This window comes from Bidens hawaiensis, unplaced genomic scaffold (genome assembly GCF_021521415.1).
Source record: "Bidens hawaiensis isolate Kalapana, Puna unplaced genomic scaffold, B.hawaiensis_p1.1 tig00020455_1, whole genome shotgun sequence".
NCBI lineage: Eukaryota > Viridiplantae > Streptophyta > Magnoliopsida > Asterales > Asteraceae > Bidens > Bidens hawaiensis.
This window is the reverse complement of record NW_027493126.1, coordinates 169,467-279,916: the sequence shown is the minus strand read 5'-3', so window position 1 is coordinate 279,916 and position 110,450 is coordinate 169,467. Positions and strand designations below refer to the sequence as shown.

General features: G+C 37.2%; 9 protein-coding genes, 1 non-coding gene and 1 pseudogene across 10 annotated transcripts; 5 read left to right on the top strand and 6 right to left on the bottom strand.

Moving 5' to 3' along the window:
- Positions 1 to 15,426: 15,426 nt before the first annotated feature.
- On the top strand, positions 15,427 to 18,140 carry LOC143560833 (protein kinase PVPK-1-like). Its single transcript, XM_077049042.1, has 2 exons — positions 15,427 to 16,232; positions 17,246 to 18,140. Exons 1-2 carry the CDS (start codon positions 15,427 to 15,429, stop codon positions 18,051 to 18,053), a joined length of 1,614 nt encoding a protein of 537 aa, XP_076905157.1. The 3' UTR covers positions 18,054 to 18,140.
- A 967-nt stretch (positions 18,141 to 19,107) lies between these two features.
- On the bottom strand, positions 19,108 to 21,222 carry LOC143560823 (putative pentatricopeptide repeat-containing protein At3g01580). The gene has a single exon (XM_077049037.1). The coding sequence runs from the start codon at positions 21,220 to 21,222 to the stop codon at positions 19,150 to 19,152; it is 2,073 nt and encodes a 690-aa protein (XP_076905152.1). The 3' UTR covers positions 19,108 to 19,149.
- A 2,988-nt stretch (positions 21,223 to 24,210) lies between these two features.
- LOC143560822 (SUPPRESSOR OF GAMMA RESPONSE 1-like) lies at positions 24,211 to 28,214 on the top strand. Its single transcript, XM_077049036.1, has 6 exons — positions 24,211 to 24,260; positions 25,364 to 25,496; positions 25,610 to 25,796; positions 26,646 to 27,139; positions 27,500 to 27,799; positions 27,838 to 28,214. Exons 1-6 carry the CDS (start codon positions 24,253 to 24,255, stop codon positions 27,889 to 27,891), a joined length of 1,176 nt encoding a protein of 391 aa, XP_076905151.1. The 5' UTR covers positions 24,211 to 24,252; the 3' UTR covers positions 27,892 to 28,214.
- A 241-nt stretch (positions 28,215 to 28,455) lies between these two features.
- LOC143560821 (uncharacterized) lies at positions 28,456 to 29,780 on the bottom strand. The gene has a single exon (XM_077049035.1). The coding sequence runs from the start codon at positions 29,741 to 29,743 to the stop codon at positions 28,649 to 28,651; it is 1,095 nt and encodes a 364-aa protein (XP_076905150.1). The 5' UTR covers positions 29,744 to 29,780; the 3' UTR covers positions 28,456 to 28,648.
- A 2,791-nt stretch (positions 29,781 to 32,571) lies between these two features.
- LOC143560820 (uncharacterized) lies at positions 32,572 to 34,265 on the bottom strand. The gene is made up of 2 exons (XM_077049034.1): positions 33,851 to 34,265; positions 32,572 to 32,916 (listed from the first exon to the last, which is right to left on the bottom strand). The coding sequence occupies exons 1-2, from the start codon at positions 34,196 to 34,198 to the stop codon at positions 32,755 to 32,757; spliced, it is 510 nt and encodes a 169-aa protein (XP_076905149.1). The 5' UTR covers positions 34,199 to 34,265; the 3' UTR covers positions 32,572 to 32,754.
- Positions 34,266 to 38,370: 4,105 nt separating this feature from the next.
- On the top strand, positions 38,371 to 43,363 carry LOC143560847 (protein SIEVE ELEMENT OCCLUSION B-like). Its single transcript, XM_077049053.1, has 7 exons — positions 38,371 to 39,173; positions 39,702 to 39,806; positions 39,897 to 40,345; positions 40,468 to 40,583; positions 40,656 to 40,798; positions 40,956 to 41,447; positions 42,594 to 43,363. The coding sequence occupies exons 1-7, from the start codon at positions 38,577 to 38,579 to the stop codon at positions 43,239 to 43,241; spliced, it is 2,550 nt and encodes an 849-aa protein (XP_076905168.1). The 5' UTR covers positions 38,371 to 38,576; the 3' UTR covers positions 43,242 to 43,363.
- Positions 43,364 to 43,908: 545 nt separating this feature from the next.
- Positions 43,909 to 43,980, top strand: TRNAT-UGU (transfer RNA threonine (anticodon UGU)). Its single transcript has one exon. It is a non-coding gene; the product is annotated as a tRNA-Thr (tRNA).
- A 3,908-nt stretch (positions 43,981 to 47,888) lies between these two features.
- On the bottom strand, positions 47,889 to 49,747 carry LOC143560846 (pectate lyase). The gene is made up of 3 exons (XM_077049052.1): positions 48,734 to 49,747; positions 48,502 to 48,640; positions 47,889 to 48,360 (listed from the first exon to the last, which is right to left on the bottom strand). The coding sequence occupies exons 1-3, from the start codon at positions 49,588 to 49,590 to the stop codon at positions 48,139 to 48,141; spliced, it is 1,218 nt and encodes a 405-aa protein (XP_076905167.1). The 5' UTR covers positions 49,591 to 49,747; the 3' UTR covers positions 47,889 to 48,138.
- Positions 49,748 to 58,996: 9,249 nt separating this feature from the next.
- On the top strand, positions 58,997 to 61,261 carry LOC143560844 (protein LOW PHOTOSYNTHETIC EFFICIENCY 1, chloroplastic pseudogene; annotated as a pseudogene).
- Positions 61,262 to 64,375: 3,114 nt separating this feature from the next.
- LOC143560845 (serine/threonine protein phosphatase 2A 57 kDa regulatory subunit B' theta isoform-like) lies at positions 64,376 to 68,820 on the bottom strand. The gene is made up of 3 exons (XM_077049051.1): positions 68,775 to 68,820; positions 65,880 to 67,314; positions 64,376 to 65,045 (listed from the first exon to the last, which is right to left on the bottom strand). The coding sequence occupies exons 2-3, from the start codon at positions 67,104 to 67,106 to the stop codon at positions 64,689 to 64,691; spliced, it is 1,584 nt and encodes a 527-aa protein (XP_076905166.1). The 5' UTR covers positions 67,107 to 67,314; positions 68,775 to 68,820; the 3' UTR covers positions 64,376 to 64,688.
- Positions 68,821 to 71,210: 2,390 nt separating this feature from the next.
- LOC143560843 (AUGMIN subunit 6-like) lies at positions 71,211 to 77,202 on the bottom strand. Its single transcript, XM_077049050.1, has 13 exons — positions 76,923 to 77,202; positions 76,783 to 76,839; positions 76,609 to 76,703; positions 76,369 to 76,519; positions 76,014 to 76,139; positions 75,746 to 75,902; positions 74,870 to 74,930; positions 74,523 to 74,763; positions 74,295 to 74,420; positions 73,989 to 74,150; positions 73,657 to 73,906; positions 72,471 to 72,920; positions 71,211 to 71,694 (listed from the first exon to the last, which is right to left on the bottom strand). Exons 1-13 carry the CDS (start codon positions 77,124 to 77,126, stop codon positions 71,654 to 71,656), a joined length of 2,121 nt encoding a protein of 706 aa, XP_076905165.1. The 5' UTR covers positions 77,127 to 77,202; the 3' UTR covers positions 71,211 to 71,653.
- Positions 77,203 to 110,450: the final 33,248 nt, after the last annotated feature.

Genomic DNA, 110,450 nt, shown 5'->3' with positions numbered 1-110,450 from the left:
AATTATCTGGTTATTATAGTGGTTCAAAAATCCTTTCATTGTGATGTAGTCGTATTGTTTTTCATTGCTAGATTTTGCTAGTTTTGTTTTAATTAAAGTTCGGGAAAAAATTAATTATCATCTTTCTTAGACATTAAAAGGTGTCAGGTTGCCGTGTTTCAAGGTTCAGTTAAAGACGAAATAAAATAAGATAAAATTGTAATGACGTCGGATCGTTGAAAGTATAACATTATGCAATTAAGTCATGCATTTAATATTGAAATGTTGTAGTTACGGACTTTCGGTTAGCATATCAGTTCCACCTCATATTCTTTAATAAAAGTTTTTTTTTCCACAAGTCTCAACAAACGCAATTAAAAACATTAATCGTAGCTTTTTGAGAAGCATAAGAATAAATATAGACCATTTAATTTAAGATCGAGTGGTTGAGACTGACAGTTAATGTCTTATTTTAATGATGTGTTTTATTTTAAAGCATTCACACATCTCACAATGTAACTAGCGACACTTTTAAGACTTAACACAAGTTAGGCGACAATACACATGACTATAGTGGAATGTGACGAGTTTTCGTATATTAACTTTTATATAGATCATGTGACGATGTTCCAACTTGGACAACTTATCCCGCAACAATTATCAACTATTAGGTGAGTTTCTAGACCCTTTTTAACGTTACGTGTTGGGATGGTGTGCATATTCACGAAATGATAACGATATTTGCCTATTAGCCTATGTTTTAAAGAATATGTGTGCATGATTTGAATGATATGATAAACTGATGATGTTATATTTTGTCACACAATTAGTTTTCACACAAAAGATTATATCATTTCATATTCGAACATTATAATATGTAACATCCCGAAATTTTCAAGATAATATTAATTATATTACTTAATAATAGAGGAAAAGTTTACTCGGGTTATCGGGATATAAATAGAGTGGGAGTTGGTATGGGTCGGGCTAGTGTCGGGTAATGGACGTGGGTTATGGACTCGGATTAATTGAGATGGGTTAAATGAGAATGGGATTTCAGGGATATAAATACCCCCAAAATCCCAAAATATCTTCATTTTCCCCACTCTCCTAAACACACACATTCTAACCGATCAAGATTCGAAGCCGAGACCCGAGATTTTGTTGATAGATCTGAGTTGGAAAGGTAAGAACAAATCCAACAAAGCTAATATTACTGAAAAGGGTTAGGATTGGATGGGTTAACCGGACCCGAAACCCAAACTGCCCAAATCGGACCCCTAAAACGTCGATTTTAGGCCGATTTGATGGTTGGGATTTGTAGGCGCCGATCATACGATTCCGTGGGTACCAAAATCGAGTTATTTGGCTAAGAAACGAAGGTATTATGGGCAAACAGATCTGCAGCGCGATAACTTCGCCTGCAAGATTAAGTTCGCCTGATGAACTTCGCCTTCAAGCGTAACTTCGCCTTCAAGCCAAGTTCGCCTAAGGATAACTTCGCCTGAAGCCAAGTTCGCCTAAGGTTTAACTTCGCCTGAAGCCAAGTTCGCCTAAGGTTTAACTTCGCCCGAAGCCAAGTTCGCCTAAGGATAACTTCGCCTGAAGCCAAGTTCGCCTAAGGTTTAACTTCGCCTGAAGCCAAGTTCGCCTAAGGTTAACTTCGCCTAGAGCTAAGTTCGCCCGAGGGTTAACTTCGCCTAAAGCCAAGTTTGGTTAGAAAATAAATTATAAAGCGATAAGTTAAAGTAAGCTAATACTAGGCCACCTGATTAGATCAGGCGAGTATTGATACGTGTAACTTGTACAGTCAGCCGAACTCAGTTAAAGAAGGGATTTACAGCTATCAGAAGAAAGAAGCAGAGTCAGGTGAGTTTCTAGCCCCATTCCTTGTTATGTTTTCGGGGCTGTGTGCATACTCGATGTGTTGTTAATACATTTATCCTAAGTGATAAGTGTATGTCATATGTGATATAGGTGATAGGTATGAATGATTGCTTGTCGGTACGCGAACGATCTTCGGATATTGCGCGTACTGTCAGGTTATAAATGAAGGTACGAATATTATATATGGAAGATGTACGAATGTTTCAAATGAATACTTGTCGGGGCGTGAACGATCTTCGGATATTGCACGTGTCGACAAGGGGTATGGTTGTTAAATGAATGAGGTAAAGAATGCCTAGAGTGTTCTTATGTTATAATATAAGTATGTGTATATAGGTACACGAATGGCAGGTGAGTTCTATGTTCGACATGGTAAGTTAGGATGGCAAATCCCTCTAGCTTCTGTCGGACATAGACTCGGCAGGTGATGGCGTAGTTAAGGACTGCGAGCCTTATACGTGATGTAGATGATAGATGTAAATGTAGATAGGTGTCAGCATAGGAAAGGGCTGTGAACCTTATACGTGCTGGTTTTGTAGCATAGGGGAGGACTGCGAACCTCGTACGTGCTATGAGTTAGGTTGCAACATAGGGAAGGACTGCGAACCTTATACGTGTTGTGGATGTATGTCAGCATAGGAAAGGGCTGTGAACCTTATACGTGCTGGTTTTGTAGCATAGGGGAGGACTGCGAACCTCGTACATGCTATGAGTTAGGTTGCAACATAGGGAAGGACTGCGAACCTTGTACGTGTTGTGGATGTATTATGGTATAGGGAAGGACTGCGAACCTTGTACGTACCATAAACGGTGAACATAGGTAAGGACTGCGAACCTTGTACGTGTTCACGACCTTGAGTACAGGTATAGACGGTGAACTATGAACGTACTCTCGGTAGACTGAGGTTAGTGATTGTAGATATGTATGTATGTATGGTAGCAAGTATGTATGTAGAACAGAAGGGTAACTAGTGAAGTATGGATATGTATCTACGGATATGTATGTATGTGTATGTATTGTATGGCGTTCGATTAACTAGAACTCACTCAGCGTAGCTGACTTTTAGTATGCACGCAGGTGAGCTGATTATAGAGTTAGCATGAGGATGACTCACGGCATGGATTGAACGGCTGGCATCTGAAGAAAGAAGTAAAGATGTTTTAAATATAAAGTTTTGTGTTATGGTATCAAAGAAAAGATTTAATGTTTTGTAACAAATGATTGATGTTTTATAATCCGCGAAAAGTTTTAATAAACTCTGATTTGAAGAACTGTGTTTATGAGTAAATCCGACGCTAAAGTAGGGTCACCGGGTTCGGGGCCTTACATAATATTATTCAGGTATAAACATGGCTGGCCACTTGAACTTGACTGGCCACTTGAACTTGACTGCTAACAAAAAGTTGACTATCATTCACAAAATATTCATTGGGTATAACAATATCAGGTCCGGTCACACTAATATTATCACTAGCACCCTTGTTGTTTTTCATCGTCATCTTCCACAAAATTTTTACTAGCCAAGATAACAAAAGGACCACAGGGACAACAATTGGACTAAAGATAACGAAAACCGGGGTAGATATGACCAGACCGATTATTATACACACCAGGATGATTGCGGCTAGACCAAGTAATGCTCCGGCCACGGGGAGCAGCGCTACGACGGTCATTATTTGAATCAGTGACGGAAGTTGGACTAGGTTGGTGGAATGATTGTTTGTAGCCATGTTTGAAAGAGAGTATTATTGATGAATGATGAGAAATGAAGGTGTGAAGGGCTTTATACAGATGTGTGGGATAATTATTAACTGTGTTGGAGAAATATATTTAATTACGTATTTTGGGTATTTTAAGTTTTAACTTAAATAAAAATCTAACAATACTATTAAAGCAATACATATTGTTCACATGGCATTCAACTAGCCTCTCCATATCAATTGTCCACATGTCATTCAACTAGCCTCTCGACATCAATGCCACATCATTGCCAAGTCATCTATTTCCTTTCCTATCTTGTATATTATTAAATCAAAAATGATGTTAATGATGGGAATCGAACCCTGGCACAATCCCGAGATGGAAACTTAACAAATGCCACAATGACCAACCAACCAAGGACTACTGATGTTCAATTATTTGAAATAAAAATCCTATATATTGAAAGAACTATTGTAAATGGAAGGTTTTTGTAATTATGGCAATGGCTTAATTTCTCAATACATTATCAATAATCATTTGAAATTTGAAGTGTTAATCGACATTAGGTATTTTATATATATATATATATATATATATATATATTATATATATTATGACGTCATCCGGGTTAATGTCCGGTCCAACCTCTCGGGTCAGGTCCGGGTCGATGTACGGTCTGGGTCTGAAAACATTGATTTAAACCTTAAGATTTTCCACCCTAATCATTTTAATCTATCTCTCTCTCTCTCTGCTTACTAACTCCACCATCCACCATCTTCTATATTCCAGTAATGTAGATCGGGATTAATCGTTTTTCGGAAAGGTTATATATTATACTCTAATGGCTAACAATGCTATATGATTTCTGGCAAGGTTATATCTTTTTTCGGTAAGGTTTTCCGATATGGTTTTATATTTAATTTAATTGTTATATGATTTTGTAATAATATCTTTAGGTTGTATATCAAAATCCAAGATTAAATTGATATTTTGAAGTTATTACAGTTTTCTGGTAAGATTTTCCAGTAAAGTTTACGGTGAGATTTTTGTTTGTATTTATATTAATTATTATATGATTTTCTTATAATCTCGTTAGGTTCTATATCAAAATCGAAGATACAATGGAGATTTTCTCTATGTCTTTTTTACGGTAACGCGATTCAAATATTTTGGTTATCAATTAGAACATCAATTTTACATTTATTTACATAATTCAAATCTTCCATAATTGGTAATTTGTTTATTATGTGATATTAATATTAATATTTAATCTTCTCATTTCAGGTTATGTTCCCAACTTGATATAGCTAATTTCGTGGGTTGAAGATTTGTTGATAAGATTTCTTATTTTTTTGTTTAATATTGACGTATATTTTTGTTATTATTCATGGATTGTGAAAAATGACAAGGTTTTGTTGTCAAACTCATAGTATAGGTAGATTTGTATGTTAATTTAAACTTTTGTAATTGTTTATAACATATGAATTCATTTTGTTTATAATATATTAATTGTATTAGAGTTATACTTTTAATTCCAAATGATGCAGTTATCATTTAATTAATATTTGAATAATTTTTAATTACGCATAAATATCAAGATTAATGGATACAATTAAAAAAAGAATTATATAATGAAATTGATTTTAAATAAAGCAATGATGTTAACTCTTCCTTAATTCAAGCTTAAAATAAAATAACATTGATCTTAAAACTAATTAGCATTTATACCCGTTTTTATTTAAACGAAATTAAAAAAAATAACCTTATAATATTAATGACTATATAAGCAACATATCAGCCATGTATTTTTCGAATTGTTCAAATCATCTATATCTTCACAATTTCTCTACAGCTAATTTAACTTTTGTATGATATCTTTTTTTCGTTTCCCAACTTAAAAGTTTATTTCCAACTTATCAACGATGAAATTCGAAAGTTTAACCATTCTTATATATTAATATTTAAGTAATAACAATAATATTAAAACCATGAATTCTAAATGTTCCAACTTATGATAATTTAAAGAAAACAATATTTGATGGTGATACATGTACATAAAATTATTTTTCACATGACATTGTGATGAAGGTTCTGTTGTAAATTGTTATGGCTATTATATTACTGAATGTTAATATTACTTTTATTACCTAAATATTAAATATATAATTATGGTCAAACTTTGGAATTTCAAGCTAGATCAAATTAAGGTCTTGATTGTGTTTATAAATTTATTTTTGTTAAATGTTTGAATCATTTATAATTACAATAATTTGTTTCCAAAATGTCAACATTTAAGTTATTCATTCACGTTTATATTTATATCGTGTATATATTATTTTGTTGCATTTTGTTTAAGCAATTTTACTATGTTTTAATTTGTGGTCAAAATTTTGAAATTCAAATAAGAACAAATTAAATTCTTGATTGTTTTTACAAACTATTTTTGTTAAGCGGTCAATAAATTAGTTTAAAATGGATTTGACATTTCCATAATAACAAATTATATTTCAAAACTTTTTAGAGTTAAACACATATTTTTTTAATGGGTCAGCTCGGGTTTGATTTTCCTTTTAACACACACACGCGCGCGCGCACGCACACACACACACACACATATATATATATACTTATTTAGCAATCGATTTTATGATAAAAACACGAAAATACTATTATTACCCCTATATTTACTAATATGTTTTGTAATTTTTCAGGTCTCGGACTTCTTGTATGTTGAAGTATTCCTTATAGATTGCAATTTTTGGATGTTGATTTAATTAGATGCTTAATTTTTAATTAATATATGTTTTTTTTCTCATGTTATAAGTTATAAAAATATTTTAACTTTTTATTTATCTTTGTTAGTGTTTGTGTGTTTTGGTATTTGAATTTACATAACAATTTAATGTCTCATAATTTTATGTTAAATTATTCTTTTTTATATAAATATGACATTTGCATTTTACAAAATTTATAATATATACATTTACCTAAAATCTTTTTCCAGTTTAAGGTTAAACATCCATTATAATACAAATTAATGGTTACATAATGTTATTTGAAGTTAAAAATCCGTCATTAAAAATATTCCAATACCAAAATACTATCAAGATTTTTTTTAAATTCCATTAAAATACCAATTAATGGTTACACGATTCTAATTGAACTTGTATTCAATATTATATTATAATAATATGTTAATTATGTCAAAATGGATGCTTAAAATAAAACTCGCATTAAAAGTTTTTAAATCTCAAAATACTTTCTAGGTTAATGTTTTTTTAATAATTCAATATTATGTTAAAATATTTTACTTATGTAAAAAATGTTGCTTAAAATAAAAATCTCGGATCCTTAATTTATGCATAGTTATGAGCATAATAATAGTAAAATGATAATATTATGACTAACTTTATATAATTCTTATCATGAAATTCATTCTTTCATTCCAATGATGTACATAGAGATTTATGATTTGTTTATAAGTTTGTGAATTGTATTTGTACCTTTATTTCTCTTATTGACAATGCATTGAATTGATTTTGTAGTGGTTTTAGTTTTCTTCTTTGTAAGTATAAAAAATTACAACACATTTCTTTCTATTTCGATGATTGTTTAATAAACAAGACTTTATGACTTCATATATCATGATGTAGTTTTTATTGATATATCTTTTTGGCTTCATGGATTAAGTTAGAAAGATGTTTTAAGTTGGCATTTTACGTTATTTGTTGTTTATGTTATTTTATTTTAATAAAAACAACAATGCAATACCTTATAATGAATGTAAAATTATTTGTTATAAGTATTACACTATCAATTCATTATTATTATTATTATTATTATTATCATTGTCGCTATATATATATATATTTATTTATTTATATACAATTTTCACGCGTATGATACGTGTTACTAACCATTGAAAGATATTGAAATTTTACATTATTGTTTGAGTCTTCGTCTTCAATTCTTCCAACGTTATAAAAATACATTTTTTAATATGTGACAACATTTTGTTCTAAAAGTTATTTTTAGAAACATAAAATGTATAATGATATCGGTATGAAAGTTTTGTTTTAAAATAAATCAAACACCAATGTTTGGTTTGCAAATTATAGTTTATAATTATTAGTGTATAAATATATCAAAATCTTATTATAAACGTCATAAATAAAAAACATTATATAATATAAATCAATTTACGTATTACATGATATATTTTTTTACTTTTATTATAACTTCCATCCGTGTATAACACGGGTTTTCATTATTAAACATGTTATTATTTTAATGGTATATTTAATTTGGATAATATTGTTTTTTTAAATTTTCAGGTGGTGAAACAAAATGAGTTTTTTTGTTAGAATATTTGAAGAAGTTGATGGTGGTTTAATATGAAAGAACATGTGTTGATGTTTTTTTGTGGTTTGGTATACACTAACTTATTGTAACTTAAAATTTTTAATATCTAGATATTGTAAATGATTAACGTTTTGATCCGAAAGTTGAAGAAGTTTTGTGTGCTTGAATTTGTTATATAAATTTATTATGTTTAGTGCTATGTTATTCCACCCGCGTGTTACGCGGGTATATACCCTAGTATTAAATATATTAAAAGCAACATTTATTACTGAATTTTATAATTCACCACTTGTGCTATAACGATAGGAAGGCTTGGGTTCTCTAACAGAGATTCAAATTCGATCCTCGTTTGTGTCACTTTTGATTGATTATGACAATGAATAATTTGAGCTAAGCCTTAAAAGGTTGTCAATTCGAAGCCCGAGCTCACTCGGGTTTTGGTCTCACCGTGTGTTACGCTATAGAGTTATGCTCTTGTGATGGCACAACGACTATTTTCCAAGGAACACCAAAGCCAAACTCTGAAGTCAGTATGAGTCTGGTTAAGACAACATAGTCTGGTTAGAGTGTGGCAACGAGACTCTCCCAATTGGAGAGTGTGATGACCTAAACACAAAAAGGTCGTTGTTCTAAAAAAAAAATTTATAGTTTCTTTTAAATGTGTGTTATATGCAAAAGCTTAGAAAAACGGCGGCAAAGAATAATGGTCCCCCCCCCCTCCTTTTTTGCTAAGCAGTGAAATTTTACGCATTTTCGTTCGTGAAATTTTATACGTGGTGTAAATTTACCCGTTTTAATATGAAAATTCAAGTGACCCATTATGCGTTTTCTTTCAAGATTCGCCACTACCGAAAATATTATGCAAAACACTAAAACAATTACTATTACGTTATAACTTTTGACAAAAACAATTACTTTGTAGAATGTAATAATAAGGGGAGGGATATTTTGAGAACTTGATGAGTTGTTAGAACTTTAAGAACTTAATTTTGGACCATACATTTAATTAAATGGGTTTGAATATGTGGCTGAGTTTAAATTTGATTAAAAAATGAATCAGGGGAGAGAATAAATATTTTTGATAATTACACAAGTTTAAACGTTAGTTACACATGTGTAACAAGTCGATTCGGTGTGTAAAAAAATACCGTAATTTTTTGTACATCCCTTACACTTACGTATTACACATGTGTAAAAAAAATTCAAAAAAAAAGTTTGTTACGTTGAGTTCTTTCGAGTTCTTAAAGCTCAAAGCGTTCTAAAAAAAATCAATCCGTAATAATAATTACTTTGACTTTTTTTGAAAGAATAATTACTTTGGTATTAACCGGATAAAATTAAACGAACTCAAAAGTCAATCAACCATTTGAGTTAATCCGCCTTACATTTATTGCCTTTTCTTGTTCAAAATTAAAAAGTAAAATCAACCACCTCTCTTTTTAACTAATTCTTTTAAACAACTTCTATAGAACCTTAATATTTTTTAGTACAACGTTACTTTTTTTTAAATTATACTATAAATAAAAATGTGGCTGACATATCGTGTATACCATACACGATAAGACACAAACACAAAATGTGTACATGACACGAAAACTTATCGTGTACCTGTATCCCGAACACGAACACGAACCTGTTACTACCTGGTATACACGATAATACACGATAAGAGTTATTTAGAAACACATATTTGACAACATGTTTAGTGAAACAAAAGCCGAAGAGAGAATGTTCATGAGTGGTGAGTGGTGAGTAGTGACGACTGAGAAACAGAGAGTGAGAATGTTTTAGGAATTTAGAGTTTAGAAAACTTATTATAATAATATATATATTTAATTATAAAAATCTAATCAGGTACTTAACATGTACTTAATAGGTAAACACGTATTTTACCTATTTAGACACGCAAATTAACAGGAAAATTCGTGTCTACATGTTTAGTACACGAAACCTGTTAAGGCCTTACCTGTTAAAGTTGTGTAGGTACGTGTCATGTATTCGTGTCTCGTGTATAAATTGTCAGTCCTAAAATAAAGTATAGTGTATTTTAATATTTAATTAGAGTGTACACTTTCGATTTTGAATAAAAATAACCTCAATATATGAACATATATGTTATTTGTAGCATTCGGTTTCTCGTACCACTAATATTGTTTGCATATGTCACACCCTCAAAATCCACTAACGGAGTTTTACCGTCGGAGGGTGTGAACTAACAGGATCAGATTCATTAGTTATAATCAAACCATAAAACAAAGTTTCAAACCCATGAAAACGTTTATGAGTAATTAAATGCGGAAGCGTAAAAACCATAGAAACCAATGTTGCGTCACGCAGGACGACTTAAAACCCAATGATAACAGTTTAAAATAAGTTTGCATAATTAAAAGTGTTTCAAGCAATGCATGATCCTAAACCGCACGCCCGCCTCGGCTACCTGAGAATAACATACTAAAAGTGTCAACACAAGGTTGGTGAGTTCACAAGTTATATAAAAATAAAGCGTTTAGCGTTTGCGTTCAGCGTTTTGCGTTACAGCGTTTTGCGTTACAGCTTTTTGCGTTACCAGATAGTGTTATGTCAATTATATATCTATAGGTAGCTAGCCTATAAAACAAGTATCACTACGTGTTCGACACCGAAGTTGACTGTTTATCATTTGCCTTGCCACCAGGTCATCCAGACCATGGTATGTGTTTAGCCAAGATTACACCCGCTCGACATCCAGTCGAGTTTAGCGTTGGGTGGGGTTTGTCAAACCCAGTAGTACTACTCAACAGTGACTCGCTATTATCCAAATATTAACCGGTTCGATGTTATGAAGGACTTTTGTTATTGTGTTTGCCACTTAGTCTTTACAAGTGATATATAATCTATATTAACAAAATCTTAAATGCGTTTCGGAGTATGTTATCTCCCCCAAGTGAAAAGCGTTTAAAAAGTTTAAAGGGGGAAAGTGAAACTCACTGTTTGCGAAGAAATTCCCAAATTAAATCACCAAGATGCGCGTCACAGAAAAACTCTCTCTAGCGTTCTAAAACAACAAAGAGATTTTTCTAAGTGTCGGAATATTATCGAGTCTCTAGACCCGGCACATAATACCTATGCACATAACATGTTTCGTGTTTCGTTTGTGAATCGTGTGTGACTTTAACAATGTATTTGTGATACATTACATGTGTAAGCAATCATATACGTGTCATATATTCATAAAGTACATCGCTAGCTATTACTCCCCGTAAGGGCAATTTGGTCAACACATAACAATTAACTAGCAATTATTCCCCACGAGGGCAATTTGGTCAAATCATTACAACCAATTAGCTATTATTCCCCGCAAGGGTATTTTGGTCAAAACACGATAATAATTTAGCAAGTATCATGTTTCATGCATTTTCACAAAACTCAGCAGCTAGTTTCACCGAGACAGAAATTCTACTTAAAAGATTGTACTATTCCACCAATCATAGCATCTCAATTAATTTATCAAAAATCATCACAAAAGCATATATGTCTTAGGTTTCCAGAACATATTTTATTATATTTTTATTCCACATAGTTTTCTCACAATCATCAAATCATTACAGCAAACTCACAACAGTCAAATTCATGCGCAACAGAATGTTATTTGCAATTCCCGTTAAACGAAAAATCCAATAAATGCTAGACCACTTGGGTTAGGTTCCTAACTCAATAAGTCAACTTCCAGAAGTGGAACCAACCCAATTGGTCTCGTAGTTCATGAGATATAACATTTACAAAACAACCTAACAGCAGGTCTAACAGCTCAGCTTTGCACAACGTTTTTGTAAAATCATAAAAGTTAATTTCTGCACGTCCAAAAATTGCAAATTTATATTCTTTAGAAACTAGACTCAACCTAGTTTACTGTAGTATTAATAATATCAACCAATTCTCACATTTACACCTCGTTACAGTCAATTAAACATCAATAACACAATCTGTCCAGAAACTGTTTGCATCCAAACTCAACATATTAACTATCTATGGACCATCATGCATTCATATAACACTCTAGACTCCATAATCACTATCCATGCACATCAATTACACATTACATACATGATTAGGGTTTTTGTTTGAACTCAAATCAAAGACACAACAATTAACATGTAACAATATCCAATCTAGTTATCAAATCATCATCAAATCAACAACAATCATATTTGTTTCATACATACATAAAATCGGCCATCTAGGGTTTTCAATTAACCCATTAAACATCAAAATCAAGTATAAAGGATGCATAGGATAGTCGTTTATACCTTCCTAGCACCTTAATCTTCGATCAAAAGTTGAAATTGATGGTTGTATGTGTGTGTATTGGTGACGGCAGCCAAGGGAGGGGTTTGGGGTTTCCGATCGGGATTAGGGAGAAAAGAAAATAAGTTAGGGTTTGTTTATTGTTATTATTTATAGAATACTATGTTACACTATGGCCCCTCCACTTCTAAGTATTACTTTTCCTAGCTTAAACTAACTTGTTTACAAGTTTACGTTTATAACCATGTTATCACATAACACATAAGTCCAACACATAGTTATCACATAATTATTGTTTTGACGTTTTTCGTTTATTCATCAACCGTTTGCGTCAACTCGTTTGCGTTTCGGTGCAATTCCCGAAAGACTACACATGTAGTAAGTGTTAAGCGTCATTTAAACCCTAGTTTAAATGTAATGAAGTGTGCGTTATAGATTCAGTGATCTTAAGTTTGAATTGACGGAGTTGAGTTAACGGAGTTAACCTGAAATTGACGATTGTCACATCATAGCCCATCCAAGAACTCATGAAATTCCTTTTAGCTGTCACGATGGAGACTTCTCAAGGGATCACTTATCTTAGTCCCACCGAAACGCGCCTAACTGTGAAGTTTTCATATACTCCACAACCAACTAAGCCCAAAACACGTTGATAATTTAAGAGGCAGTGCATTCTTTTTGAACCAATAACCCCTCATGTCCATAATCAATGTGGAAATTACCTAGGCTGTTACATTTGGCCGTGTGAATCTTCTATGTGTCGTTACATTATTAATCACCCAAAAACCCAGATATCAACGTGTTAATCTAACTTTCGTCTTAAACACGAAAAGTTTACATTCTAAATCCCAAAATCCATAGATCGATGTGTTCATATTACATACGTGTGATATCTTATTACATATATGTAATATTATTTCATTATATTTGTCAAGTCGCACATTCTATTACATATACGTATACATTATATGCAGGATTAACATGGGGAATTGAATAACTCACTGTGAGAGAATGAAAAAGCGATGTTTGGCTGCTCAATAGAATGAAATCAACGATTACGCATGAAATCTCATTTCATCAAAAACTTTCATTCCCACTCCTTTTTTTTTTCATTTCATTCCCTTTTCATCTTACTTTATCAACACCACCACCTAACAAGTAACAACAACCACCCCCACCCCCACCCCCACCACCTGACTGCTAGAGCCACCCCACCATCATTGCCATTGCATTTTTTTATTTTGATAAAAACAAATTATTTTGACATTTAAGTATTTTTATTATTTTTATTTCATTCCAACATGTTTTGTGTATACCAAACAATATAAAGTAATAATTTCTTTCATTTCCATAGATTAACCAAACAAGACAAATGAATGTTAATGATTCATTTCATTACGTTGTCCATTTAATTCATTTCCTCATTACATTCCCCCTCCATTCCTTTACCCACAACCAAACCAGGTCAAGTTCTCGTACACATACACCCAAAAGACAGGGGCGACCATAAGGTGTGGCCGGGTGGTCGACGGTCACATGTCCGACACCCCGTAGGCCCGATATTTTTGTTGTAATTTATATGTATTATTATTAAAACAATATGTATATTTAGTGTTTAAACACAATTATATAAAATCATTAGTTTGGTCTAGTGGTAAAGGGGTATTACTCCCAACCCAAATGTTGTGGGTTCTGCTTTCATTTGATACATGTTTCATCCTATTTTAGTATTTTTATGCAAAAGTTTTTTACACTACCCAATTATAACCAAATAAACTCATATAAAACTTAAATTGTTTAAACCCAACAAAATACTCCTTTTAGTTAAGGTCTAAAAAAAATTTCGACTTCGTCCCAAATTCTTTTTTGCTTTCTCGAGCCGACCCTGCCAAAAGATAAAAGAAAAAAAACTTCTAAATCTTACTTTTCATTAATCTATCTACAACTTTAACCTAACATATTTCAAATTTCAAATGACAAACACAATTTAGTTTGGTGAGAAACATAAGAATAGATCTAGACACTTGGATCTAGAATCTAATGGTTGAGATTTATTGTTCTTAAAAACATTATAGTGTCCTTTGTACATGGTATAGTGTCTTATTTTCGTGGTGTGTTTTATTTTAAAGTCTCCTCACACTACTTACAAAACAATTATTTTTTATTTGAACTCTTTTATATAATCCTGTATATATGTGTGCGTGTGTGTCTGTGTTATTTATTCATATAAACTATGTAGAAGACGATATCTCATAACCTCGGAACGGTCACTTCGCATTCTAAACAATAGTTTAATATAAGCCGAAATATTTTATTTTTATATCCCGAAATGGTCATGTCTTATATTCACAAACTTCTTATCTTGGGTATTTACACTTTGCCGTTCAACTTTTTGAAAATTGATATTTCAGTATAAAATTTTGACGGGTGTTACATAGCCCCCCCTGACGTGTTCCGATCCAGATATGATAGTTCACTCCTGATACGATTCAAGACCAATACAAATCCAACAATGGTGCAAGCCGAAACCGGTTACGCCGATAACACGTCTGTTTCCGGTTAGCATTCAACCGTTGGTTACGCATCATACGTCAGTTGACACATCATACGTACATCGTTGATTATGCGTCGTGTCCAGCGCTGTTAACGTGTTGGATGCCGGTTAACGCGCCCGGTAGGTTGTGGTTGTAATGATAAATTCCAATTCTTTAAAAAAAAACATATATATAAAAAAAAGAATTAGAAACATCAAGGAGGCAATATGTAAAATACATGAACAAAATCTGTGTTTGCATATTGCCTTTGCTTGTAACTTGTTGTATAGTGAGAATGAACCCACATTCTTTATACCTCTAATTACAAATACCCACAAATGATTCAACAAATTCTCACTCAAATCCTTTCTGGGTCTTGATCTTTAATATTGTTTCCACAATACCCACAACTTATTACTCATCGACATCACCCAATTCACTCACTTTCTTTAACCACTCATGAATCTTTAATCAGGTACGCATTTTGAACCGTATTAACAAAATTCATCAATTTTATTCATATTCTGTTGAATTTACGTTCGTAATTCGTTCAATGCAGTTTAATTTGATAAGAATTTAAAGATTAATTGATCAATTTGACCCATGAATGTGTTGATAATCAGAATTTTGTTGCAGGGTGTATTTGTGCTTGATTCAATTGTGGTTGAAGTTGTTTAGATGGATTTAAATAATAATAATAAATCTGCAACACATTCTGTTTGCAGTTCAAGATTTTCATACAAAACCACTTATGATTACACCCCGAAAGACGGTCCGGGCCCGGGCCCGGGTGAATCGAACGAGGGCCGTGGGCCGGGTTATAATCCATACGGGTTCCATCTGAGCCCACGGAACAGTTTATATTCAAACACACATTTTACAGAAGCTAAAGAAAGTTTCACTAGTACAGAACTGACAGAAGTTGGTGACTTTTCGAGTACGTTAGAGAAGAGCGTTGAAAACGGGCTAACTAGTGTGTCGGGTGATTATAATGGGAGTAGTAATAAAACGAGTATATATCGGGAGAGTACGGGGAGTGATGTAAGCGATGACAGCAGCTCAAGTAGTTATAGTAGTGCGGTTTATAAGCCGCATAAGCAGAATGATACGCGGTGGGAGGCGATACAAGTTGTGAGGGCGAAGAGCGAAACGGGCTCGTTGGAAATGAGACATTTTAGGCAGTTGAAGCGGTTGGGGTGTGGGGATATTGGAAGTGTTTATCTTTCTGAGTTGATCGGTACAGGGAATTATTTTGCTATGAAAGTGATGGATAAAGCGGCTTTAGCGAGTAGGAATAAGCTTTTGCGGGCCCAGACTGAAAAGGAGATTTTGCAGTCGTTGGATCACCCGTTTTTGCCCACTTTGTATGCTCATTTTGACACTGAGAAGCTGTCTTGTTTGGTGATGGAGTATTGTAATGGTGGAGATTTGCATGCTCTTCGACAAAGACAGCCCAGGAGATATTTTCCCGAGCATGCAGCCAGGTTAGTGATCTTCCACTTGTGCTTTGGCTGTGGTTTTTCCTCAACGGGTCAAAACGGGCTGGGTAGGGTAGGGTAGGGTAGGGTTTGGTTATAGGTGACTGTTATGACCCATTTACATGTAAATGGGCCGATTCTAGTTACGTTTTGTATAGTCAAACGGGATATATAGAAAAACGAATAGTTAAAAAGAAATGGGTCAAAATGGGCTGGATTAGATAGAGGTGTCCATTATGACTCGTTTACATGTAAATGGGCCGGTTCTAGTTGTGTTTTAGATAGTCAAACGAGTAATATGGAAATGATATAGTCAAACAAACAATATGGAAAAAGCATAGTTAATAAGAAACGGGTCAAAACGGGCTGGGTCGGATTGTGTTAACGGCGTCCATTTTGACCTTATGTTTTGCATAGTCAAATGGGTAATATAGAAAAGTAATAGCTAAAAAGAAGTGGGTCAAAACGGGCTGGGTTGGGCTGGGTTATAGATTTTTGTAATGACCCATTTACATGTGAGTGGGCTAATTCTAGTTATGTTCTGTATGGTCAAACATGAAATGTAGAAAAGTAATGGTTAAAATGAAACGGGCCAACTCGGGCTGGGTTGGGTTCGATTAAAGGTGTCCAGTATGACCTGTTTACATGTAAATGGGCCAATTTTAGCTATGTTTTGTCTAGTCAAAACTCAAATGGGTAATACAGAAAAAATAATAGTTAAAGAAGAAACACGTCAAAATGGGTTGGGTCGGTTGGGTCGGTTGGGTTAGAGGTGTCCATGATGACCCATTTACATGTGAATGGGTCCATTCTTGTTATTTTTATATTCGAACGAGTAATATAGAAAAAGAATAGCTAAAAAGAAACGGGTCAATACGGGCTGAGTTAGAGGTGTCCGTTATGACCCATTTACATGTGAACGAGCCGATTCTAGTTATCTTTTTTATAGACTAACGGGCCAAATTCATAAAATTTTATTTTGGCTAAATTAATGGTTAAATTGTGGTTTCTATGTATAGGTTTTATGTAGCAGAAGTCCTCCTTGCTTTGGAGTATTTGCATATGCTGGGGATCATTTACCGAGACCTTAAACCCGAGAACGTGTTAGTCAGAGAAGACGGTCACATAATGCTCTCAGATTTCGATCTCTCTTTGAGATGCGTTGTGAACCCGAAACTCGTTAGATTCATGACCCCCACCGTGGAACCAAAAGCCTCCGGTTCATGCATCCAGCCCGCTTGTCTCGAGCCAGCCTGCCTGATCCAACCGTCATGTTTCGGGCCCCGGTTCACAAACAGTAAACCGAAGAAAGAAAGACTATACAAACCCAAGACCGAGGTTTACAACCAAATGATCCCACTCCCGGAACTCATAGCCGAACCAACAAGTGCACGGTCAATGTCGTTTGTCGGGACCCACGAGTATCTAGCTCCCGAGATAATAAAGGGTGAGGGGCACGGGAGTGAGGTTGATTGGTGGACATTTGGGGTGTTTCTTTACGAGCTTTTGTTCGGGAAAACACCGTTTAAAGGGGAGAGTGATCGGGCCACTTTGTTTAATGTTGTCGGGCACCCGCTGAAGTTTCCCGAAACGCCTTCGGTTAGCTTTGCGGCTCGGGATTTGATTCGGGGGTTGTTGGTTAAAGAACCGCAGCACCGGCTTGCTTACCGAAGAAGGGCGACGGAGATTAAACAGCACCCGTTTTTTCAGAGCGTGAATTGGGCATTGATCCGGTGTACGACGCCACCGGATGTGCCGGTTGGGTTGGCAGGGGATGTGGATGTGAAGTCTACTACTGGTAGTTACTTAGAAGTTGATTTCTTTTAGGGTTTAAAAAGATTGAAATTTGTAAAGAATTTGGTGGGAAATTGCATCTAATCTGTCTTTGTCTGTGTATTAATGAAGTTTTTGTACATGCACTCCTAGTATTACCCGTCATATCAGTCGTTTCAACTTTTAAACGGATGGTTCAAGTTAAATGGGTCATTTAGTTATGGCGTTTCCAGTTAATCGGCCTTCGGGTTTCACTCTTTAATTATTCAATCCGACTTACTTTCATCGAGACCGTATATACACTATATTATATAATCTTGAAAAATATGATAAATAGTATATAAAAAACCAACTTGTAAAGTTTGTGTTCTTTAAACGGGAATATCTTATAGAATGGGTTTCAACTTTCAAAAGTGTTCCAATTAGGTCCCTCGTGCATATTTTTCTCAAATTGGGTCACTAAATCTTCAAATCGAGTCTCACCAATTTTTTTGTGCGTCAAGAAAGAAATGGGGGATAAGATGTGGGGGATGGAATTTGCAATATATGTAGTTATATTTAAAAAAAACTAATAAACATTTATTATTTTAAAATTTAAAAATAAAAAATAAAAATCACGTCGCCACTTAACGTCAACATTAAAAAAAAAGATAAAAAGATTCCTATGTGAGACAAAAAAGAAAAACGCTAAAAAACATGTTAAAACTTTTAATTTAATAAATTATGAAAATTGAGTGACTTAATTGGAACACTATTTAAAGTTGAGTGACCTAATTTGAGATCTTTTGAAACTTTGTTACTTTCAAGTTTCTAACTAACTCTTGACACATTAACTTTTAGATTTTTAACTTTGGTAGCAAATTTTTACAGCAATGAACAAAGCTGATACCGACTTAGTTCCCGTTGCAACAAACAGTAAGTTTCGAACAAGTAATTTGTTTAACGCGCTCCGCCGCAACGCATTGGTTGAAATACTCGTTTAAAATTATTCACATGTCTAAATACACATAACACAATTACAATCTACCTCAACTACATTTTGGTACAGTTGACACCAGATTCTTTAATTGCTAAACAATTATACAACTTGATTAATAATGCAATATTAATAATGCTAGTTTTTAATCACTTCTATCACCTATAAAAAAAATTAAAAATCATACAAACAACCTTCTATTTTTGTCATCACTTCCAATGATCTAAGCAACCCATGAATGATATCAACTTGAGTGTGAAATCTATCATTTGCAGTAAAACTATGAACCTCATTATTAACCTCAATCACACTTTGACCATGCACTTTAGTCAAACTATTTCTTTCCATCCTATTTCTAACTTTCTCCACATTATCCCAATCTTTATTCACAGCATGCATATTTGACAACAATATTAAATAACCAACATCACTAGACTCACACAATAACATATTACTTGCTGCAATCTCCCCTACCTTTGTGTTACCATGAATCCTACACGCGCCCAATAACGCCCCCCAAACATGGGGCCCGGGTCGTACCTTCATGTTGTTAATAACACCAATCGCTGTATCCAAATCCCCTGTTCGCCCGAACAAATCCACCATTATTGCGTAGTGATTTGATTCGGGTTTTAACTGGTATTTATTTAACATTATGTTGTAAAGCTCTATACCTTCTTTTATCAAGCCTGCATGACTGCAAGCTGATAAAACCGAAAGAAACGTCACGTTATTCGGTTTTATTTTTGAAATATTCACCATGCGGTTAAATAATTTTAAAGCTTCATTCCCTTTTCCATGACTTCCATAACTTGAAATCATTGAACTCCAAATGACAACATCTTTGTTTTTAGTAAATTCGAATACTTTAACCGCGTTACATAAGCTACCGCATTTTGAGTATGATTCAATAAGTGAACACCTAATGAAACTATTATCTTCGAACGAGCGTTTTACTACGTAACCGTGAAGACATAAAACTTGTTTAAGAATACCTAAAGATGAACTAGCTGCGAATATTTTCACCATAAGATTGACACATGGCGGGATTCGATTCGACAACATTTTGACAAAAAGCTTAACTGATTCATACATCATACCATTGTGTACACATCCAGTTATCAAAGCCATCCAAGAAACTGCATCTTGTTTAGGCATTTTATCAAACAGTTTAATAGCTTCATTAGGCGAAGAACACATCATGTACATATTAATCAAAGACGTCGAAACTAACACATCTTTTTCGAACCGTAATCTTGCAGCGATATTATGTATTTTCATACCTTGTTCCAAGTTACAAGTGGATTCACACGCTTGAAGCGCACTTATAACCGACACTGAATTCGGTTCAACCGAGCTACGCATCATGCCGTTAAAAACATTAATCGCGTTATTAGCAAGATCGTTATGCGCGTAGCAAGAAACCATAGAAGCCCATGAAATCACATCTTTATGTTTCATCGTCTGAAACATCATTTCAGCAGCATTAACATAACCGGATTTCGAATAAACGTTTAGTAAAGCGTTACACACCGTTAAATCACTATCGAATCCCATTTTAATCACAAATCCATGAACACAAGTTATAACATCCGGTAACCGAATCGAAGCAGAAAGAACGCTAACGAGTGTTACTGAATCCGGACTTACACGCGCATCCGTTAACATACGTAAAAAGAACCCTAAAGCTAAATCCGAATGGCCCGTTTTTTGGTACCCGGTGATAATATGCGTCCACATAACAACATCCGGTTTCGGGTATTCTTCAAAAACTCTTAAAGCCTCATCGACTAGCCCGTTTTTTGAATACATGTCAATCAAAGCAGACCCAACAAACAAACTAATACCCATCTCATAACTCTTTTTCACAAACCCATGAATCATTCTTCCATAACTAACATCCAACAACCCCGAACACGCGTTTAACGCAATCGATATCGTAGCCTGATCAGGGTTTTGAACATGTATCATGTCATGAAAGATATGCAGAGTTTCTATATACAGTTTCTGTTTATAATATTGTTTCAGGATAGAGTTCCATACATACACTGTTCTTTGAGGCGTTTCGTCGAACACCTTGCGTGCGGTTTCGAATGCGGCGTGTTTCGCATAGCAGTTGCTTAATTTTGTGGCAATGAAGCTATATTGAATAAACCCAGTTTTGATTGTGAGTGAATGTGCTTGTGTTACTGAGATGTGATTGCTGCATAATCTGTAAAGAGCAAGAATTAGCTCCTTTGTTTTCATTAATAATTAGAAATTGTTTTGCCGCAAGTTTTAGCGACCAAAAGTATGACCAAATATATTTGTGTCAAGTGTCAACAAGCAAATAAAATCTATATTTAGTGTTGACCGTTGATATATAATAATATTTTTATTTTTTTAATGGGACGTGAACCGTTCATATTAATATTTTATATTTTTATTATGTTCTCGAGCTGACTCACCCGGTAGCACAATGCCTTGATCATCATCACCGATATACAGTTGGACCAGAATGTCAATTGTAGCAAGAAGCTAAACTAACAGGTATAAATACAACTCTTATACACCTTTACACACGCGCTTACATTTAAAACGTATTGAAAATTTAAAAATAAAAAAAAAATTAAAACAAAACATCAACCCCTCCCAATTTGGCTTAATAATTTAGATTTTCACAAACACCACCATGTCGTTTGAATCACCCCCGCTTATATTTCTTTCTTCTCAACTTCATGGCTGCCCACAGTAGAGGTGCACAAATCGGGTTTTTTAAATACCCGGGTTTGGGTATAGAACCGGGTTCGGGTATAACCGGGTCCGGGTATGATCGGGTATTGGTGGTAATCGGGTCGGTTTCGGGTAGGGTATTGTCTCTAAAAACCATACCCTATGCATCGGGTTCGGGTCGGGTATAGCACCGGGTATTCTAAAACCGGGTATTTGAATACCCTATTATCGGGTATTGAAAAAACCCTATTTACGGGTTTTTTTCCGGTATTTTTTGGTATAGATTGGATTTTTTAAAAGTTTACACTTTTTAGGGGTATTATTCGGGTATTTTTAAGGTATTTTTCGGGTATACATCGGGTATTTGAAATACCCGGTTTCGGGTATTGGAAAACCCCGGTTTCGGGTTCGGGTATTACCGGGTACAAATCGGGTTTTCGGGTATTACCGGGTACAAATCGGGTTCGGTTTGGGTTCGGGTTCGGGTTTTAGTGCCAAAATGCATACCCTATCAGTACCCTACGGGTAGGGTCGGGTATAAAAAACTCGGGTATTAGAAAAACTAGTTCCGGGTATTTATTTCGGGTCCGGTTCCGGGTTTTTTTTTCACCTCTAGCCCATAGTAAGATGTATCTTGAGGAGATCCCGGACCTCATAAGCGAATATCGAAGGGACGTTACACTAAGTACTCATAAGTTGCCATACAGTAATGTAACCGATGCTCCTTTGTAAATAATAGTTTATAATATTACATTTTCATCTAACTTTCCACTTCAAAGAGTTCTAAGTTGTGCTTAATGCTTCATATGACTATTTTTGAAATACTTACAAAAAAAACTGTCTATTTGATATAAAAGTTGCACGATAAGTCACTCGGGTATCGGAGGAAGATTTAATTGCATTGTATTTCTCTTCTTCGTATCTTATCAGTAGTTTTTCAGAGTGTGACATATGATTATTGTTATACTGATTAGAATTAGACGCGAACTATCTAATATCAACAAGTTTTCCTTTCTATTCTTACGCTTTAATTAAAATTTAAACCAATGTATTGTCTCTCTCATCTTCTTCTATATAATCTACAAACGCTTGCTTAAACATTAAAACCTATATTAAAAGTGTGTGTGTGAAAATCCAAATGATTTATCCAACTCACAATATGTCATGTTTATTCTCTTCCACTTACACATGTATTGGAATATTTCCCACATTATCTAAAGCCATTGAGCTTAAATTCTGCTTCCATGTGTTGCCTTTATACAACCAAAAGTTGGTTAATTTTTTGTCTTCTTTTAACAAGTTGTTTATACAAAAAAATGGGATCCAAGAACAATTTAAGGGCTGTTTGTGTAATATGTTAAAGTTTAGGGGGTTATGCTTTGGTTAAGTTGTGGTCTGGTTTCCATGTAATTTACTTGGAGAACAAGGTGACTTCTTGGTCCCACAATTTTCCATCCCTACCAAACAATTGTCAGGTTCGGATTTAGGCTTTGAATGAGGCATTTAGTTATTTAACCTTCTTTTATAATTTCTTTTTGTTTAGAATCTGAAAACATGAGAACAAAAAATTTGTAAGATTAGGAGCAGATGGAGGTATAATTGAATATAAATAATCATTTATGATTTATATCATGTTTGAATAACTTCATATTGATTTTTTTTTATCATTAGTTTTTCTTAAAAGTCACACATGCTAACTTGTTTTTTTCCTTTTTTTTTTACAATCAACAGACAAATAATTATCTAGATATTTCGTACGGGTTGACCCAATAGAAAAACATCATCGTCAGCTGTCCAATCTAGCCGTACATAGCCCTTAAGCGCCTCAACTTTATCTCAAATTATAAGGAAAACCCATACGCCCGAAAGCTCACTAGTGGTAAAACCCAGACACCCTCAAGATCAAACCAGATATCACATTGATACTGGGATTCCTTCATTGAGCCACGTATGTCATCCTCAAAGCGTTGTTTGTGGGGACCAAACTTGAGTCTTAACTGAAGATCCCAAATTTCCTACCACTATACCACATTCAGGACCGGTGTATGGGCCAGTGAAACCATTCAAGAGCTTTAAACCCCCACTTAAATAAGGTCTCTAAACCCAAAAAAAAACATTATATATAGATATATAATAATTGACAAAGTAAACTAACAATTATGTATTGATTTGATGACAAACTTTGCTGTGTGTCACGAGTTCAAAACCCTTATTTTTATAATGGCCATGAGTAACCACAAATCTCATTTCAATTTTAGTCTTCAAACTTGTTGAGTCGACCCAAACCAATTAGAAGAAAATCATACTAATTTCTTTGTAATTATTTTCCCAAAGAAAAGAAAGAAAACGAGTACGAGGCTGAGGTTCGGATGACATAGCTCCCACCTTCTACAATTTCCCGCTCATATCCGTCTTATTCCAGTCTCACGCGCATAAAATAAACACGCGCTTACACTTTCTCCTTCACTACATTTACATTACTTGCTTCAGTAGAGAAGGAGAAGAATAAGAAGTAATTTATTATTAAACAATCTTCCTTCAATCGATCTTACTTGCTTTCCAGTAATGGCCAAGTAAGTCATTATTATTATTACTATTATTATTATTATTAATGTTGTAAACCATTCGATTTCTTTCCATTCCGATCACCGTCAGCTGCGATGATGATGATTTTTTTAATTAGGGTTCGTCTATTGATTTTAGTATCCAGTGTATTTGATAATAATAATAATATGTGTGATTGATTGATTACAACTATCATATTCTTCTGGCCAATAACCTAAATTGACACTTTTGATCATTGATGTATAATAATAATAATAATAATAACTAAATTTTAATATGTTAGAGGTGTCTATGTGTCGGTTTGGTTTCGGTTTTGGGCTAAAACCGAACCAAAAACCGAAATGTTGTTTTTGAGTTTTTGAAAACTGTTCGGTTTCGGTTTTGACATTTGGGATTGAAAGGAAAAAAATGGTAAAATGGTGTGAATTTGGGATAAAACTGTTTGTTAGTTAATAATTAATTGATTGGTTATCATACATTTGGCCTAGAATATTTGGGTTAAAGTTAAATTATATATTTATCAAGCTCGGCTCGAGCTTGTATGGTACCTTAAAGGAGCTAAAGCTCTGTTCGAGCTCAGCTGTGGAGTGTGAAATTAATTATTGTATAGAAGTCCAAAAGAGGTGAACTTAGAATTACATAAGGCTCAATGAGCCTAAACGAGCTTCCCATACAAGGTTTGATAACTAAACGAGCTTTACTTGAGGCTCCGGCTCAGCATGTTTTGAGCCTTTTATTGTTCCGGGTGCGAGCAGCTCGGCTTGTTGCAAGTTGCAACCCTTAATTGTTATAAATGACTTAATTTAAAATAAAAAATAAATAACTATAAGTTCGGTTCTGTTTTTTCGGCTTTAGTTACATGCAAAACCGAAACCGAACCGAAAATTTGGTTTTTATTTCAGTTTGGTTTTAAGAGGCATTGACTAATCGTCAAATGGTTTATTGAACTAAACATGTAACATCAAACTTGCCTTCTGATTATTTTTACTCTTTAGTGAGTATTGAGCACCACATCATCATGCCAGTTATTATTATCATATCATACATTTAGTGTGTATATTAAGCTTTAGCTAGCATCATTCATATATAATCTATCTTTTGAATGTTGTAGAAGCTGGATTGTTAATGGTAGAACTTTAGCAAGAAAGGTCAAAACACCTGATCTTCGCTTAACGCAACAAGTCAAAGACTGCGGTGCAAATAAAGAATGCCCCAAATGCCATTACAAGATTGATAATAGTGATGTAAGAAAGCTTCCATCTTTTTCATTGATCAGTCACAGTTGCATAAGTTTGATTATATAAAATATAAGTACAAAGTTCATCTCTTGTATGCAACTATGCATTTTATATGACAGGTGGCGGTTGAGTGGCCCGGGCTTCCCATGGGTGTAAAGTTTGAACCGACTGATGTTGAGCTTCTACAACATTTGGCAGCCAAATGTGGTATCGGGAATGAAATGCCACATCAATTCATTGATGAATTTATTCCTACACTCGATAAAGATGAAGGAATATGCTACAAACACCCTGAAAATCTTCCTGGTGAGCAGAGTTATTGTGATGCAGTGTTCAGTTTTTATTAGGGGTGGAAATGTGCGTGGGTTGAACTCGAACGGGTTGGGTAACGGGTCAAAAGTCAAAGCTGGTTCGGGTCAGTGGTACTTTTTTTGCTTTGCAGGTCTGGTCGGGTTTACCTGTTTAAGATTTTTATAGATATCTTGTGTTGCAAAAAAGTTTAATTTTTATGTATATTTAGTATCAAATATGATTACAGAAAGTATATTATTTGATAATAATCTAATATTTGAATAAATTAGTTTATTGAGGTTTTATGCATTATCAACACTTTGGGTGACGTTCGGCTTTTGTGACCCATTTCATCTGTTTCTTTTTTAAGCTAGTATCTTCATAACTTGAATCAGCCCATTTATTAGGGATGTGCATGAATCCTAAAAAACTAACTAGTAACCGAAATAACCGAAGCCAAACAAAAAAATCGACGTTTGGTTTTATGCTGTCGTAAAAACTGAATCTTCAGTTCGGTTTCAACTTTGCGTGTAATTAAAACAGCAAAAACCGAATTTATTTTTATGAATTTTCTTTTTTAACTTTGAATGCTAAGTAATTTAGAAGGGTTTTATAAATAGTAAACCTGGATACCCAAATGTAAAATAATCAACTAATCATTAATTGACAAAAAGATTTAGCCCTAATTAATTATTTTGGGCCATTTTTGGCCCAACAATTTCAAATCTGAATGATAAAACCGAAACCGAATGGTTTTAAAAACTCTGGAACCAATGTTTGGTTTTTTGTTTGGTGTGTCATCACGATTAGTGAACTGAGAAACTTTTTTTTTTTTTTTAAAAACTTTTTGACTAAATGTTACAGGTACTAGAAAAGATGGAAGCAGTGTTCATTTCTTTTACAGGACCTCAAACGCATACACGACTGGTCAAAGAAAACGTCGCAAGATCTGTCAAGAATCAAGTTTGACCAAGGATGTTCGTTGGCATAAAACCGGGAAGACAAAAGCCGTTATGCAAAATGGAGTCCAAATAGGTTGGAAGAAGATAATGGTCCTTTATGGGGTTGGTACCGGGGGTTCAAAACCTTATAAGTTGAACTGGGTCATGCATCAATATCATTTAGGAACCGTTGAAGATGAACAAGATGGTCAATTTGTAGTTGCAAAGATATTCTATCAGTCACAGAAAGATATTGAGAAGGCAGATAATAATGTTGTAGTTAAAAATGTAAACGCATGGATGAGTTCAGCGAGTCCAAAAACTCCAAAAGTTGGCACGCCTGATCCACGCAGGCCTGGAAAATCTGTTTTTTGTGATGATGTCATTGCTGATAATGTTGACAAGTCACCATTGCAGGTTGGTATATTCTTCTTACTTGTATTGATTTTGACCCATTTAATCATGGATAAATTGGTATTGGTATATAAAATATTAATTGATAAATAAATTGGAAGAATGTGTAAAGAATAGAGTTAATTACTCGGATGATCGCTATGGTCCGTATTGCAAGTTGGTTCTTAAGTTTGAAAAATTAGACGTATGGACTTTATGGTCCCAACTATTTTGAAAGCGTAACATGCATGGTTCTTGGATTGGGTGTGAAATGACTAGAATACCCTTCCCGCTCGACCCACACATTTTAGCACCTCTAATTCTTGTTTCAAGTATCCAGTGTTTTCTTGTGACAATACTAACTGTTTTTATTTGTTATTTTAGGAATCTGGGTGGTGTGTTGAGCAGAAACATCTTCCTTCAGCTTCTAATGCTGTAAATAAGAATAATGTGGAGTTACCCGTATGGGAAGACGATTCACAAGCAGTTGATTTAGATGCATTCGATGACTCATTGTTCTGCAACGAGAATCTTGATACTAATGACCCTGCTGGTGACTCAAGGCCAAATAATGCACCTCTGTCTGGATCGAATGCCAATGCTGACTGTGCACCTGGTGCAAGTTCCGAATATGATGATCTTGAGAATCTGGACTTGGGTTCTTTACCAGATTTCAACCTTACTGTAAGCCCAAATGACCACTTCTTTTAACCTGCATGCAGGACTTGCAGTTTTCGTCACAAGACAGCATTTTTGGGTGGTTAAAGCGGGTGTGAATGGAAATGATTGGCCGATAAAGAGATATATAATACTGAAAAGAAATCGAAGGTATGATATGATGATCCTATGGAGTGTCACGAGGCTCCGGTTTTGTGTATTGCAGTGTTGTAGAGCAAGTGTGTAATGGTAACTAGCAACTCTTATGGTTTAATGGTTGTTTGTTTTGGCCTTCTAACTCTCTTTTTAACTTATTGTGGGCAAGTACATTTGTGAATTTTGACCCGTTTACTTGTAAATGTGTTTGTTTCGGTTGTGTTTTAACTTTTAAGTCAAGGGCTCAATGACGATTGACGTGTTGAATGTGTTAAAAGTCAAGTCTAGTCAAGTCAACCCCCGAGATATCGCTTCGGGTAAACTAATTTATCTGCATTTTAATGAGTGTTGAGTTGAATGAAACTTGAAATTTGGTAAATTAATTGAGTCCTTGCAAAGTGTTGAGTTTGACTTATTGTTGACTTTGACTATATAATAAGTTACATGTTTTATTTTGGATCCGCCACTGGTTTTTACCATCCTTGGTTTTATATTTGGCCCGAACTCAATTTGACCCGTCAATCTTATCACGCGTAGTAAAAATAATGCCGAAAAAAACTAATAAACTTCATACAAAACTAACCAAAAAACCAACATTTAAAACTAAAGATGAATCAAATGTACACAACTAAACCGTCACAGCCCGAAGGAAGGCAAGAACCACGGTGGTAGCATGGCGGGACGTGGTCGCAGGCAACTAAAACAGCCATGACAGAACACTCAACCATCTTCCCGAACGCAGTTTCCTGGCAAAAGATAACCATACTTATCAGCATTCTTCAACAAATGCGAAGGCAGATGAACCGCCGAATACGAATGAGGAATGGAGCCCATCTTCCCGATCAGTTCCCGAAACGTGTACTCCTCGGGAAGCATATCGTACAAGTCCGCCCCGTTACATATCACTTTCTGGATCCGTTTCGGGTCAAGATAATGCGAAAACCTCACTCTATCAGTATGACTATAAGCTTTCATCTTGAACACAAAATCACTAATCTTTCTAAAACAAAAACTACAATGCCAACCCGAATCCGCCAACAAATAATCGCTCTGTCGATAATGCACGTATCGAGTCGCCCCCTTTCGGTACTGATGAACCGAAGCCCTCCAACTCTTCCGATCCAAATTAAACTCGAACGAGTACAAATAATTATTCAAATTCAAATGCACAATCGGGGGCGGCCCGTCACACCACCGCAACAAATCAATCGTGTGACCACTCGGGATCTCATCGACATCCGTCATTATCAACAAATCATCGTCTTCAATACCCGCGATCGTCAAAAGATGATCCAAACCCACCCGTTGGTATGCCTCTTCGACAAACGGGTTCTCGCCTTTCTTGAACCGACCACCGATCGTCCCATAAGTCAACCTCGACTCGATAAAGTCAAACTTATCGCGATTCATCCCGAAGTTCAACCGTTTCGGGATACTCGTGAAGGTCGAATTCGATTCTAGAACCACAAACTGAGTAATGTAGGGGTATAATTCCTTCCATCGGATCGTAAGCATGTCGATTTCGTTGCTAAATAAGACCGCGTCGTACACGCGTCTCGGGTAGTCCCGGAGGGTCCAACCATGAAGGGTGCATAAAGAATGCATTGAAACATTTGCATGGTAATAATGTGGGAGGTGAATAAAGGGTTTGGGTGGTGACTGCCATAATGGCCGGAGGAAGTAGGTGACTTTTTGGCCGTGAAGGTATATTCCGGCGAATATTAATGGAATCAAAATGAATAATATTATGAATGTTTTTAGTTCTAAACCTCGTACCATACATCGGATTCTTGACATTCTGCTTGTCACCTGCATGTTACAAAAACTTCAAAATCAAATAATAATAATAATAATAATAATAATATGACTCAAACACCTATTTATATAAATATTTAAACACAAAATATATAAGCATAGTAATACTTATCTAGACGTAACAATTCCATAATAAAACAATAACAAACTTTATCTTCTACCTCTTGATTTATCTCAAACTCGATTAGGATTAAATCCTTTAGTCATTGTCACGTATACATTGGACTTTAAGTAGCCACCCTTAAAAATCAGTTATTTCCTAATCATTGTTTCCAATTTTAAATTAAATGAATTCCAAATAATGACTTTAGATAAAACAACAAAATCCACTAGCTTAGTTTAGCAGCAAAAGTCTCCAATTAAATGGAAGGGTTATTGTCTAATTTGAGACATGGGATGGATAAAATATGTGGAAAAAAAATTTAGTTCAAAAAATTTTAAAAATAAATAGAAAAAGTAATATGACTCAAACACCTATTTATATAAATATTAACCCCAAACTAAATGCACATGGCTCGTTTAAATATGATACTAATACTTATCTAGACATAACAATTCCATAATTATAAAATCAAAACAAACTTTATCTTCCACCTCTTGATTTATCTTGAACCCACTTTAAACCCAATTAGAATTTAATGGGGTGTTTGGGATACCTTATTTTAATCCGTGTTTGAGAAAGTTAGGTTTTGTGAGTGCATATGTCACAAATTACAATTTTGTAACTTATAATGTATAAGGAGGTAAAATAAGAAAATCCCAAACACCCCCTAAACCATTTAGTCACTGCTAGTGAACTTTAAGTAGCCTATCTTTAAAATTAGTTATTATTTCCTAATCATTGTTTTCAATTTTAATTTAAATAAATTCTTTAATTTAAATTATTTAAAATAATAAATTTTAATAAACCAACACAAAAATAAATAACATACCAAGATTTATTTACTTTTACTAAACGATAAATCAAACTACTAAAAAAATTACGGTTATTTTTTTTATTGTTTAAACGGTCAAATGACCGTTACACAACCGAGCGCCCCGATTTAACAGTCGAGGCTCGGTGCTTAGGCCTTTAAACGCCTACGTGTACATGGGCGCAAGCCCACAACGACTAGCCTTATTTTAAAATTTTTAACATTGAAATTGGACAAACCTTGCAACAGATTTCATCGTTCCTCTTGGAAGTCTCATAATCATCAACCTTCATGAGGGATCAAATCAAACAACACATAAAATGAAACCTTAGAGAAATTGTATGAAACCTTGACAAAACCCTGTGTTCATCCGACCAGATCTTTAGGGGATCATTGTTCCTTAATCTAATCAAACTTCCAGATTATTAGGCTTCTGGCCCTATATATTTATGCATTGTGTTTGCCTCTAAAGAATGGCCATTGAAATAAGAACAAACAATGAAACGTATTTATTTAAATATTAATAACTAGAGGTTATTGGTTGTTATTAATAATAAATATTGAATATGTGATATTTGAAATGTAACTAAGGGCGGTTGATTAAGGGAAACCGTTATCTTATTATTCCCACGTTGAACAGGATATAGGGTGGGTGGGTTGGTTTTTGGGACATTTTAAAATTTAATTTTAAAATCTTTTTAATTCATATGCAAAAGATTTTGAATCTCTCATGTATCCAACTTGACTTTCCTTTTATTTATATGAAAAAAAAGAACATTATCATTTTTAGGAATATAAAAACATCTCTAACGCACACCAAAACTCGAAGTCCAGATGAGATGACATGGAGGAGGAGACGGACTTGCTTGTGTTGTGGAGCTCAAGTCTATGAGCTTGGTTTGTGTAGAGAGAAAGGGGGGGGGGGGGGGCACTCTCACATGCATGTATATATACATTATATAAATAGTTATTCAAGAGCTTAATGATATGATGGATAGATATTACGGGTTATTGCAACTGATTTATGGATGTTCAAGTGATGTTAGTAAATTCACTCTTTTGTCGTCTCCCCAACTCTACAATAGATAGTTTGCTCAACTAATAACGTCGCTCTAATGCGACAGATCACCGGTACACCAATCATCTCACTAATTCAAAGGTAGTGACTAGTGATCACTATGATCACCTCTTCAACACGCTATATCAAAACAATGCACTATGTCAAGATAGTGTTACCTCACAACTCAACATGCACTATGTCAATCAGTTTAAGAATTCAAAATCTGGCAATCAGCCAAAACCAAAAATAATATTTAAGCAAGATATATCTCATCTAATACAACATTTTGGTCATCGCTGCACGCACAGAGGAGATAATCCAGCAATATTCCATAATTCTTAAAACAAATAATCAGAATAGCAAATATGATTGCTGGAGATATTCTGTTAACAATAATCTATGTTTTTAATAAATAAAAAACCAGAAGATTTTATGGATTGAAATATACACATTGGGAAGACTTCTTTCGCTTCGTCATTTCCTTTTTAGCTGGCATTTTTTATTTCACCTGTTTGACCCGTTTGATATCTAAACACTATAATCACACTCATTGTTTTTATAACTATCATAATCCAGTATAGTATCAAAGAAACCAAAAACCATTGCTTTACCAGCCCATTTCCCGCTTACCATTTCTTGCTAACTCGACCCGTTTTGAAACTGCAAAGTTGCTTAACAGGGAAACGAGACACTAAAGCAAAACTCATTCATCAAATTTACACCTTTAGATCCTTATCAAACTGTAAACATGACCCATGAACAAGAATCTCTAAATCAACATTTTTTTACAATATCTCAAATTACATTCATTTCAAACCACCCTTGAACAAGATCGACAAAGTTATTCTACCCTAGCTCCTTACACTGGCTCAATCACGGTTGATATTCATATAGTTGGCAATCAATGAATCTAACTATAGCCACTAAACAAAAATATATAACACAACAGATTCTTGGTTAACAGAGACTTACTCACTTTCTACATTGCGACCGGTTTCTTCTAGCTCCAAGTTAGACTACAGCCACGGTTAAAAACCTCAATCTTCTAACAGTGATGTGATTAGCTCTCGTGGCGATGATTCCCATATTGGTAGATCGATAAATGGTTGCTTCAACCGCTGTTCTTCTGCATCACAGAAGGCTTCAATAGCATCGCATAATCTTGAAATTTCAGTAATAGTGGCTTCCTGAGCTTCAACCTGCAAAGTAATCAAATTTCCCACAAATCACATACAAACCCCTAAAAAAATACTGAGTTTTCGGGGCGGGCGTGAAACCGAAAAAAGCGAACCGAAACAAAAAACGACGGTTTGGTTTTATGTTTCTGAAAAAACCGAAGTTAAAGTTCGGTTTTGGTTTTGAATGTAATAAAAAAACGAATATATAGATTTTTATATTTTATTTTTTTATTTGAAATAACTTATAAGAATTTAACAAATACGCAACTCAAATATTTTAGCCCAAATGCATAATAAAAGGATTTAGACACAAATTCATTATTTTGGGCTTACCTTTTTTTCCGGTCCAAAATATTCAAACTCAAATGGCAAAACCGAAAAAACCAAACCTAAACTGAACGGAATTTATGGATTTTCAAATTTTATTTTTTATTTTAAGTAGTTTATAAGAACTTAATATATTCATATATATATAATTCAAATATTTTAGCTCAAATGTATAATAATCAACTGGTTATTGATTAACAAAACGATTTAAACCCAAATTCATTATTTCAGGTCCTTTTTTTCGGTTCAAGATTTTTAAGCTCAAATGGCAAAAAACCGAACCTAAACCGAAAACCAAAACAACTGAAACCGAACGGCTTTCAAAATTTCGAAAACTGAAGTTTCGGTTTTTTCTTCGCTTTAGCCTAAGCCCAACACAAACCGAACCGTACACACCCCTACTAAATTTTCCAATCCACAGCCCTAAAAACCCCCCAAAAAAACCCTAAATCTAAAATTGAATTAATATCAAAACCACAACAAAAAATCAAAAACAATTACTGAAAACCAAAACATTAATTCCACAAACCCAGCTTCAAAACCCATTAACAGACTCCCAATTCCAAATCCTATCAATCAATTTCCTAGCGTTACCAAAAATTAACAAAAACACAATAAACAATTATACCTGAGCCAGCAGTGTACCAGCAAGCTCTCGATACTCATCACCCACCAAACCCCCATCCAAATCAGACACAGTATCATCCACCACCGGACGTACGGCAACCACCGGTTGATTTTGTGTCCGTTCATTTAATGCACGCAAGGTGTTCGACAAAAGTTCCCAATGAGCAATTTCTTGCTGGTACTTTGTTTTCAGCTTTAGTAACAAACCCTTCTTTATTTCTGCTCGGGTTTTCGCTTCGGGTTCTGGATCTGGTGGTGGGTCGGTGGATTCGGGTCGGATCCGCTTCGGACGACGGTAGATGAAGCCGTCGTCGTTGACGAGTTCCCAGTCTTGGTCGTTGATTTCCATTGAAATTGAATGAATATGAGATTTGAAGAGGTGTTGAATTTGAATAATTAATTCGGGTTTGATTGAAGAAGAGAAAATCTGAATTTGGTGATAAATTTGGGGGGGTTTTCAAATGTTTATAATTTTCATTTTAGCATTAGTTAAGTGGCATTATTTTATTTTAACTAGTATGATATATAAAGTTTTATAAGTGTTTTAATTGGGTAGCAGAAATGAGAATGTTATGTTGGATGTGTGGGCACACAAAGCTAGACCGAATAAGAAACGTTGTGTTTCGCGAGAGATTAGGGGTGGCGAACATAGCAGACAAGATAAGAGAGTGGAGATTGAGATGGTTTGGACATGTAAAGAGAAGATAGACGACGAATCCTGTTAGATCCGTAGAAAACATTAGTATAGAGGGGAGGAGGGGTAGAGGACGACCAAAATTGACTTGGGATGAGAGGATTAGGCATGATTTGATAGACCTAAACCTCTCCGAGGACATGGTTGAGGATAGGAATTCGTGGAGAAGTAAAATTAAAGTTAAGGATTTTTAGAGAGAATTGAATACCTTAGGGCTTAGACTTAACTTATTTAGGCCTCATACCATAATGGTATTTCCCTTACATATATTATTATTATTATTATAATTATTATTAGCTTTTATATAGTTGTTAAACTGTGATCTTATTATTAATATTATTATAATTAGTAGTAGTTTTTATATAACTGTTAAACTTTGATTTCCTTTATTTTGCTTTATTTTCCTTTATTTTGCTTCATACACATGTACTTAGAGCCGAGGGTCTCTCTGGAAGCCACCTCTTTATTCCTTTGGATAGAGGTACGGTGTGCCTACATCCCACCCTCCCCAGACCCTACTTATAGCTTTGCTGTCGGTGGGATTTTACTGGGCATGATTGATGTTGATGTGATTTTATTTATAAGTGTTTTATAAATCTTTAAATAAGATAACTAAATTCTTTTCATGGGGATACAGAAGTTTAACCAAGAGTTAATAATTTTTAATGTAATTATAGAAACAGAGATTATGGACATGTTGTGAATGCTCTTAAAACAAACAAATGGAGTTGAAGCTCCACAACGCTCATTAATGATTTATTTATTAAAAAAAAGCAGAAAGTCCATAACTATTACGTAAACTTTTTTATTAATATATCGTCGGAAAATTGTTAAAAATATTTTAGTTTATTTTTTGTTTTTATTAGGGGAAAGTGTTATTGGGTTGACCCCTTAGCAACGACATGTAGTCATGAAAAGGGACCCTAGAATGACGACAAATATTAGTGTCAAAGTGATGCGGAGTTGCACACAAGACTTGTAGTGATCATATGTCGTCAGAAAAGACTATACTGATTATATTTTGGTTAATGTTGGCGCTATAAGATTGTTGTGGTGTGTATGTGTGTGTAAAAGTAACTTCCAATGTCATGTGTCATAATTCTATGACCCCAACATGTTTTTTTTTGTTGCTCTTATTTAGCCTGTTGAACATGATTTCAGTTCCATAAAATCAAAGTTAAAAACAAAGAAGAATTAAGAATAATAATCAGAAAGAATTTGTCTACTGTAAAGTTTACATATGACTACACATGTATATACATAACATTTTACAAGTTTCACTAAAGACCACCTAAACTCCTAAAATGATACAATTCTCACACCAAGCTAACTATACATAAATTACATGATTGACTCTAAATTTTATTGCAAACATGATTAACGATTATAAGGCTAACATTGCCTTTCACCTTTCAAAATATATAATTTTACAACTTACCACGTTAGAGAAAACATATTTCTACACAACTATTTATTAATATTTTCCTCACCTTTTTATTTTACAACTCCTAAATCTTCTTTAGTATAGGAAGACCATGTTAGAGTTTCTTGTTTCAAAGATAAAAATTGTGTCAAATAATTAAAAGAAAAACGAGTCTTTTCTAGAAGATCCCGGCCAGCGTTGGTTGCCACATCATCATGACCAATTAAATCACTATATGACAGTGCTACACTATAACTGAAATCATTACTAGTGGTTTGAGACTTCCCTTGGTCGCCTACCATAGATTCCATGGTGGGTGCTTGTCCATTGCCATAAGAGGTGTCAGTGAGCTGATTAGTGACAGATAAATTTTTTTGACAGGGTCTTAGCCAATATTTTTAAGAGGTTCTATTTGTTGGACTGCCATAGCTCCAATGGAGACTGTTTGAACTTCATCATCAAAGGACTTAGTGGGTTGAACTATCGGCCAACAACAATCCCATCTTCAAACCACACTTTCATACATTCTGAATATGTATCGACATTGATGGATCGTATTGGTCTTCTTCAAACCGGCTAGGTTCAGTAAATTGAGGATCTTGATGATGAAAGTTCATCGCAATCACGGACTTATGAGTGTGAAAGAAGGTGAGAATGTAAGGAGTAGAGGCATAAACCAATTCTTCCATTTTTCAAACACCTTTTCACTCCATATTTCAACCCATATTCAAAAACAACATTTTATGTTTATGTTTAGTTACATCACGACATAAATTCGGTCGTTATTAGTTAGGTCCGTAACAGTAACGACAATAAACTGAAAAAAAAAGTGAGCTGCCATCATAATATTGAAACATGTATAGTTCATCACAAAAAAAACATATTTAAAATGACGTGAAGTTGGTTGCTAAACTCACAACATGCGCTTGTAAAAGATCTGCTATAGAATGAATGCGTTTATTTTGCAAATGATTCATATCGTCAACTGTACCCATTCCTTGATTGCAACAAGCACCAACATGCCTATAGTATCACCGCTTGAATTGTTTTTTTTAACTAATGTTCACCTATAGTCAAAATTGTATCTTTTGTGGATCTCGGATTTCACAAGCGAACACTGAAGGAATACCATATCAGGTATACATGAGTTGACATATAACCGAAGTCACATAGCATGATATTAAAATATGATCCGTCGATTCTGGTTCCTTCCTGCATAATGGATACCTGTTTGTTTGTTTGTTTTTTTTTTTGTTCAAATCTATAATAAAAGTGATAAAAAGAATAAGAGAAAAATAAAGGGTAAGATTTTAATCTTTTTTCTATTAACATAAGGGGCTCATACAAAAACAAATAATAATAAAATAAATTCATATCCCTACTTTTATGATTCCATTATATCCGAGTAAGCTTCATCCGAATCCAGAAATATCTTCCCTTACTCTTGGAATATAATATGTCAGTTTAGACTTTAGACTTAGTAATAATAAATAATAGTATATAACTATATATTAATATTGAACCAATACCCTTTCTAATTATATTCCTAACCATTAATAAACCAGAAGCATGTTTGGATCACAAAAGGCTAACCTTATTTTACTATTAGGAGTCATATTTAATTAAAACCTTAAACCTTTATCCTGCAATGCAATATTAATACAATGAAAAAGTTGTGTCTAAAATTCTAAAAAAACACACATGGAATGTAAATGAACCGAACAAACATGAACAAGGGCATGCTCATGTTCATACAATAACTTTAAATGAACACAAACACTTATTCGGACAAACAATTACGTTCATGTTCGTTTTTTTTAAATGAAAATGTTCGTACTCGCTTATGTTCACTCATTTATAATCATCACGAATAATTCACGAACATAAATGATGATAATTAAACAAAGATAAAAAACATATATGAACATACGTAAATAAACACAAATAAACATAAACGAACATAAATGAACACAAATGAACAAATATAAAACAAATTAGGGTGATATAATTTGGAAAATACAGTTATTTTCTATTAATTTGTAAACAAACATAAACGAATATAAATGAACACAAATGAACAAATATAAAACATATTAGGGTGATATAATTTGGAAAATACAATTATTTTCTATTAATATGTAAACAAACATAAATGAATATAAATGAACGAACAAATACAAACATAAATGAACGAACGAAACATGTGATCATGTCCGTTCATTTAATTAAATGAACTCAAACTTTGTGGTCATGTTTTTTTGTTTATTAAATGAACGAACATAAACGAACTTTCTGCCAAACGGTTCACGAACAGTTCACTGCTTAAGCACAAGGTACAACTGCCAAAGTGGCTGCATGAAACACACCATCCATTCTTTCCAACTTGCTTGTAGATTCTTGGACTCCAAATGTTAAAAAGTGTAAAAAAAATAGAGTAAACCACAAAAGTGACAATCTTGACATTAACAATATGTTTTTTTTGAAGCAAGGAAGTAGATTCAATTATCCAAACCACTTTATTCTGTTTTTTAACAAGTATTTAAACCCTGTTAACTCATAGGATCACCACAACCAAACTGCATATCCTTGAACCAACTTTGTTGCATCAAAATGGACCAATCAATGTCCACTTACACCAACCAATCCTCCCCGTCTTTGATCCCCGAAAAACGCCTCTTAACCGCCACCAACCCATTAGCAACAACCACCAACCCGTTAACAACAACAACCACTAACCCGTTTACTGGGGCGGTCAATTCAACAATGACACCGTTGCAACCACAACTACCAATCCAACAACACCAACAGTACCAACAACAGCCACTTGTGGGTCCCATGTCTAACCCAGCATCACAGCAGTTGCTGGGTCTGGTGCAAAACCCAATGCACCAGCACCAGCAACAACTAATGGGACCCAAAGGCAACCCGATGCTGAACTCAATGATTAACCCAATGCATGCCCCGAGGCACCATGAGATGACGGGTCCCATGCATATTAATCCAATGATGCAGCAGCTGGACCGAGGTGAAAGAAACTCGATCTTTAGTGCTTCGGATGATAATGTTATCATGAAGCAAGTGCTTGATACTCATCTACCTGATGGCACTGAGGTTGATGTCAAACCGCTAGTCCAAATTGTCGAAGAAATCCTTCGACATGCCACTATTAACGCCGGCATTACTCATGCAGATGCTTCTACTTCATTGGTATTATTATTATTATTATTATTGCAATTTTTACCACCACTACTACTACTAGTGTTATTATTAGTTTATTACTGTTAGTGATATTATTATCGTACTATTTTTTTAATAATAATAATAAAAAAAAATCAAAAAATTAATCCATATTAAAAAAAATACAAAAGCACACGCTTTTAAAAAAATAGTCCTGAAGTTTATACGCTTCAATGTTAAATGTTGGGTTAAAAGTAATTTTAAAATATGGGCCACAAATATAAAAATTTTTTCAGACTTAAAACTGGTTTGCCGGTAAAAATTGGTATTATAGAAAAAACCGTCGGTTCAATGTTCTAGCAAACTGGTCAAAAATACCGGGCTTAAAACACCGGTCTACTGTGCGAAATCCAGTTTAGCCGGTTCAATCGCCCGGTTTGAACCGGTTTTTAAAACTAATTATTATTATTATTACTACTACTACTTCTGGTGGCCTACTGTTGCTGCTGCTTGTATCACTACTGATAATAATGATTGTGTTCTTCAAATTCTTTTTAGGTTGCACACACTGATGCGAGCAAACTAGAAAGCAAATCTCACCAAACCAATGCAGTTGTGATACTTAACATATTGTCACATGTAATTGACAGGCTTGCTTGTGAGGTTTGATCACAAAACTATACCTATAATAATATTCTCATTAACTCAACACGCGATAAAAACAAGTTTTGATTAACCATTAACATGTTATAGATGTCATTCAAGTGCTTAACCGGCGGTGATGGCCACTCTATCGCACTTTCACTATTCCACACTGTCGGGAACTTCCACTGGGACGCCAAGCTGGCATTGATCCTTGCGGCATTTGCTCTAAACTTCGGTGAATTCTGGCTCCTAGCTCAAATATATTCATCGAACCAACTTGCAAAATCAATGGCTATTCTTAGACAAGTGCCTATGATCATGGAGCATTCGGCACCTCTCAAACCGAGATTTGATGCACTTAACAAACTCATTCACTCGGTTATTGAGTTGACTCAGTGCATTATCCAGTTTAAGGAGCTTCCATCTATGTATGTTAGTTCTGAAGTACCGGCTATGGCTAGAGCGTTGAATACAGTCCCGAAGGCGGTTTATTGGAATGTTAGAGGGCTTATTGCTTGTGCTGCAATGATCACTAGCCTCACCAGCATGGGACATGAGTAAATATGCAATAATACTTTATAATAATAATAATAATAATAATAATAATAATAATAATAATAATAATAATAATAATAATAATAATAATAATAATTCATATTAACAAGTGTAATGACTTTAGGTATGGGATATCATCCACTGAGATGCAGTCATGGGAACTATCTTCCTTACTCCTCAAGATCAACCATCTGCTTGACTTTCTCAAGAAACAACTCGAAGAGTGTCATCGTGTTATAGGTATGTTATCGACGTTTTATAAATTTTTTATTTAAATAAAGACTAATATATGCTCTTTTATGATTGATGCAGGAGAGAAGAAGGAACTTGATTTCAGACACTCATTTAATCAACTTTTTGATATGGTCCATATCGACAACATGAAGATCCTTAGGATCTTGCTTAACCCGAAGGACGACCCGCTACCACTTTTTGATGGGACTACTAAACAAAGGGTAAGAAAAATCTTTAAGATTTACATACATACATATATATATATGTATTATTTTATACAAACAAATATACCTAGTATAATTCCATTTATAGCAGAGTTATTGGTAGAGGCGCTTATAAATATTATTAATTTTTTTTTGAACTTTTGACTTTAAATAGGTCAACCTTGAAGTTCTAAGGAAAAGGAATGTGTTGTTATTGATATCCGGGCTAGACATGTCGCGTGACGAGCTGTCAATACTTGAGCAAATTTACAGTGAGTCACGTGTTCAAGGATCGAGGTTGGACGCTTTATACGATGTTGTGTGGGTCCCGATTGTGGACCCGTATGTCGAGTACACGGATGCAATGCATGTCCAGTTTGAGGATATGAAGAATAGTATGCCGTGGTACTCGGTTAACCACCCTTCGAATATTGACCGGGCGGTTAAGAGGTCGATTGGTGACAGGTGGCACTTTAGGAACAAGCCTATCCTTGTGGTTTTGGACCCACAAGGGAGAGAGTTGAGCCCAAATGCATTGCATATGATGTGGATTTGGGGAAGCACTGCTTTCCCATTTACCACAGCTAAAGAGGAAGCATTGTGGAGAGATGAAACTTGGAGGCTAGAGTTGCTTGTTAGTGGCATGGACCCTAACATACTCAATTGGGTTAGATCTATTTTTAACTTTTTATACTCTTAATGGTAGATACTAGAGTTGCAAAATTGGGCCCAAGTACAACCTTGGTTCAGGCCTGTTCGTAAGCTTGGCCGTAGGAGTGGGCTAATCTTAGGAACTGGTTGAACAGGTCTTGGACTAACCTAGGCCTAGGACTGGCCATGGACCGGTTCAGTCCTAGGCTTAGGACTTGTCCTCACACAACCTGTTTATGGTTGTGCCTACTGCCTAATTAGGTTTGACCTTAGGAGTTTGCAAGAAACCAGACGGTGACCGGGATAACCTGTTAGCGGAAGCCGGTATCGCAATCATCGTCATCGTATTTGTGATCGTGTTTATGCGTTTGAAGTGTATGTTCATATATATGACATATGACAGTTAATGCATAAAATGATAGACCAAAAATGGATATTATGAGTATGTATAATATCTTGGTAGTTACATAAAGATACAGTAGATGTATTTATACACAATAAATGGCGGGTAACCGTTTATAACGGTTATAGGCAACCGCCATATTCTATCTATCTAATATTAATAACAATAATATCATAAGTGTTATAAATACAAATAATAATGATATTATATAAGAATAAAGCTTAGCTTATAATGTCTAATATAACCAACGTAATTAAACTGAAATAACGAACCAAATAAAAAACTAACAATTTTCTTTTATGTTTTTTATTTTTTTCAAAACAATTTTTCGGTTCAGTTTTGGTTTTGTTATCAATCAAAACCCAGAAAAACTAGACTAAAACGAGAAAACCATAAAAACGTATTTTATGTAATTTATAAAAGATTAATAAATGGTGTAGGCCCAAAGTTGAGGTTCAAATGTGTAATAATCAATTCATCTTTCATTAACAAAATATTTAGACCCAAAGATTCAGGCCCAAATTTATTATTTTTATTTTTTTACCAAAAATTTTAAGCCCAAATAGTAAAACCGCAACAAATCCATACCCATTGTAAAAACTAAAAACCAAGAATTCAAAAACCCAAAAACATATTTTTTAGTTTATGATTCGGTTTGAGTCCAAAACCGACTCATGCGCATCCCTACATGAGCTTTAATAGTTGAATGTAACTCTTAACATTTTCCAACTACTAAGTGTATATACTTTTATGCTTTAGGTAAGAGATGACAAATACATCTTCTTGTATGGAGGCGACGACATCGAGTGGATCCGCAAGTTCACAAGAACTGCCAAGGCCATGGCAAACACAGCAGGCATTTCGCTAGAGATGGCGTACGTTGGCAAAAGCAAAAAGCGAGAAAACGTCCGTAGAGCGATTTCCACCATCAATGTAGAAAAACTCAGTTACTGCTGGCAAGACACCACTCTCATATGGTTCTTCTGGACGCGGTTAGAAAGCATGTTGTTCTCCAAACTCCAACTTAAACGAGCCGATCATCACGACCAAGACCCCATAATGCTGCAAATCAAGAAACTTCTAAGCTATGACAAAGATGGCTCATGGGCTTTGCTTTGTAAAGGTTCAAATGTGTTGACCAGTGGTCATGGGTCAACTATGTGGCAAACTCTTGCTGACTTTGACTTATGGAAGGAGCATATTCCTTCAAGGGGTTTTGATTTGTCATTTATGGAGTATCATGATAAGCTTCATGGTGAAGCGAATAACTGTTGTCGGTTTGAGTTTCCTTATGCGGCAGGTAGGATCCCTGATAACATGCGGTGCCCTGAGTGCCATCGCGTGATGGAGAAGCACATTGCTTTCCTTTGTTGTCATGATCAAACTGGCCTTCTGGAACCATATTGATCAAGCAACCTTTGATTCTGGTTATTGTTATTATTATGCAAAATAAATAGTGGCAAATGATTGTTGATGTGTTTATAATTGTGTTATGAATAAGGTTATATATATATAGTGTGAAGAGTGTAAAACTTTAGTGTAATATGATGAGTCTAAACTAATGTATGAGTTAGGCCTTCTTTTGATGTAATAAAATGTTTTATGAATATTAAATAAAGCTTGAATGCATGGGAGATACTATGAACTTGTATGCTTGTTGCCAAGATAAATGAAAAACATTAAAACTTATAGTTGTTATCCAAGGTTTTCATCTTTTCAAAGCGATATTTGCATAACCGGTCGAAACATTTTTAAAGAACTCTTTCTCAATGTAACAAATGTATCATTTGTTCATATATTCATCACCAATTAGATTACACAATTCAGGCTTCACATGCTTTATTGAAGAAAAACATCTCTCTACACTAGTCATTGACTCATTGCAACCGGTAAGACTAATGGTAACTTCAGTAAGCGATTGACGAACTAAAATGAAATATGATTTTTGTTTAAACCACCAAGTTCACAAGATTAAATATACCATTTACATTGTCGAATGTTTTATCTCCTTTCAATTTATCAGTTTCTAAATTCTATAGTTTATGAATTTATTAGTGAAAGAAAATGCAACAAAGCCCCTATAGCTCAGTGGTAGAGCGCCAGTCTTGTAAACTGGAGGTCTGTAGTTCGATCCTGCATGGGGGCATTTTTATATTTACTTTTTTATTTTTATAAATAATTTTTATTATTAGTATTAAATATTAATTTCAGAACTCACTAACCCTAACCAGCGAATCACAATCTCCATTTGCATTTAGTTGGTGAGAATATTTTGTTAATTGAATTACGAAACTTTTGTGTTCGTTGCTCGAATCGAAATGGTTTAATAAGTCATTTGATATCAAGTTATTAAACCATTGGCATCTGATGATCTGATCCATTGGCATTTATAGCACACTAACATTGTGGATTGAAACAACAAATTTTATTGAATTGGCTTTATTTAAAGCCGAATTATGCGTATGGATTAAATGGTGTCTTGTTTGATAAATAAGTTTCGTCATTTGTGCTTTAGGTACATATGCAATTGATTAATGATTATGTATTTAAGTTGGTTAACATGTTTTGGGGTAGTATACGTTTTGCATCTTTGTGACTTTTTGATTCATTGTCTGCCTGCTTTAATTCATGCTATATTTGTCGGTTTTTTAGCTCCTAGAAAGAAAGCTAATTTATGTGTCCATTAATGTCTTGAAGGGTATTGGTCCAGTAAACATTTGGTTCCAATCCGGCAAAGTTCTCTGGTTCGAATCTTGTTTTCACTGGTTTCCTACTATAATCTCTTGAAGGGTATTGGTGGGTCCGGTTACGGGTACTTGTGGTTACTCATAAATATATGTGGAAGGCTCAATGATGCCATTTTTGAAATATCATATTTTTTTATATGATTCGTCGTATCTATTTGGTCTATTGATTTAAGGGCTCGTGTTCATGGCAAAAGAAGTAGAACCGGGATTCATATTTTCATAGACTATGATAAAAACAGTAATTAGTTGCTGAATCTTGTTGTTTGACATGCTTTTAGAAGTGTATATGTTTTGAATTTCATGGCTATATGATTTCATATATTCTGAAAACTTAACTGCCCGATTTTCTTTTGGATTAAAGAGGGTAGATTTTTGCTTATACGCAATGGGTTGCAGTCGAATTATTAAAAAAAAGTTGCATGGTAATAGTTTAGAAGAGACATAAAAATATATAGTGGTTGTGTAATTGAGTTTAAACTTTTAATTATAGATACCGTTTTCATAAAAATATATATAATTTCTTTTAAGAAAAAATAATTTCAGACCCATCGGAGTGTCAGGTTGGAGGCGGCCGACCGCCCTGTCCTCCTTGAAAGTTGGCCCTTTTTGTGGTCAAACTATGGATATACATACCATCAATGGTGATTGACCAATTTATAAAGTCAATGAGTAGTCATATTATCAACTTGCAATTGTTGAAAGGTAGTAGTAAATCAAAGTCTTATTACATTAATTTTTAAGAGTAGTTTGTATGGATAAAACAAATCCCATATTTCTCTCCTAATTTATATCTACACCTCACACATATCTCTTATTTCTTATCATTCATTTTGTAAACAAGTTTAAATCATTTTCATCCAAATTACATTATATGAATAATCACTCTTTAACCACATTCAAAACTTGAGAAACTAATGCAATTTTCAAATTTCCAAACTTTCAAATAAAACATCTCATTTCCGCGCAAAATGGCACGTCTAATGGTACTTCTCGCTCTCGTTTCCATTGCGATCATCGGCTTTGTCACCGCAGCCGATTCACCAACAAGTTCCCCGAAAACATCACCACCAAGCGGTTCCCCAAAGGGATCAACACCATCGCCATCCGCCCCACCTAAACCATCCAATGCCCCGTCTCCATCCAATGGTTCCCCGGCTAGTTCTCCACCCGCGTCTTCACCCATCACAAGTAGTGATGGCTCATCACGTAGCCCGTCTGCGGTTGAATCCACGGCTAGCCCACCAGCACCCGATTCGGATGCTGGTGCAACAGAAGCCGCTGATGCTCCGGATTCTGAAGAAGCCGAAGCACCAGAGGGCGAGGATTTAGACGCCGAACTTGAAGAGGACGCCGCGCATGCCTTGAAGGCGTCTATCATGTCCGGTGCGTTTGCCATTGCAGGATTTTTCTTCTTCTAGATTATGATTAATGTGATACAATGCATGTAAAAAAGGATTATGATCTTACAAGTTTAGGAAACATATGAAGTATGTAAATGGAAAACCAACATTGGTAAGTTATTATAGTTTAATTCTTTTCATTCATGTTATGTGGGTCAAATTGAACCTAATGATTCATAAGATTTTGGGATTTTGCATGCATGAAACTAAAAATGTATATTACATCCGAATTTTGAATATCCGAAAATTTCATATTTAATATCTTATAAAAGATTACAAAAAACTTAAATAAAGTTATTTCGGATATATGAAATAATAATTCAGATTATTTTCCAAAAGTTATTTGTTTATTTATGTTTTTCTTTATCAAGGAAGTATAATTGTTCAAAAGCTTGGGACTAGCTCGAGAAAAGCTCGTTTAATATTGAATCAAGCGAGTCGAGTTTAAACTCATGTAAGCACGCTCGTTGGCTCACTCATTATTCATTAACTAACTCGTCTAAATTAAAGCACAAATTTTCATATACGCAAAAAAAACATGTCTTGTAATATTGCCTGTAACAATTTGCTAAGACGACAATAAGACAACTTATCCACGGCATTTATATTGCCTGTAACAATTTGCCTAAGCCCACACTAGCTAGGCTTAAAAGCATTTGTATTGGGGCGTTTCCTACCCTTTTATTTGTTCAAAACGCCTCAAACACCATTGGTCCATTACGCATATAGGCGTATTCGAGCAAAGGGCGTTGGGTGTAGAAGAAGAAAGGTCCCACCATTTTCTTTAACCAATTTAACTGTTTTCAAATTTCAACCAATCCCCATCACCACATCACCTCTCATGCATCTTTAGTTAATTAATTTATACAATTAATTTTTTTAATTATATTGCATCGGTGAAACCATTACGCATATTTTGGAGACATTGTTTTTACTTGCGTAACATTGACGCGACGTGACGGAACGTTTATCACTATCATTGCGATTTACAAACGTACATGAGAAAAAAATTGCAAAATCCGATCTAATTTATCGTAACGTGGCCCTACATGAGGGTGTAGGATATAAAACAATTATTACTTCTAGAATTGAAGCAAAGTAAAGCATGAGTGTGTACTTGCATGCACCTTAATTATGGTTTTCGAAATCTCGTGGTCTAATGGGCCATACCGCATGATTGACGGGTCCGATAGCTAAACTTCATAAACGTTTTCTTACTTTTATTACTTTTTTAGATATAAATATCCCCAAAATTGTGGAGAAAACAAATATTAAAAAATGCAAAACGGTAGACTATTAAAATATTTTACTTATACTATTTATAAGTTAAGTATTATAAGTAAATCATATTGCATTATTGCTTGTTAAATATATTTTACTAAGAGATTTACGAATCATTAATCTTAAAAGTTAAAACAAATAACACCAATTACTAATTATATGTAGAAACCTATGTATTACATGCGTTAAATAAATCAAACCTGATGTAAACCAGCTGTTTCTAATGAGGATTTGTATGTTGCGTGTGATCAGCCGTTGGTGTAATAAGAAATAATTAATATTAAAGAATTATAAAAAAATATTACTCTCTCCGTCCCATTATAAGTGTTCTGGTTTGATTTTTCAAGTCTTTATTGTTTAACTTTGACCGGTAATATTTTTGTTTGTGTTATATAATACTTTATGGAAAATATATGAATGGATTGATAATTATATTTAGTTATTTAAATTTTATGAATCATTATCACATAATACGAGTGAGACGGAAAACAAAAATCTAAACTTCACTGGAAGTTGACGCATACGAACCCATCTTATTTAATATAATAATTATATAATTATAATATAATAAGATAATCATTGTGATTTCCCTACTTTCATGTTTGACAGGCATAAAGTTTGAAAAATAAATTCGTGTACACGAAATAGGAAACTTTGGCCTAAAATGAAGCATTGATTGGCGGAAATTAGATAAATAATAGATATTCATTTGGTCAACTCTTTTGCACTTAACTTCTTGATCCATATGAAAAACTCAACTTGATTCATATGCAACCAAGCACAAAGGTTGACATTTTAATCAACAAGTAACAAAAACATAGAACAAGAAAAAAAAACTTGAAATGCAACATTGCTAGATATAGCTATAATCCAGAATCAACAACGAGATCCTTTTCTACAAGGGAGCGCGCCGGCTGATCGAGTAATCGACCCCACAAGTGTAGATGGTCTGCCACTTAAACTCAATGCTCTTGCATAAGATGAAGAAGCCCCTCCACCTGATTCTCTAAAATACGCGCCATTTAACATTAGATCCCCTTCTGACCTCCAATTCCAGTTCTTCCATTCGCTTTCTGGTGCACTCTCGTGTTTTGTCACCTATACATTCATTAAATCTTTGATAAATGTAATGTACAAACATTTTAAACAATCTCACTTTCTTTTATATATTTGTATGCATGTATATGTCTATTATGTATAAATGTATAATGTATAATGTATATGTATATGTATGCATACCTCTTTGTCAAATCTTGTATTGGGTGCCAAAAATCTATTGCCTTGGCTATATATGGTAGGTGATGCACTACCACCAATTGCATACATTTCCCAATGTGTATAGTCATTGTTCACCACATGAAAATACCCATGTCTACATCTGCAATATTTCACATTCAAAAGTCAAAAACTTAACAATTAAACATATATCAAGTACTTCTTAAATGTCACTTAATATTGTAACTACTTTTACCTTGGCATTCTTTGAACAAGACCTTCACCAAAATGGTTAAATGCAATGGTAACTTGCATGTTCTTATCTTGTGTATAACTATCACTATGTCCCAATAACATGACCTTATCATGATGTGTCATGTAATTGTTAGAAATTGTAATGGCTGTGGATCCATGTATGGCATCAATGAGTCCATCATGACAATTAGACAATGAACAATGATCAACCCATATGTTTTTGCTAGCAAAAATGGATATCCCATCACCATCAGATTGTGTCCACCATCCTGAATGATGTGGTGAGTTTCTAATATTACCATTGCCAGCCTGCTTACAATCATGTATATGAATGCCATGTATGATAATATTAGTAGCATCATGTATGGTGATGCATGGACCATTACCAATATGCACATTCACACCCCTACCATCAATAGTCTTGAATGAGTTCATCACAAGTTCTTGACGTAATTGAATCACCATGTCGCGTTTAAATATGATCCATAACGGTTCGTCTTGAATAACAGCATGCCTTAGGGTCCCGGGAACAGGGTTTACTGGATTATCATTCCCGGGATCTGTGACAACGTATATCCTCCCATTTCGCCCACCCATCGCATTCTTTCCAAACCCAATGGCACAGTCAGCTAAACGCTGGCGATTGTTAGCCCAGTTAGGGTCACAACGCCAGCAGTCGTCAATAGGGTTACCTGTCCCACAGGACAGGTACCCCAAGTTCCTCCTGGAAGCATTAATGCTCCGGTGGACTTCATTTACTATGGAATCCGGAGTTTGATGGTTTGGTGATGAAGAAGAAGCAATTATGGCTAGTGAAGAAAGCAAGAAGAGTGTTAATGGCACATAAGTGGTGGCCATTGGAAGATTGGAGTTAGAACTTAGAAGGTAGGATGAGAGTAAAGTGTATGTTGCATATGGTGTTATATAGTGATAATGGGACCGTGATAAATGGCGTAATTAGTTTTGGGATTGAAGGAAAGTAGAGGTTAAAATATTCTTGGAGTTCTCACTTGCGGTGGTTTATTCGGTTAGGGTTTGAGCTTTTAAATAGTACTTTTAGGTCAACATGTGAATACTTATTATATTTTAACTAACTTAATAATAGTATATAGAAAAGGCTTCAGTTTTAGCCTAGGTCCTTCAACTTCAAAAACTATGTAATTGTTTCTCACTTTTCATTTTCTTGCGGTTTTAGTTCTTTAAAGTTTAAACGCATTTAAGTTGTTTGTTGTGAGCCTTTTATCAAGCGTCATAGGCTAGGTCAGCAACCATAAAAGGCGCCAAGCCACACCACCACCTAGTTATTGTTAGCCATCCATTTTTAACCTTCACGCGCCATTCCTATGGCGGCACCATCTCTTGTTTGTGAGTGGGGTCCACCTCAAACTCACAAACACGTGGAAACACACACACACATACAAATTTATATACTTTTTATTACGTTTTTATTTATTTAAGATATTGGTTAACCAAGTCAACTCACAACGCTTAAATTAATGGGTGACAAGTTATTGCAAAACAATGTCAAGTATTTTCTAACAATACATGACAAAGGTGTAAACTCTTATACTCAGAAGGGGGGGGGGGGTGTTCTACTCTGTTTTAGAAAGATTATTGGATATGGAATTTTCGTCTTAGAGATCGATTCCCAAGGTTATTCTTTTGCTCTTGGTGATAAAGATTAAAGACTATTGTGTCAACAATCGACAGTGGATAGAATGATAGATGACGGTTTGTGGGAATGGAGGCGATCCCACAGGCAGGTTGGTCTTGTTACAAGAACAATGATTAGAAGGGAACATGCATAACCAAGTGTTTGGTTAATCGTCTCGTCTCTTGTAATTTGTAAAGAGAGATGGGACAAGTAAAGAACCATATACAAAAACTAAGATTATGAAATCAAACAAATGCTAGGTGGTTATGATTAAACTTACAAAGCCGCCAAATAAATGCCGTGGAATAATAAATTTATAACTAGTTTTAGTTAGAATACAAAATAATGAGATGTGGTCCTACCATTCCAAGGAATTTGTAGAGGGATGTCAGGTTACATGTGGCACTAAAAAAAACAATGACATCTAGAAGGATAAAATTGATTTTGGTTGTTTCCTGTTTGTCTTATGTATCGATATAAACGCTATCTTTTAATGAAATACATAATAATCGAATTAAAATCTAATTTCGTTAACGGTTATGATTTTAGGTTTAAAAACCAGGGTTGTTGATCCATCTTATATTATTATACTAGCATAATTTTTTTAACAGCAAACTTTTACTTCTATTCTACTTTACACAGATTATTCTAATTTACTCCCGCCCAAACCCAAATATCTGTATTGATAATTTCATTTAAATTTTAAAATGTGTTGTTTATACTTTTTTTTTCTGTCTAATTATGATTTTTAACAAATAAAAAAGGTCATTAACATCACGGTAACAGTAAAAGTAACATGGCTCTTTTATTTCGAGTGGTATACTATCATGAGACCCACTAGTTTGACTCTTGCCAACAAAAACAACTTTGGTTTTTAATATGTCGGTGCTTTATTAAAGTTAACAAACATGTGAATAACAATAGAATAAATGTAATAGGTTTTTTTTTTACATTGGAGTGATATGAGGTTTCCGTCATGTGATTTGTTTAAATATATGGTTTTAGTCTAATAGTTTCAAATGTGTTATTTTCGTCTATGTGGCTTCATTTCACTTGCAATTAAACCCGAATTCATTACCCACATTAAGTATGGTCGTTAAACTCATCAATGTGCCCCTCACTTGAGGGGAAATTTTGTCCTTTTTCTCACCAAATACACCTCAGTCCCTCACGTGAGGGGGTTGCGAAGTAAGAAATCTTACATCGTTATAGCTTTGTCAAATATTAAACTATAAGGATCAACACGTTCAATCAGGCCCAACCCGTAGAGTGAGGTAGGGAGGCCGACAACCCAAGGCCCAATATGTTTTAGGGCCCGCAAATTTTTCCGCATTTATTATGTAATGCATAAACCTCTTTAAACTAATTAACAACTAGTTTAAATGGTAAAAACCTCTTCCATTATACAAGATTCTCAGTTACTAAACTTATCGATAAAAGCCTATTCGTTTATAACTCCTCACGAGTTTTACTTTTAGTCACACTATTTTTATTTTTTTATTATTTAAAGAAAAAAGGCTTTTGATTTATAAAAAAAAGGTTATTAGATGTATTCAAATTAGATCATTGCTACAATCCTTTTATTTTGTTAATTATCGTCGTAATATTGACTTTTTTATTTTTAGGGCTCATTTTTCTCATTCGCCCCGAGCCTTTGAATCCTTAAGGATTCTCGGGGACAACCCTACGTCCACTAAATTCTCCATTAACAAAATGTAACTTGTTTGTCATTGAGAGTGCAACAATAATTAGTGATAGTGACAGTGATAGATTTTTTCAACTACCGTAACCAAAACCAAAACAGACTCGGGTGAAAATATGTGCAAAAATGAAACTAAATTAAAAAGAAAAAAAATAATATTATAAGAACCCTATCTACAATTCTAACTCCTTAATCTCTAATTAGTTATTTAACTTACTCTTTTTTCTTTTAGTAATATATGATACTTATTATAATTTTACCATTCATGTAAAATGATATTAACTAGAATTCTAGAAACGAAATATATAAATTATGAACTCGTGATGAAGGTCAATTCCGAATTAGGTAACGTGGGATGGAAAATATATGGGGTAAATCACAATGAAAATGAAGCCGATTATAAAATATATATGACATATATGAATACAAAGAAGTTGTCCGATTATGACTTATTTATCATGGATCCAAGTTTGTTAATCTTATCGATTTTGCTATTATCATATAGAGAGAAAATTGTTGATGTACTTCGTGATGCTAGCATCTTGCTAGTGTAAAATTTAACGAAGTATTTTGTTGATCATTTAAAAAAAATAAATATAATTTTTAAAGTATTCAAAAGTCGGTGATATATATATTTTTGTCATTTTCCTTAAAACCATTCAACATAAGCGAGCATTTTTTTATCGTGTATCATTTTATCACCTTTTTTCATCAACGAGCAAACATTTCAAATATTTATAGATACGTTCTTTGGACAATGTTCATTACATTATCATCATTCACGGAATTGACGACATAAACTCATTTCTTGGCAAAGATGACTCATCGGTTCGGTTTGTATACAATGCGGTACGGTACTCGTGATACCTCCATTCGCAAAAGCAACTCTTGACGAATCCAAAAAAAATATTATCATGAGAGCTAGAATTTTTTTTAAGTGGGTTTTCTGTCACTATATATAAAAAAATTTCGGTCTGGTTCGGGTCAAGTCTCATAAGAAAATATAAAATTAAATTTTAAACAATATAATAATTAAATTAGCAGCAAGTTTTAATATACTCAAGTATTTTAGCAAGTAACTAACTGATAAATCATATAAGTTAAATATAGTCTAATCGACTAATAATAATATGTCTAGCACATGATCAACTAACTAATAAGGTAAAATTTAGAGTAAAAGTATAAAAATATAAAAAAAAGAATGACTGAATTGAGGATACGCTATCAATGGGTTTTCAGTAATTCAGTGCCACACGAATGCTTCTCGGCTTCTCAAAATTAGCAACATTGTTCCAGTCTGGCCGAGAATTGAAAGAATTCGTAATGACGTGAGAGAGTACGCTGATGTGTAAGAAAGTTTAATAACTTACATATAATAAACAGTAGAAATTAAAGGACTAGTCTTGCAATACTTGAAAGTTGTAAGGGTCATTCTTGTAACTAAATAACGAACGGTTGGTTGGTTGGTTGTTGTGCTTAACCACCGTTTGAGCTAATAAACGATAGGCAAAAGTTTGGATATTCTCTCTCCGTTTTCTCTATCCTCTCTATTACTTATCATAACGGAATTTTGGGTGTTAATGAGTTTTTTTTCCGTGAGATTACTCCATAGAAAACTAATCAATTTTGAAAGTTGTTATAATTGGGTCATTGATAAAAACTTTTGTTTCAATCAGGACATTAAATTTTCATTTTTATTTCAATCCTAGATATTTTACCTGGATAATGTAGGTTTTTTTTTTTATTTTTCAATGTTTTAACTTTGCATAATAACTTTTAAAGATTGCGAAAATGAGTAAAAATGCGAAATATAATTTTAAAATTCCGAAAATTGCAAAAAAAAGTTCGGAAAATTGCAAAAATTGAACGAAAAAAAAGCAAAAATATTCAAAAATTGTTTTGAAAAATTGCAATAAATTACAATCTTTTTAGTTATATTGTTATTAGAGATGGCAAATGGGTTGTGTTGGGTTGGGTCGAAACGGGTCACTTAAAAAAAGAGTTGTTTTGGTTCGGATTGGAACGAGTTAGGGTCAACAGGTTCGGGTTAGAACGGGTCAAGGTCGGAACGGGTCAAAAGGGGTTTCGGGTCAGTTTTTTTATGACCAATGAATCAGCGCGTTTTCAACACGTTACAGCTCGCTTTAACAGCAAAAGCTTGTTTAAGCGATTTTTTCAGTTCGTTTAAGCCCTTAACAGCTCGTCTAAGCGATTTTTCAGTTCGTTTCAGCACCTAACAGCTCGTTTAAGCGATTTTTCAGCTCGTTTCTGCACCTAACAGCTCGTTTAAATGTTTTTTCAGTTCGTTTCAGCACCTAACAGCTCGTTTAAACGTTTTTTCAGTTCGTTTCAGCACCTAACAGCTCGGTTAAACGATTTTTCACTTCGTTTCAGCACCTAACAACTCGTTTAAGCGATTTTTCAGTTCGTTTCAGCACCTAACAGCTCGTTTAAACGTTTTTTCAGTTCGTTTCAGCACCTAACAGCTCGGTTAAACGATTTTTTAGTTCGTTTTAGCACTTAACAGCTCGTTTCAGCACGGTTTGACCAAAATGGGTTGTTTTGGTTCGGGTCGGAACGAGTTTTTGTTCGGGTCGGAACGGGTTAGGGTCAACAAGTTCGGGTCAGAACGGGTCCGAGTCGGAATGGGTTCCACTCGGAAAGGTCAAAACGGGTTTCGGGTAAAAAAATCTAGATTACCTTTTATCAGTGAAACATTGAAAATTTTTTAAAAAAACCTAGATTACCTGTTATCCAGGTAAAATATCTAGAATTGGAAGAAAAATGAAAATTCAATTACCTGATTGGAACAAAAGTTTTTATCAGTGACCTGATTGAAACAACTTTCAAAGTTGGTTACTATTTTATAGAGTAACCCCTTTTTTTCCGTTTACAACTTCCGAATTCACAAATTTCATGTCTAATTTTGACTTTTATGCTTGTTTGGTAACAAATAGTGTTCCAAGTGTTTTTCAAAATTTGTTAAGACAATTGATTAATTTCCATTACACCCTAAATTGTGGTGGTTTTATTTGACTTTGAATTAAATGTGCATTGTATAACCTTTCACTTTCAATCCAGTGCACTTTTTCTACCATTCTTTTTCTTTCGTTTTTTGATGCATCAATCAGGGATTCATACTTTGGTAATCACGTTACACATTGTAAAATTAAACATATTTATATAACATAGATTCAAGCAATTATAGTTGGGAACGTTATATTTAAAAAATGTCCTATTGATCACTTATTTACTATACGTGTTTAGATTTATAACGATCATTTTTGGCTTGATCATCTTACGCCTAGTCCCCAGGGCATACGTCTCGAGATCTCATCTAATATTTTGCTGTGGGGCCCGCAGATTGCCAAAGTATCAAGCGCGGAGTATCTTAACTCCTTTAAGACATTAATACTGAGACTCGTACCTAAGTACATAACTATTCATATCTTCGTGCCAATGGTGGGTATATAATTAAATAAAGAGTAAATTGCGGTTTTCATTCACGTGGTATGTTCAAATCTGCAGTTTTAGTCCAATAGTTTCAAATTTGTGATTATCATCCATGTGGTTTTCTTTCACTTGCAATTAAACTCTACCCCACTAACTCCGTTAAGTCTGGTCATTAAGCACACAACGTGCATCTCATGTGAGGGGCAGTTTTGTCATTTTTCTCCCAAAATAAACCCCAACACTAATTCGCAAGCCATCTCACGTGAAGGGCTGAGGTTTATTTGGGGAGAAAAAGGACAAAACGACCACTCATGTGAGGTGCACGTTGATGGGTTTAACGACAAGATTTAACGGGGTTATTAGGGTCGGGTTTAATTGCAAGTGAAAAGAAACCACATGGACGATAATCACAAATTTCAAACTACTAGACTAAAACCGCAGATTTGGACAAACCATATAGACAAAAACCGCAGCTTACTCTTAAATAAAATAAATTTAATAAGTTGTAAATTTCCTCAACATTTGACCCACGACTCCACGAGGGCCACGAAGATTTGAAAAGAAAGACAGCCCACTTTGTTAATGGGTCAACCAAGTTGTAGTATTAATGGCCCAATCCAATTCACAGTCTTTAAAAACTAATTAACTTATTGTGATATATGAGGTAAAAATAGTATATGATCAAATCATTGTTAGGAGTCATATTGCCTTAATTTGACACAAAAAGCAAAAACAAAAAAAGTTTGGAGGTAGTACCGGAGTTAAGTTGGTTACTTGACCAGAAAATTCCATTGTGAACTAATTAGGCTATGCATTTTGGACAAACTAGCATGTTCTAGTTAAAACGTCATGTAATTGCAACATAGCAGTAGATTTTTTAACTAGCTTAGCAATTAAGTTGGGCGTTCACAACTAGTTATAAAGTGAAGGAAACAATAAAACAAAAAAAAACAAAAAAACTTAATTGGTTGATGGGTGGTCCCATCTCTTTCTTCTCTATTTAACTAGCCCTATCGACTCTTTAAAAAACGCCCCCAACATTAACACCCCTAACACGGTATAACCGGTGTTAAATCATCTTAATTTTATTAATTATTTTACTAAATGTGGTTAAAAGACTAAAATATCCTCAAATGCATTGCTAATAATTAAAGTCAATGAATGTATTTAACGTCCATCTATCAAAAGAACACATTACGTGACAAATCCTACACATCTAAACCTTTTCTTTCAATCACCAAAGACTCGTATAACTTGAACCATCTAACAAATAAATCACCCTTTCGTAAAAGAACAGAACGTGATGATTTAACTCATCTACCTAGAAGGAAATCTACAGTTAAAGAAACTTTGCTTAACCTAAAGCAAATTGCTTAATATGAGACTCGAATCTACGACCTCCTATTAGAAAAACCAAGGAGACACCCATTGACTTTTGGTTAAATTAATTGATGTGCTTGAAGTAGTTAAATAATTATTAACTAAAAATAAACTAATCTAGACACTAAGTAATACTCTAGACCCTTAAACTACTAACCGGCAAGTGAACCGGTCGACTCTAGTACAGCTAAGTAAGTCCGGATATCGAACCCACGAGACTCTTTAAATTACGAAACTAGCAAATTAGACTCAACTACAAGACACGACTATTTATTAATAATATTTGAGGGGGATTTTAAAACTAATTAATTAAAACTCTAATAATAATTAACTAATGATTACTTTGATTAAATTATTAATAAACTAATTAATATAATAATAAAACAAACCCTAATTATTAGAATAATAATAAAACATAATCATTACTTATTAATTAATTAATAAAACTTACACCCTAATTAATTTTAACTAATAAACAATTTAGAAAACTTGGATTAATTCAGATGATTAAAATAACTACCCAGGCCGGAATCCCCAAAGTTACGGTTATTAATTTAAATGGAAAAACGCAAGTTATGGAACCGGGATCATAAGATAGACCCTTGACAGAAAACCCGAACAGGACCCTTGAACTTCAAGAAGACGCCTATGGATTTCTAATAAGTTTTAAGATTCACCAGTTTTATATTAAACTTCCTTACGGTTATTTAATTGCTTATGTCTAAGTATCTTTTATGACGAAAACCTACCTTATAGCGCGGAATTCAAAAGATAGCAAAGCAAACCCAATCAATTTAATAGACTAAGCTGACAATCAAATCTAGACGGACTCCTTACGAAGAACTAAATCTAGCAATCCCGACAAGCAAAGATCTATTAATAGCCTATCACTTTACAGCTTTTTAGACTATCAGCTCACTTTTATTTGTTTAATTGATTTTATTATTTCTATGATCTTAATCGATATCAATCATAAACTAGTCAAGAACACACAGTAAATGACCTAACAAAACCCTATCATATGAAACAATCAACAAGGGCAATGTGAAACAATAAATTCAAGTAAACAAAACCAAGCAATCATACGCATCAACTAAATAAAACTCAACCGTTTACTTAGAACATAATATCCATAACGAAACGAAAATTCAAATAAAATCAAACCGAACTAAGGTTCATCACGACCTAGGCAGTCTATGGAATTTAGCCTAGCATATTAAAATCTAAATCAAACAACACAAATAATAACGAAAACATGGTGAACGTGTAAGAAACGGGGAATCGAAGATGATAAAACCCGTAAACTCGAACGTGAACGTGTAACTCTTCACCGGATGTTCTCTCGCCTTCAAAATCACCAACAAACGCGTAAAATAGCTCCAAGAACTCTCCAAAATCGGCTGGTGGCTTTCAGGTTATGTCAGGTTTAAGTTAAAGGTGTTTAAATAGCGAAAACAAGGCCCGACATTAAGCAAAAACGAATTAAAAACCCATCAGCAGCCCCTAGGCGCCGCGCTAAGGGCATTTAGCCTTCCCCCCTTCGCACGGCGCGACTTGCTTCTCCAAGAGGGCCGGTCAGACCGGCCCGGTCTGACCGGTTCTCTGTTCTGGTTCTTCCTGATGCGTTCCGGATCTCCGTTTCGGCTCGTTTTAGCTCGTTTTTCGCCCTTTTTAATCACGATCAAATCCGGGAACCTACGACACACAAAAACGTTAGTAGTATACAAATCTTGACTAAAAACGAACAAAAAAGATTAAAATATTAAATAAAATAAACAAGGGAAACATATATATTTTAGCATTATATCATTAATCTAAACTAACAATACAAAATTATTATTATTTTTTTAAATAATTCTCAAATAAAGCCCATATTATCTTCCTATTAAAAAAAAAACAATTTTTATCAAATTTTTATCAAATTTTGTCTACTGTCCATTTGAAAGGCTGTAAACTGGCCAGCAAACACCATACCATACATACACAACTAAACTACATCACCAACACCAACTATCCAACATCAAACTGAACGCTCTTTTAACACTTTCAATTATTATTATTATTATTATTATTATTATTATTATTATTATTATAATCCTCTGCTCAATCTCAAGGTACTACAAACCCTAACCTTATATTATTCATTTCATCCTCTAATATAATAATAAACCATGATATCATCATATCAATAAATTAGTGAAAAAAATAATATGCAAAGTTTAAGTGTCTCCCCATCAAAAACTGACTGTTTATTAAATTACAAATCCACCCCTCATTTAAGTACAAATCATAGGGCTTTTAGGGGTTTTAGAGGTTTTAGAAATCAATATGTTTGCAGATGCTCTAAGGTTAATATTTATCCGATTTTCGGGTCGAAACGCAGCCCGTTTGATTCGTCAGTTGTCCCGTTAGCTTTAGCATTTGAAGAACAAGTAGTTGTGAGTAAAAGTGAGTTGAATTCAGATAAAGTTGTTAATAATATTGATTCCATTGAACCCGGTGAAACTAGAGGGAAACGAGTCGATACACGCGCGTTAGCGTTGAGTTTACGGGCTGCAACAACCGCAGACGATGTGGAAACCGTTCTCGGTGGGAATATGGATATTCCACTTCAGGTTTACAGTACGATAATTCGGGCTTTTGGGAAGGAGAAACAGGTCGATGCAGCTATTGCTCTTGTTGAGTGGCTGAAACGAAAGACGCCTGGGCCGAATCTGTTTATATATAACAGTGTACTCGGTGCGATAAAACAAGCCGAAGCGTTTAATCATGTTGAAAACGTTAAGAATGATATGATTGCAAACGGTGTGTCACCGAATGTGGTAACTTACAACACGTTAATGGGGATCGCGTTAGCGCAAGGTGACGAAACGAAAGGTTTAGAGATTTTTAACGAGATAAAAACGAAGGGGTTATCGCTGTCTCCCGCTTCGTATTCCACTGCGTTGTTGGCTTATAGACGAATGGAAGACGGGTTCGGGGCTTTGGATTTTTATGTCGGGTTTAGAAAGAGTTATGAAAAGGGTGAAGTCGGGGGAAGTAATAATAATAAGAATAAGAATAAGAATGAAGATTGGGAAACCGAGGCGAAGAAGTTAGAGGATTTCGTGGTACGAATATGTTACCAAGTGATGCGTAGATGGTTAGTAAACGGTGACGATTCGAGTCAGAAAGTGTTGAGGTTGTTAACTTGTATGGACCAGGCGGGTCTGCAAACGGGCCGGTCCGAACATGAAAAGCTCATATGGGCCTGCACCCGTGACGATCATTACACGGTTGCTAAAGAGTTGTATAACCGGATACGTGAAAACGGGTCGGATATCAGCTTATCGGTTTGCAACCATGTGATTTGGTTACTCGGTAAAGCTAAGAAATGGTGGGCTGCGCTCGAAATATACGAGGATTTGCTCGATAAAGGACCGAAACCGAATAATATGTCGTATGAATTAATAGTTTCACATTTCAACTTTTTGTTAACTGCTGCTAGGAAAAAGGGGATTTGGAAATGGGGGATTCGGTTACTCGATAAAATGCAAGAAAAAGGGTTGAAACCCGGGAGTAAAGAATGGAACTCGGTTTTGATCGCGTGTTCGAAAGCTTCCGAGCCGACGGCTGCGATTCAAATATTCACTCGAATGATCGAAAACGGTGAAAAACCGACAATAATATCTTACGGGGCGCTGTTAAGTGTTTTGGAGAAGGGGAAACTTTACGATGAAGCGCTTCGGGTTTGGAAACATATGGTTAAAATGGGGGTGGAACCGAACGCGTACGCGTATACGATCATGGCCTCGGTTTACGCAGCGCAGGGGAAGTTTAATATTGTTGAGTCAATTATTCGTGAAATGGCGGGTTCGGGGGTTGAGTTGAGTGTGGTAACTTTTAATGCGATAATAACCGCGTGTGCGAGGAATGACGCGGGTGGTCCCGCTTACGAGTGGTTTCAACGAATGGAGGTTGAGAAGGTTGAACCGAATGAGGTGTCGTATGAGATGTTAATCGAGGCGCTTGTGAACGATGGGAAACCGAAGCTGGCATATGATATGTTTTTGAAGGCTCAGGTTAACGGGTTGAGGTTATCGGCGAAGGCTTATGATACGGTTGTTCAGGCGACAATCCACGGTGGTGTGACGGTTGATTTGAGCTTGCTAAACTCTCCGCCGCCACCACCACCACCGCCACCGGAAGAAGGTGGTGGTTCATAAGAGTACATTGTTTGAGATGAATCAAGAGTACATTTTATAAATGACTAGTGTATCAATAAAAATCTATGTTTGGTTTTTTTGAGCCTCTTTATTGTTTATTTGTTAGATGATTTAATTAGAAGGATTGATTTATGTGACAAAACAATACCATTGTAAAAATGTTGTCTTTTACTTTTGAGTTTAAAAACAGAATCGAAAATACAGGCAAAGAAATAATCAGAACCGAATCCTCGGCAATTCGGTTTTGTTTTAATTTGCTTGAGTAAACTGTCAAAATCGTCTTTAAAGTTTAGGGGTGGGCAAGAAACTGATAAAACCGATTCGAAACCGAGAAGTTGAAAAATCCAAACCGAAACAAAAACCAGATGGTTTGGTTTTATGTTTTTGTAAAAACCGAACTAACGGTTCGGTTTTATTAGCTTGAGTAAACTGCTAAAATCAACCCTAAGGTTTAGGGGTGGGCAAGAAAGAAAAAACCGATCTGAAATCGAAAAATTGAAAAATCCAAACCGAAACAAAAACCAGACGGTTTGGTTTTATGTTTTTGTAAAAGCCGAACTAACGGTTCGGTTTTGGTTTTGCATATATTAAAAACCGAAAATACCGAACCAAACTGAATTTCTAGATTTTTATTTTTTTAGCGTTTATTTTTTATTTTATGTAATTTCTAAGAATTATTAATAAATAAATATGTAACTATTAACAAAATATTTATTTATACCTAAAACTAAAATTATTATTTAAGTCAACCTTTTTTTTTCTAAATTTTTCAAGCTTAACTAGCATAAACTGAAAAAATCGAACCAAAACTAAACGGAAAACAAAAAAACCAAAACCGAAATCGAACAATTTCAAAAATTCAAAAACCAAAGAAAGAATTGTAACTACATTAGAAATTAAAACCGTAACCAAATGTTTCAAAAATTAAAAAACCGTAACTACATTACAAATTAAAATTTAAAAGAAAGAACATAATAATCCACCATTCATGTCACATATCACATATCACATATCACATTAACAATGTCCAACCAATTACCATTCATATATCATCATCATACTCACCTTAGTTCATCTCCAAAAACACCTCTTAACAATGACATCTCAAACTCTCTCAAACACAACCTTGAATCCCAAAAACTTGTATACTCGACACCATCCTCATCTTCCTCCGAAACACTCTTGTTCGCTACAATCGACGCAAGTTCAATCCCAAATTCAACGCTACCGTACTCACATTCATCAACCGTACCCTCACATTCATCACCATCATCATAACTTGCATCATTAGCCAAGTACTCAAAAGCCCCTTTAGCCGAAGTACTACGAATAAATTCAAAATCAGACTCGATCGATCTCATCTTCATAGTGCCCTTAGCCTTGTCTTTGGATTTACAAGCCGGGTGGACATGACACCCGTTGCAACGTGACTTAACGCACTTTCCAGTGAATTTTGATTGGTTCTTTGGCTTAGTTGAAACTTTGGTGAATACACCGGTGTAAAATGCTAAATGCATTGAAAGACGTGTTTAATTCTATCACAACACATTTGCAAAAAAATATTCGAAAACATTCATTCTCTTTTAAGTCGTATAAAGATTTTTACTAATACTTACAATTGTATAAATTTATTTTTTTATCTTAATTAATTTTTTTAATTATATTTAATTGTTGCTACAATTGGAATAAACTGAAAACAAAAGAAAAATAACAATGAAATAATTATAGTGACAGTTTGATTCTTGTCATTGTAGTAAACAGGAGTAAAAGTGAGTCTTCATAGGGAAACTATCAGTGTTTACGGACCCGACTCTAGGTTATCTACCCACGACCAGGGTGAAGCATGGGTGAAACTAAATGGGTCTAAACCGACTGGTGTTGACAAATAAACCGATGAGTAGTAGTTAGTAGTAAAACGCAACTTAAACCCAGAGCTAGCTGGTTCTCCCCGGAATGCACAAGAGGTGACAAACGACCAATTTCCACAGTTCTCATTTTCGCTAGTAATAAGTTGGCCTCTCTTCCTCAATATACAAGCTTTATGTTATTACAACTTTTTGTAAAATTATAATATATTTTATTTTATTAATGCCTGCATTGAATATGGAGCGAACTGTCTCACGACGTTCTAAACCTAGCTCATGTATCGCTTTAACGAATAAATAATTGATTTCCTTTCTTTCGGTTATTCTTTTGCCTTTTTTCCAATATATTAATAACTAAATCGACCCCGTAGGCTAAGGAGCAAAAGGAGGCGTCGGCCAAGGAGGGGATTGCGCTTGATTAGCTAGTTAGTGAGGTAATAGATTACCAGTAGAATGATCAGTAGCTAGTCCAAGATGTGGCAATCACTCCATTTAAATTTCCGAACATTCTTTTGTCACTCCATCCCCGCAAGGGCAAAGAACTTGTTGGTGTCTTGGTTGTGCTACCGCAGAGTTTAGGAAGTCTGAATAGGTGAGCACTCATCTTGGGGGAACTAACCTTTTAGCCCTTCTCAGGGGAGTCCATCCACAAACCCACAGTGGTGAATAAAGATCGTAACCATAACGGTCCTAAGATAGTTATTCCTTGTTGGGTAAGTTTTAAAAACAAATGAAATAAAAAGCTAGAAACAAGTTAGAGATAATTCAATAGGCCTGAAAGGATCAAGATAAAGACGACTAAGCCAACTTGATATTTTGGTATTGTCGCCACAAAAATTTTGGAAATTTTTTTATTTCATTATAATAATGCCCTTAGTTAATCTTGAAGTTATAGAATAATTCATTATAAGATGCTGGCTAGAGTTGAAAATGTTATCAATAAATTCATTTGTCCACGGTCTATACATAGATAGTAATCCATTTATTCAATTGTAAATTAAAATGTCATGTGATATGTATAATGTATCTAAGAAAAAGTCACTTCAAATTGGATTCTCCCAAAATACATCTATTCAATTAAGAATCTTTTGATTACACAGATTCCTATTTCTCAATGATGTTTCACGAATACTACAATTGGTTGAATCCTGTGAAATCGTTTCATAGCGTTGAAGCTGCTATGTAGTTTTTGCTTACCGAGGGTTCAAATCCCTCTCTTCCTTACCTTCATCTAATTTACCGATCTTACTAATCACAGCAAAACAAATTGTAACGTTGTTCGTATATAAAATAATGCATGGGACATAAGATGTGCAGAAACAAATGGTCAAACACAAAAGTTGATAGGGGAATAACAAAAGAGTAGCAAATTAAGTCAACCAGATCAAAAATCACAAAGTAATATGATACAACATTAAAAATAAACAATAAAGGAGTACAATAATAATAGTATAAATTCAGAAAAATATATATTAAAAAAAACAGATGTAAACAAATGCCTGAAACTTTTAAAGCCTTTTCTTGTCACCCTTTTGAAACTTGCAACAAAATGGCCAAATTCACTCTCTAGAGACACCCAACCCATTCCAAATTATATCTATTATATATAGATATATAAGATATGCATATACACATTCTTGGCATTCAAATCATACATTTAAAAACCCAAAAAGATGGGTTTTTTGTATGGTTTTTATTTAGCCAGTGATTACCTTATTAGGAAAAAGCATGGGTTGATTGGTGGCACCAGAACCAGATCTTTTCTCGGCAATTTCTTCTAAACGTTTCCAGATCGCTTCACGTTTAGCCTTCATTTCTTCTTTTTTAGATTCGTCTTCTTGATACTTTTTCAAGCATCCCGCAAAGAGTTCGGGGTCAGCGTCTGGGAAGATTTTTCTAACGTTTACAGTCAAACTTTTGACTGCTTGATTCCAGTGGGAATTTGCGTTTCTTTCTAAAGCAGGGAATATGATTGGTAGGATAACTTTGCGGTTTTGTTTAATTAGGTTGTCGATATGATCATTGTTCCATAGGAACAATGCTCTTTCAGCCACCTACATATTACAAGGAACGGTTAGTTTTTGTTCAATCAAGATTTGTGTTCCGAAAGTTAGTGATGGCAAATTCAACCCATGTACTTATGAATGGGTTGATTTAGGCAATTAGGCCTGTAAACAAAGTGCACGTTCGGTTAACCGTTCGAACGAATGCACATGAACAAAAAACTTAGTTCGTTTAATTAAACGAGCAAACATGAACACGTGTTTCGTTCTTCGTTTACATTCGTGAGGTTGGCACATTTATGCTCATTAATGTTCGTTTATGTCATTCGTATGTGTCTTGTACTCTTGTGAATTGTTCATTTAGATTTTTAACGAACAAACACAAACATATTAATTTCCTTAACATTAAAACATAATCAAAAAATTCGTTCGATTAATTGTTCGTGTTAGGTTATAGTTAAATGAATGAACATGAACATGCCCTCGTTCGTGTTCGTTTACAGGCCTAGGTTGATCTGTGTTATATTTTAACCCCCAAACAAACAAAAAGTAATTTTGAAAAGGAACAAAAGGGGATCAAAAGTCACCAGAAGTGTATTTTGATGTACAAGACCTAAATCATTTCACTTAAAAAAGACAATATAACTATTCAGATAATATAGCTTTTATCAGATTTAACATGTTTAGTGATTTATAAAGAGTTTCATTTTATTAATAAAAACGTGTTTTAAAATAACCCAACGAACCTGTTTTAACCTGAATCCGTTGTTTTGGCCTGCCTTACTTTAGAAAAGAATGGCGGCATGGCGTGTTGAAATGCACCAAATAAACTATACACAACATGAACCAGAATCACAAATTAAACAAAGCGGCAAAATTAGTTACCTGAAAGTGTGAACTGCTCAAACAGTTAGCAATCTGGCGAAACAAAGGCACCATACATCTTTGAAACTCAGGAGGCTGAGTTGCTTCTAGAACTTCCTCAAGCTCACTCAAGAACATAACCTCCTTAGAACTGTTTGTGATTGGCCAATATTTTAACAAACCTCGAATAACAGTATCAGCAAGTTTGCAGTCTTTTTCAACAAACTGAGTGATGCAGTAAGATAACTGCTGATGGTACATCGGTATGCATTTCGGTTTGTGAAGCGGTATTAACGCCCTAACAAGAAACAGCTTGTGTTCTTCCTTCAATGGCAAAGCAAAACCATTAATAATGCTGCCTAAAATCTCTAACAGCTCAGCAATCCCATTATGCTTTTCAGTTTCAAAAATGAACCGAAAGAATATATTGTTGATTGCTTTTCTGATAAACGGTCTGTGCACCATAAACTTTCCATACATACGATGAAGTACAAATTTCAAGTACTCGCGTTCTCTTGGATCTTCAGAGTCAAACAAATCTAGCCACCTTAAGATAAAACCATGGTCAATGTACCTTTTAGCCAGCTTTGCATCTGTCTCTGGTGATGCTACAGATCTTAGAAAAAACTCATAAACTAACTGCAAATGAGGCCATGCGGGGTCCATTGAAGGCTCTTCTTCTTCACCATCAAAAGTTTCCAACATCTTGTTATCACGAGGTTGTGGTGTGAGTCTTCTAAATATGTTTGCTGACACCATCTTAACAATTTCTTGCAAAACAGTTTCTGAAAACTTCCCATTTGCAGAAGAAACATAATCCACAAGTTCAGTCAAAGTCTGTCTTTTGACCTCCTTTTCTTTCAAATTCTTTGTTGGGTCAGTGAAGTCAAACACAACACAACACAGGTTCAGCTTTCTGATAAACAGGTTTTGTTTTTCAGAATTTGGAACGTCTTTGAGGCTAGGCAAAGCCTCGTATGTGGTGGAAATGACCGGATTTCCATTAAGCTTTGATGTCAAAGCATTATCAAACTTATTAGTACCGGTGTTTGAAGAAGGATTAAGACTTTGACCCTGACCATGACCGGATGCAGGACTTGAGCTGTTGGAACGATTAAGTGCTACATCATTGTTGTTTCTTGAACTAGTTGATGTAATTGAAGATGAATTAGTGTTCCCTCCATCTCGATTATCGTTTGACTTATGTCCCTTCCGTGAAGGAATCCTATTAAGTATCTGTTTGATCATCACTTAACCGAAAAATCGCAACACTCAGCACCAACAATGCCCAAATTAATTATCCTCGGAACCAAATGTTACTTATAAATGCCAAAGATCAGTAAGCTGTGATCGTTATCACCTAAAAAACACAATCAAAGAGCCGTAGCCGGCTTCATAGCACCATCAGCACACGATAACAGGAAATAAAATTAAGCAAGCCAAAAACAGTCTTCTCCTGCAAACAATCATATTAAACAAAATCCAGCTATTAGGTTACAAATATAGATCCAATAATGCATAAACCCAATCTTAATTCGAGAATATTACACAATCTATCAATCAATTCCCCACTCATCGAGAAAAAACAACGATACAAGCCCTAATGAAAATAATTATCCTATTATCAATAATTCAGCACAAAAATCCCCATATTAAATTATTCTTGGAATCAAAGGTTTCTTGTAAATACTAGTAACGGATATGCAATTACCTAAAAAAACATCATCAAAGAGCCATAACCGGCTTCATAGCACCGTCGGCACCAAATAACAGAAATAAAACCTAAATATAATCAAGCAGTCAGATTAGACAAATTCCAGCTATTAGGTTACAAATACACATCTAATTATGCAGAAACCCTATCATAACTGAAAGATAAAACCTAAATATAATCAATCAAATTAAACAAATTCCAGCTATTAAATAACAAAAACAAACACAGATCCAATAACGCATAAACCTTATCTTATCAATCAATCAATCAATCAAGCCCAGTAAAATCCCACCGACAGCAAAGCTATAAGTAGGGTCTGGGGAGGGTGGGATGTAGGCACACCGTACCTCTATCCAAAGGAATAAAGAGGTGGCTTCCAGAGAGACCCTCGGCTCTAAGTACATGTGTATGAAGCAAAATAAAGGAAATCAAAGTTTAACAGTTATATAAAAACTACTACTAATTATAATAATATTAATAATAAGATCACAGTTTAACAGCTATATAAAAGCTAATAATAATTATAATAATAATAATAATAATATATAAACCTTATCTTAATTCAACAATATTACACAATTCATCAACCAGTTCCACACATCGAGAAAAAACAACGGTACAAGCCCTAACTGAAATTATCATCCTATTATCAATAACTCAGCACAAAAATCCCCAAATCAAATTATTCTTGTAATCAAATGTTTCTTATAAATACCACAAACCGGCATGCTATGACTGCTACCACCTAATAAACATCATCAGCGAGCCGTAACCGGCTTCATAGCACCACCAGCACCGAATGACCAAACAACAGAAACAAAACCTAAATATAATAAAGCAATCAAATTAGTCAAAATCAAGCCATTAGCTTACAAATACACATCCAGTAATACATAAACCCTACCTCAATTCAACAATATAACACAATCCATCGATCAATTCCACACATCGATAAGAAAACAACAATACGAGCCCTAATTCAAATTATTAACCTAATATCAACAGATTCAATTCGATCGAAACACAAAAACATCTAGAATCGATCTAGAAACGATCTAGAACAGATAGATAGCATTATTTGTATAAATTATTATAATTATTATAAAATTGACGGTAAATTATCGGAAAACAGATGAATCGGAAGGATGAATGAAATTGTGCAGTGAATTAAAAGAAATTGAGAGGATGATGATGATACTTACGTTACGTGAGGCGTTGTTGAAGGAAGCAGATAACGAATAATAATAATAATAATAATAATAATAATAATAATAATATGATGATGAGAGAAAGAAAGAAAGAAAGAAAGAAAAAAGTCAAAAAGAATAATAAAACTGCAAGTGAGAAAAAAAATTCTGAATGAAAGTTTGATTGCAAATTCAAGAGAGAGAAAATGAAAATGGGTTAATGTGTTAATGTGTGAGAGTGTTTGGTTTGGTGACAAAAATAAAAATTATTATTAGGTGTTATTTAATGCTATATAATAAATGATTAGTAAAGATTATAGAAGATTCTTGTCTTCTTCAAATATATCAAACAAGTTTTTCTGGTCGTTGCGTCGCGGCAACTGACAAAACACCATCTTTGAAACATGAGTTTCAATAAAACTCAAGCGTTACGATGATGAGTTGACATGAATTTGGTTAGTTCCAACTTAAGGTACCGGAATTGAAACAAAAGGGTCGGTAAAACTCGGGTGTCGTCGCGTGAGTCGGTAAAACCTTAGTGTTGTTTGTCTCGAGATTTGTGGTGGTAACTGGTAAGTCGAAACAAATTTAGTTTGTTTCAATTACGCTCGTTACGATACCGAAACTACGAAACAAAATAAAAAATACCAAAAAAAAACTTTGCCCAATGTCGGACAACCACTTGGACCAATAAGATGCTAGCGGCACCAAACTTTTAATCTATATATATTAAATAATTAAAAATCTCAAATGTTTACCAAAAATAAGTGCTCTAGCGGTATCCCGGTGACTTTTTTATGTAGAAAGTTGATGGCTTAAGTCTCGTTTGTGACAAGATGTTGTGGGGTTTTCTTTGGAATTGGTGGCGTATAGGATCACTAGCGTTGTCTGTGACTGCGGACGTTGGCCTTCTGTTAATGGATGTATGTTGGTGACTGTACGTGTGAGCTTTATTGGTTGTTATACAAAATAATTTTGAATTAAGGTCGGTTGATATACCATGCTAAAACTTTGTGTTTAATGAATCTACTTCGTTTTATTCGTGATCACATCATTTATTCCATCTGATGAAATGAGACTACAATTCATGAATGCCCATATCATACCGATAAGGTAATATCTACATATATTTGTACATATCTTTGTGAATCAAATGTTAGTAATCTGTTGCAAAAATTGATCACAAGTTTTGTTCACTTGTAATAAGTTCATAATAATAATAAAATGAAAAATAATATATTTACCTCTAGAATACTAATTGTTATGATATGTATTGTACGGAGTTTGTTTTTCCTTTTATTAGGAGGAATTATGAAACATAATTGATACTTGGATACTAAGAATAAAATATAATGATTCTTAGTGGCATCAGGTGAATTGAATCGAGATAATAACCATGCTGCTTTCATTCAAAGATGTCAATTTAGACTTAATTATTTGGGAAGTTGGTTCAAAGAGCCAAGATATTTTCTAATACATACAATCCATATAGAGCATACTTTATCATAATAAATATAGGCATTGTCATCATAATTAACATCCTAATCATTTAATTTAAAAATTAAATTATATATTTTTTATATGTACTTATATAATTACCATAAGAGTATGTTTTGAACCCATATAAACTAGGGGCGCATAAAAGTATAAGAGAGTAATAGCAGACACATAATTCTCTAATATGGTAACATATCGAATTCATAGCAAATAGTACTAGTCGGACGGTGGGGACTAGCGATTAATCGGAATAAATCGAGATTAATAGGGTTTAATCGGATCAGACTTTAATGTATAGTTTTCAGTTTTATATATACACGCACACATTTTTTTATGTAAGTTTCAATTTTATACATACACAAACATATTTTGGCTGGAATCTCACTTAAGACCGTTGGTTTTAGCTTGAAGCTCGCACGGAACCGTTGATTTTGGTGGGAATTTCGCTGGAAACCGCTGATTTTGGTCGGAATTTCGCTGGAAACCGCTGATTTTGATCGAAATCTTGCCGGAATTCGTTAATTTAGGCCAAATTTGACTAGAAACTGCCAATTTGGCCGGATTTGACTGTTGACCGATTAATTGGCCAACTAGATCAAAATTAATCAGTGAAGGGGAGACTAACGATTAATCAAGGATTAATCAATGACTAGTCGGGATTTTTGCAACACTAGTTAAGATGGTTAAGAGTATAGCTCACATTTTACATTTAACTATATCGAAGTTAACATCAAGAATACCCCTACCAAACACAACCTTTTTATCCTACAGTCCTACACTACCAATGTTTTTGACCTGTTAAACCAACTCGGACCGTTCCTTTTACACCTTCGAACAAACATCATCCAAACAACCACTTAAAAAGTAAAAAAAAAAACAAGGCTTCAAAATCCAAACGACGCCACAAGATGCGAGGAAACTAAGCACAAAAGTAGGCGGTGACATAACGTCATAAACAATTAATGACAAAAAAAACAAGTAATAAGAATGGAATATCATTTCTCTTCTTTTACACTTCAACATTGACTTCTAACATGACCCAACTAAAGAATCAACCAAATTTTACAACTCCAATCCTCACCAAAAGCATCATTCCCATGTTTGGCAGTTGGTCAACGACAGTTGGTTGACTTTACAATGCCTACCATCCTTACAAACAACATGTACCGATAACTACCGTGTGTATTATATGAGCGATATGCCCATACCAGATACCCAGATCCAACCATGACGGTGACATTGCTAAAATGAACCAATTGATGGATGCATCAAACATATAAGCATCATTTATGTCCAAATGATTAGAGAGAATAACATCACAACCCAAAACTAAACCAATTATAGAAACTACTATCTTGTCAACAATACAACACCAGCAACCTCGTTCAAATGTCCTATCAATGCTCCATTAACGCTGCTTCTGTTTCTGACAGAGGCGCTGCAGATAAAAATAATAGCAGAATTCTTGTGAGATAATGAGAATAATATTTATTCAAAGTTAATCAGGAATTGATGGTTTAAACAAGGATAAGGAAGACGATATCCATATCCCATTTAATATAACTTGATATCAAATCTCATTAGCAAAAGAATTGTGACATTCATAGGATGCATTGGTTGAGTCAAGACAACACAAAGATGTCATAATGTTAAATATAAGATGACAAAATGGACGGGCCATAACACATTTTGCCCATTTTGAAATATGCATATATATACACATCTTTATATATTGGGATAATGTATGTACACTTGTGGAGGTCACCCATATACGACCATACATTAAAACTACTTTATAAGCCTCTATTATAGCGATATATAAGATTTCATGTATGCTGATTTCTGCAAAAGAAAACCCTGATGACAAAAATGCCCTTCAAAATTTTGAAAAGACAAAATACATTTTGATGAGGTGTCAACATAGTATAGGTTAAGCTAATAAGTTTATGTATATAGTTTCATTTTACAATACTTCGTCATGTTTTGAACCAGAACTTGGTATAAAGGGAACCAAATACATACATGGGTGACCTTCACATACATTATCCATGAATTAAAAAATTATATTACAACAATAATAATCCAATCTTTTCATAAATGATTTGAAATATGTGCATTTGCAACTAAATTGAAAACTACGATGGTTTAAGGATGAGGGCATTTTGGTCATTTTACTTGCTATAAAACTATAAGAACATTGAAGGAAAAACATACCAAGTAAATCCTCAAATGCGTCAGCAGACAGAGATTCGTCCATTAAGAAAAGAGGTGAAAAAACTTGATCATGAGTTTCCTCCACATCATAAAACGATAACCGTCCTTCAGATTCTGCATAACTTGAAGCGGCAGCAGACATAAAGGCATTTACACCATCATATTCATTCACCATATCCAGTGATTCATTATATTTCATCACGTCTGAAACACGGTTATCCACTGAAGAACTGCTCAATTCAGATGCAAACAACTGTTTACTTCTCAATGAAGGCGGTTTCTTTTCTGGGCCCACACGAGAAAACCCAGTTCCCGAAAGAGGAACAAAGAAATGTTCAGATCCATCATCAGATTGATTATCTGGTAATTGGCTAGTATCGGAGGTGTGTGATGACAAAGCCGCTTCTCTCACAGATTTCTTTAGGTTACGAATATAATCGTTCTCATTATCTGAAAAACATAAAATTTGGAATTAAAATCTACAAATAGGGGTGTAAACAAAACAAGCCACTTGTGAGCACCTCGAGATCAGCTTGTTAAAGCTGAAAATCAACCCGAGGTTAAACGAGCTTGAGCCTAAAGCTTGTTTAGAAAATTAGCCCAAGCCCGAGCTTCAGTTATGGAGTTCAAATTGGCCCGCAAGCCTAAACAAGCCTATTAATATAATATTTATTGAACACAAAATTATTTATTTGTTATTATTATTTATAAAATTTTGATAAAAAAAATAACTATATAATATATATTAGATAAATATAAAAATTTAATTAAAAGATATATATTAATTAAATAAAATGTGTTTAATATATAATAAATGAGCCGAGCCCCAGCTTAAACAACTACTCGCAAGCCAAGCTCGGGCTTTAGAAATAGAGCTCGAAACAACTAGAGCTAAAGATTTAATAATAGAGCAAGAAAGAAGCCATGCTCAAGCTTTAGAGATATAGCTCAAAACGAGCCGAGCTCAAGCTTTAAATTAAAAGCTCAAAACGAGCTGAGCTCAAGCTTTAGAAATGGAGGTCGAAACGAGCCTTGCCAAGCTTGGGCTCTCATTGCGAGAAGAACAAATGGGTCGCGCTTTGGAAAAACAAGACTCGGCTCAGCTCGTTAACACAGTCCCTAACTACAAACTAATTAAAGCTTCAAAATAAAAATAAATAAATAAATAAAAAGAACCATATCTAACCTGTTTGTGGTGTATTTACTTGGTTATTTGATACAGTTTGTTCACGAGGCAATCTTTCAGAAACATTTTCTAAGTGGTTAGCATTAGATTGAGTCTGTCTCTTGTAGAAATTCCCACTTTTTGCAGTTGAATTTGGTGTCAAACTAAATAGAGGCGGTAGCTTTAAAGCAGCAGGGCTAGATGAAACTTTATCAATGTGGACTGACGATAGCCTTGAAGCAACATCTGTGACATCATCACTGCTACTTTCCTACACATTACAGGTACAATTAGAGTATTTGATAACAAAAAAAAAATGCATGTGTTGTAAAAAGAGTTAAAAAGATAACTACCATTGTCCTTCCTGTGCTTTGTGCTTGAACAGGTGAGGTGGATCTACCAAGGTGATGTGGCACTTGAGGAAGCTTTGTGGAGACATTGTTGACTTCCTCAGTCAACTCTGATATTGAATTTTGTATAACTGGTGCAACTCCTTTCAATTGATTAACAAGAACCTGCACAAAAAGAATGTAAACAAGCCCTAATCCGCTTATACTGGTATAAATGTATTTAACTCTTAACACATAACATCCTGCCAAATTGTCTGAAAGAAAAAGATAGATGTAAAAAATAAATCATAGATGAAGGTTATAACATGCCTGTATACTAGCTAAATGTTGTCGGTGTTCAGCAAGTGCTGAAGCTAATGACTCAGCATGACCGCTTGTACCACCGTCATTTGCACTTCTCAGAAGATCAGGACCTTCACCATCATTTGCTTTAGCCTATTATAAATGTCAATCATTACAGTATCAGATTATCAAATATTACTGTTTTCTCGGAACAAATAAAAACGAAAAAGCTTAAAAACAGTATCAGATATATACCAGGTGAAGTGACTGTTTGTGTATACGTTGTAGTGCATGTGTCCACCGCCTTAACACTTCTGCAATATCAACGGTGGGCTGACCTCTTCCACTTCTATCAGTTTTTTCATCTGAAGAATTCCCGTTTTCTCTATTTAAATTCAGTTGTGTCCTATCTGTGTGTTCTTTATCTGAATCACCAGAAGAAAGTTGAGTACTTTCATCCATAGCTGCAAGAAGTGATGATCCCGAAATACGGTATCTGACAAACAAACATATAATATCATTCAAATACAAGAACAGTACCACAAACAGACGTTACAGACATAAATGAGTGACATATAACATATGATTCTAGTTATAAATACCGATGCTCCCGATGTGCTATCAAATCCTCAATTGGACCAGAGGCAAGAACTTCATGTTGACCTACATCAGAATATAACAGATATTAAACTTAATAAACACATGAATGTTACAAAGTAATGTATAGAGATTCAATTATTTCACATCTACAGGTGTAACGTCAAATGATACTTAAGCATAAGCCACATGAGATTAACCTATCATAACCATAATATATAGTAATGAAAAGCGCAGCGCTTTAGTGCCTAGGCTCAAATTTAGAACGAGGCGTTCATTTGGCGCCTAATTTGACTGAAGTGGCAAATATAGGAGAAAAATAGGCAACAGAATTTTTTTTTTTATTTTTTTTTATTTCCTTCGGTTTTATTTGATCTATCTCTTAAACAATTTACCTAAATTTATGGGATTAACAAAATTTAACAAAATTAACTCTATTATCTCTCACCTTTGGTTATTGCTATCACATAGCAATAATACGATGCATGAAAAGAGGTTATTAATATTTATTTGTTTTTTAACTTTTGTTTTGATTATGTTGGTAATTTTGTTAAGATGCATGAAAAAGATGCTTTGTTTTAACCTGCTTGCTAAAGTTATATTTACTACTTTATGAATTTTTGCTTTCGAGTATGAACAATTTGGTTATTTTGTAATTTCATATGATATTGGTAACTATGGTTGAGGATTAGCTTTTGAAATGATTTGGTATTTGAATAAACTGTTGTTTGCCATTACAAATGTTGTTTGTGATTTTTTTATTTAAGTGCGCTTCTTTTCTCAGGCCCACGCTTTTTTTGCGCTAGAAGATGCCTATGCACCTTAAGTGCGCCTATCGCATTTATTAACTATGTGACCATAAATTAAATCAACCCACTTACTTTTTCGAGATAATAAAGAATCCCACAAACGAGTAGCCCTCTGAACAAGATGAGAATTCTGACTTGAGCTAGATACAAGTTCATCCCACGGTTCACCTTCCATCTTCACTTTGTTCCTTAGGTCATGTAACTTCTCCAATTCCTGCTGCAAATATGCCTGAAATTCAAACATTCCAAACAAAAACAAAATGTGCTTATTAAAAGAACTGTACATAATCTTCAATTATTCTTTGTATGCAAGGTGAAGTATAGAAAGTGTCACAATTACCTCTTCAGCACAAAGACCACGATACTCTGCTGTCATTTCATGAGCCAAATTTGACCACATAGCCTGTCTTTGCACTGCTGTCTCAGCATTTTTCAGAAACCGTCTTCTCTCTAAAGCTATTCTAGCCTGTTAAATAAGCAAACAAATTGATAAATCTATTTCATAAACCCTGAAAATCTAATAAATTTTATCCGTGTAAACTTTTATAAAAAAACAATATCCTAGCAGTTTAGCATTGACATTTGACAGACTACAAATACGACACATAAATACCTATGTTTTCTGATATCAGGAGATATGTTCATAACTTATCATATGTTGTAAGAATGACAACACAAGTACAACTACAATGTACCTTTGTTACAGGAAGAAGCGTGGCTGCGTGCGAGAACGCTACATCAGTCAACGAAGCAGGAAGTGGATTCGAAGCCACATCCGCCACATACGTCCGTCTATGAACTTCTCGTAAGGCATGCAAAGAAAGCTGCCACAACAGCTCCACAAATCTACATTCACCATTCATCAATCAAATCCTAACCATTAACACAACTAAATTCACAACACACATATATAATAAATCCAATTAAACACAAACCTCGGTCCACAACACGTCGCCAACGATGAAACCCTAGAATTACTCCTCGGTAGCGCGCCTTGCGATTCGAGCTCACTAATTATGCTTTGCACAACCTAACAATAACCAAATCCCCAAATATTAACATCTAACATCAAAAACCTAATGCTCAAACCCTAATTCCTTTATCAATACCTTTCGGAAATCACGAGACTGAGTCGAATCGAAAATCGGCCACACTTTATCAAACTCCTGAACAACAACCGATCTCAATTTCACATAACAAGCATAAACATAAACAGATCGTAAGTAATGAATGACTAATGAGAAGGTACTTTTGGACCACGGAGAGATGATAATATGAAGTATAAAAGCTGTTCGCCTAATTTAGGGTTAGAGTGACGGAATAACCCGACCCGAGGAGTACCGGAGTTGGATCCGAGACCGATGATGGATGGATCAAGGCCTAATAATAAGCAGTTGGTGTACATCGCACTCTCCAGCTCGGTTTCTCTTTCCTTCTCTCGGTCCATCGTCATCAACCATAGGGTTTGGTATTGGTTTCTGGAAATGTGATGTATATAGATATATAGATGTATAGATACAGATAGATATATGTTATTATTATATAAACAATTTCTCTCGATTGAATTATCTTTCTCTCTTGATATGTTATTCTCTCTCTCTCGATTTGATTTTGGTAATGGTTATGTTTAATTTAATTACAGATCAGGTCCTTTAGGAAATGGGAAGTGTTAGATTGTGGTCATGGGGTTTGGAGTGTGTTTGAAATTTGAAATAGTTTACGGTGGGACCGGTTGTTAATATTACATTTAGAAGTTAGAAACATGTGTATTATACGGGTTAAATAAATGTTTTTAACTTTTTATATTCATTATTATTATTGTTATTTAATAAGAAGGGAGAGACGGGGTCCTTTCAAATGTAGTGCATTTTGGAGAGATTATAAGTGACTCAATGAAGAAAGACTGTGATCTCTGTAATTCCATCTTGAGAGGGTCTGAGTTTTACTACTAGTGGGTCTTCAGACGTGATGGGCTGTCTCTGGAACTGGAGATAGCTGAAAGTCTAGAAGGTGCTTAAGTGTTTTGTATAGATGGGTTGGGTTGGGTTAGCTGGCGATGACCTTTTGGCATTGGTTCAACTCGTACGAAGTACTCATGTAATTATCTATTTGTTATCCGTTTAAAAGAAAAAAGAAGGGAGAGACGGGAAATTAAAATCTATACTTCATCATAAATGGATACGTGACATTCAGTATTTAATAGAAGAAAGGAATAAGAATACCAAATTTTAAGTGGCTTACATAGCTGAAATGTGTCTCGTTATTTTTATTTGTTAAGACATTGTAGTAGGGCCCAAGCAACATAACGCATATATGTGTTTTTGATCAATTTTTTCTTGCACGTTTTTCCCATGATGAAGTTTGGGGCAAAATGTTGGTTAATAGAGCATCCATATTTCTTCTTTTTTTTTTCATTGTTAGATTAATTTGAAGAATATACAATCATTACAAAAATCTTTGATTGCTACACATAAAAGTGATAAAACTAGAACAAGCCCTCGTATTTACATGGCGTTTGATGTGACAAGAAAAAGAAACATTTTTAACTCCTCTACTGTAAATGCCCTTATAAAAAAAATAGATGATAGATGTATATGTTTGTATATTCTCTCTCCTTCCCACCCTCTCTTTATTAGACTTGATTTTGGTTATGTTTCATTACAATTACAATATACAAATCAAGTCCTTGGTAAATGGAAAACATTGCAAAGTGGTCCCCAGGGATTTAAAGTGCTTTTGAAATTTGAAAATGTTTATGGTGGGACCGGTTGTTGCATAAGGTTGTCACGTTTGTTTGTGCCGAATGGATTAAGATTTAAAAAATAAGACCGTGTTTGTCTAACATGCGCCGGGTGGTAGTTTAACGATAATTGCCGGCCACCTTCGAATATTTTATGTGCGATGGTTTTGTTTTGGGCCCTTTGGGCTACGGCCCACAGAGGTGGGTGATGCTTTACGGCTGTGTTCATTACTTAAAAAGGGTGTCAAATATTAATCACAATGGATTGGTGGATGTCAAAAATATTAAATCTAATAACTTGAACACACTTGCCATCTATGTTTTAAAAACCGGTTTATACTGACCGGTAATACTTGTTATATCGGTTGTCAGTCACTAGGCCGGTACGTTTTAGTACTGCAAATTGGGTGAATGGTTTATGGTTTAAACCTTTTGGAATTATTGGTTTGTACCGTTGTACCGGTTTAATCCCATGATAAAATTTTGGATTTAGACTATAGACTAAAGAATTTTAATGGTCCATCCCACAAACCATTTACCATTGGCATGCCATCAATTTACCAAGGAATCGAATATCTCTTAATATTGCCATCGAGCAATTTTAGATTTTTTTTATTATGGATAAATTTTTGGATTATTTTTTTATTATAAATCGTGTATCTTTGAATTACTTTTCACTTGAAATTGTATTTTTTATGAAATTATAAGATTAATAGTTAATCAGGTTAAACCGTCTGATACAACCTATTGTATCATTTTTAATCTCAATCGGTACAGTAAAATAAACCCGGCATTTAAAACATTACTTGCCGGAGGGTTTGCCCCAGTGGTAAGAAACCTCTATAATGGAAACCCAGGTTCGGTAACCTCTATAATGAAAACATATTGTACAAAAATTTCCCATTTAAACAAGTAAAAAAACAAAACTTCAACACGCTTAAAATTGTTTAAGCGAGCATGACACGTGTTAATCTATTTATCTAAACATGTGAAATGGGTTTAAGTAGAGTGAGCTCGTTACCGACAGATAGCCATCCCCGAAAATCCCAATCCTGATTTTCCGAAAAACTTTGTACTGTTACTGGAAACAAAGGCAAAAATTCGTTAAATATTGGTACCAAACCAAACCGTATCGGTACTGAATCAGTATCAATGGTACCAAATTCGGTGCTTGTACCCGTTTCTTCATCCCTAGGTTGTTGAAGGTCGTAATCACGTTGTAAAGTGTTTATTTGGTTTGACAGTTAATTAGAGGTGTGACGGATAGAACTTCGAATTAAGTATAAAAAATGGATAGGCTACGGGTCACTCAAGATACAGAAACACCACTCGAACAAACACATAAGGCTAACTAAACTTAAAATTAAGTTACAGAAAATCACCACTTAATTTGAATTTGGACTTGAAAGGAACACCGTGCGTTCGGTATGCCACTATTAAACTGTTATTGTAAAATCAATTTTAAATCAAAATCCAGAGTTTTCACTATTAATAAAGATGAATTTATTATTTATATAAATTCTTAACTTCTCCAGCATGTATGTCTTATTCTTTATTATTCATTTTATGAATTTTTAACTTGTTCGTTTAGGAGTGTTTATTTAAGGGGAAAAAAAGCTAGTAAGAATATGCCATAACTTTAGAGTTAATTGATTTACAACATTAATTTCAATGATTTGTGGATCGGATGCTATGCTTTCATGGATACCAAATTCCTGTAACGCCTTTATATTTGCGAACGATACATGGAAATTGTATAATACAAAGATGATGATTTTGTGACCTGATTCAAAAGGGTAACATATGATGGTTGGTTCAACTCTAAAATACCTAACATATATTGTTGACACAATTCAATATTGTAAATAGTACGTTGTTGACCTGACTTGGCTAAAAAGTTTCTCAATAGACATACGAATATAAAAAAAATTGTCACCATTAAAAAAGACATGTTACGTCACTGGCTTTCTTTTTGGTTTCTAAAGACAGTGTGGCTTCATATCGAGTAGGTTATGTGAAGAAACACTAAATGACCCCGGACAGATTACGGATAATCTGGGGGTTAAGTAGATGTTTCCCACGAGGGTTAGGTCCGGCAAAGATGGTTATTCTTCTAATGACCTGCAAAACAGACACCGTGAGCTCGTCACTGAGAAGGGGGGGGGGGTTCCTCCTTGTGACCACCCTCCGGCGTGAGAATCAGACTAGATTGCTCTGAATATGTGTATATATTGAGAGAGATTGCTAGAGAAGATGAGATACAAGATAATGATACCGTTCCAAGGTGTTGGAGTATTTATAGCCGAAGGTAGGTTTCCAAGCAGGTACAGCCAGCTGTATAATATCCCTTTTCTACCAACTGTGGGCTACGCACGTGCCATGCTGGTAGTTGGTGGGTAGGCAGCGGCTGATAGTGACATGGCCGGCTGTGTACTATTCCTTTTCCACCAACTGCAGGCTATGTACGTGCCACGACAAGGGTTGGTGAGTAGGCAGCGGCTGATAGTGACATTTTGTACTAGAGCGTGCTCCTCGTACTGTTGTCGGTGAGCTGTCACCCTGTGATTGGTTCATGGGCTGCTTTGGTCAGATCTTGTCTATTTTGTCCATACCTTGGCAGGTATAGTACAAAAGATCTTCCAGAAGCGTACGGACTGGCTCATTTGGGCGGGAGTATTCCCGCCTTGCTCATTCCTTCAGGTGACACTGAATTATTGATAGTGCCTTGTGCGTGTAGCCTTGCTATTAGTGCGGGTAGCCTTCCCTGATGGCTTGTATTCGCAACTGCGGGAATAGGCGGGGTACTTCACCATTGGGAGGCTTTTCCTGCGGGAACAGCTGGCGTACTTCGCGTAAGGTCTTCTCTGAGCATGGTTGGTCCTGCGGAACCAGTTGGTCCTTGCGCAGACGTCCCTCTTCAAGGTGAGTCTTGCGGGTCCAACTGGGCTCTGCTGGGACCTACCTCTTCAAGTCCCCCCAGTCCAATGTTCTTCTCATGAATTGTTAATAAGTGAGGTGAACTTTTGGACTTAAGCAAGGGGTTTTGAAAAGGGTTTTTAGTTTTAAGGTTTTCCGTGGGGATTCTTCCCGCAGTTTTCCTAATGTCACGCAGAATTTCCCACTTTTCTGCTTGATCTTTGGGTATGATGCGGGTAGGTGTGTAACCTCCTCGCAAGTCAGGAGCGTTGAGTTTCAGTTGTATATGTTCTCCACGAGGTTTTGGTAGTTTGACATAGTGATCAATTATGTTTAAACAACCAATTCCATCTTGGAGCATCAAACAATCTAGTTCTCAATGTTCCCGCTATGCGGGGATGTTATATCCCTTTCCACAAGCATGGCCCAGAAGATCCTTCTTGGTTTCAATTCCCTGCGAGTGCTAAGTATGTGAAGGGTTTCACCTTGACACTGTACCCGCACTCGTCTTATAGTTACTTTACTTCCAAGGTATTCTTGGCTTCAATTCCCTGCGGGTGCTAAGTATGTGAAGGGTTTTGCCTTGACACAGTACCCGCACCCGTCTTATGGTTACTTGGTTGCCAAGGTAAGGGGGAGTATTCCCTCTTATTTTTGAATCTTTTTTAAATTCGAAGAGTTGGTGAAAGGATAAGAACAGTCCAAACTGTTGAAGGGACGTTAGCGTCGTCCGACGGTTTCTTCTGACAGTTTCAGGACGTGCAGGAAGTTATGGTGATGTGACGGTATATGGTCATTCCAGACGCTTTTTTAGGCGCGTAGGCGCGAGTTTTCGGGCGCGTGGGCGCGAATTTTACGGCACGCGTCCTTTCAACAGCTGTTGCCAGCTTGCTCTTTTCACGTGTCATAGTTTCATTGCACCTGCGCTCTCTCTCTCCTCCGCATTAAATTCATCACATTCATTGCGATGAGTATATAAAGGGGGAGAGGGTGCATCTTAATCCACACCTTCACTTCACTCTTCTTCTAAACGATTTCCGGCGAATACTCTAACTTTTGTCGAGCATTCTCCTGAAATCGTTCCTTCTTTGCATCTAAAACATGTCTACTCATGATCTTGAGGCTACCGCCGAGGAGTCTGACGTGTATGCCGAGAACCCATCGTCCACTTCTGACAAGGACGATAAGAGTACTGCTGGCGAGTGTCAGTGTGCTCTTCCCCTCGACCTCTATCAGTACATCGTCAGGAAGTTCATGCTCGAACCTTTTGAGCCTGAGTTTCCTGCGTCTCATCAGACGGTGTACGATGCCCCCAAAGGCAAGATAGGGGTATATGCTGCATTCTTCGTCTATGGGAATCTCAGGTTCCCATTGACGAAGTTTGTATACCGTGTTTTGGAGAGACACGGTGTGCACCTGACGGAGGTACACCCAATGGCGATCGCCAAGATCCGTCATTTTGAATGGGTGTGCCTCATTCTGGGTGTGGAGCCCCATGTCGACCGCCTGATGACCTTCTACTCCTGGAGGTGCATCCAAGGCTGGTACACCTTGGTCACCCGGATCAAGGGTTTGAAGATTTGTGCTACCGAACTCAGTCTTCGGTCTTGGAAGCGGGAGTTCTTCTACATCTCTGCCCGTGTCGTCCCTATTGCGATGACATTCAAGAACGGGAGAGCACTCCCCAGCCTTCACGCTTCCAACTACCAGGAGGCGGAATGGTTTGCCAAGATATCCCGGATCCAGACTCTGGTTTACAGCTTCGCGGAGTCTGGGATGGTGATGCTCGGTATGAGCCGGGTGTGGAAAGATGCCGGGGCGGAAGCGCCACAGATTCCCATCGTCCTCGAATACGGTTTGAACTCTATCCCTTACGGTATGCTTCATATTGTTTGCTAATTTAGGGTTTTTGTTCTAACCAGTTCTCTTTTTATTTTCAGAGGGAAACAACTTGCAGTCTCTTCTGCAGCCGCGGGAGAACGGTGGTCCCGCTCGGTTGGGTACTCGTGCTCTTGACGAGAACGAGTTGCCCATCCTTGAGCAGACGGCGGATCGATTTGTGGAGGCCTACCCGCCAGGCCACGAGATACTGAGCGCCACGCGGCCAGGTAAAAGATTATTTAACCCTCGCCCTCTCAATGCTGAAACCTCTGCTGGAATTCCTCTAATTTTGTCATCTTCTGATGAAGAATCCTCAGATGGTCCTTTCTTCGCGAGGAAGAAGAAGGCTGCTGGCGGGAAGGGCAAGGCGAAGGTTGCCTCCACTGCCGATCAGGGGAACCGGTCTGAGTCGGAGACCGAAGGTGATGAGGCGGCGGGGAACCCTGGTGGTGGTGAGACCACTGCTTCGGAGGTTGAGACAGCTGTCACCTCCGGGCAGCCCAGTACAACGACGGTGACCGGGGTGAAGAGGCCGGCTCCATCGGGTTCGTCCCCGCCTGTTCGCACATTCAAGCTCAAGAGGACTCGTAAGTATAAACTTCATTTACTTTAACTTCATATCTTTCCGCTATTATATTTAAATATGTTTTCATGCAGGCGTGGATGCAACCGCATTCCAGAGTGGAACGGGAAGGAGCAGCTCTGGACCCACAACGGTAGGTTTGGTCAACCTACCCGAGGCGATGACCCAGGCGGCTACGCCTGTTTGCAGTATTGGTTCAGTTGCTCATCCCGTTGAGGCAACTGTTCCAACTGTAACATCATCCCCGCCGGCTGTCAGTGCCATCTTCACGGAATCCTTCACTGAGCCGGCGGTGGTTTCTTCTGCGGGTTCTTCCGCGGCGACGGCCACGGTTGTGAGTTCACCTCCGGTGAGTTCACCTCCGTTGGTTTCTACCGCGGCGGCCTCCACCATGTCTCCTCCGGCGCCGGCGACCGCGGCCGGTCCTTCAGGTATGTTCGGGGTTGGGACGTCTAGCCAATCTTTGCCTCCTTCCCATCTCCTTGACCTTTTGGATGGATATCCCTTAGGTTCAGGTGATGGGTTTGGTGGCTATCGACCTGTTGTCGACCCTACAGGTGCGTGGGGTTATCTTGGCCTTATATCCCTTTTATCCCCTTTTTTTTATATATCATATTTTCCTTACTGTTTTTTGTTTTGTACAGTGTCGGATTCCAATGAGGTGTATGTTCCACGGTGGAACATCCGCCGGGGAACAACCCTTCGGACGGCTGTGGACTGCGTCGAGTGGGCGCGCCACGCCGCCCCGAGTGGTGCGCTGGGGGAAGCTATGTCAAGCTACCAGGAGGGTAGGCTGACAAACGAGCTTCGGATTCTCCTAGCCCGGATGCAGCCGCGCGTCGAGTTGCTTTGTCGTGAAAACGACAAGTTAAAGGCGGCGCGTATCCAAGAAGTAGCTCAGGCGCGGGCTTTCCGGGAGGAGAACAGGAGACTCTCCGCCGTTGCTGCGGAGAAGGAAAAGGCCTTCAAGGCCCTCGAGGTTGAAGTTCAGGCCCGTCTCGAGGCCCGTTCCAAGGCTACCCAAGCTGTTAAAGAACAGCTTCGGTTGGCTAAGGAAACTGCGCGGAACGCGACCGAGAGGGCCACCAAGGCTGAAGCTGTTGCCGAGCCTCTGCGCGCCGAGAATGAGGAGCTTAAAGTCAAACTAGAGAGGCTCCAGCAGGCTCATGATGCCTTGGCCATGGAAGACGCCAAGAAGCTCCAAGAGATCTTGGACCAGAGGGGCATGCTTGACCATACTGAGCGTAAGCTGAAGGGCGTTGAAGAGGCTGCAGCTAAAGATGTGTTGCTTGCCAACCTTACTAAAAACGAAGCTGAACGCGCCCAAGATGAAGCTCAAGCTGCCCTCCAGGAGGCTCTGGTTACCAAGGAATGGCTTCTTCGAGAAGCGTTGTCTCAGGTATGCGCAGTTTCACAATTTCTTTACGCTTTTCCTTTGAAGAGTTTTTGATATACTTTTTTGTAGGTTGTGCATCGGGTTCTTACGAACACATCATATGACGATGCCATGAGCGCAGCCCTCAACGCTTCCCATGAGGATGGGGAAAAGGCTGGCTTCTTGCTTGGTCTAGGGTTTGTTGAGAAGGGCATCCCGCCTTCCAACTTCCCTCTATATGATGTGGATACTGAAGCTGCTTATGACCAAGCAGTGAACCAGTACGCTGCCTTCCCGCATCCGGTGGTGGAGAAGGTGGAGATTACTGCTGCTGATGATGGGCTAGCTATCCTCAAGGCTTTCCTTGAACCGCCACACTCTACTGATGGTGCGGGTTCAAGTGGGAGAGGTCCTGAAGCTTGATCCTTTAGATCCCTTCCCACTGTTAGAACAGATTTTTATTTTTGTATAGATTTATATTCTTGTACGCGGGTATGTGCCCAGCTATTCTTGTAATACTTGAATTTTTATGGAATATAAATCTTTTGTTAATGCCTTGCCTTGTAAATCTTATATGTTTTGCTCATGCATATTCTAGTTTAACTTGGCAATTTCCTAAGTACTTTGGATAAGTTAACCTTTCAACGTGGCAGATAATAGGTTAAAGTTCTGCTTCCTCTTTCGTGATTGTGCGGGTAAGACCGTCACTTTCACTTAGTAGGATGGCTAAACTTTACCTCTATCTGACCTGCGTGGAGGTTTTCCTTAGAAATTTTCTAAGTGTTTTGAATAAGTTAACCTTTCGACGCGCGGTCGTCAATAGGTTACTGTTTAGTTTCCTCTATCATGATTTTGCGGGTAGGACCGTCACTTTCATTTAGTGGGATGACCAAACTTCACCTATAACTGACCTGCGTGAAGGTTTTCCTTATCTTTTCCTTAGAAATTTTTACCGTTTTTTGTGTTTATGCGGGTTTTGCCGCCTTCCACACGCAACGACTTACTTCTTCCCATATTTATGCGGTGAATACCGGCATCGTGTGGGAAGTTCATAAGTATAAAGGTAAGGCTATCAACACAATGTGATAAAGGAGAATCATTTCCATTAGAAGTGGCTCTAGGCCTTTTCTTTACAAGTTTGGAATTTATCTACATGTAACATTTGCGTAATTGAGCTCCATTCCATGTTCTTGGGATGGGGGTGCCATCGAGCATTTCGAGCCGGTATGCGCCCTTTCCCAAAACTTCTTTGATAATGTATGGCCCTTCCCAGACCGGGGCCAGCTTTCCTGGGCGCTCTTGGTTCGAAGCCTCGTTGTTACGCAATATGTAGTCTCTCACATTGAAGTTGCAGAGTTTTACCCGCGTGTTGTAGTACTTTTGCATTTGTCGCTTGTAATTCTCTTCACGCGCTGCGGCTAAGTCTCTGCGTTTTTCGGTTAGCATAAGGTCTAACCGTCTTTCCGCATCATTGTCTTCTGGCTGAATCAAGACCCTTGGTGAGGATAGACCGATTTCGACCGGGACCATGGCTTCAGTGCCATAAGTGAGGCTGAACGGGGTTTCTCCCGTACTGGCCTTTTTCAGCGTTCTGTTTGCCCAAAAGACGTGTGGAGCTTCGTCCACCCAGCCGGATCTGTGTTCCAAGAGTCTTTTCTTTATGCCGTCGACGATGCTCTTATTTGCTCTTTCCACCTCACCATTACCCTGCGGGTGCGCCATTGAGGTAAAGGTGTGGGTGATTTGAAGTTCTTCCAGCCACTTTTGTAGCTTCTTGTCAGCAAAGTTGGTGCCGTTATCGCTCATCAAAGTCCGTGGAAGTCCAAAACGACAAATAATAAATTCCCAAATAATTTTTTTGATATTTTTTGCGGTTGTTTGGGCTAAGGGTTTTGCTTCTATCCACTTGGTGAAGTAGTCGATGGCTACCACTAGAAACTGAACGTTCCCTGCTGCTGTGGGAAATGGGCTTGTCACATCGATGGCCCACTTCTGAAATGGCCATGAAGAGGTGACTGGAACAAGTTCATTCTTCGGGCGATGCGTGTTGGGTGCGTAGAGCTGGCAAGACTTACACTTTCTGATGTATGCCAGCGCATCCGTATGCATCCTCGGCCAAAAGTATCCCGCGTTGTTTAGCTTAGCTACAACAGCGCTTGGACCTGCGTGTACTCCACATATGCCCTCGTGTACTTCCCTTAAGAGGTAGCCGGCATCTTGGTTGTCCACGCATCTTAGGATTGGACCAAGAAAGTTACGTCTGTAAAGGATGTCATCTATGAGTTGATAGTTCAGTGCTTTACAACGTATTTTTCTTGCCTGTGTTTTTGACTCTGGTAGTATACCAGCCGCAAGGTAATTTATTATGGGTGTCATCCACGTTTCTGTACCGGTTTGGATGACACAGATTTCCTTGTGCGGGACTGATGGTGCTCCAAGTAGTTCAATGCGGATGTCCTTTCCTAAGTGGGTGAAGGCTAACGATGCAAGCTTGCTTAACGCATCCGCAGATTTGTTTTCGCTACGCTTGACGTGTATGACTTTACAATCGTTAAACTCGCGCATAAGGGTTTTTGCTTGTGCGAGGTACAGGGCCATTGTGTCGTTCACGGCCGTGTACGTCTCGTTTATTTGGTTGGCTACTAACATGGAATCCACGTGGGCTTCCAAGTTTCTCACTCCCATCTTACGCGCAATTCTCAGCCCTACCAAGAATGCTTCATACTCCGCTTCGTTATTCGTACTTGGAAAATCCAGTCGAATAGCGTAAGTGTATTCCTGGCCTGCTGGGTTGGTTAGTTTCAACCCTGCGCCTGAACCCTCGTTGCTGGCTGCTCCATCAGTGTAGAGTCGCCAGACATCATCGATGTCCTGTGCTGGGGAGGGTTGAGCCTCCTCCTGGCACTCTTTCTCCCGCGAAGCGGGGACTTCCGCAATAAAGTCGGCCAAGACCTGGCCTTTTATGGCTGGCCTCGGCTTGTACTTTATCGCGTATTCTCCCAATTCTATTGCCCATTTGGCTAGGCGTCCCGACAATTCGGGTTTGCCTAGAACGTTTGCAAGTTTGAAGTTGGTGAGAACGGTGATTGGGTGACCTTGGAAATATCGTCTTAGCCTACGTGAAGCCTGTACAAGTGCTAAGACTAATTTTTCCAGGGTAGAGTACCGGGTTTCTACGTCTGTTAGGACACGGCTAACATAGTAGATTGGCATCTGGATGCCTTTTCGCTCTACTAGCAGGACTGCCCCGGTTGCTCTATCTGTGGCGGAGAGGTATAGGATTAATTCCTCCCCCGCTTCTCGTTGGGAGTTCGATCAAGCGTGACTGAATTTCCTGAAAAGCTGCTTCCGCTTCTGGTGTCCAGCGGAAGTGCGTTTTCTTTAAGCAGTTTCTCAATGTTGACATGAATGGAAACCACCTATCCGCATGGTTTTCCAAAAAGCGGTTAAGTGCGACTAGTCGTCCATTCAGTGTCTGAGCTTGCTTGATGGTAGTAGGTGATTCCATTTTGATAATGGCATCGACCTTTTAAGGGTTCGCTCTGAAGCCATCTTTAGTAACGATGACTCCTAAGAACTTCCCTTCTTCCATCCCAAAGGAACACTTGACCGGATTGAGCTTCATGTTTATCTTCCTGAGCGTGTTGAAAGTTTCTTCGATGTCTTTCAACATCGCTTCTGGGTCAGGGCTTTTGACGACCAAGTCATCCATGTAGACTTCCAAGTTCCTCCCAATTTGGGCATGGAAATCTTTGTCCATCAGGCGTTGGTATGTGGACCCGGCATTCTTAAGTCCGAATGGCATCATTTGATAACAAAATGTGCCATCGGGCGTCCGAAAAGCGGTTTTGTCCTGATCGTCAACGGCCATGTGAATTTGATGGTATCCCTTATACGCATCAAGGAAGCATTTAAGGCGAAACGGTGCTAACGAATCTACCTTAAGATCAATTTCGGGTAACGGGTAACAATCTTTGGGGCATACTTTGTTTAAGTCTTTGAAATCTATACACATGCGCCATTGTTTGTTAGACTTCGGTACCATAACGGGATTTGCAACCCATGTTTGATATCTGATAACGCGTACGATGCCCGCGTCAAGGAGTTCCTTAACTTGGGTTCTACACGCGTTAGCTTGTTCCGCCCCCATTACTCTGCGCTTTTGTATGACTGGCGTAAAAGCCGGGTCACACTTGAGCTTATGCTCTGCCTTACTTCGAGGTACACCAGTCATGTCAGCTGGTGTCCACGTGAAGATGTCAGCATTATTCTGTAGTAAGCGTTTGAGTAAGGTGCGCGTAGGATCAGTGACTGTTGGGCCAATGGTAACGGCCTGGTCAGGGTATTTGCCATTGAGGGCCCATTTTTCTGGTTCGGTGATGGTTGGTTTAGCCATCTTTGGTTTGGGTTTAGATGAGACAGATGCGATGCATACCTGGGGAATACCGGTGATCATCGCTACACCCTCAGCTGTAGGCCATCCCATCATGCCGTGGACTGAAGATACCACGGCATTGAATCTTGCCATCCGTCTCTCCCGAAGAGAATGTCGTATGTGTGGTGTGGCTTCCTCATCACGACAAAGTCCACGTCTTCTGTGCGGGAGTGTTTCCCGTCTGTGAGAATGACGGGGAAAGATAGGATACCCAGGGGGGTGTTTGTGCTGCCGTCGAACCCTTCCATCGAGGCGTAGACCGTTTCCAGACGTTCCTTGTCTTCGTCGTCTAGCTTGTTGAAGAACTGCCTGTACATAACCGTTGACGAGGCGTCGTTGTCAGCAAGAGTGCGGGAAGTGATGTAGTGCCCCAGCTGGCATTTGATGACGATAGGGCCTTCTTTGCTGGGTCCTCCTGGCACTCGTGGGAAGCGCACCTCAGCTTCCTTCCACGCGCATGGTTCTGTCGTTCGTCTTTTTCTTCCTCTGATGTTACTATGAACCATGTGGATGCTGATGTCAACGGGCTTTCGTCCGTTGCCTTTGTATCGGTTATCATTCCTCCCTCCATTCTTGATTGATGCCACAAGGTGTGTAAGTCTTCCATCCTTGACGAATGTTTCAACAATATCTTTCAAGGATGTACACTCCTCAGTGCTGTGACCCTTTGTCCCGTGGAAGTCACAGGATTTGCTCTGATCCGCATTAGGTCGCTGCCGGATCATTGAAGCTTTCGGCCATGGGAGTTTTTCGGTGGCAAATATCTCCGTGACGCTTTTGGTGAGTGGCGCCCACCGGTGTTTTCTGCTTGATGGGTGCGTGTTATCCCTTCCGCCTACTAGAGGGCGAGAGCTGGATGAGGTGTCAAAGTTTACCCTTGACTGCCAAATACCTAGCTTCCTCTTTTTGTTTTGCCGGGCGGTCCGAACGTTGTTTTCTCTAGTCTTCTGCGTGTAGAGGTGTGTATTCTGGGGAAGATCCCTACCCAGTTGCTTCTCCGTTTCGGCAAAGCGCTTGGCCGCCGTCATGATGGCATCCCATGTGGATGGCATGCCGTCCTTACCCGTCAACGTGCGGATAAGCTCTGGGTATTCGGCGCCCTGGATGAAAGCGGCGCGAACAAGATCTTCGCTTATGGTGCCCAGACTCAGCTTTTTGGAGTTGAAGCGAGTGATGAAGTCTAGTAAAGATTCATCTTCCTCTCTAACGCAGTTGAGGATCGTCCACTGCTCTTCAGTATATTTCCTCTGTTGACTGAAGTGTTGGCTGAACTTGTGTTGAAAGTCCGCCCAATCATAGATGTGGTGGACCGGTAAACGATCAAACCATGCCCTGGCCGCTCCAACCAGCGTCATCTGGAACATATAACACCACGTGGGTTCCGTCCAGTTGCTGACGGTTGCCCCCGCTATGAATCTGTTCAAGTGATCGTCTGGGTCGGATATACCGTCATAAGTGCTTATGTTGGACATTTGTTTGGCACTCTTCGGGGCGATTGCTTCCGCAATGTCCCTTGCAAACTTGGATGTTCCCGCATTTGCAACAGTTGGTCTAAAGGTTTTGGAGAAGTCACGTGGGTTTCCACCCGCGTTTTTTGGTTTGAAGGTTTCTCCAAAATTCCTTCTCTGTCGGAAGTCCGTTTCCTTACGCTTCCCTTTCGCCCTATGGCGAGGGTTTGCGTCGCTGTCGGACTCCTCCCAATCATCGTCCAAGTACTCGCACTCATTGCTCATGTTGAGCTGTTGTCGAGTGCTTCCGAATTCGTCAGCCTGTTGGAGTGAACGTAAGCGTTCATCCAACTCAGCTTGGAATTCCTTTTGACGTGCTTCCGCCCACGCTTTAACTTGATCAAGTGTTTGGCGGGGGAGCCTCGTCTGTTGTCTTTCCACCTGGGTATCAATGAATCCCAGGTGATGATTGTTTACTGCACTTGCCCCGGCTTGGGTAGCAGGGGTAGTGTTCGTAAAATGTGTGTACTCGCCGGTGTTCCCCCCAGTAGCTGGGGTTGTGGTTACCGGGGTCTCTTGGTCACTCGCTGGCCTTGGCACCGGAGTAACCTTAGCCATTTTTCCAGAAGTTTTGAAAAAACTGAGAAATTAGTTCTAGTTTTTATGCACGGATGGCGCCAATGAAGAAACACTAAATGACCCCGGACAGATTACGGATAATCTGGGGGTTAAGTAGATGTTTCCCACGAGGGTTAGGTCCGGCAAAGATGGTTATTCTTTTAATGACCTGCAAAACAGACACCGTGAGCTCGTCACTGAGAAGGGGGGGGGGTTCCTCCTTGTGACCACCCTCCGGCGTGAGAATCAGACTAGATTGCTCTGAATATGTGTATATATTGAGAGAGATTGCTAGAGAAGATGAGATACAAGATAATGATATGTTGGTGCATAATGTCAGTAGTTTATAGTCTAGTGTCTGTAATCGAGTCTGTAATGATTAATTATGTTTTATATGTCTTAAGCGAAGTTACTAACAAGTTCGCTGTTTAGGCGAACTTGTTAGTCAAGCGAAGTTATGGACAATTTCGCCTGAACATGCCTGGCGAAGTTGTCGTGAATATATATGCTAGGTTACGGCTGGTTTGAGAATATTAGATATAGATCGTGATATCGTGTGTAACGTGTAAACCAGAGAGTTTCTTGTAGTCAGTGATTCATATCACGTGTTTCGGTTATAATATAACGTGTTTGTTTATCGTATCGTGTTTGATCTATTCGTGTCTTCTACGCTCGTAACGACCTACGCAGGGATTCCGCACCTACGTAGATCGAGATATCTCGTGTTGATCCATCCAGGGAACCTACAATTGGTATCAGAGCTTTTGCTCGATTGTGTGGTTCGGGATATTCACGCGGGTGTAGAAATCGTCTCGTTTCGACTATTCGCGGGACGTGTTTTCTGTGTTTTTGTGTCATTCTTACCTCCTACCATCGTATTCAACCCATTACACCGTCAAAAACCTCGAAAAATCCAGATTCCAGATCTGCAGAAACTTCGTGTTCATCAGGCGAAGTTGCCGTCACTGTTCGTAGGGTTTCGGCGAAGATATAAGGTTAAGCGAAGTTATCCACAACTTCGCCTACCTTCTCAAGTTCGCCTAACTCAAGCGAAGTTCTCTACAACCTCGCCTACTTCCTAAGTTCGCTTACCCTAAGTGAAGTTACACTCAACTTCGCCAAGTCACGCGAATTTAAGAAAGATCCAGCGAAGTTAAGTCTAAGCGAAGTTATCCGTAACTTCGCCTATAGTACTTTTCAGAAGAAATTTTTTTGATTTTTTCGGGTTTCTTAGTTTTCGAGAAAGATGTCATCAATTAACATCTCTGAGTTAGTAAAGATTGAAGTAGAAGCAGGATCAGCTACAAAAGCACCAAGGTTGCTGAAGGGAACCGATTTCGTTGCATGGAATGATCGGTTCGAACAATATGTCAAGTACCAGGATGCAAAGATGTGGGTATGCATCCAGGATGGTTATATTCCACCAACTATAGAGTACGAAGGTCGTGATCAGATCAAGAAGTACAGCAAAATGGAAGATGAAGAGAAAAAGATGTATGAGGCCGAGAGCAAGGCTCATGCTGCTATCTGTTGGTGCATAAATGTCAGTAGTTCATAGTCTAGTGTCTGTAATCGAGTCTGTAATGTTATTTATGTTTTTGTTTAAGCGAAGTTGTTAACAAGTTCGCCTAGGCGAACTTGTTGAACAAGCGAAGTTATGGACAACTTCGCCTGAACATATCAGGCGAAGTTGTCGTGTATTTATATACAAGCTTACGGCTTGGTTTAGAGTTAATCGTTTTAGTCGTTTAAATTCATTGTAACGTGAGGACGAGAGTCTGTATCAGTGATTCATATCACGTGAGTTCGGTTATTAATATATAACGTGTTTCGGTTTATTCGTGTGTTTGTTTGGTTTGCTTTCTACGCTCGTAACGATCTACGCAGGGATTCCGCACCTGAGTAGACCGAGATATCTCGTGTGATCCATCCAGGGAACATACAATTGGTATCAGAGCATTTGCTCGATTGTGTGGTTCGGGATATTCACGCGGGTGTAGAAATCGTCTCGTTTCGACTATTCGCGGGACGTGTTTTCTGTGTTTTTGATCATTCTTACCTCCTACCATCGTGTTCAAGCCTTTACACCGTCAAAAACCTCGTTAAAATCCGATTTACAGATCTGCAAATCTTCCGTGTTCATCAGGCGAAGTTGCCGTCACTGTGCGTAGGGTTTCGGCGAAGATATAAGGTTAAGCGAAGTTATCCACAACTTCGCCTACCTTCTCAAGTTCGCCTTCTCAAGCGAAGTTCTCTACAACTTCGCCTACCTCTTAAGTTCGCTTACCTCAAGCGAAGTTAAGAATCAGCGAAGTTAATCAGCAGTGTTATCAGCGAAGTTCTCTACAACTTCGCCTACGTCAAGCGAAGTTATCCGTAACTTCGCCTACAGTACTTTAAAAAAAAATTTCTTAATTTTTCAGGTTTCTTACTTTTCGGGAAAGATGTCGTCGATCAACATCTCTGAGTTAATGAAGATGGAAGTTGAAGCAGGGTCAGCTACCAAGGCCCCAAGATTGCTGAAGGGAACCGATTTCGTTGCATGGAAGGATCGGTTCATACAATACGTCAAATACCAGGATGCGAAGATGTGGGTATGCATCCAGGATGGTTATATTCCACCAGTTATGGAGTATGAAGGTCGTGATCAAATTAAAAAGTATAGTAAAATGGAAGAAGAAGAGAAAAAGATGTATGAGGCCGAGAGCAAGGCTCATGCTGCTATTACTATGGATCTTCCTCAAGAGATCCTTCATACGTTCAGAAAGTATACGTCAGCAAGAGAGCTTTGGGAAGCTCTTGAGAACAGATTTGAAGGGAATGTAGGAATTCGTGCTTCAAAGATAAAATTGCTCAAAACCCAGTTCTCAGTCTTCAAGTATTTGAAGAATGAATATTTAGATGATATTATCACTCGATATTACCATCTGATGACTGAATTGAGCAACTATTCAATTTCCTACCGAGAAGAAGAAATAGTTGAGAAGCTTCTAGATGCTCTCCCACCAAAATGGGAGATGTACACTGTGCTGATGAGGGAAGACAAGGACTTTCCCACATATGATCTTGAAACGGCAGTCAACAAGCTCAGAACCTTTGAGCTTAACATGGTCAGAAAAGAGACACCTATGGATCAGGTTCAAGATCCAGGTATGTATGGAGCTAAAGTCAACACTAGCTCAGGATCGAAGACTGAATCTACTGCCTACTACACAAAGGGAGAGTCGGGCCCCAACTCATCACATGAGGGGCATGTGTCAGTTAACACAAATGGGGATGTTTGCTATGTAGCAGCTGGATCGAGTGGTTCTCAACCCCAGGTAAGCAAGAGTAGTTGCTCTCCAAGTTCTCCCAGCAACAACTACTCCAAGATGCCTATGAGTGTCAAGTCTGCTGAAGAGCAGTTTGGTCTCTATGCTTCTTTCATTGCTTCCTATGAGAACTACATTCAAAGGAAGATTGTTGATCCAGCTATGTTGGATGAAGATTACGATCAGATTGATGCTGACGATATGGAAGAAATGGATTTACAATGGCAAATGGCCATGATCGTGAGAAGAGTAAAAAGGTTTATGAGAAAGACGGGAAGGAAGTTTGTCGGTGGAAAGCCGGGGTTTGACAAGGCAAAGGTGAGATGCTACAATTGTCAACAAAACGGTCACTTTGCAAAGGAATGCAGGAATGAGCGTGTGGAACGAAGTCAGGGTAGGACTCCACAGCAAAGTGAGGGTAGAAAAGATTATAGTGCCATGATGTCCAGAGAAGATGGTGAATACAACTGGAACCTGCTGTCTAAAGAACCTTTTGAGCAGGCAAATTTGGCGAAGGTTGAAACTGAAGAAAGTGCGAAGGTTACCGGAGAAGAAAAAGCTTTCATGGCAGATGTTAAAGATCAGCTCTCCGAGGTATGTTCTAAACCAACTTGTTCAAAATGTGAGAACTTGTCTGAGCAACTAGCAACCATAACTGATCAGTATGTTAGTTTGGATGTTGAGTTTAAAACGTTAAAAGAAGATCATCACTTTATTAAATCAAGAGAAAATAATTATAAAACTAAAATAAAAGCTTGTGAAAAAGATGTTAAAAGTCTAAAAACAAAACTTGCTGAAAAAATTGAAGTGATTGATTTAAGCTATGAAGTTTTGGAAGAAAAGACCAAACTAATTGCTGATAGAGAAAAACAGATTGCTGACCACCAGGTGAAAGTGGTGGAACTGAATCGAAAACTGGAGCAGTTCAGAAATTCCTCTGCTATTCTTGATCACCTTGTTAGTGATCAAGGTTCCTCTGTCAAGAGGGGAGGAATCGGTTATCATGAGATTCCACCACCGTACAATCACAATTACACTTTTACCCTAGTGTTCAGAAATCTGTTGACTTTGAGGTTGCTCAGACAGTGCCAATTAAAGTAACTGTTAAAGAACCAAATGTTAGTAGAGGCGAAACAAGTTCGCCTGTTTCAAGTGTTGAAATTTCTGATCAAAGTCCAGTCTCGTCAGATTCGGATCAGTCATCCGAGTCTTGTAAGGCAAAAGAGGAGGTTGTGTTACCCAAGAGTGGAGAAAAAGATAAAACAAATAAAAGGAGTACTCCACTAAACCCGTACGTCCCACCTTATGTGAGACGAACGGGCGGTAATATAGCCTCGACATCTAAAACACCGGTTGATAAAAAAGTTGAGCATAGGTGTTGTTTTAGATGTAATCAATTAGGACATCTTGTTGCAAATTGCCCTCTGAAGCAGCGATTCAGAGGTGTAGGCCTACTAAAGCTGAGAATAAACCTAATAGTAATTATCATGCTGCTAAAAATGAAAACCACTTAAAATTCAAAAATGTGACTAATTCAGGTTTTCATAGAAACAAATCTCAGTTTTACACTGCTAATAACCAAACCACAAGTTATAATTCTTTCAATTCACAAAGTTTGGTAGGCCTCACAATCAATCTTCAAGGAGGTTTCCTAATAGGACTTACAGGAATTTTCGAGATACTAACTTTGGAAAGCCAAAGTTTGGGATGTATAGATCCAAGACCAATTGGTCTTGGGTCCCTAAATTCTAATATTTTGCTTTATTGTGCAGGAACAGTTGAACAGGGCTGCCAACAATCTTTGGGTTGTAGATAGCGGCTGTTCCCGGCACATGACGGGTAACAAATACTTGTTACACGATTTGAAACCTGTTCAAGGAGGGAGAGTGAGCTTTGCCGGTGAAAGTGGTGGCAAGATTACTGGAATGGGAACGGTGTCAAACGGAAAGATGACTTTGGAGAAGGTTAACTTTGTAGAAGAATTGAACCACAATCTGCTGAGTGTGTCGCAGATCTGTGATAAGGAGTACACTGTTCATTTTACAAAGAATGAGGCGATTGTGTTGAAACCTGGTTTTCAGATACCAGAGGAGTGGATTGTGATGAAGGCTCCACGTGAAAGAAATACATATATTATGGATATGAGATCAACTGAAATGGCCACGGCAGAATCATGCCTTATGACAAAAGCGAGTGAATCAGAGTCCGAATTGTGGCATAGGAGAATGGGGCACATTCATCTTCGGAAGATGAACCACATTGTCAGGAATGGACTTGTGCTGGGCGTTCCCTTGAAGAATTTCAATTTTGAAGATAAATGTATAGCGTGCAAGAAGGGAAAGCAGCACAAGAAATCCCATCTCACCAAGAAAGTCAATTCAATTGCCAGTACTCTGGAGTTGCTTCACATGGATCTCTTCGGTCCCGTGAATGCAAAAAGTCTAGGAGGAACTTCTTATTGCTTGGTGATCACTGATGACTACTCACGATATTCATGGGTGTATTTCCTGAAATCAAAAGACGAAACGGCTCAGATGGTGAAGAATTTGATTACCAAAGTTGAGAACGTTATGGATAAAAGGGTTAAGTTCATCAGGAGTGACAATGGAACGGAGTTCAAGAATTTTGAGATGGAGATCTTCTGCCTTCAGAGAGGGATTGAACACCAATACAGCGCTCCGTATACACCGCAACAGAATGGAGTGGCTGAAAGGAAGAATAGAACATTAATTGAAGGAGCCAGAACTATGCTGGCTGATTCGAAGCTTCCTGTGGTGTTTTGGGCTGAAGCTGTTGCTACAGCCTGTTATGTTCTGAATAGAGTCTTAACTGTTAAAAGACTTGGTAAAACGTGTTATGAGCTAATGCATGGGAGAAAGCCCAACTTGAGTGGTCTTGAACCATTCGGGTCCCCTTGTTCGATTTTGAAGACAAATTCTAAATTTGGTGAAGTAGCCGATGAAGGAATCTTAGTCGGTTATGTTGTTGGGACTCCCAACAGACGTGTCTTCGATACATCGACCAGCAAGGTTGAGGTGGTGTGTAACACCGATATCACAAGTTACCAACCGCCAAAACCAAGCAATGGACCTGCGGAGTTTTTCGACTATGTTAAACTTTTTAAGTCTTTTAACATACCGTATTTGAATATTGCTGAAGAAGAAGAGAGAGTTGCTACGAAGATGATCCTTGATGAGGAAGAAAATCTATTGCAAAGAAAGCTGATCGATAAATGTCAACCTTCCTCATCAAATGCTATCGATACCCCTGCTGCCTCGACTGAAGAAGAATTTTTCAATCCATTTCACTCTCAGCATAAAACAACCATTGACGAGCTCTCTTCTAACTTGGAAGACAATTTGCATGTCGGTTCTCGACCACGAGAATTCATAAAGATCACCCTTTGGAGAATGTGATTGGTGATGTGTCCTCCGGTGTACAAATAAGACGTAGCTTGAATGAGCACACCTGTGTTTACACAAGCATCAAGGAGACAGGGATAATCAACGAATGCTTGTACACCTGCTTTATCAGCCAGATTGAACCGAAGAATTATCAAATGGCTCTCAAGGACAGCTCGTGGGTCGAAGCGATGCAAGAAGAGTTGGCTCAATTCAAGAAAATGCAAGTTTGGACTTTGGTTGAAAAACCGAAGCATGTGCATGCGATAGGCACAAAATGGGTGTTTAAGTGCAAGAGAGATGAGAAAGGGATTATCATAAGAAACAAGGCGAGGCTAGTCTTAAAAGGTTTTAATCAACAAGAGGGGATTGATTATAATGAAGTGTTCGCTCCTGTCGCAAGGTTGGAAGCCATTAGATTGTTTTTGGCGTTCGCTGCTTATAAGAAGATGAAGGTATTTCAGTTGGATGTGAAGAGTGCGTTTCTGAATGGGAAAGTTGATGAGGTAGTGTATGTTGAGCAACCTCCGGGTTTTCCTGACCTAGACTTTCCTGATTACGTGTACAAGTTAAGCAAGGCATTGTATGGACTACATCAGGCACCTCGTGCCTGGTATTCAACTTTATCAGACTACTTGCTTGAAAATGGGTTTGAAAGAGGGAAGATAGATAGCACGTTGTTCTTCAAGAGAGATGGAAGCGACTTCCTGCTGGTGCAAGTCTACGTGGATGACATTATCTTTGCTGCATCAAGAGTCTCCATGTGTCAAGATTTTGAGGCCGTCATGAAAAAGAGGTTTGAAATGAGTGCTATGGGTGAACTAACTTTCTTTTTAGGATTGCAGGTTGATCAGAAGAAGGATGGGATGTTCATTCATCAGACCAAGTATGTCCATGATGTGCTCAAACGCTTCAAGATGGAGGACAACACTCCATTCGACACTCCAATCTGAGTCAATCACAAATTGGGTGCTGAGTCAGACGGTGATGCAGATGTGGACCCAACTCAGTATCGGGCTATTATAGGTTCTTTAATGTACTTAACGGCTTCTAGGCCTGATATAATGTTTGCTGTTTGTCTTTGTGCTCGTTTTCAGGCAAACCCAAAGGAATCTCACATGAAGGGTGTGAAGAAGATCTTGCAGTATCTCAAGGGCAAACCGAAGCTGGGGTTGTGGTACCCGAAAGGAGGAGACTTGGAGCTAGTCGCTTACACAGATTCTGATTATGGAGGGTGCAATCAGAGTCGGAAGTCAACAACTGGAGGATGTCAGTTTCTTGGTGGCAGATTGGTGTCGTGGCAATGCAAGAAACAGACTTCGGTCGCAATTTCAACCTGTGAAGCAGAATACATGGCAGCATCCAACTGCTGCTCCCCGGTTCTTTGGATTCAACAACAGTTGCGCGACTATGGTCTGAATTTCTTACTTACTCCTATTTGCATTGATAACACAGCTGCTATCTCAGTAACTAACAATCCCGTGAAGCACAGTAAAACTAAACATATTGACATACGTCATCATTTTATACGGGATTGTGCTGAGAGGAAACTGATTGTGCTTGAAAAGGTGGATACGCTTGATAATTTCGCTGATCTTTATACTAAAGCGTTTGACAAAACAAGATTTCAAAACCTTATCGAGCTGAATGGGATGATCAATCCCGAGTAACCATGCTTTTTTTGTTATATTTAAAAAAAAAACGTCACTATCGATTAAAATATGTCGGTTACCTCAATTTGAAGGACTTGTCTTCGGATTTGTTTTGGTCCTCATTTTCTACTTGTAGATTTTGAGGATAGCCATTAACCAGATGACTGAAAGTGACCGGGGCGGTTTATGATGAGTTTTCATTTTTTCGCTTAAAATTAGTCGATCATACTTAGTTAGAAGGACACATACTAGTATGTGGTCGGTCCAGCTGATCCATTGGATCTTCGGGATAGCCGTTTACCTGAAGACTTTGTTTTGGTCGGGGCGATTAATGTTAAAATTTTTTTAATGGGAAATGAAATTATTTTCAAGTCTACTACTTCGTAAGAAGTTCGTTAGCTATGTTTAACAGAAAATTGATCCAACCTTGGAAAATGATAGATATACTGATTCTGTGTGCTTAACTAGTGAAGTTATTAGGCTTAAAAGGCTTTAGGTCAGTCATTGTATGTCATAGTAACTTTTTATGGTGCGTAAAAGTAGATGTGATACAAACTAAAACTACTTGATTTTACGTGGTAACTCCTTACGAGTTTTGCATGTCTTCATATATATCTTTCCGAATGATAGGCAGAAAAGCGATTACCCAGTCATACACGAGCCCGTAAGTGTTCTGATTCCCGTGAAGATAGCGTTTCAAGAAACTGCAGTGATCCAGATTCGGGACTTGCAGTTGGTTACTACTCTGAAGTCTATGTAAATGTTTATCATTAAAAAAAAAAAAAACTTATGAGTTATTGAAACATTCTAGAGTTTAACATATCAAGACTTCTTAATCATGGAGTAAGAAAGAGTACGGGAAGGAGATGAAGAGTAATTACAAACTTAATCAGACACTAAGGGTCGAAGTCAATTCGGGGTGACTTGGGGAAAGCCAAATATGCTTTGAGAATAGATAGGAGGCATCATAATCTCTGAGTTGTTGCCCACTTAATTTTTGAGCTTAATTGAACTTAACTCGTATCACAGAAACGATGAAAACCATCTTAAGTTATTTACCTGCTTACAACCTGTCTCTATATGTCATAATACAGCTAAACACGGATCTATGTGACAGTCACGTAATTAGTATGATTCCTGTTTGGATCTTTTCTAAAACGTGGTAGTCCCTATCGAGACTGAAATTTGATCCCTTATACTTTAATTTTTTAAAAGTTTTTCGTTACTTAGGTAGTTTATGATTTTATAACTGGTTACTTGGATTTGAACGTGTCATTTAATTCTTAAAGGGAAGTTTTAGAGCTAAATTGCAAAATGTTCAAATTATAAGGGTTGATTTTATAAATATAGGCGATGTTGTTAAACAGGCGAACTTGTGAGTAACTTCGCCTAGGCGAAGTTAACCGTAACTTCGCCTGTATAACTTCGCCCCTATATAAGGATTTTCAAGAGTCAAAACTGTTCATAATTCTAAATCTCAGCGAACTTATCCTCGATTATCACAGCGAACTTATCCTCGATTATCACAGCGAACTTATCCTCGATTATCACAGCGAACTTAATCCGTTTTTCATCCGATTATCTTTTTTCCGATTTCAATCAGTATTCAAGGTGTATTTGGGTTCTATATCTTATACTCGATGTTCGATGTTGTTAATCCTAGGTTGTTTCGACACCCGGTTAACGACCTCGGACGTTCGAAACCTATACCCGATTTCAAAACTTGTTTTACGTGTTCATGAGCAAACTGATCGTCCGGACTGCCTTAATACCATGTGTTTTAGTCTCCTAAATCGTCAAAATTGGCCGAAACACCAGATTTTCGATGTTTGAATCAAACTCACTGTCGCCGATTCAGTTTCAGGCGAACTTAAGGTTTAGGCGAAGTTATCCGTAACTTCGCCTGATGCTCAACTTTGCCTGAGGCGATGTTGTGGTGAGGCGAAGTTGTCATTAACTTCGCCTGGACCTTTTAAATTTTTAAATTATTAGACGAACTTAAAGATGAAGCGAAGTTGTTCCCAACTTCGCCTCAACTTTAACTTCGCCTATACAGAAATTATCACAACTTCGCTCATGGTAATAAGCGAACTTGTGTTAAACCTTAACGTTTATCTAACTTGGTTCGTTTGTTGCAGATATGGCTGCAGTAGCAGGTGCTGGGGGTGCTGGAGGCGATGCCGGAGATAATCAGAGACAATTCTTCCCGGGTCACAACATATTCATCACCTTAGACCCGGAAGCGAGTGGTGTGGAGGATTACCGGGAGATAATCACATTCCTCCTTCGCTCGAGGATATTCCACGCTATCACGACGACTCTGCCGATATCCTTACCCAATATCGAGGATTTCTGGCAGACTGTGGAATACGATTGCCGCGTTGAGCCCCCGGTTATGCGAGCAACCGTCAACAATCAAGAGGTTCAGTTCTCATCTGAACAGATACGGGTGGCTTTACGGTTCGGTGAGGAGACTAGGGATGACCCTACAGAGTTTGTGGCTCCGTTTCGTGATGGAGCATTCCTACGAATGGGATATTCTGGTCCCTTGGGCGATACCCAGAGACGGAAGGGGTTCCTGCTCGATCAGTGGCGCTTCCTCATGCATGTCATGATTGTGTGTATGTCTGGGAGGAAGGCGGGTACTGACAGAATGGGTGCGACCATGCAGTCAGCAATGACTGCTCTGACTTATAACAAACGTTATAGCTTTAGTCAGATAGTCTTTTATGAGATCGACAGACAGAGGAGGGCGATGGCTCGTGAGCGGTTCATAATGTATCCAAGATTCATCCAGATGATCTTGAACCATGTGGCTCCAAATTTACCTCAACGACGTCCAATACGATACGTGGAGAGTGTGAGCAAACGTATCTTTGCTCAATGCCGTACTTCGAGTGCGAGGAGCAAGCCTGAACGTCGTCCAAGGCATACTCCACTCTTTGGGTTCTTAATAAACCCGGGGTATGTGCCAGCTCGGGGGGATGAGTTCAGAGACCCTCAACCACAACAGGCAGGAGCAACTCGAGATGTACCTACTGTGCCTGTGGTGTCGGCTGAGGAGGATGTAGACCTTGATGCTGCATTTGGCGGCCAAGGATTCTTCGACATGGACCGTTTTGATCCACAAGAAGAGGTGCATGTTTCTGCTGCACAGGTTCGGGAAGTGAATGTTACTAGAGCAGCTACGACGGTGGCTGACTCAGATCTTGATGATGTTATGGATGAGGCGAGAAGGATGTTGATGAGACGAGAAAGGACGATTGGGAAGAGAAAGAGGACAGTTGATGATACTGAGTCAGAAGAAGAAGAAGAGGATATTCACAAGTTGATTAGACGTTCGAGACGTGAAAGGACAGGTGCAGGTATAGGAGCTGGAGAGACTTCAAGGGTTATACGGTTCGCTCCATCCGCACTGTCAGGTATGTCGATTGTTCCTACTTCTGTACAGGTTACAAGCGCAGCGGATGTGCCCGTGGTGGCTACATCAGCTGTCGGCATCCCATCCATCACACTACAGACGACGACTCCGGAGATTGAGTCGTTACCACCTCCAACGCTTACTCCTTCAGAGGTGGTGGCACAATTTGTAGAGTCTACCGTCGTTACAACTGCAGGGTTGTCGGTCACGATACCACCTGCGGTTACGTCCACAACTGCTTCTGATGTCCCGGTTACATTCGAGATCCCTGCTGAGTATACTCAAGACACATCTAACATGAGGTTTGATTTCGATGCAACCCTCTCAGACTCGGAGAGAATAGCTGCACTTGAACGGGTCGTGGCAGAGCAATCAAGGATAAACTTTATCCAGACCCAGGCTATTCAGCGCCTTGTAGCAGAGAATCAACTACAGTCGTCCCTCCTGGTTGAACATGGGTGAATTATAGATGCTATAAAGGAGTTCTTGGCATCTCAGGGGGAGACAGGCTGTAGAGGCGACGAGTTAAGGACAAAGAAGAGAAATGATAGAGACGATGATCCCAATGCATCGAAAGATGCAGGTGGTGAGTTGCCAAGAACTACTCAAGCTCTTGGGACTTCCACAGCTCAGGGGGAGTCTGCAGGTGCAGTTGGTGGTGATGAGGTGGTGATGGTTGATGATGATGATGATGTGATCGATGCGTTGAAAGAATTGGATGATGATATGCTAGAGGATGATGTGATGTTTGATGATGATGTGCTGCCTATTGAGGAGATTGAGAAGATTGGAGCACAGATTGTGATTGAAGATGAGATTGAAGAAGGTGAAATAATTGAAGAAAATGTTGAACACGAGATCCCAGATGTTGAGAAAGCCGATATGGGTACTGAGATGGAAAATGATGAGACTGAGTGGGAGGAGCAGCCTAGGTGGAAGGAAGGCTGTGCTCATTGGTTTATTAAAACTAAGAAGCCTGCTGTTCCAACCATGTACAAGAAGAGTTATAATATCAAAGGCTATGCTGAGTCGAAGAAAGGAATTATTTGTTGGCTATATGATGAACAGATAAAGTTGTTTGTGGTGAAACGTTTTGATGGGATTCAGTATTTTAAAAAAACGTTGAGATCTCTCAATACATTGCCTGAATGTGAGGTGAAGGATTTGGCTAGATTGGGGCTGATCAATAGAAGCGACGACAACATGGCAAGGGTTATTGGGAAGATCGTGTGGAAAGAAAGCATAAAAGAGAAGAAGTTTGAGTTATTAAAGCCACAGAAGGGAAAGTTAGTGGAAGATAAAGAAAGGGGAATGAGAGCAGATGGCAAGCCATGGATGGTAATGAAGTGCAAACCGATTCGATGCATTAAGGAGGTTCCAATGAAGATTATGCCTCAAGATGTGTTGAAGAATCTTAAATGGTGGTATGTTGATTGCCAGACTGCTGAAGCCGTGATGGAAGACGAAGACGAACAAGAAGTACTGAGGGTGTATGATCCGATGCATCTTGTTAACTTATCGAAAGCTGATCTGCAAGTGTTGAATGAAAAGAAGATATTCTATATTCTTGCTTGGAAAGACGAAGCGAGGAAGTATCAGCGAGTAGTCACGGTATGTGTTAGAGAAGGAGTGCATGCGTGAAGATTACAAGACAAGTGCTTAAAGATCAAGATATGAAGCTACTGCCAAGGGGGAGTCTGTTGGTGCATAAATGTCAGTAGTTCATAGTCTAGTGTCTGTAATCGAGTCTGTAATGTTATTTATGTTTTTGTTTAAGCGAAGTTGTTAACAAGTTCGCCTAGGCGAACTTGTTGAACAAGCGAAGTTATGGACAACTTCGCCTGAACATATCAGGCAAAGTTGTCGTGTATTTATATACAAGCTTACGGCTTGGTTTAGAGTTAATCGTTTTAGTCATTTAAATTCATTGTAACGTGAGGACGAGAGTCTGTATCAGTGATTCATATCACGTGAGTTCGGTTATTAATATATAACGTGTTTCGGTTTATTCGTGTGTTTGTTTGGTTTGCTTTCTACGCTCGTAACGATCTACGCAGGGATTCCGCACCTGAGTAGACCGAGATATCTCGTGTGATCCGTCCAGGGAACCTACACTATCACTATGGCTCTACCACAAGAGATCCTTCATACGTTTAGAAAGTACAAGACAGCAAGAGAGCTTTGGGAAGCTCTTGAGAACCGGTTTGATGGAAATGTGGGAATCCGTGCTTCGAAGATCAAATTGCTCAAAACCCAGTTCTCAGTCTTCAAGTATTTGAAGAATGAATCTCTAGATGATATCATCACCCGATATTATCATCTGATGACTGAACTGAGCAACTATTCGATTTCTTACCGAGAAGAAGAGATAGTTGAGAAGCTTCTTGATGCTCTCCCACTAAAATGGGAGATGTACACGGTGCTGATGAGGGAAGACAAAGACTTTCCCCAATATGATCTGGAAACGGCAGTCAACAAGCTCCGAACCTTTGAGCTTAACATGGTTAGAAAGGAGACACCTACGGATCAGGTTCAAAATCCAGGTATGTATGGTGCAAAAGTCAACTCTAGTTCAGGTTCAAAGACTGAATCAGCTGCCTACTACTCGAAGGGAGAGTCGGGTGCCAACTCATCACATGAGGGGCATGTGTCAGTCAACACGAATGGTGATGTTTGCTTTGTAGCAGGTGGATCTAGTGCTTCTAAACCGCAAGCAGGCAAGAGTAGTTGCTCTCCAAGTATTCTTAGCAACAACTACTCTAAGATGCCTATGAGTGTCAAATCTGCTGAAGAGCAGTTTGGTCTCTATGCTTTTTTTATTGCTTCCTATGAGATCTACATTCAGGGGAAGATTGTTGATCCAGCTATGTTGGATGAAGACTATGACCAGATTGATGCTGATGATATGGAAGAAATGGATCTGCAATGGCAGATGGCTATGATCGTGAGAAGAGTGAAACGGTTTATGAAAAAGACCGGAAGAAAGTTTGTCGGTGGAAGGCCAGGGTTTGACAAGACGAAGGTAAGATGCTACAACTGTCAGCAAAACGGCCACTTTGGTAAGGAGTGCAGAAATGAGCGTGTAGAACGTGGTCAAGGCAAGTCTACACAGCATAATGGGGGTAGTAAAGATTATAGTGCTATGATTTCCAGAGAAGATGGTGAATACAACTGGAACCTGCATTCTGAAGAAACTTTCGAACAGGCCAATTTGGCGAAGGTTGAAACTGAAGGAAATGAGAAGGTTACCGGAGAAGAAAAAGCTCTCATGGCAGATGTTAAAGACCAGCTCTCCGAGGTATGTTCTAAACCTACTTGTTCTAAATGTGAAAACTTGTCTGAGCAATTAGCAACTATAACTGATCAGTATGTTAGTTTGGATGCTGAGTTTAAAACTCTAAAAGAAGATCATCATTTCACAAAAGCAAGAGAAAATAGCTATAAAGTTAAAATAAAAGCTTGTGAAAAAGATATTAAAAGTCTAAAAGCAAAACTTGCTGAAAAAATTCAAGTGATTGATCTAAGCTATGAAGTTTTGGAAGAAAAAACCAAACTAATAGCTGAAAGAGAAAAACAGATTGCTGATCACCAGGTGAAAGTGGTGGAACTGAATAGAAAACTTGAGCAGTTCAGAAATTCCTCTGCTATTCTTGATCACCTTGTTAGTGATCAAGGTTCCTCAGTTAAGAAGGGAGGAATTGGTTATCATGAGGTTCCACCACCTTATAATCACAATTACACTTTTAATCCTAGTGTTCAGAAATCTGTTGACTTTGAGGTTGTTCAGACAGTTCCAATTCCAGTTACTACTAAAGAACCAGAAGTTAGTAAGCCTGTTGCAAGTGTTAAAATTTCTGCTCCGAGTCCTGTCTCATCTAACTCGGACAAGTCTTCTGAGTCGAGTGAGACAAATCAAGAGGAAGTATTACCAAAAAGTGGAGAGAAAAAGAAAACATCTGAAAAGAAGTCTCCACTAAACCCTTATGTCCCACCATATGTGAGACAAACGGGCAGTAATACAGCCTCAACATCTAAGACAACTTTTGATAAGAAAGTTGAAAACAGGTGTTGTTTTAGATGTAATCAACAAGGACATCTTGTTGCTGATTGCCCTCTGAAGCAAAAATTCAGAGGTGTGAGGCCTTTAAAATCTGAGAAAAGAGCTAACAGTAATCATTTTAATGATAAAACTGAAAACCCATTGAATTTCAGAAAATGGACTAATCCAGGTTTTCAAAGAAATAGATCTCAGTTTTTCACTAGTAACACCCAAACCATAACTAATAATTCATTTAATTCAAGACGGTTTGGATGGCCTCTTAGACAATCCACAAGAAGGTATCCTGTTAGGACTCACAGAAATAATTATACAGAGACTAACTTTGGAAAGCCAAAGTTCGGGATGTATAGATCCAAGACCAATTGGTCTTGGGTCCCTAGATACTAATCTTTTGCTTTAATCGTGCAGGGACAGTTGAACAGGGCTGCCAATAATCTTTGGGTTGTGGATAGCGGCTGTTCCCGGCACATGACGGGTAATAAATTCTTGTTACACGATTTGAAACCTGTTCAAGGAGGGAGAGTGAGCTTTGCAGGAGAAAGTGGAGGCAAGATTACAGGAATGGGAACGGTGTCTAATGGAAAGATGACTCTAGAGAAAGTAAACTTTGTCGAAGAATTGAAGCACAATCTGCTGAGTGTGTCGCAGATCTGTGATAAGGAGTACACCGTACATTTTACAAAGAATGAGGCGATTGTGTTGCATCCTGGTTTTCAGATACCAGAGGAGTGGATTGTGATGAAGGCTCCACGTGAGAGGAATACGTATATTATGGATATGAGGTCGACTGAAATGGCCACGGAAGAATCATGTCTTATGTCAAAAGTGAGCGAATCGGAGTCCGAATTGTGGCATAGGAGAATGGGGCACATTCATCTTCGGAAGATGAACCACATTGTCAAGAATGGACTTGTGCTGGGCGTTCCCTTGAAAAGTTTCAACTTTGAAGACAAATGTCTAGCGTGCAAGAAGGGAAAGCAGCACAAGAAATCCCATCACACCAAGAAGGTCAGTTCTATTGTCAGTACTCTAGAATTGCTTCACATGGATCTCTTCGGTCCCGTGAATGCAAAAAGTCTAGGAGGTACTTCTTATTGCTTGGTGATCACTGATGATTACTCACGATATTCGTGGGTATATTTCCTGAAGTCAAAAGATGAAACGGCTCAGATGGTGAAGAATTTGATTACCGAAGTTGAGAACGTTATAGATAAAAGGGTTAAGTTCATCAGGAGTGACAATGGAACGGAGTTCAAGAATTTTGAAATGGAGATCTTCTGCCTTCAGAAAGGGATTGAGCACCAGTACAGCGCTCCGTATACTCCGCAACAGAATGGAGTGGCTGAGAGGAAGAATAGAACGTTAATTGAAGGAGCCAGAACTATGCTGGCTGATTCGAAGCTTCCTGTGGTGTTCTGGGCTGAAGCTGTTGCTACAGCCTGTTATATCCTGAATAGAGTCTTGACTGTTAAAAGACTTGATAAAACGTGTTATGAGCTTATGCATGGAAGGAAGCCCAACTTGAGTGGTCTTGAACCATTCGGGTCCCCTTGTTCGATTTTAAAGACAAATTCTAAATTTGGTGAAGTAGCCGATGAAGGAATCTTAGTCGGTTATGTTGTTGCGACTCCCAACAGACGTGTCTTTAATACATCGACCAGCAAGGTTGAGGTGGTGTGTAACACCGATATCACAAGTTACAAACCGCCAAAACCAAGCAACGGACCTGCTGAGTTTTTCGACTATGATAGACTTTTTAACTCTTTTAACATACCGTATTTGGATAGTGCAGAAGAAGAAGAGAGAGTTGCTACGAAAATGATCCTTGATGAGGAAGAAAATCTAGTGCAAAGACATCTGTTTGATAAATGTCAACCTTCCTCATCAAATGCTATCGATACCCCTGCTGCCTCTCCTGAAGAGGAATTTTTCAATCCGTTTCACTCTCAGCAAGAAACAACCATTGACGAGCTCTCTTCTAACTTGGAAGACAATTTGCATGTCGGTTCTGTTCCGACCACGAGAATTCATAAAGATCACCCTTTGGAGAATGTGATTGGTGATGTGTCCTCCGGTGTACAAACAAGACGTAGCTTGAATGAGCACACCTGTGTTTACACAAGCATTAAGGAGACAGGCATAATCAATGAATGCTTGTACACCTGCTTTATCAGCCAGATTGAACCAAAGAATTACCAAATGGCTCTAAAGGACAGCTCGTGGGTCGAGGCCATGCAAGAAGAGCTGGCTCAATTCAAGAAAATGGAAGTTTGGACTTTGGTTGAAAAACCAAAGAATGTGCATGCGATAGGCACAAAATGGGTTTTTAAGTGCAAGAGAGATGAGAAAGAGATTATTATAAGAAACAAGGCGAGGCTAGTCGTTAAAGGTTTTAATCAACAAGAGGGGATTGATTATAATGAAGTGTTCGCTCCTGTGGCAAGATTGGTAGCCATTAGATTGTTTTTGGCATTTGCTGCTTATAAGAAGATGAAGGTATTTCAGTTAGACGTGAAAAGTGCGTTCCTAAATGAGAAAGTTGATGAGGTTGTGTACGTTGAGCAACCTCCAGGTTTTCCTGACCCAGACTTTCCAGACCACGTGTACAAGTTAAGCAAGGCGTTGTATGGACTACATCAGGCACCTCGTGCCTGGTACTCAACTTTATCAGATTACTTGCTTGAAAATGGGTTTGAAAGAGGGAAGATAGATAGCACGTTGTTCTTCAAGAGAGAAGGAAGCGAATTCCTGCTGGTGCAAGTCTACGTGGATGACATTATCTTTGCTGTATCAAAAGTCTCCATGTGTCAGGAGTTTGAGGCCGTCATGAAGAAAAGGTTTGAAATGAGTGCTATGGGTGAACTAACTTTCTTTTTAGGATTGCAGGTTGATCAGAAGAAGGATGGGATGTTCATTCATCAGACCAAGTATGTCCA

What these genes read in the sequence shown, in the direction of transcription:
- LOC143560833 (XM_077049042.1), top strand. Translation starts at nt 15,427, where the DNA reads ATGGATTTAAATAATAATAATAAATCTGCAACACATTCTGTTTGCAGT. An exon ending in TTTCCCGAGCATGCAGCCAG is followed by an intron (nt 16,233 to 17,245) that starts GTTAGTGATCTT and finishes TTCTATGTATAG; the next exon opens with GTTTTATGTAGCAGAAGTCC.
- LOC143560823 (XM_077049037.1), bottom strand. Translation starts at nt 21,222, where the DNA reads ATGAAAACAAAGGAGCTAATTCTTGCTCTTTACAGATTATGCAGCAAT.
- LOC143560822 (XM_077049036.1), top strand. An exon ending in ACACCCTGAAAATCTTCCTG is followed by an intron (nt 25,797 to 26,645) that starts GTGAGCAGAGTT and finishes TAAATGTTACAG; the next exon opens with GTACTAGAAAAGATGGAAGC. An exon ending in TACCAGATTTCAACCTTACT is followed by an intron (nt 27,800 to 27,837) that starts GTAAGCCCAAAT and finishes ACCTGCATGCAG; the next exon opens with GACTTGCAGTTTTCGTCACA.
- LOC143560821 (XM_077049035.1), bottom strand. Translation starts at nt 29,743, where the DNA reads ATGCAGGTGACAAGCAGAATGTCAAGAATCCGATGTATGGTACGAGGT.
- LOC143560820 (XM_077049034.1), bottom strand. Translation starts at nt 34,198, where the DNA reads ATGGAAATCAACGACCAAGACTGGGAACTCGTCAACGACGACGGCTTC. An exon ending in CTGGTACACTGCTGGCTCAG is followed by an intron (nt 32,917 to 33,850) that starts GTATAATTGTTT and finishes ATTACTTTGCAG; the next exon opens with GTTGAAGCTCAGGAAGCCAC.
- LOC143560847 (XM_077049053.1), top strand. Translation starts at nt 38,577, where the DNA reads ATGGACCAATCAATGTCCACTTACACCAACCAATCCTCCCCGTCTTTG. An exon ending in TTGACAGGCTTGCTTGTGAG is followed by an intron (nt 39,807 to 39,896) that starts GTTTGATCACAA and finishes AACATGTTATAG; the next exon opens with ATGTCATTCAAGTGCTTAAC. An exon ending in ATGGGACTACTAAACAAAGG is followed by an intron (nt 40,799 to 40,955) that starts GTAAGAAAAATC and finishes GACTTTAAATAG; the next exon opens with GTCAACCTTGAAGTTCTAAG.
- LOC143560846 (XM_077049052.1), bottom strand. Translation starts at nt 49,590, where the DNA reads ATGGCCACCACTTATGTGCCATTAACACTCTTCTTGCTTTCTTCACTA. An exon ending in CTTGTTCAAAGAATGCCAAG is followed by an intron (nt 48,641 to 48,733) that starts GTAAAAGTAGTT and finishes GAAATATTGCAG; the next exon opens with ATGTAGACATGGGTATTTTC. An exon ending in ATACAAGATTTGACAAAGAG is followed by an intron (nt 48,361 to 48,501) that starts GTATGCATACAT and finishes ATGAATGTATAG; the next exon opens with GTGACAAAACACGAGAGTGC.
- LOC143560845 (XM_077049051.1), bottom strand. Translation starts at nt 67,106, where the DNA reads ATGATCAAACAGATACTTAATAGGATTCCTTCACGGAAGGGACATAAG. An exon ending in TGAGCAGTTCACACTTTCAG is followed by an intron (nt 65,046 to 65,879) that starts GTAACTAATTTT and finishes TGTAATATGTAG; the next exon opens with GTGGCTGAAAGAGCATTGTT.
- LOC143560843 (XM_077049050.1), bottom strand. Translation starts at nt 77,126, where the DNA reads ATGACGATGGACCGAGAGAAGGAAAGAGAAACCGAGCTGGAGAGTGCG. An exon ending in CATCTCTCCGTGGTCCAAAA is followed by an intron (nt 76,840 to 76,922) that starts GTACCTTCTCAT and finishes GTTGTTGTTCAG; the next exon opens with GAGTTTGATAAAGTGTGGCC. An exon ending in AGTAAATACACCACAAACAG is followed by an intron (nt 72,921 to 73,656) that starts GTTAGATATGGT and finishes TATGTTTTTCAG; the next exon opens with ATAATGAGAACGATTATATT.